Genomic DNA, 136,666 nt, shown 5'->3' with positions numbered 1-136,666 from the left:
CGAGAGTGAGGTATGCCTGTAAGGAGACGTCGTGGACATGGGTCAGTAGATTATTAGCATACCGGCTGCTAATGATCATTCCTGGGGTTTCTTTTCTACAGGGCTCACCTCTAATGGACCTGGGAGAGAGTGTACCTTGGGCATCCTCTTCACTGGTAAAAACAGTGACACGTTTTAAATGAACACAAAACACTAGAAATTCATCAAAAATAAATACAATAAAACAAAGTGTTCCATACAAAACTGTGATAACAGACATGTTGTAAAAGACAGAAGAAAAAAAAAAAAGCTTTGAAATGTTTTGTTTTGTTTTTACATGTGTTTGATGTCCGAGAAAGAGAAGATGGTGGTGCCGTAGAGGCTGTCGCTGTCCTTGCCCAGTCCGTCCTCGTTGGGCTTCTCCTCCCCTTGATGCTGGTCCTCTTGTTTCCTGGGTGGTGGGTTGTGTTGTAGCAAAGTATCAGTCCTGAATTCATCATCCTCTGAATGCTGATAGCAAAAAGAAATACCTTACCTGAAGGAGATGAGGTTGGTGTAGCAGAGGACGGGGCAGAAGAAGGTGAGCAGGAGCTTCCACACATCGGTGTTCCTCTTCATGTCCCCCCACCAGATCTGGGACAACAGAGACTGGAGGAGAAGACGAAATGGGACCAATTTCACCAACTGCTACAGATTAACTTTGCTCAGTATGAAAGAGGGCCGTGTTGTATGTGTAGTATTACATCATTGTTCCATAATTATAGTAATAAAGTGCTGAAATGCCTTTTTAAAGAGAGACTATTTAGGGATTAAACATAAACAGAACTAGTTGAACTGTAAAATGGTGGTGCCAATATTGTTTTTTAATACTTCAGTCACAGTAGCACACCTGTACTCCGTCATGGCTGAAGAACAGTCGTGCATCGGCACCCATTCCCATCTGAAGGCAGGTGGTACCACCCCAAACTGGAGATTTCCTAATCAGTAGGGTGAAAGAGCGACTCTCATTGCTCCGATAGCAAGAGCTGAACATGTCTGCGAAGAGGGAAAGACGAGTACAGAAACAGTTTGGTTGGATGGTTACCGTTCAGAAAACAAATGTTTAATTGAGCAAGATAGAAAAGTTTATTCTGAATAGCAGTCATCATACAATGGACACGAATAAAGCAAAGAATTACTTAATTTAAAGAATTCCAAGCACTACAAGCAACTTACATAAAAAACAAAAAACAATAATTAACTAATACAACTAGAACAATTAGGGATGATCATTTCTGCATGTTCAGCTGTTTAAATGAGCATGAGTTGATTGTGTGTTGAATGTTCGTGCTCTCACCGTGTGCCACGTTCTCAAACTTCTGGGCCAGCTCTTTCATGGACAGTTTGTTCTCCGCCTCAGCCTCCAGCTTGGAAAGTTCCCTCAGAATCTTACAGCCACTCAGAGCACTGAGCACCGACTCCCCTGTCTGGCACAGACGGCAAAATAGGTTAAAAGAAGTATCGGTGCTACTGGAGACACAGTTGTGAGCCTGGTTGCAGCCTAGAGGATTGTCATGAGCGCTTTGCAAAAAGCTACAGAACAGATTTTGACTTTATGATTCGTAGAAGTTGTACCATCTCCCAGAAGAAGGTGGCCATCTCGCTGCGGTTCTGGAGGACGGACCAGACGAAAAGCGAAGCCCAGGGGAAGAGGCAGCGCTTTTCCCGATAAAGGCATTCTCCCCGCAGCAGCTTACTGGCATGCTGGGATGGATCAAAAGAAGCAGGGGAGGAAGTATCAGATTGGCTGAGAGAAAGCAGTGAGTAGCTCATTAGCTTTCATGTACAGTAGGTGTACATATTAAGAAAAGTACCCTAAGTGCTCTCCTCTTGGATGAGATCTGTTCCAAGCCCAAAACATCATAGTAAAATGGCTGGCAGATGTCACCCATTAACAGCTCCAGGACCCTTGCAACCTGAAAAAAGGGGTTAGTAGGGTAACAAACAAATGAAAATGTTTGTGTCAACAAGTTTTCCTGACATTATTTTAATTGTACTTGGGCAAAGCAAAGTTCTGTCTCTAACCTCGAAAAGGCTCATCTCCGTTCCTGGGCCACTCTGTATGTGCTCTGCTGCCACTTTGGAAGCAGAGTCCTGTTGGTTTGAGGTCGGCGCAGAGGCTGCCGTTCCTAGTCGCTCCACTAGACGGCGCTGAAGCAGATGGTAAAGCACCGTCCCATCAGGCACCGAGCGGTAAAGGCTTTCCAGCCTGCCGTAAGTCAGGTAGTCCAGAATGTTGAGGCCGTTCTCAGTGAAAAGACGCACAAACTGAGGCTTGTCGTTGATCAGGGCATCCGTCATGGAGTCTTCCAAGTCTTCATACTATTTGATTAAAGGTTTTAATACAAGGTCAATACTTCATGTTAAAAGTGGTACTACACATACTATTATCTACTTTAAAGTGGTAGTATTTTCCCCCTCACCTTCCAATGGATGTCTCCGTTGAAGAGTTCACTCTTGGCAATGTCAACCCTGTTCCATGTGACCGCCAGCTTCAGCTCTTCATTGTAAGGGCTGGCATCAGCTGACGCACGATGCTTACTCGCTAAAAAACACAAACACGTCACAATTAAGACATGTTGCCAGATAAAACAGTAATTTCCTTAATGTAAATGAGTTGCATGTACCTCCAACCAAGGCTTTGAGCAGGACTGTATCAAAGTCATTTGGGCCCTCCTGCTCTCCATGGTAGATTGTAATGAAGTCTCTGTTCTGGTAGATGCTCAGAGCCTGGAGACCCAAAACAGGAGAAGCTGACGTGTATTGATATCACTTCCATTCACAATAAAGTGCGAGCAAAGATGCTTACTGCTTTTTACATTGCATTCTGGCAATTTTCTAGAAAGTTTTTTGACAGAAGATGTCCTCATACAATGCAGCCAATTATTGTTTCAGTCTTGTGAGTGAGCGGATTGTAAAAAGCCGCAAGGACAACTGAAAAACTGCCAGCCATTTCAAGAATGTGGGAAAGACTGAGGCAGGGAGTAGCTTGTAATACACATTTATTGAGCCTCCACTGGGCCTTCCAGTGGAGGCTCAATAAATGTGTATTACATGCCACAACTATAACGTGTTGGATGACGCAAGCAACAAACTGATAATTCTGCTGAAGATCCTCAGCAGCAGCAGCAAGGCTGAACATGTAGATATCCTGGGAGAGTAACATTGGAATCTTGACCATCGTATTAAAAAAGAGACGCCAACAAGAACATTTAAAAACCGAGAACACGAATATCAAAAGTTAAACGTCATGTAACCCCGTAGCTGCTCAATAAACAGCTTCTTCCTGTTCTGCGTGTCAAAAGCCAAACAATTAATGCGTCCACAGCACTTACCCGTTCAACTAGTTTGTCCGACTCTGCTTCAGAAGGGAAGTGCCTTTTAACCCGTTCTGCGACTTTGTCTTTCAGATCCACGCTGGGACCTGCCTCGACATCCCCCTCGCCGGACGACTGCACAACCGGTGCTGATGACAGATTGTCCAAGACGTCGCTCAAGAAGTCAGCCAGGCCTCCTGAGCCAGCCAGCACCAGCCAGGGCATGGACTTTTTAAGAGAAAGATCCACTCTCTGGTAGAAAGGAGGGAAAGAGAGAGATTGCTTTACGAAAGACAAAGGCATAATACCATTTTTTTTTTAAACTGTACATTTTACCCAATAACTTCTTTTTGACAATCAACCAACATAGAAAGCATCGTCTGTACCTCCAGCATGCTTGCTTCCCCCGATATCAGCATACAAAGAACAGGGATGTTAATGCTGCCGCTGCCTACAACAACAAATAAAACATCTTTACAGTTAATTCCTTCAGAGCGTTGGTGAAGTCTTCGTTTGTCCCGTCTTCACTTTATTGAAGACGTTACGATCATGTTTGCAGACAAACCATCTGCATAATTCTCTTGGAAATTGCAGGAACACAGAAACAGCATCCCGTTACATTTTGGACAAATCTCTGCTTGATTGTACATGTTGAATATAGCTGGGTCTCAAATACGTGCAGTGGCACGCAATAGCGTTCATTCAGTGGATACCAGAGGATTGTCCGATCGTCACATGCATTAACAAAAGATTACCACAAGAGGGCCAAATAGCTTGAAACCACAGTGGACTGCAAGCACATGTTCATGGTTGTGAGAGCTTTGTAGTCTTTAGACATAGCTCAGGTTTTCTAACATGCAGTGAACACAAATAAATACATTGTTAGAATATTTGTACATGGGGACCTGGAAATGTAATAGCAACAGCAGAAAGTTTAAGTTTAAGATATTCTATTTAATTAGGCCAAGATGTGTGATTATTCACTGGGTTTCCTATAACCAACTCAGATGAAGGAGCAAAAACAAAACTATTGAAGCAAAAATGTTTAGGACTATTTACTTTAGCCATAATTATGGCAGGCAATGGCAAACAGTTCCTCCATTCCTACACTACATACACAAACAGTATATTTCATTATCCCATCTCTCACCCCAGATGCCTGTGCGCTGGTGGGAGATGTAGTCCTCCAGTTTGGCCCTGAACTCCGTCCCTCCTCTGCGTCCCACACTCCCATCGTCCACCAGCAGAAAGGCCTGGTAGTTGTTGTCCAGACAGCAGGAGTCCTGGGACATGTTCTTAACGTAGTACTTAGCAGGAAAGCTGCCCTGCAAGAGGAGCAATCCAGGGATATGATACAGCGGGGCTTTTTCAAATGCCTGTGGTGCATTAGAGGCCTGCATTTGGTGGATCCCAAGACACTCCCAGTGTGTTGAATGTTGCGCGATTCAAGTGAACATTTTGGCCGGTACAAACCTGAGGGTTGACAAGCTGCTGTCGGTGGTCCACCAGGCCCCAGGGAGCGATACCCAGAGCCACCACCTTGTTGAGGGACACCGACGAGGCCGCAGTTGCATGATCCCTCACCGCCTCTCCAACACACCTGCCGACGCCTTCTCGCAAGCCTGCCGTCAGGATCCACGCTCCTGGTTACAGTAAAAGGGGAACCGTTTGGGTGTGGAAAGAGTCATATGTCATGACAGTTTTGCAGAATTTTGCAGTTAAAATCTGGAAATGTATGCCTGGAAATTGGTTTAATTACCTCTGCGCTGTCTGGTTAATAAATAAGGCATATTCCACTAAACTAAAGGGGATGCAAATGTGCTTGATTTTATAAAACATGTAGATATGTAATAAGTAGAATAAGTAGAATTCCAGATGCTTTTAGAAATTCAAATATAGATGTGTGAAATCGTAATATCTGACTCGGCAGTTAAGAGGAAATGGACATTGGAGTACCAAATTAGTATCGGACCCCAGAGAGTCATAAAGAGTTACGGAACTACATTTTGTAGCAGCTGTAATTTTCCGTAAAAAAAACAAACAAAAAAAACATGAGTCGGTTCTGTGTCTTCCAAGGAAGATTCATTATTTCACATTATTAATCAGTTACTTGGAATGGTTAGGAATTTTAGTTGGAGTTTACCTTATGTGGAAATTAAGTGAAAATTCATGCAAGAGCAAAACATATACACATCTAAAAAGCACATCAGTCTGTAACTTTAATACAGCTATTGTCAACCACTGGTGGGCTTCAGAGTGCCATCTAGCATGGAGGTAGCGCCTACAGGTAAAATGTAATTCATTGTTTTGATAATGTATAAAAGCAAATTATTTTTATATCTGAATGTGCCGACATCTGCTCAGATAGAGGCAAACAAAATGGAAAAGTTCCTGAAATTAAAAAAAGGGGTTGTAGGAGACAATCTTGCGCCAGTAAAAGCTAAAAGGTTCATCGTGAGCACTCGCCAGCTATCAAAGACCAAAATGAAACAATAATATAAAGAAAAGGTAAGTAACAGCCTCAAAGAGACCAAAGCATCAGTGACAACTTTCAGGCTTTCTGCAGGGTTAATAAAGTTCATTCAATAGCACATAGAATGCCATTTAATAACCGTTTCACAGTATGGTAAGTAAATATGCACGTAAGCATGATGGGAAACCAGTATGGACAATTTGGACAAGAATTACATAATCACATCTCTGGTGATACATTTAATAATATCACCACAACCTGGACCTCGATAAGCCACCGAAAATGGATGAATGAAAAAGCCAATGAGGCAAGTCTTTGCTAAAATGATCACTTTCCCATTATGAGACAAAGAGCCTCCTATAGCTACTGTGGCTAGCTGGAGTAACAGGACATGCTCTACTGGAGATCTGACGGTGCAGACTGAAACAATTCACTGTCACAACAATCCCACTTTGAGGAGTATAATGTCTCACCAAATACTTCTGTGTATGGATATTACAGTGATTTTGCAAACAGTGCATATGGGTTTCACAATACTTGTAACTGGCATGTGACCCATGACCCACTTACCTATCCGTGTTTGAAGTGGTGTTTTAGTACTGTTTGCTTTCATAACATGTTTACCTGTGCTTTGTGAGGCTTTCACCAGTCCCTGCCTCAAGACCTCCCGTACCCAAGTCTTCACTTTTGTCCTGCCTTCTCCGCCCACTACAGAAACCACCAGGTTAGGCAAAGGAAGACCCCAGTGGGCTGTCATCAGGGTGTAGACCATAGACGGGGGGGTGTCCCATGACAGACGCAGGAACTGATAACCACAAGAGACACACAATGGACATTTGACGAAAGGATCAAATGCATTTCGTCTATGGACAACTTATGACTAAACTTTAGTATCAAAACACAAATTATTAGTTATTATTATATTAGTTAGTAATTATTAGTTTGCATTAAGGAGGTCCTCAGTAAATATATGATTGCTTTGTGCATTGTGTTTGTTTACTCAGGTGCAGCAGTAGGTTGAAGATTAGAAAAAGCAAAGTACTGGCGACTACAGCGCTTGGTGTGTTTAAATCCAATATTTGGCATTTGGCTTTGAAACTGGACAGACATAAACTCTAAGGAGATAGATATAAAGCATGTTATGAATGACCACGCACGTAGCTATGCCTCTTGCTGGCTCCTGTGAACTGCAACTCTCCAAAGGCATCAGTCGGGTATTCAGAGGAGTGCTGGGCGCTGTCCCAGCGGTTGACAATCGCTGTGCTGAAATAGTCCCCGAGAGCCACAGAGCCGTGGGCCTCTCTTTCACCGCCGCACTGACACAGTGCGCCATTACTGAGAGGGGAGAGGATGGCACATGTTAAAACATGATCATCCTGACACATCGCCACAGAAAGTATCGCAGAGGAATGTGCGGCGCAACGTTCACAGTACCTGAAAGAATCTTCCACAAAGGTGGTGCACACTCTTTTCTTGATGATTTTGGGGATCCAACTCTGCAAGACATTTTCAACAGGTTAAAACAGACACATTATATACAGGCCGTTTCATGTCAAGTTCAGAGCCACCCACTACCCTTCTATGCTTGGAATTCATGAGGCTGCAAGGTTGTATGAAAACTGTGAAAGGAGAAATGTTGGCTCAGAGAGGAAGATGAGTTGGTGGGATATACGCTGTCCCTAAACACCTGGCTGTGACTTCTGATATGGGGCTGTGGTTTATGTGAGTGTGTGTGTGTGTGTGTGTGTGTGTGTGTGTGTGTGTGTGTGTGTGTGTACACTGGTATGTTCAGTACACACAGCACATTCTGCAGCGCATACCCACAAACTACAGAGCGACACTGGACTCTTGAAACTAGACTGGACAACTCTGAATTTAAACTCGCACTATAAAAAGGGATTATTTTTAATTTAGCCTAAACAAATGAATTTTGAATCCATAATTGGCACGCAAACAGCTAGGACATAACGTGAATAAGTCTGTCTCGCAGGGCATTTTGACATGCAAAAACAATGTTACGTTGTGCCAGTGAGCACAGTTTGTTCCAGATTTAGCTTCAAGCATAAAGCCACACAAGCGACGGAGCGCCATAGGTTGGTTTAAATATAGATCACGGTAAGACGGTGAGCTGGGCAGCGCGTACAGTACAACAGTGGGCGTGCCCGTTGTTTTTACATTCAGTTAGCGGTGCTTTAAAGTACATTTAAAGTAGGTTAAGTTAGAAGATGGCTAACTGAAGCCGTTTCCTGACGCTTCGCCGGCAAATTAGCCGTCGTCGTTTATTTTTACAACAGCCCCAATGTGCATTTCCTGCTTTACTTCCACCGGCTGACGAGTAACTTCCACGGTGTCCACCGTGCCGAGCGGCCGCACTATTTGGCCTACAAGTGCGTTTCCTCGCGCGGCTGTACGTTAACGCGACAGAGTACCAGAACCGACCGTAGTTTGCGTTTCATGTGACGGGACGACCAGCTGCCGCGTGCGGCTCGAGGCACACGGACGCTCGTGCGTCGCTCGCCTTCGTGACTCCAGAGCCTCGGGGGACTAACAAGCAGCCACAACTTCCTCTTCGCGGACTTCCGTTTTGTTCCACTTTAGTCTCTTTGCCAAGACGCCACCGTGGCAGCACAATGGTGATGTAATAGAAAGCTTACCCACCTGGTCCTTCTCGGATTTACCGAGTTTGGTTCCGTCCACTCCTCCTCCCTCGCCCCTCATGGTCCCCTTTCTGTTCGACTGAGAGATCCCAAGTGCAAACAAATACTTCAGGATATCCTTTTGATCATTTTCCAAAAAGTGGGTTTATTTACAGGATTGCGGTAACTAAAACAAATCCGGAAACTATAATGAACACTACTTTACAATAGTGTAAAAATAATTTCGGAGGAAGCCAGGTGCGGGGCACTCAGACACAACACACAGGTGAGGTCGCGGCTTTGCAAGATACACTTTGCAAATACCTCGAAACTTTTAAACTAGGAGGGGCCAGTCCAAACCACAGATGTGTAATGCCTGGGGTGTGAGCTGCTGATTACAATACTCTTATTAAAACACGAAAGATCACTGGAAAGATCCCAATCTTTAGGTGGGTGACATCAGATGTGGTGAAGTTAGAAAGAACCTGCTCTTGGCTACTGATGACACATATTTTGACACCACTGGAGCAGACGCGTTGCTGTTGTCAACGTTGCCTAAAAAATAATGCAAAGGGAGATCTGGATTTACAACAGGGCAAGTGGGGCAGGTGCCTCATTCAAACCCAAGCCATCATGGACAGTGGAAGCCTGATACTTTTGCATATCAGAATATGTGGTAATTCTGGGGAAATTCCAATAAAAATGACAACAATATTACTGTACTTTTGTAATCCCTGTAAGGCATTGCCTGATTCTAAGAATAATGTTAGTGCCTCTTCTACCTTCTCATGAAAAGCCCCACAGCGTTAACCCTTAGATCTCTGAGAGTCCCCTCATGTCAGGTAGGCCTATGCATAAACTGTAACTCCACACAGTTGTTTATATTAAATATTTATTGTACAATTTATTTAAATATTGAGGATTTTTTAAAAACTGATATGATTAAGCATTTTACACAGTAATAACGTAGCCACGTTGTATGTGGTTAATGAGCATAAATCCATAATAAGTACCAGTCATTCAGAACATTTACAGAGATATTTGGTGTAAATAGATAGAGAAATTGTAAAAACTCTCCACTTCTTAGTCCTTATAGGCGCCGTCATTCCTCTTGGCCCTATCTGCCAAATCCGTGCGGGTCGTTGGCCTTTTTCGACTCATCTGTTCCATTTTTTTTCCTGATCTGGTATAAGGTGTTGGCCAGGTTGTGAAGCTGGCACGTCCCGAGCTGGCATCCACGCTGGGCTGCACGGCGCAGACGTAACTTCATTGCCATGCTGGTAATGGCGATGAAGTAAAAGATGGGTACAAAATAAAAGTTTGGGATTTGAAAACATCATCATACATTTACAAAATAATATCAATTTTTCAAATAAATAACAAACCTACAATTGTGGTTTTGCTAACAGCCATAATTAGAAGAACACTACAATATGTATTCTGCGTCAATAACCTACAACAGTGCATTAATATGCAATATCATATAAGAAAGCTAGTGTTTTCAACTCATCTTTGCAAATGTACTTATGTAGTTTACTAGTAACGGCTACTCATGCTCTTTTGTACCTGTGTCTCAGTGCCTCCAGGTCGAGATGTTTGTCTTCTGAATGAAATGGGATGATCTTCAGTGATTGCGCATGCTGCTCCTCTGTCCTTTCCCCCCCTGAAGCCTGGACAGTGTCCTCTAGGAGGACAATGTCTGCGTCTGACCTGTGGGCCCGTCAGAAAAAGGTATTTAGTAATAAAGACGTGTCATGAACCAAACAACTACTCAGATGTCCAATACTGTAATATGGCAATACACTATTAGGTAGCACAGTTATTCCATATATTTCTTTCAAAGTTCCTTTTTTTTTCTTCAGAAATGCTCCGATATTTGTCTTTATATATTGGCAGGCATTGCTGGAGATATCATCAGTATACTATCAGTATTTCCCCCCCAGTAGCAGTATATTTACTGATGTGTTTCACTGACCTGTGAGTTAGTCTAAGTGGTGTGGCAGCACTCAAAGGCACAGTCAACAGCAGCAGAACGGCTATCTCCATACCGCACGGGCCTGTGGCAGAAAACCCATGAGTGATGCTGAGGAAAACATCCTGTCCCGACCACACTTAATCCTGACAAATGGTCTGTACGACTCGTAAGGCATAATAATACAGACAGAAGATTTTGACAAAAGAAATTATGAATTAGAGACCTGTTCAAAATAACAAAAACATGAAACTTACTGCCAAGAAAATCCCCCAAACTGCTTTGGCTTTTTGAGGAAACCATTCGAAATCTCTTGCTGATTGTTGGATGCTCAAGTCTGTCACAACTCTTGCCTTCTGGTCCTTTATAGTGTGAGGGGGTGTGTCTGGAACGTAGTCATTTTATTTGTCAGACCAACTCCCACGCTTGATTAATCAGTTATGGTGGCAGTTTTATTCTTTATTTACTAGAGCTGTGATAAACAACCTTTAAACAACAGCGTCCAAGCTCAACTTTGCACTTATACTTGAGCTGACCTTCTACCTTCGGTGATGTTTACATTGATTCTTGATATTCACTCTTTGCTTCACAGACCCCCACCCCCCCACCCCCTCTTTCCCCCTCTCCCCCATCCACATCCTCCTCCGTCCCTCTTCTCCATCACTCCACTTGCTGCTAAGCAATTGTTCCAGAAATCCTTCTTTCATTTCCATCACCTGCAGGAAGCCCACTGAGCCTAAAATAACCCCGATTCTCCTCCAGGCTTTTCTTTATCGCCCCATTTTTCCTGTGCCTTTTTCCCTTGAGTCACTTTTGCCGTCCCCGTGTTTATTCCTGAAATGTCCTTCACTCACATCCCCCAACACAGAGTGTTTCAAAAACAACTTCTTGATGGTACAACTTTCCTCAAAGATAAAGAAAAAAAAATCACATTTACAGATTATCTGATACAATTGCAGCATACAGGGGTTAAAGCTTTGTTAGCTCACTGATGAATGGTCACAGAAATAAAAAAATATTAACTTTTCAGGTTTGGCACATGGCCATTCTGTCATCTCTCTAGGAAAACCAACCATTATTAATAAGGTTTAATAATACAGTTAATCTGTGGGGAGCCAGTGTCTCGTTTGTCTCCCAGCCTCTCTCCCTCTCTGTGACTCACAACTTCCCCTCTGGAGTCTATTGTGTACCTTTCCTGTGACGACCATCTGGGCAGGTTGTGTTGTCAGAGTCATCACTGGTGCACAAGCACACATTAGCAATGAAATGAGTAAGCAGTCTTGTGATTTCACAAACAATACAAAAATGATTTACACCAAATTTCCTCTTAAGAGGTAATAACTTGCATGAGGACAGAGATTGCATGCCAAATGAAAGCAAAGTCACTTGGTAAACTTGTTCCTGCACATTTACTGCTGCCTAGCTGTGAGCAGAATGGTGATTTCTGACAAAAACATGAGCATATTTAAAAATGTAAACCCAAATTAATGCATACTATAATAGAACGTAAACACTGTCACTAATAGGGCTAAAACAATGAGTCAATTACTAAATCAGTCAACCAAGAGAAAATGTATTTGCTAATATTTTGATAATTGATTCATTGTTTAATTCATTTTTAAAGCAAGAATGCTAAACATTATTATTATTATATTTGGTGTCATCACCATGGGCTTTAGTAAATTACGATGGGCTTTTGTTACATACCTACATTACAGGAATTACGGTTCTTTTCATGCCTCTTTGGGAGAATCCGGTTCTTTTTTCGCTCCCTGCAATGACATTTAGAATACATTAGGAATGAGGAATATGTGTAATTACCACATTAGTCAATTATTTAAAGATCCCCTCTTTCCATTTTTAAGAAACATCTGATTTTAATACCAATTTCTGTCTTATGTGGGTTTTGATGAGTAGTGGATTGCACACGTCTATGACGATTGTTTTCTTCCTCTATAGTTTTAGAGGTCACTGAGGGTCATTAGTCTCTTGTAGCTCTAACTTGTTGATGTCCTAACATCTCAAGCATCTCATTCATCTTGAAGGAATATGTGTGTAGTTCCATGAGAGCACTTTGTCAGGATTCCTCTGACTTTTCTCCCACTGTCGCTGACGTAGTGTGCATCCTGTTGTTGTAAGCCAGCAGCCACCAGCCGGCTACTTCAGACCTCCCGGCCCTGTTTCCTCTACCCACTGGGCACAGGAGTGAGCATCCTGTCAGGAAAGCCTGTCACTCGCATATCATCTTCTCACCGAGTTCATCTCTCAGGGCACTCAAGACACTTTGCGACAAGTGTGTGAACATGTATTTGATCTTTACAGTACACCGTGTATGACAGGAGAAAAAGTAGGTTAGCTAAATTGGGAAAAAAACCAACCAAGGATGTGAATTCGAGCAATATTTTTGCTGTCATCTGTCAAGGCTGACCTCATGGAGATTGGTACCATCTATAGTTTATAAGAAGAGTAACATTTTAAAGTTCACTTTCAATGGAAACACTTTAAAATACACTCGTACTGTGCAGGAGATAAATAACCTTGGCATACATCATGGTTGGATTGACCATGAGAATAACTCCATCTTGTGGTACTAGACAGGTACAGCATTATAGTTCTGCACACATATACATTACATTTCATTTAGCTGGCACTTTTATCCATCATGTTACAATCATACACACAGCTACAGGGTTAAGTGTCTTGCTCAAGGACACATCGACTAGGGCGGGGATTGAACCGCCAATCCCCTGCTAACCACTGACCCACATATACATATGCAACTCAAGGTGCTGTTTTTATTTACACGGTGGAATCATTGTGGTTTATAAAAATCCAGACATTTTAAGCTGGAAGCTCTCAGCTGAAAAACATTGATGTTATCTTACTTGCATCTGCAGATGCATTTCTCAGCAATGTTTTTTCTTTATTTTCAAGGTTCAACGTTAGCCCTCAAAAGCACCAGTGTGGTTATACAACAGCTCGAGAGGCGTAATAAAACCCAAATCTTAATGGTTGTGCCAGTAATTCCCATGCTATTAAGAGATTTGATTGAAAGAGTGTGTTAAAGCTGTGCACACATACACACACACACATAGACATACACACGCACACACACACACACACAGAGATGTGCAGCACAAGTCTGGAAAACCTGTAGGTTAGCGGGTCAACACTGTGAGATGTAAGCTTAGAGTCCATTAGTGGATTATAACCATAACCACGCCATGGCCCGGCATCTCTCTTGGATTAAAGAGAGACAGAGAGAGAGTGATCCAGAGATATGCTGAGTGCATGAAGGTAACGGGAAAGCAATTGAATTGAGCATTGCATACGGAGCCGATACGGGGACGGAAAAACACCGCGAAGCTTGCTGAAGCCAAGAGTGGTGACAGCACTTTGGGTTGGCAGACATCAGGGGATTTGGGCTCACCTACAGTATATTATCTTATAAAACTTATATTTCAAAACTTATATTTCACCTGGCTGATCAAGTGATTTGCACAAGGTAAGTTTGGACACACACATGAGTTAAACTCTTGTAATCTGTCTGCAATCTTGTTTATGTATTAAGTTATACTTCTCAGTATGGAAAATTGTCATATACAATATACAAATGCAGCTTTCGTTAGCCACAAAGCATCTGTTTGCTTTAGAGATATGATGGCAGGATGACTACTTTATTGAAATCAACTCCTCCTTTTTAATGACACATTTATTGGTTTAATTTCCACATTTTAGGTGAATAACAGACACACTGTACATGATATGTATTTTTTCACTGTTTCACTGTTCATTATTATTGTTGTGTAACTAATTTAGTTATGGCCTGAATGATTATTCCTCTCCCTGTGTGTTTGTGTGTGTGCACGCAGAAAGCATGGGCGTGGACCTGGAGGGGATTATCCAGTGCATCAAGCAGGGGGATCAGAACGGTGTTGAGGTACAGCTGCAGGAGTTCAACAAAGAGGTAACACCACGCAGGAGCTCATATACGGACATACGTGTCAGGATGAAACGTGTAATGGCTGAGACCGTTCATATCATATCATCACTCCTCTCTTACAGTATGCCCAGTGCTTCTTCTTTGATTCAGAGGAGAGTGACCGAAGGAAAGTAAGTTATGCTGCTGCACTTGTTTACTGGGACACATTACTGTCCTGCCCGTGTTCCTTAAACCTCCCCGTTGCTTAACCCCCCTCATCCCACTCCTCCCCACCCCCAATCCACAGTCTGTCTGTGATTAGTAATTGTGCTGTATCAGTTATTCCTGATCCTCTCTCCTTACATGCTCAGGCAGAGCCATGCAGGCAGAGCGATAGAATAACCGACATACTGCATGTTAATCTATTCAACACTTTCATTTTCAGCCATTGAACAGCAGGTCCGGCAATATCTTAATTTATTTCCATTTAAATGTTATAATTTGATGTAAATCAATATTCTATTTTAAAATATATTAAATCAATTTGTTTTTAAATTAAATCTGATGTGAATTAATTTTTTTTTCAATTCGATATGGAATTTATAAAAATCATATTTTGAGTTTAATTATTTTAATGTTCACTTTTAATGTGTTCATTTAATTTATTGAATCATATTTATACTACAATTTATTTTTAATTAATTCATCATTTTATTTTCTATAAATTTAATTTATCCAATACAGTTATTATTCTGAATTATTTCAGAAACATGATGTCATCTATAGCAACGGAGTCAACTTTGTCTTGGTTCAATAAAAGTTACTCTCAGCAGCTTTGTGAAACGCTCTTAAGAAGAAACCTTTTGCCAGGAACTAATGGTTTGAACTCCTAATGGTTACAAACAACACTTTGTGTAATATGGCCCCTGATTGGTGAAACAAATATGATGTACTGTACTGATATTTATTTTATTTTTCTCCTGCTGCGTTGCTCCCTGAAATTGGATTGCTCACCTCCTAAAGCAAAGAAAACTGGAGGAGGTACAGTGCTGCAGCATTTTGGAAATAATATTAGAGTATTGGTTTTGTTTGCACATAAGAGCACCCTAAACCAATTCATAAACTGTGTTCAAGCGTATTTGTTCTTTGCCCCGCTGTATAGTTCAGAAAAAATAAAGTGAGGGAATACGCTGATTCTGACTCCGACTGCGACCAGTACGACCAGGAGGATCGAGGCCTCGTCCTGCGACAGGTGCCTGACACGGTCACTTTCTGCTCTCTGTCTTTTTTATGCTGTTAAACTAAAAGTTTATTTTTCTGCTCCTGTCCTCAGAATTTAGCTCTTGTCCTGGTGAGGTTCATTCGAACAGGAGCTACATGTCGTCTGTTGAGAGTATCTCTACGAACCCTGAGAATCCTCTCCAGGGACAAAAAGGTCCTGGGCCCCTTGGTGACCGACAGCGCTCTCCTGACGCTGGCCAAACTAGCGGGGCTGACCACGAGTGACACAAGTGACGAATCCAGCGACCCGGACTCAGATTTCTACGATAACATCATGGCTTCTCTGGCTGAGGCCAAAGCGTTGCATCGTCGTACTGACGAGGACGAAGGCGACGTTGAAGCCAATGACCAACAGGACGAGTGCTTTGATGAGGACGCCAAGAGTGACATCAGCAACGCCAACAGCGAAGATCTGGACAGCATTGGCTGTTCTGACAGCCACAGGACCAGCATCAACGAAATGCACAGGGGCAGCATGCATCACAAGGCGCTGGAAAGAGGCCGGAGGGACCGCAGAGAGAGCAAGATGGAGGGGGAGAGGGAGGAAGAGGAGGAGGAGGGAGGCGTGTCAGGAGAGGAGGCACAGAGAAAAGAGGCCTTGAAGGTGTTGTGTAATGTGGTCTACAACAGCACCTGGGCACAGGAGAGGTTTAGTGGTCTCAGGTGGGTGTCCTCGCAAGGAGCAGAAATAAACATCCACACACAATACAAAACACTGCTAAACACAGCTGCTGGCTGTGGAACTAACATTTCTGGTTCCAGTTAGCTGTTTTCCCCTTCATGTAATGGTCAAATGTGGACATTCTTAAATCCCTTTAAAGTATTTCAAAAGACAAAACGATGTACGGCTAATCTCAGTGACGCTATTGTTATTCTTATTATTAGATTAGCGTATCTCCAGACAGCTAACCTCTTGTTACAATCTCCATCAGGCTCATGTGTGGCCTCACAGAGCGTCTATCCTCCAGTGTGAGTGGCTCATCTCCCTCCAGTGTTCAGTTCTATGAACTACGCCTCATGTTCCTCATTACTGCACTACGGCGCGAGCTCAGCGTTCAGCTTCAACAGGTACCTGACCTCCCACATGCCCTCACTTACTACAAAGTGACTTCATTAAATACGTAGTGTTTATTATGATAGTTCAAATATGTGGTAGGTCATGTATCAATACGCTAAACTCTATCTCTGTTTGTTTATTGCCTTCAGTTGATTCTAATGTGAATTTAAACAGATTCATGATCTACGCCTCTTCACTGCCTTCCTTCCTGTTGCTCTTGCAGGAGGGAGGTGTGTCCATCTTCACCGCAGCTCTGGAGAGCTGTCTGCAGGTTCAGTGGAAGGACCAGTATGAGTGTGTGCTGGACCCAGCAGCACCACCCATCTCACTGGAAGCCTCTCAGCGTATCATAGAGATCCTCAAAATCTTCTTCAACATCACCTGCAGAAGCCACAGGCAGGAGCCAAGTGAGGTCAGTGACTATGAATAAATAATAAATGTCAGCCATCAGATGGAATGGAAGGGAATCAAATGTATCTTATATAGAGACGTGTGTGTGTGTGTGCGTGCGTGCGTGTGTGTGTGTGTGTGTGTGTGTGTGTGTGTGTGTGTGTGTGTGTGTCCTCCTCCCTCAGGATGACGCAGCTCTCTACCGACACCTGGTGGCGATCCTGCGTCTGTGTCTGATAAGGAAGTGTTTGCTTTTGGATGACACTGATGAACTGCAGGGGTGAGCGTGAGCTAACATCGATCCTCATAAATGTCATCTTTAGTGTTATACATTTTCTGACAATAGTTTTTTTTTAAGTATGTTGGCATAAAGGTACATTTGTCTGTGAATGGGCAATATATATTTATATTGTATTCAGGTGTATTTATAAATTACACCATTTTAGTGATGTATGATGGAGGATGTATGAAATCCAATTTTAAAGGTGGTACAATCCAAGTCTTGTTTGATCCCCTCAATCTCACTTTCATAGAGAAGCATTGTTTTAATATTATTTAATGTAATAATTATTCATCTATACTAAAATGTCTATATTGTGTTCTGCATAGAACAACCATTTAAGTATGTCTGTATCAGGGCTAATTCCTCTAATGTTGGTTGGTCATTTATTTACATGTTTACAAAACATTGGGGTGATAATACGTTCATGTCTCACTCCATATTCTTATGTAATGAAATGTGTTATGTTTAATTCCATTCACAGCTTTTTTTGTAGTATATGTTTGTATTTCTACTACTTATTTAAGACAGTCCATCATGCTTTACTTGTATCGACTCTTACGCTCAGTTCCTGTAATCTCGTCTCAATCCCGCAGCCACACAGTCAACCTGTTGTCAGCGCTGCCTCTCCAGTGTCTCGATGTGCTGCTGATGGTGCCTCTGGGGCCCGACTCGAAGCAGGGCCCGGGGGTCAACCTGGACTGTGTCCACATCCTGGTGCTGTTCATGGAGAGACGCCTGGAGACGGTGAGGGAGAAAGGGATATGCAGAGAAGAGGGTCGAAAGCTACGTGGCCAAGCTACAATTACGAGTGTTTGCCTGGAAAAAGTTGAACGTTTAAAAAGAGCGACCCTCCTCCTGATGCTGAAAATAACCTTAGCGAGTCCTTCTTGTATGTTTGCCTCTCAGGGTGATAAGATGAAAGAGAAGCTGACACCAATCCTCAATCTGCTGACGGAGAGCTGCAGGGCCCACAGAGAAACACGCCATTACATCAGGAAACATGTAATAACCCAAAGAAAACACGATACTTCAAAGGAAGCTTTGTTCCTCTCACAATATTTGCATATTCATTTTTTAAGATACATTTCTTACTGAGTATTCTTTCAAGACAGCTGAAATGATTGTTAATCCTCGTCATTAGATCCTGCCTCCTCTGAGAGACGCATCACACCGACCAGAGGAAGGCTCCACAGTGAAGAGTCGTCTGATCCGCCTCATGACCCACCTGGACACAGACCTCAAACACTGCGCTGCTGACCTCATCTTTGTGCTCTGCAAAGAAAATGGTTCGACCACACATTATCCCCTTGAGCTGTATTTGATTTCATGTGATTGAACTGCATGGTTCTTGCTATTGCATAATTTGTAATTCATGTCGAGTGCGAAGTCGAAGAAAATGTTCCACATCACGGACAAGGCAGTTTCTAACTCTCCATATTTGAGAGCGAGAATTTGAAATAAATGTCACTGGTTTTAAGAAATTTTCCATCTCTTACTTTATGTACATAGCTAACGTACCATTTTTCCTCAACATTAAGTTTTGATCATCACCTTCACGTCTTCCTCCAGTGAGCCGCTTTGTCAAGTACACAGGCTATGGCAACGCAGCGGGCCTGCTGGCCACCAGGGGCCTTTTGGGAGGTCAGGGGTCCAGAGTCAGCTCTGACGCCCAGTACTCCAGCGACTCAGACTCAGACACTGAGGAGTATCGACAGGTCAAAGGTCGCATCAATCCGGTGACAGGGCGGGTGGAGGTGGAGCAGCCGGACCCCATGGAGGGCATGACGGAGGAGGAGAAGGAGGAGGAGGCCAAGAGGCTCATCATGCTCTTCAACAAGCTGTCTAGGTCAGTGAAGCGACAAAGACTCAGAGAGATAAAGAATCTTTTCTCAACAACCTTTTAGAAATAGTATTAAACATAGAGGAGTCCTAAGTCTAAATACGGGTTAATACGTACTTATATTGGAATCTTGAGCCAATCTCGAACCCATATATTTTTACCCCTCGTTTGTTTTACAGAGATAACATTATCCAGCCGATGGCAGTGGATGCAGAGGGGAAGCTGGTCCCGATGTCGGGACTGAAGAATAATTCCACTGAGGAGATGAAGTCTGGGTCTGAGAATGACGGCGAAGAAGAGGAAGGACAGAAGAACTGAAACATGTCAAATACATTCATTTAAATGATTGATTTTGTTTCTAAATGTCCCATTTCTTAAGTTTGACGGTACTTGCATACACCCTAAAAAATGTGACCAATGGTAACTTAATAAAATTATGGCAACAAAGTGACAATTAATCTAATTAATAAAAAGTATTAAATGGATTAATTAAATATAAACAAAAAAATTATGTACATTATAATAAAGGCAACAGTTAAAATGTGTTAGATTGAGTAATAGATCGCCAAATTATGAGTTATATAGACCAAAAAATATTTAGTAAATACAAATCAATTTCACAAGGAAAATGATTTATGTTTACTTAAAATATCATCAAAAGTAATTTACATGTATTGAATATTTTAGTGAAATTGATTTACATTTACTGAATATTTGGGTAAAAGTAATTTACATTTATTGAATATTTGGGTGAAATTGATCTACATTTACTGAATGACATTACATAAATTATATTAAATCTATTCAATAATATTACTTGTCACTTTGTTGCCATAATTTTTCTATGTCTAAATTACTCAATACTATGCCATCTTCGTGCCACAGTAAACTTAACTTAAGCCAACAGATACATACAAAGTACAGCAGGTAAACATTTATTTGTGCAAATTTGTTACTTTTATATAAAATTCTTCATGTGCAAACTTCTCTATAAATACACACAATATGCAATTCCGGCTTACAGTTAAAACACTACACGAACAGCTGCTTGTGCATCAAATAACACAACTACACTTCTCACCTGGGAAAAATAATAAACTCAAGCATTGAACGAGTTGAACTTAACCACGGGTGAGTTTTGAACAGTGACATATACATTTTTCCACAAGGGTCCATTCTATTAGGTTAACAGTTTGTTCTTGAAGCTGTTTACTTTCAGGGACAGCTTTGTAGTCCAGCTCCAGTAGTTTCTGAAAGACCTCGAAAGTATATCGGAGCTCCTTGGGATAGGCAAGGTTGACTGCATACACCAACCCAACCAGCATGCAGCAAGCCCTCGGAATGTTATCCAGAGCAGTCACAACTTTTAGTCCCTCTAAAACGATACCGACATCCTCTGAACCCTCCACCGTATAGATTTTTATCTTTTGCGTGGTATGGTCCTGCGCCACATTGTCTTCATCAGCATCCTGAAATAGCAAGAAGATTGTGTATTACGGACTGTAGAGCCAAAAGATAAGGTCCTAATTAAACATCTACCAAATTGCTTCCATCCCCTTAGAAACAAGAACACCTGTAGCTGTCATAACTGTTGCACATAATGCACACCATTTACATAAGTGTTTGAGATGTTTTGCAAAAGTGTTTCGTTAAAAAGTGTATAATCATTTCACCAAAAAATTTAAACATTTCAATGACCAAAGATAATGATCTGTGATGAGTCACATTTGTAAATATCTGTACTTTTTTTTTTTTTTAAGTCGAGCATGTGTATTGATAAATATTGTATTTTGAACTAACGGGCTGGTCATATGAATGAATTGGAATTATTTTCAATGAAACTGTAAAAACCCAGTAGCTTCTGCCACAAATTACTGGGATTAAAAAAAAGGTATGATTGTATTTTGGGATTTGACCATCCCAATACATAAAAGGTAGAAGAGATGAAAAATAACCACTTTCTTTATATTTCAACATGTACTTCAACTTACATCATATTCTTTTAAGAGTTGATCTGTGGATTCCCCAGGGTACACCATCAAACAACGAATGACGGTATCTGTGTGGATGCTCGGGTTGCTTGGATCCTAAAATAACAAAAATAAACATGAGTAACGATCATCCACTGATCTTAACTAGTTAACTTGTATTACTGTTAAAACAACTAATTTGATGTGCTATCTCAGGGTCCAGCCCAATGAAACACTTACTGTCATTATTCCACAGAACCCAGGAAGTCAATCACAAAAACTCCCACAAAACCACAACATTTTCCAACTTGCTTTTTGTCTGATCAAGACATACCATGTTAGTCAGTGAGCTCTCTGTGTAATGTAGTAATTTTTATTATGTAAAAGTTACTATTATTTATTTAGGAGATATTAATTCATTCAAACACAGTGTATGTGTATGTGTCCACGTGTATGGACGACATGAAAACAATGTTGAACACAATAAAGGATATATATATATATATATATATTTATTCTCTTCTCTGTATAGAGCAGCAATAAGGTCACACTGGTTGGAGTTGAAATGATAGTGGATCCTAAGAAGGAACTGATTTCATTGTAATGACATTACAATATTGTCCAATATTTTAAGAAAGTCTTGGAAATGTATAGTTTGTGTTGTTTATTTCAATGCATAGTCTCTTCTAGCGTTTAGTCAGAATAAATACTGACTAGGCTCCATCAAATACACTGATTGTTCATCGAAATAAACATCTGCACAGCATATTTACTTTTTTCTTTAGAGTTTCTGGTGTGTTGCCGTATTTAATTGTGCTCAGGTGCACATTGTGCTAAATGTTGTGATACAAGATCTACAAGATCAACAACATTTAGACAGATTCTTACATTTTGATTGGCAAAGAGTTTTTTTTAAATATATAACTTATTCTGTTCATTAGAAGGATTTAAGTATTGTTATAGTATATTAATTCCTCTGTACAGACAGTATTTCAGTTTTGACGAGGGGTTCGATATTGTACCTTGAGCACAAACGCGCTATTTGCAAAAGAAGAAGGTGGAATGATGAAAGAGCTGTGAAAACAGTTTTTTATTTATCTCAGTTTATCTGCATCAGGAAACAGTACTCTTATAAATACGGTTTTAATTATCAGAAACACAAGTAATATAAATTATGTAAAGAAAGATCCTATTAAATTATAAAACGTGTATACATGATTATTTATGGGATGTTATTGTCAAGGTTAAGGATTGCAAAAAAGGGCAAACAAATACGTTTTTAAGGCCAAACAAAGTGTGTCAGCACATCTCCATCATCTCTTCGAGGGACATCTGCAGCTCCACAGACTGCAGGGAGGAGGCGCCGCCGCTGACCGCCATTTTCTTCAGTAACTCCATTGAAGTCAGGACCACCTGAGTCAGAAGAGACAACGGGGGACAAGAGTGAGATGGCAAATTTGAGCTTGACAGAAATCATGCAATTTAAGAAAGCTGGAGCAATGAGACATGTCAAGCTGCTTTCTCCAAAGTAACTTTTTGTAGGAGCTTTTCATTTCTCAGCATGCACTCCTCCGCAGAGGCTCAGGGGCAAAAAAAAGTTCACACCCGAGGGATCAACTGTCACCAGGCGCGTTTCAGGCTTTGTGCTCTCAGTGCTTTTAATCAATACTAAGACAAAGTTGCCTTTTCAAAAGTGCTGTCCAGCTCCCTTGAGTGGTCAATTGTGGCAGTTTGATCATTTGTGAAATTCGATAGACGTATGTGCTGCAAGAAAAACAAATTATTATCATACTGAAATACTGCTTTACGGTCTGTGAGAGCACTGTCTGTGCCTTTTAATATTTCAAAGGGACTTTCACCTCCACTGTGATGAGCTTCCTCTCCCAAGGCCTGTTGGCTGGGTCAGGCCACTTCTCCCCAAGGCAGAAGAACAGGGAGCAGGGAGGGCAGTTTCTCCCCTCAATGAAGTCCATTATTCCTAGAGGGAAAGGACGATCAATCACTACATCAAGCCGACATGTAAGAGACGGCACTTGTTTCCACAGGTAGTCTGAGAAAAAGCGACATAATAATTCCTTTCACCCACCTCGCACAAAGTCCTTGAACAGGTACAGCGGTTGAGGCTGCAGTTTAGAAATCTCTTGCGGCTGTGTGCTCCTGTCATGCCTAGAGAAGCTCCAAAATGCTTTGGTTCGTGATGATTCGTGCCGCTGGCCGTAGACCACATGGCCTGACACCCCAACATCCAAACCATCGCCCAGCTTGTCCAGGATGCATTGGGTCAGACGGACTTGGGTTTGATCCAGCATGACCCCAGGACTTGGCAGCGAGACCAGGGACAGGCCTGACTCGGGATCCAAAACCGTGCCGTTGAGTTCGGGCCTGATGTGAAGACAACATTTAGTGATTAGATTTGATATTAAAGGCAGAGCCCTGACAACAATTAAAGGAATAGTGTGACATTTTAGAAAATAAGCTCATTTAGTTTCTTGCCGATCGGTTAGATGAGGAGATCGATACCACTCTCGTAACTGTAAGGTAAATGTGTAGCTACAGCCAGGACACGGTTAGCTTAGCAAAGCATAACAACTGGAAACAAGAGGAAACATCTAGCCTGGTGTTACTTAATGAGCTTTAGAAGAGCTGCTCACTAGATTGTGTAACCTTTGGAAAGCGCCAGGCTACTGTTTACAGTAGCCTATGCTAAGCTAAGCTAATTGCTGACTGGCTCAAGCGACATACTTAACATATAGAGTGGTATAAATCTCCTCATCTCTTATTCTCAGCAAGTATATTGTGCTTCCTAAAATGTCAAGATGAACTGAAGATAGCGAGCAGTTGTGAGATGTGTTTCCTTTGATGAAAGCTTTATTTTGATGTTACCTGTAGACTATACGGATTCCAACTTCATTATCAACCAGCTGGCTGGACACCATCACCCCTCTGTAGTACACTGATATCCTGAATTGAGTCTCTATGGATTCAGAAAGAGAAGATTATGAGAAAGTGAGTACCACTCTTAACTGTATTGTATCGAACTGTGTCAAAAGATGAATTATATTAATTGACAGGCTACATTATTTTAATGGCCTAATTGAAGTGAATCCGTCAACTTACTGAAACCTTCTCTGTTTGTGGTCTGACGGAACTGCTCTACCAACTGCTCATCATGTGCCCCTCCCACGGCTGCCTCCATTGGACTTGCTGGTTGCTCAGGCAACCCAGCTTCACTGCCTGCACCCTCAAATATGACTGGATACTGCTGTTGCCCAGGCAACGCGTGTCCATCCAGCACAACTGGGTTTTGGAGCCGTTGATGCTCGGGAGGAGGCTCAAAGCCTGCGGTGCTCTCTGTGGGAAGTTGGAGAAACTGAAAAGGTGTTTCTAGGAAAGCACCTCGGGTTCTGTTGTTTTCTGCTCACACTGCAGCAGTGAGGAGGAAATGATGAGCAGAGCTGATACATTACGTCTACCTTGGACAGGGCTGAGGTTCAGTCCCTTTAGACACTCCTGGAGAATATCCTGGTTGGCAAAGGATTCTCCTGGCAAATATCAGTTGGTTCAGAAATATTCAGGAAAGATGTTTCGACAGCTATCAAATTACAAAACATTACAATTTGTGGAAATAATAAAGATAATGTACCTTCTAAAATACAAAATGCATGCCAGGAGACAATAAATAGTCCCTTACCTGCAAAAAAAGGGTCCTCTGGAAGAAAGAGACAGTCTTCAGAGCATTGGATGGCCTGGCTCTAAGATATCAAATATACACATTGTTCAAATGCAATTACATATTTACACAGCAATTTCATTTCACGTCCACAAGCAAATGCGCTTACTTCTTGTGTAGGATGCTGATGACCCTCAAACAAATCGGGGTCATCTTGGTCCTGGGATCCGGCAGAATAGTTAGTGGCTTTGGGAGTGAAAGCAAAGAGCTGTGTTAACATCTGCAGCTTTTCCTCAATTATTCTCCTCAGAAACACCTCTTTAATCTTATTATCCCCATTTACAAACGGCATTGCCTCTCTATTACCTCAACCAAACCACATTTTCACACACATGTCTCATTACATGTATTCTGTTTGTAGGTAATTTTGAATACAGTTCACTAGAGGAAATACTCATTTTTTCACCTGGTATCCACTACAATAAAGGACCGAATGGTGATAGTCCTGGTGGATGCTCACCTCCGGACTCATCCGGCCAGCGATACACTTTGTGGGGGTTAGCAGCGTCGTTCCTGTTGTCAGAGACCACTTTGAAGCCTTTGGCTCGGAGGGCGCTGCGGAAGTTCCTTTTCCAGATTGAGGGCTCTCCATGAGCACGGCCATTGCCACTCACCTCGGCCCAGGCCTGCAGGGAAGACACAGGTTGAAGGCAATACACCATACAAAACGATGTAATACATGATTGTCCCTTTGTAGAACACAATGAATACAAATCAAAAGTGATGTCCAATTCATTGATATGACGACTTTCTACTATACTACCACTGATGTTTTTTGAATGACTGTGCGTGACTATTACTTTAAAGATGAGAATGTCAGTGTCGGAGGAGTCCTGTCTTAAAGCATGTTTCCATGGGTTGGAGAACTCTGTTCGCTCCGGGTTTGTCCAGAGCACACCGGGATACCTGCCGCTGTCAATCTGCTTCCGCAGCCACGGGATAAGAAGGGGTTTAGAATGAGACATCTATAATAGAAAGAATATAATACATTGTTATTGCTTCTATTTTAAGATGAGTTTTATTTTAATAATATATATTACATTTCCAGCTCAGAAGCCTGTCCAAATCAGAATGCAGTCTTGTAGCTATCACAGTTCAGAGTACCTTGCACTGAATCAATGCATTAAATAGTTAATAAATCTGAGAAAGTAGTGGCGGAAGAACAATTCGAGCCAGGCTGGATTTTTAATCACCATAATAATTCATATGTATTTATAGGTTTATATGAATTATTAGAATGTTTGGCTCCATCTTAAAATAGTATTTTAGCATGTAGGGCGCTATATAGTCATTTTACAACTGGATTTAACGATGTAATCAAGTTAGTAATGTAGGTAGAAGAGTCTAAATAAAATACAATGCAACTTAACCGTTGCATGTGTCCATGAACTGTTCATTAAAGTGGAGACAATATATTGCTAATGCACGTATACATCTGTCTTTTCTCACGCCCACAGTATAATTACAAGATTTAAGAAATATTCAACAGGCAGTATCTGAGCATGCACATCCTGACTTCTGTTGGACTATGGTGCAGCTGGAAACATTTGCTTATATTGGGAATTTGTGAAGAAAGAGGAAGCAGGCAGATATGTGTGGTTCAGCATTCAATAAAACATGTAACAAAATACAAAAAAAACTACCTCAAATGTATAAAGTACTCCACCCTGAATAATGCTTTCTTACAGTCAAATATGAATATTGGTGTAAAGTTAAATAGGCTATAAAAGTGGAAATATTCATTTAGCCTACAACCACCACAAGTGTGACATTGAATACATCATGCAGTACACATTGTATTGAGTTGCCTTCTCCCTGTCGATACATGTCATAAATGTATACAGTCAAATGAAATATTCCTCCGACCATGTTATCATGTGTGCTGAGGAGTTACACACCAGACGTTAACTGAAATGTCATAAACAAACACAGACAGTCCCGATGGAAACTCTCCTACCTGAAGTTGAGTTCAAGGGCAGTCGTTTTTTAGGGTCAAGCGTCAGAAATGTGATGTGCGGGAATAACGGCTGTAAACTGTGTGAAGTGCTGTCATTCAACCCCGGCGGCATATTCGTTAAATACCGGCAGGAGTCCGGTTGTTTAATACACCGACTAGAGTTTCATGGGAAACTCCGAATCGTCAGTTTCGTTTTCTAGATGTTACGTCAGGGCGTTTCATACCAGCCGGGGCCGCTAGGTGGAGTCAAACACACGTTTTGTATTTCTATACTTGTGAGGACCCTCATGGGCATAATACACCTCCCTAACCTTTTATATCTCTGTTATACATGTTTAAGGGTTAGGGTTAGGGGGTACTCTGCGATGAATTAACATTTGAGGCTGACATGGTTTGATCACAGAGAGAAAGTCCAGTTAACTGGTTAGAAATTATTTAACCACATCTACTCTTCATACCTCATTGAAAAATGCAGAATCGGTGGACTTGCAAACAAAACACTTTCTTTCAAACATGTTTTACTGGACGCAAGATGTCTCCTACTTGGATAACAACAAATGTCAGTTTCAACATTGTGCAAGTTGCATACTGTGATGTCACAAACAATGCTTGTAAGTGCATGTAATAAATGTTTATAGTGCGCAGAGACCTTTTACTTTCAACAGATAGATGTGAAAATAGCTTCCGTTTCAAACTGACACTGCACATTTTAGTCAACTAAATGTCCTCACAAAGATGGATGTAAAAGGACACACACACACACTAGGGAAACATAACACCATTTGTTCTTTGCAGATTTTATTTGTTTCTCAAATACAGGAGAGTTAATGTACAGAAGGACAAAGAATTTCATCAAGAACTGTACAATATTTACAAGCCTTTTTTTCCTTTTTTTATGGAAAATTAGATTGTTTTCAAAATAAGTCATAGTATGCACAAACATCAAAATGATAAAAATGAAATGACTATTTCCTCTTTAAATATTACTTATTTATACTCCTTCTTCCCACATGGGAAATGGAAAGTTTACTTCTTTTTCTTTGCACCTGCATGACGGATGATTGAACTGAAGCACAACAATGTTAAGTTTCAAATAGATTTTCCCCCATTCTCTTCTTTTTTACTTTTCTTACTTTTTTTTCTGTTATTTTATTACACCCACTGTATTTGATACAATATTTTTGTCTCAACGTCTGTTCTTTGAATAGAGGGGAAGACGGCTTGGATATGTGGGAAACGACTGCATACTGATCCTGTGGAAAATAAAAAGGGTTTTAAAATGTTAGGGCAGCAACCCAGTGCTGGTGAGAGTTTAAGTTAAAAACCTCCTCATATAAATAATAAAAATGTGTTTATATATTATCACACAGCTGACTGGTGCTGCCCTTCACATAGCACAGGATGAGAGAGAGCGTTTATTAACACATTTCATGTTTCTATCCGTGGACGAGTGAGTGTTCACTCTGCTCACGACACACTCTACACGCAGTTTAAAAAGCATTCTCACCCTCTTCCACTCTTTTCAAAAGCCAACAGCTGATGTTAGTCTTCAAAAAAATAATTTATGTAAAAACTAAGTGGTAATAGTTTCTCTTTGAACTATTTTCTTCATGACACACAGTTAACAAGATGTCAGTGGCTGCTCTGTTGACTTGGCGTTACAGCTCCTCTGCTTTGTCCTTCCACTTCGCGTCACTCCCTTTTCCACAACGGTCAATTCCCTCTTGACCCCGCCAGTGACCCCTGATCCAGTAGGGTCCCCCCTCACAAAGTAAGACATTTCTTTAGTCAGTGATCAACAACAAGAAAAAGAACAGAGGCCAGTGTCCGAGGTCACATGAATAGACCTCCTTGTGTTCGTCAAGGGCCTTAAAAATTCATCCTCAGATCTTAGAGACTTGAAGCGGGTCGGGGGGCTGTACAGTAGGATCCATCTCTCTGCATCTTCATTTTGTTTTTTTAAATCCTCTTGCTTTAATGAATGCTCTCTCTTTCTCTCTCTCTGTGGTCGACTCAGGCTTTGGTGCTGAGCGTGAGCAGCTCGATGAAGGAGCTGAAGAGGGTGTCCAGCCAGCTCTGGTTGGCCATGCACTGCTGCACCACTTCCTCTTGGCCCGGGTCCTCAGCTGCCTGCTCAATGGTGTTGGTCTGGAGAAGTGGGACGGAAACACAGACCATTGTGACTCAAACCAGTGTCTTAGGCTACACAGGGCCAGCTTGTGTCTGCTTTCTTTTTTGCCCATCTAATGAAATGTGTGCTTTTCCATACAGTACTCGTATGAATAATTGCATGCTAAAGCACATTTGTAGTGACAGCTAACACAACGACATTATGCTTACCTCTTTCTTGCACTGTAAGAAGGTGTGGTATTTATAGTGATGCAGGGAGTGGAAGAGACTGTAGATTCGATACGTCTCTGCTGACAGTTTAAGGTCCTAGAAAGAAAAAAAAGTCAGATTCATCATCACAACAATTAGACCAATTTTAACATGTTAAATTTACATAAAAGCTGTCGTGAAAATTATTCTCACAATTCCATGTAAGAAAGAGTGAAACTCTAATACTACCGAAGCTAATACTGCTTTACTCCTCAGCGAGCCATCTTTCATCTTCACCATCATGCTTTTTATGGTAATAGGCTCCATAGAATATTAAGATATGACAACTTAAATAAAATGACCAAGAGGTATTCCTTAGTTTGACCAACATATTCTTTAAAATACATGTAATAATCTATTAAGGGCCTACAAACACTCTTAACCCTCTAAACACTCACACCTACCTGTGGTTTAGGCAGGGTCTTTTTGACTCTGTTGAGGGTCTTTCGGTTGTAAGCATCCCCACTTAGCCGCACCCTGACCAATCCAGAGTCCAGGGGGTCGACTATGATCTGGGGGTAAGCATGCAGGAACTCCTGTCAGGGGAGAGAGATAAGAAAAGGTCAGAAACTGACAAAATAGACCAATAACCAGATATTAAGTTTAAATGTAGATAATGTGCCAGATTTTTGTACATGAGTTTGTGAATATTTTCATTACCAACAAATCTGATTATTATTTCAAATGACTATTTGATATATAAAACATCAGAACCTAAAAGTTGATGTCAATTCATGACATGAAATGGAAAAAAGCAGCTAATGCTGGACACATTTTTGCAACTTTCTGATTAAAGACTCTACTGATAAATTCCAGCACTGGGATTTGTTAAAATGTTTCCGTCACAAGGAACAGAGAGAGAAGCAGGAGATCCAGGACGGATTACCTGGTGCTGAGAGCTCATGCTGACTCTCCTCAACAACCTCCTCTTCTGTTCACTGATGATGCTGTCAATCTTCCTCATCGGTGGGAGGTAAAGCTCATCTGGTGGCCAATCAAGGTAAAGGAAGTTTCATTAGTCATCATTCATGTAGCTGTCAATCATTTTAATACCAACAGCATATTAAACGCTGCTTTTTTTGTGTATCAGCATTCCCAGGGCTTCCCTTCAATCTGTCACACCTTATTTATTTGGATTTCCCCAAAAAATTAAAAGCTGAATTTAAAAATGTATGCTGTAGAATTCAGATTTTTTTTCTCCCCCTACTATTGTAACATCAGTTTGTCTGTGAATAGCTTGAACTGAAACTCAGCAGCTGCTTGTTGTTAGCGCCGGTGATGTTTATTCAACCAGCACACAGACACTTGAACCACACACACAGCTTCCCACTGCCTCCTACATGTACAGGGCAGCTGTAATTGTAAACATGCTGAAGAGGCCACGTGTGCAGTTCTCACCGTCAGTGTCCTCCAGGGCTTGGATCATGTCGGGGTCCAGGGCTGTGCTGACCAGCATCTCCACGTAGCTCCTGAACATCTCCCTCATGGCACGGTTGTTCACTCCGCCTTTCACTGGCACTAAGCGGACGAGAACCAGAGTTTAAACAGACACTATCACGGTGCGTGACATTAAAAACAACTGCTTAGCAACTCCATTACAATGACTTTGAATGGCAAAATGAGAGCACGAAGAATCAAAATGGCATCTCACTTTCATTCTCGCTAACTGCCTCCTCCGATGAGTCCGAGTCAGATGATGAAGGTATTTCCTTCAGCCACCTCTTCCTCTTCTTTGGCGGTGGCTCCGCCTTCACTTTGGCTGGCTTGGACTTGGGTTGGCGCTCAGCCTTTTCCTTCTCCTTCCTCTCCACTGCTTTCTTCTCCTCCTTTGCTCTACCTCGTTCAGCGACTGCAGCACGTTTCTCCACTTTGTCCTGCTGCGGCTGCACTCGCTTCTCCTTCTCCCTCTCCTTCTCCTTCTCAGGCTCCTTCTCCTTTGCTTTCGGCAGAGCAGTTGAAACCTCTTTTTTCTCCCGTTGTTCTTTTGTTGTTGCGGTTCTGGTTTTCTCCCTCTGTTCACGCTGGACTGGTGGTGCCACTCTCTCCTCTTTCTCTACTCTCGGTGGCACCTGGGTGGCAGCAGGGGAGGCCATTCTGGAGAGGGACTGACGTCTGTCAAATACATTGTTTTAGAGATGGAAACAACTTCAAAAGATTAATAGAGGGTATATTTATTGCCAAAGATCTTAAATATACAAACAGGCACAAGTCCTTTGAAATGACAATGGAGGTATCGGCAACATTTTTTTAATTAATCACAAAACAAACTTCATGACACAGGTGGGGGCTGGAACCTAAAACAATTTGTAGATCGAGAGCTTCACCTTCAGGCTCCGCTCAGCTACCACAACCTGACTCACGGAGGGGACTCTGGTATTGCCTGATCTGAGCAAAGTGATTTTATCCCAACTAAAACTTGAGTCCTAATTAATTCTAAATAGGATTTTTGATGGCAAACATAGGTACCTTAGAGCAGGTGTGGCTCGGCGCCAAGGTCTCCGAGAGCAGACTCTGACATAGTCCTTCTTGTTGACATTCTCCAGAAACTTGACATAGATCCGCTGGTATCGCCTCTTGGCATCTCCGAAGTAGCCAAGATACTGTGCCAGAAACAGATTATAAAGCTTTAATTACAAGTACCACAACTTTCAGTGTCATTAATTTGACTGAAAACACACGCGCACACACTCGCGCGCACACACTCGCGCGCGCGCACACACGCACGGACTGTGAAACGTGTATAAATCAACATGATTGTTTGCAGGTGTGTTTAGATTACTGAGGACTTGCGGGGAAACTCACATTGCTTGTGGCGCAGAACTGTCTCTGTCCATCTTTGATCTCTGGGCTGAACTTCTGCAGCAGCGCTTTCTGCACCCTCCAGATGGGAGGAGGCTCACGGCCCGTCTGCAAGGCCAGCTGTGCACAAACACATGACACAAGTATGAAATACCTGTCATTTGGAAGCTACTGAAGGATTAAAGATTTAACTCATTTTGCTCATTCAAGGGATTTTCCCTAATGGTTTTCCACTATTTTTAGCCTGTACTTACACTACTTACACTACTGTACCTGTACTACTCATCAGCAGAATGATTTGGTATTAGTTAAAATAATATGTGGCTCATCACAAGAAAGAAAGCCACTATTTTTGGCCCAACAAAGTACTGTGTGATTCTTTAACGGTCAATAACACACAAAACATGCCTTTCCAAAGAAATACCTTGAGAGTCCGAATGTCCTCCACCCGTACCACAAACTCGTCCCTTTCTCTGAAGATGCCCTCGCCTCCACTCTCGCTCTCATCCTCCTCACTCTCTCCAGCAATGGCAGCATCTTCTTGCTTCTGGGCAAGGTGCAGGGAGTTGATCTTAGGAGCTGGCGGCTCTTCGGGAGAGGCAGGGGACTCTGGAGATGGCACGGGAGACTCCTTCTGAATTGAAGATGGGGGGGGAGGGGAAATTGGAGGAGGAGGGGAAGCAGGCTGAGGGAGAGTAGTGGGTGGGGGAGGTGGCGGAGACGGGCATGTGGGAGCAACAGGGCTTAGAGGCTGGGAATTCTCCTGTTGTTCCTCTGGTTGAGGCAGGGGTGAGGGGAGTGAGAGGAGAGGGAGGGGGGAGTGAGAAGGAGAGGAGGATGAGGTGGGAGATGGGGGGACAGAGGGAGGTTCAGGAGTTTCTGGCTGTGGAGGAATCTCGGGGAAACACGCTTGACGGAGAAAAAAAAAGGGCAAGATTAGGGTTACGGTCATTTTTACAGATTAATTAATCACAATGTTAAAACAGCTACAATAATGCAATCAAATTGGACAATTGGGAGGTTTTTTTATTTATCATTGTATAAATATGGGGCATGAGTGGAATAAAAGCAAAACTGACAAGCAAACAGTCTTACCATCAAGATTGGGGGCACAGAGGGTTTCCAGCTGTGGCTCTCTCTCCTCTGTCATATCACTCTCTTCATTCCCTCCTATGCTCCTCTCATCTTCATTCTCCTCATCTTTGTTCTCATCTATGTCTCCCTCTTCTGGCTGGAGGACATCAGGTTCGTTGGACTCGGGCAGGGCGTGAGGCGTATGCATGGAAGGCTGTGGGCTAAGTGTGGGGGGCTGCAGTGTAGGAGTAAGTGGGGACTGAGGAGGCTGATGCTGGGGAGGTGTAGGAGGTAGCGGGGTCTGGATGTTAGAGGTCAGCTGAGGAGTGTCATACAAGGCAGAAATGGCTGAGGAAATACTCTTCTGGAGGTCTTGATTCTTTCCGACTGAGTCCTCCTCATCAGAGGAGAATGAAGGCAAGGTCTCCAAGTTCCTCTTTAGCTCATCTTCCAAGCGCTTTGGGCTTGGGCAGTTTCCCAGAGCCAGACCCCCATTCCCTTCACTGTCCCCGAACGGCGGGGGCGGCAGTGAAAGATGAGGTGCAGGAGACAATGGACGCAGACCTCCCGATTTACAGGGTGAGGTTTCACCATTGTCAGGTTCCATTCCTGGAGAGATGTCCAAGCCTGGAGGTCTCTTCCCGGTCTTGAGGAAGTCCAAGAATGATGCGACGAAGCCGGCCTTGGACTCTGAGTCTTTTTCATCGCCCTAGAAGTAATGTTAAAGAGAGACTTAACGCCACTAAAGTAGTAAACTCCACAACTACAACGAACTTGAATTAAAATGGTTCAAATTAAACTTCATGCTAATGTTTAGCATTTACTGCTTATCTTAGCAAATATATAATCATGTAGCTCTTACCCTTTCCTCCATCCCCTCATCATCAACTCCTTCACTCATCATGTGGATTTTCTGTTTGTTCTTTTCCTGACTTCTGTTGCTTTCAGTGCTGCAGGGAGGTCCAGGACTTAAACCAAGTGAGGGAGCGGAGCCCACTGAGCCGTCCGACAAAGCAGGGTCCGTGCCAGACAAAGAGTCCGTCCTCAGCAAGGCATCAGAGGAGGACAGGGTACCAATTGGTAACTTGATCTAAAACAAAAGAAAACCATAAGATTTAAGGAAACTTTGTCTGAACATACAGATGTATATAAACAACATCTAGGAAACCAGGATGGGATATTAATTCATTAATTAATTAATAAGCAATACTTAAGTAATTATTAGCATTTAAGGACAGGACCATTTGAACTAGTAGCAGCCACGCATAGGTTACATAAACTATCAATGGCTACCCAAGGCATTTGCTTGAAATAAAAGCACTAGTTATTCATTTATTAGTAACACTAAAATATGCCTACATTTAAATTTGTCTCAACATATCTAGAGTGAATGCCACTGACCTTCAGAGGAGGAATAGGCTCGTGTAGCTGCTGTTGGGGCTGGTGATGGAGCTGATGTGGTGGCTGCTGATGGAGGTGATGTTGTTGCATCGGATCCTGCTCCTTCCCGCTCATTTCCATGTACATATCCTCCCTCCTTTGTCCTCTACCTCGGCTTCCACGGCCCCTACCCCTACCTCGTCCCTCCACACTGAATCCCCCTCCTGCTGTCGTCGCACTCATCTCCCCCATCATGCCTCGTGGAGTGTAGGGCTCAGGCATTGGGCGGATGCGAGGCCTACCTCTTGGCCTCGGCGGACCTTCTCTCTTGGGTCTAGTGGGCTTTCGACCCCTCTTCTTGGGTCCATCCTGAGGCTGAAGAGAGTGTGAACCCATTGAGGAGTAACCAGAGGAGTGGTAGAAGTCAATGTCACCCATTAAAGGACTGAGAGAGCCACTACCTCCTCCTCCTCCTCCTCCTCCTCCCTTTCTGCAGCTGGACACCAAGTCTGGCAAAAGGTCCGGGAGCCTCCGGCTGTTCAACCGAATGTCCGCTGGCTGGTCGGCTTTATCCTCATCATCTTCAAACTCATATTCTTGAGCGTAACTCTTTTTAGGCAGTGTGTTGGGGTCCCGACGCTCCTTTAACAGGTGGAAAGAGCTGGACTTGAGGAGCTTCTTGGGACGAGAGGAGCAGAAAATGGGAGATTGGAGGCCTCCAGAACCAGCTCCTTGGCTGGTACCTCCAGGCCCAGAGGACAGTTTGGCTCCAGAGTTGTTGGGTCCAGCAGGATTGGGACCCATACCCATAGCTGGGGCCTGGGACTGTATTAGTCCTAGCTGTTCAGTGTTCACAGTGGAAGGGAGCTCGTGGGTTTTAAGGGAGTCTAGATCCAGAGTCATGGTGTTGTTGTTGGGTTCTCCCAGGCCATGACAGTAGGGTTCATAACCTTGATCTCCACCATGGTGACCCATTATGTCATAGCTAGCACCACCACTTCCCCCTGCTCCACCCCCACCCTGTCCTGCTTTCATTGAATCCATTCCCTCTTGTCCAGTGTGGCTTTCATTCATCTCCTCCTGTCCTGGTCCTGCCCCTCCAGCACAGCTTGACTTGTAGTCCTCTGCACAAAACATGTCTTCCATTCCTGGAAAAAAGGAGCGGTCCTCATCCTGAAGGAGGGAGTCCGGGAAGCAGATGGAAGTTAAGGGTACAAAGCGGTTACTTTGTTGATTCTGGTCTGATTTCTCCACTGGGCTGACTGTGTCAAACTGGTGCTGCTCAGAGCGCTGTTGGTCCAGCTGGCTCTGCTGAGGGGTGAGCTGGGATGATAGTGGCTGCTGTTGGTCAGACTGGGGTTGCTGGTGAGGGTGGTGAGAGTGGGTTTGTTGATGTTGAGTGCTGGGGTGCTGCTGCTGGGGGTGGTGCTGTGAAAGATGGTGCATGTGAGGCGGGGTGGATAAGCCGATATCGGGCTCAGAGAGAAAGGAGTGGAGCTCAGAGGCTGAGTGTTGCTGTGTGTGATGGTGGGATGGGTGCTGCCTCTGCTGCTGCTCCTGCTGCTGTCTGTGGCGCTCACTGCTACCTCCACTCCTTCCAACACTGCCTGGTCTACCACGCCTGTCCTCTGCAACAGCTACATCTGTGCTGGAGGTCTGAGAAAGGGAGCGCTCCAGCATGTCCAAAGAAGACACCACAGAGCTTTGTTTAACCTGGCTCTGCTCGTGCTGATGTGACGGGGGGCCATGGTTGTAGTGAGCCGCTGCCACCTCCAAAGCCTGGGACTGGAGCTGAAGCTGGAGTTGGGTGGTTTGGGACTGAGACTGACTCTGATGTTTACTTGAGCCAAGTGTCCCACCTCCACTTTCCATTACAGCTTGCTGTTGGCTAATAGAGTGCTGCTGCTGTTGGGGATGAGAGTCCATTTTATGGTGCTGTTGATGCTGAGGGTGGGAGTCCATTTTTGGGTGTTGCTGATGTGGTTGGTGGGAGTCCATTTTGTGATGCTGTTGGTGTTGCTGATGGGAGTCCATTTTGTGGTGCTGCTGTTGGTGTTGTTGGTGAGAATCCATCTTGTGGTGCTGCTCCAGCTTGTTGCGGGTGGTATGGGACAGCACTGACTGGAGCAGGTGTGGTGGCTGACGGGACTGATCAGTGGGAGAGTCCATGAGGGAGCCAGCAGCTTGAGACTGGGAATGTTGTTGCTGAACTTCCGGTGTTTTCCGGGAATATGGGATTTCAGCCCGCTCTTGCGGCTTCTTTTGGAGCTCCATTTGGGTGTGCGGTGGTATCTGGGAGTGTGAGGACACATGCTGACTGTGTGAGGAGTGTTGAGGAGCAAGGGAGTGTTGACTGTATGGGTCACCTCGGCCATAGTGGACTACCGAGCCTAGGTTGTCATGGTGATGGAGATGGGAGTGCACTTGTTCAGCGCTGTCTCTTCCCCCACTGCTCCTGCTGCTTCCAACAGACCTCTCGTTCCGTTGCTGCTGCTGTTGCTGTTGATGATGGTGTTGTTGATGTTGTTGCTGTTGTTTCTTTAGTGACATCTCCAGCTGGTTTTCCAGCCCTGAGATGGCCCCTCCAGACCCTGCATTACCAGTAGATGTGGCACTGTGGGTGCGTATGACACTCTGGGGGTGGTACCTCTCCTCAGAGCTCTTACCCATGTCATAGCTCAGCCCTTTGCCTGAATCAGTGGTTGGGGGCACTGACTGGGGCTGAGGCTGTGTTTGTTGAGATGTCTGTTGGGGTTGTTGTTGAGGATGGTGATGAGCAGGCTGGGGTCCGGGACTTGCTTGGGCTTGTAGCAGGTGCTGGATCAAGAACTCATCGTCGTCATCTACTTCCTCTTGAGATCTCTGAGAGCCCACTCCGAGCATGGACGTGTCCTTTGTTTTGGAGGAGGTGGAATGATAGGACTGAGATTGGGAGCTGGGGCCTCTGGTGTCAGGGTAGCCCTGTGGGGAGGCGAGGAAGGTGGGGGAGAGAATCGAGGAAATGTATTTATTAGAGCCTGCACCTCCTGGAGATTGTGTGGGGCATGTGGGCACTGGGGAGTGCAACCCTGGACGGATGATGCCCGAGTTGCCTGATGGAGAGGGGCTTGAGTCTGGGATATGATAAGACCCTCCACCACTACCACCTTCACCTCTCTCATTAGTCATACTATTTCCCGCTCCTCCTCCTGACCCGGAGTTCCCACTTCCTGTGCCGCCACCGCTTCCTCCCCCAGATGCGCCACTACCCGATGAACCACTCGACCTTAAAAGGGCAGGGGAATGACCTGGGGCTCCGTAGCCTAGAGATGGGCTTCCAGCTCCACCCAGAGAGGATGGGAGTGATCCATAAGCAGAGTCAGCTCCATATATATCGGTGGGGTATGACTGGCTTCGCCCTCCTAAACTCCCATAGCCTTTTCCACCTGTACCTGAGCTCAGGTCTTGGGCTTGTGGTGAACTGAAGCCTCCGTAGGACTGAGCCAGGTGGGAAGTAGGGGGCTGATTAGGGGAATATGACTGTGTCTGTTGTTGGGGCGGGGTCTGACCAGTAAGAGCAGAGGTGGGTGTCTTCACTGGGGGAACAGGAGAACCGTAGCCTGAGAGGCAGGATTTGGGGAGAGACTGTGGGGCTGACGTGGAGGAGGCAGGGGGCTGCTGCTGCTGTGGGGCAGGGGGAGGAGGGGCTGGTTGAGGGGGTGGCTGCTGCCTTGAAGGGGCTGCGCTGGAGCTGGCAGTGGGGATTGAGTTGGAAGGGTGAGCCCCAGAGGTGGCAGAAGAAGAGGAGGAGGAAGAAGAGGTAGAGGAAGCAGAAGGGGGTGTGTGGGGAGTTCTTGAGGATGATGCTGAACTGGCAGAAGAATAGCCACTGCTGGAGCTGCTTTTTGTACCTTTCCCAGCTGAAGAAGACGACGAGGAAGAGGAGGAGGAGGTATAGGGAGGCTGGATGATTGGCCGATACTGCTCAGTGCGAGCGGGAGGCTTGTGGTCAGATGAGGGGCTCTGTTCGCCCAGTGGGCTGCAGGAAAGGCCAGCGTGCCTGTGGTGGGTGGCAATCTGCTGGTACCCCGCCCCTCCACAGCTGAGGTAGTGCTGAAGGGAGTGGGCAGCAGAGGACGAGAGCTGTGACTGAGCTGGCGTGGGACGCTGGTAGTGCTTGATAACGCTGTCCTGCCGGGGAACAGCCCGTTCCTGAGCCGAATTGGACTGGGATTGGGTCTGAGGCTGGGCTGAGGAAAAGACTGATGCATTGTACAGCTGGGACGACTGGTCCTGGAGCTGTGATGACAGCAGGTTGAACTGGTGTGACTGCAGGTGCCTGGCAGAGGATGTCTGGGCCGATGCAGCACTTGTGGGATCCTGGCTGCCCCTATAGGCAGCTGCTGCAGCACCCTGCGAGGACAGGAGTCTATCAAAACCCAGGCTAGACTGGGAAGGGGCCTTGATATGTAACAGGGGGTCGTGTGGAGAGAGCAGGCCATTGGATGTGGGACTAAACGTGGGCGTGTCCTGGAGGGAAAGAGAGGCCGTAGGGAAAGAGCGGCTAGAGAAGGATGCTGGATGCTGATAGGCTGAGAGAGCTGAAGAGGATGGGAAGGAGCCAGAGCCAGGAAGGGCTCCAGAGATGAATAGTTCAGGAGGAGCAGGTGTATGCATCGCTGTTAGGAAAAGGAAGACATATTGCAAAAATTACTCAGTATCCATCAAGCTATCATTTAAATCACCAAATAACGAACGCAAGAAAGAGTATTTTAAAAGTATTCTAGAATAAGACAACTAACATTACAGTGAATGTTATATGAAAATGCTCAAATAGCAACGATGTCAGAATAATAATGCAGCCAAACATTGTGAGGGTCTTTAAAGGTCATATTGACTGTGGGGCTTTTAATGGCAACAGATGAGGGAAGATCTAACACAGCCCCACCTGTCTGCCAGGATGGCGTGCGAAACTGGGAAAGTAGGGAGGAGGCCGAGGGTGGAGGCTGGGGACCTCGAGACTCCAGGGCTGAGATCAGATTCATGACGGAGGCATCGGGAGCAGATGGGCTGGCATGGTGGAGGCCAGTGTCAAAGAGTCCAGACAGACCTTTGGGAAGGAAAGACAAAACCATGAAAATGTATTAATTGATCAAGAATGCAAAAGAAATGCTGCAAAAAAAATTAAAAATAATTGTGGAGATGTAAATTAATTCATAATACTTAAATCAGTAAACAATCTAAAAAGACAACATTTTAGGCTCTAGATTAAAATTAAGTTTATTTGCCGAGCCTGCTGTCGCAATTACAAATAATTTAAATCATGCCAGTAGTTGCGACTGAATCTGAGTACATCATCCTCTGTCGCTTTTATTTTATTTCTTGCTTTTTGACTGTTTTAATTTCTTAAATCTTGTTTTCTTTTGCATTACGTTTGTTTATGTCGAAATATGCTATACAAATAAACTTGCCGTGCCTTGGTGAAAACAACTCCTTACGATATTGTAAAAACTGTCAGAGAATGAATGCTGCGACTAGAGGCTTTCACATCTAGGGCTTCAACTCAATTGAGCTATAATGTGCACATTTTTCAATGACAATCTAGCAGGGCCTGCATAGAGAGACATCATAATTCATTGCTGGGGCCCCTTATGGAAGTGACATGGAAGGTATGACATTTATCTCACCCAAACTCCGTCCAGCTGCTCCCCAAGCCCCACCTTGGCCAGAGCTCCCTGGGTGGTGATTGGTGGCATAGCCCTGCAGAGGGTGTGGGGTGGCGTAGGCTTGTCTGTGAAGGAGCTCAGACTCAGGGTGGGATGATCTGGAACTCCCATATACAAGACTATGGAGAGAGGGGATTGGGGAATTGTCAAGTATTATTAATTTCAGAGGACATTTACATAAACATAATCTGTTCACACAATGTGACCCTTGAGAAAACACTGTTGAGGCTTGGTTCACTTTTGAAATACCCAACATGTGACATGTAAGTAAATTGTTTTGAAATTAAAAATCCAAACATCAGATGTCAACCTGAGGCAGTTAATTTGTTTAGTCTACATATCTTAACTTCTCAACAGTAGTTTACATGTGAAAAACAAAATCCCTAATGAGTCTGATATATATTTGTAGTTAAAGGGAAGGGTAAGGATTTTGTTTTTATTCTCCCCCAATCAGTGGACCTAAACAGAATCAGAAACGTGTGCATTACACCAAAGTGTATCACAGTAGATGCAAATCTGTCAAACCAGCAATGTAAGTGCCATGCAAAAATAATGGGATAGTTTATTTGCAAGTATTATAATGAACCCACAAGACTCAACCATTACATAATGTATACATTTACCAATTAAATACGATTCTTATTCAAGGCTGAGCATTGGCCAGCAGCAGACCGTCGCTTTACAACATACAGAGGAAATGCGTGGCTGGACACATAACATGCTAGCGGTGGTGCTGCTGGTAGCATCGACTAGCCGCAAAGCACAGCATCTATGGAAGAGAAGCAGACTAGGCCCAAACTGCAAGGCCAGTCTGCTACGTGTAATTACACCACATTAAACCAGTGTGCACATTTAGGCCTGGTGAAAGATAAAGCGTTCTCCATATGCAAGTTATTAAAGACAAGCGATTAATTTGACTGCAGCCATTGATTATGCCGATGTAGCTAACAGCTGGTTGATGAGAGTCGACGCAAATGCATTGCTAAGCTGCGTGCAAACGCCATCAACTAGCCAGGTTTGTTGAGCCAAATACCACTTAAAATAAGAGTGGTGGCTTTCCACTCTGATAAGGCAGATAACTACGGGTCAAAAATATTTATATACACACACATATATATATATATTTTTTTTCTTCTTTTTTTAAATGAGCAATGGTGGCTGCGGAGCGCAGGCCTCAAACGACTCCCATGCAACATGACGCTAGCTTGCAGGCTAACGCAGAGCTAATGGAGCTATCTCCTACAGACCAGCCAATTTACAGCATCATTTAAATTCACTCTGGCCTTATTGGGTTTTTAAACAAATTTTAGACAAACACCAACATTTGCAAGTTTGATGCGGAGTGAATATTCTTCAAATTAATTATGCAAATTAACATAAACCATCACCAATTATCTGGATGACGCTTGAGCACAAATGTATTATAAATCTCTTTTTGTCTTCTTATATATATAGAATATATATATATATATATATATATATATATATTTATGTGTGTGTTTTAAATAATGGCACCACCTCCCTTTTAATATTTTTATTTCACGCTTTCTTTACAACGTAAAAATGGAAACAATGTTTCATTAAATCCATTTCCCCGGTAAATATACATCAGTTGTTCTTGTTGATGTCTGTCAGGGGGCTTGCTGCGTCTGCACTCTTCGCACTTGCTATAAATCCAGTGGCTGTATCCGTGAGGGTCTGTGTCCAGGCCTGCACACTGGGAACAATAATTCCTATGGATGCTCCAGACATACCCCCACCTCGCCACCTCCACCTAAAGCCCACGTCTGTCAATCAAATTCAATTCATATCCCCAACCTTTCCTTTCCTCCACCCCGCCCACCCCCACGACAAGCACACTGCTCTATTCCTGTTTATAATATTATTACTATGCAACGATGGCAATGCACTGCACATAATGGCAACGCATGGCACGATTTATGAGCCCGATGGCGACAATTTGTTTACATTGGCATCATCGTGCCCTGCAAAGGGCCAGTGATGCATGCACATTGTCTGAATCCAATGCATACCTTGCTTTTGCCGATCTCTCGTAACTCCATCCTGCTCCTGCGCCCAAATCACCAAATCCTGTTCCCGGGTAATTTCTATCCATTTATGTGGCTGCAATGTGTGCGATGAGGACGAAAGCAACGAGAACGTCGCAACGCAGATTACGGGAAAAAATCCAGTCTTTCCAGTTCTCGGTTTCAGGCTATTTTTCCCGGTTTCATAAGCAAGTCCTCAGGAGTGGAAAACAGCATATTGAAAGAGAAATGGAGGGGAGGAGGAGAAAGCTGGATGAAAAAAAGAGGGGGGTCTACGGGGTTATAATCCAACTACCTCCAAAAAAAAGAGAGCCAGTCTTTCTCCTTTTCCAACGCCTTTCACATGTATCATGTCCTCGAATGCGGGTTTAATTCAAAATCAGTCATGATGAAGGAGCCGCTGGATCTGGCTGGTGGCGGACGAATTGCTGATAAACATTTGATTTGAATGCGTCCTTTTCTCCGTCTCTCCTCCCCTTTCTTTAGGCCAGTCTCTGCTACGATGCTAGCAGCAGAAAAAAGATCGCAATCGACGGGGCCACGTTGGTAGCAGCAATCACTCACCGCGGACGAGCAAGGAAAAAACACAATTTCAAAGTATCTTTCCTTTTTTTCCCTTCTTGTTTAAATGCAAATGGTTCCCACCCCCCTCCGGAGCGGAGCTGCGGGGCTAGCAGCAGATGCTAGCTGTCAGTAACGACGCATCAAAATAAAACAGGGCTGCCTTTATTTCCCCAAATGCTCGCTCATCTGATTTCTGCTCTTTGGCCATTCAAGTAAAAAAATTAAATAATACGACGACAAAATAAGCTCGCACGGCGAAATATACAAGCGGAGTGCGAAGAAACATCAATACCGAACGAGAAAGTGTGAAGAAAACAGGCCGCGTTTTAATATCTTTTACTAATTTTCCTCCGGAGACGCCATTTTTGAAGGCGGCTGGCCGCTGTCCGTCCTCCCTCTCCACCTCTCTCTCTCTCTCTCGACGCGGAGACTCACTCAATGTCTGCGGTGACCTCCATTCACCGGCCCTCAGTCTGCCAACCAGACCAGCGTGTTTTTCCAGATTTTCATCTTATTGAGAGGCTAATTATTAATTTAGACTACATTTTACAGGAGCCAAAAATAGTCAGCTGTTTAGTGCTGAACGCCGCGATTGGTTGAGACGCATTCGCGTGCAAAAATATGTCCAGTGATAACCAGATTTATATAGGCTCGGCCTTCAGCAGTCGCTTTGCAAATTCACATCCGAATTGTGCAGCCTGTTTGAGAGACGGTAGCATTTCCTGCCTCCAGTCTGAAGCTCAATTGGGCTACAGTTTGCCTATCAGCTGTGGCATGCAAATGAGGGGTATTTCCCCTAAACACATACCAACATTCCTTTAGACACCAAGACCTGTTTTAAGCCTTTGTTTTTGTGTGTGCTTGTCTTATCATTTCGAGAATTTGTACTGCCAAACCTCATGTGCATTTGACGTGTACGCCAGCAGATGGCACACTGGATTTCATGGTCATTATAAAGGAGGAGGATGCACTGGGAGCTGAGAACAGAGAGTTCTCTTGAACAGGATTTTCTCAGAACCCTGTAATTGCCTTTATCATCATATTCACCCGCACCTCTATCCAATTGCACACACCAACCAAAAAAACAGTATTAAATACCCGCACTGGCATTTAAACTAGTTAATATTGAGGAGTGTAATATGTTGTTTTTGCTTACAGGCCCATTTGTCCAGAAATGTATTGTGTATAGTGTTTGTTGCCCCCTAGTGGTGAAGTTAAATGATGTCCCTAAAATACTGTAAATGCTTCGTGACTATACAATATTTGATCCATTTCAACTTTTTGACATTGCTGTCTCATATGTGCAAATCTTTGAAAGTAAAGTAAACATGTAGGATAAATTACATGTTATCCTTGTTCTGATTTGCTTTTTAAAAAAGCTGGTTCACGCGTTTGTTACTTCCAGACTAGATTACTGCAACACCTTATTATCAGGCTCCTCTAATAAGTCTCTTAAATCCCTCCAGTTGATCCAGAATGCTGCAGCTCGTGTACTCACAAAAACTAAGAAAAGAGATCACATTACTCCTGTATTAGCTGCTCTGCACTGGCTCCCTGTAAAATCAAGAATCACATTTAAAATTCTTCTCCTCACCAAAAAGCCTTGATTGGTGATGCACCATCATATCTTATGGAGCTTGTAGTACCATATTACCCCACTAGAGAGCTGCGCTCACTAAATGCGGGGCTACTTGTGGTTCCTAGAGTCCTAAAAAGTAGGATGGGAGCCAGAGCCTTCAGTTATCAAGCTCCTCTTTTATGGAACCAGCTTCCACTTTCAGTCTGGGAGAGAGACACAGTCACCTCATTCAAGAATAGACTTAAGACTTTCCTCTTTAATAGTGCTTATAGTTAGGGCTGAATCAGGTTTGCCCTGGTCGAGCCCCTTGATATGCTGCTATAGGCTTATAGGCTGCTGGGGGATGTTTTAGGATACAGTGAGCTCCTCTATCCTCTTCTCTCTCTCCTTATGGATTAATTTACATCACTCCATTGCACCTTATTAACTCTGCTTCCTCCCCGGAGTCGTTGTGACTTCACGTCTCATAGGGTCCATTGGACCTGGAGGTGTCTGATGCCTGGTGAGCCGGTCTCCCGCGTTGCCCCTGCTGATGCCCCACCCCCTCCTCTCTACCTCCTTCTGTTTCATGGATTGGAGGTCCATTCATACATTGTCATATTCATGTAATGTGTTTATGTAACTTTGTAAATGCTGTTCATTCTGTACACATGACATCTATTGCATCTGTCCATCCGGGGAGAAGGATCCTCCTCTGTTGCTCTCCTGAAGGTTTCTTCCCTTTTTTCCCTGTGAAAGGTTATTTTTGGGGAGTTTTTCCTGATACGATGTGAGGTCCTGGGACAGGGATGTCGTATGTGTACAGATTGTAAAGCTCTCTGAGGCAAATTTGTAATTTGTGGTATTGGGCTATACAAAATAAACTGAATTGGTATTGAATTGAAATAGAATTTTCTTCTTTAAATACTCATTATTTTAGTACAATATATTTATGTTTCACTTCCATTTAATAAATAAAGTGCTACCCGTTGTCATCCAGATGGCCTTTAAAAAAAAAAAGTCCCATTACCTTCAGAGCAGGATATTACTTCCATATGCAATTACATGTGGACATGTTAAAAACACTATACATTTTGATGAGAATCAATAGAGAAATGTATTCCTTTTTGTCTTCAGTAAAAAGGTATGCATGTAAATTGATTCAGAATATTGTTTGAGATGCATTAGGGAAAAACCTTTGACTGTGGGTCAGACAAAATGTTGGATGTTCAACACAAGAAACAAATGTATGTTCCTATGGGGATTAATGCTACTCATGTGCTTTTATTTTTTATCTTTAGAATCCATTACATCTTATATTATTTCAAGGCTAGTTGCATCATTTCTAACAGTGTTTTCAATGCTAATTCAACATTTTAAAGGTGAAACAAATGTGTTAACCTCACAACCTCTTAAGCCAACAAAGCAATGTTATACAAAGTCAGGGTTTCCAATTTCCTTTCAGGAAAAGACCCTCCCCTGTAGTGAGTATTTTAGATGCATTATGAGGTCTTTGTAATGCATACTGCTTGACTCAAAAGGTCAGCTATCAGCATATTCATTAGAAAGCTGGTAAAACAAAGGATAGGAATGAAAGCATTCAGGAATACCCACATTATATTGGTTGATGTACATAAATGGGAAAGCATATCAGAGACAATAGTATACTAAGAGAAAGGCGCAAAGACACAGAACACCCTTAAACATTTTGTTAAAAAAGATCAAATAAATAGTAAGACTAGAAATGAAAGCAATCATTTTGAATCAAACTGAATAATCTCTTGCAGATGATTAATTTATTTCGAGTTTATCACACACGATCATGGTTGTGCCTCCTCCCTCTCTCTCTCCCTCCCTCCCTGTAACCAATCTGTAACCACACTCGACTGCAGCTCTTGCAGCAACAACAACCAACTCCAGCTCTTCTCTGTCGAAATGCCAGACTCTAACGAAGCTATTCCAGCAGCTTGCCAGGTTATCAAAGAGGATGTTAACAAATGGTGAGTTATGACAGGAATGATGTATACATTTTTTTATGGGCTTGTAAGTCTAATTGGAATCAATGTACACTACTTGTTCACAACTTTCAGTGAATCCACTCAACATGCAGTACTAAGAGTATAATGACATTTACAGAGGGCTGTTACATGTAACGTACATGTCTTGAGGAGCACAAATATACCTGAGGTTTAAAATAGTATGACCTCTTGCAGAGCATCTGCACATTCCAGGCTGTTGGTTCGTGTTACATGAAGAAGCGACAGACGATTGGTTGCGTGTCCACGTGTTTGTGGAGCTGCTGCACAGATTACACAATCTTCTTTTCGTACTTCATGAAATCCAGATGAAAGCAGCTGCGGGGGGTTGAGTTAAAATATACTGTTATAATCCTTTTGATGCACACGTAGACTGAATGTAGAGATATTACTCATATCCTCCACTGAGTCATTTGACCTCTTATGTGTTAATTTATTTTACACATGTCACATTTTACAATTTTAAAGGAAACCATGTAATATGCCAAAGAGGATAACCCAGCTCCATGTGCATCGAGTGGTAAGTGTGTTTTGTAAATCCAGCTTTTTGTTTCAGTGTCAGAGAGAAGGGAGTGGAAAGCTGTAAAGATCTGATAGATGCCTTCCAGGCCTGTATAAAAACCCTGTCGGAGGGATCATGATACATAAAATAAGTACATCTTAATAAAATGTAAGTTCACACGAATGACTACAAAATATTGTTTTGTTTTTCTGAATAAAGAGCCATAACATTCCTGTGGTATTACACAGATAAGTGCTTGTAAACCACAATACTGTAACTCTCTTTTAAAGCTATAGGCGGTCACTGTCAGTTACTGGGGAGAAATGTGTATTCCATTTTGTCAGATCACTTTACTAATTCCACAAGTAGATAACCAAGAATCATCAGTGACTTCACTAAGAGATGGAGGCTGGTCATTTCACCCAGAAATAGATTAAAATAAAATGAAAAAAGGTTAAATAGAAGGGGAAATAAAAAAACAAGTTTTGTACATCTCAATAACTGATCCTGGAAAAAGAAAATTGGATGTTGAAATGGATATTGTGAAATGGGAATTAAAAAATAATACTTAAGCTGTTCCATTTATAACATTATACGTCACTGACTTTGTGAAGGTTTGTTTGATCTTTTGTTCTCCATGTTTTATTTCGTAAAGTTCCATAGACACTATAGACAATCTGTTGTAACCAAATGATATATGTCACATATTGCACCTATGCTATTGCAAATTCATAACATTTACCATTTCTTTTTTTTGTTAATCAGTTTCATTTGATTAAACCTCTCCACTCTGCCAGCATTCCTTTCCTTGCATATTGCACTGGACCGAACCATCTGAAAATCTGAAGAGGGGATGCCACTGAGCATCTGAGGCTACATACTTCTATTAATGTGAAATATTTTTACCAAAATGTTACAACTCCATTATCAACTCAACTATAACTATTATTACCTGTGCACTGAAACATATGTATGCACCAAAATACAACAAATAAATACAACAATAAATATAAAGCTTATCCATTTACCACACACAGTGTATTTTTTTCTTGAGAATCACAGATGATATTATATCAGCCATTTATTTTGCATTCACAAACTCTTGGACTGTTGTTGAATTGGCTTCTACGGGGAATAGCTTCTTTTAATGGAAGAACTGTTGGTTAATCTCTGCTTAATCCTCACATTAGTTGCTGCACTGAGCAGTCTAATGCACTTTTCACAGTCGGAACTCTTTCAATGAGTGTGGGGCTTGAATGCACAAAGAGTGCACTGGAGAAAGGACCTGGAAGAGAAGTTTCTCTGGAGTTTCTTGTTAGGAACCAGAGGGTTTTAGAAGAACCTCTCATGTAATTGAGGACAGAGTGGTTCAGTAACAAGCTAAGAGACAGACTTAACTTGAATGAGCAAATTAGTTGTTGATTAATTGTGAAAGAAAAGGTAGGTATAGGGGGTGGGGAGACATGTATGTTTTTAGATTTATGCAAAGACAAACTTAATTCTGTCCTCAAAACAACTGCAGACTGAGACGGTTTGTCTTACCCCCCCCCCCCCCCCCCCCCCCCCCATTTGTTTCTTTGACACCTTTGTTGCCTCAATTATTTTATTATTTCTGATGGTAAAACCATGTCAGAAATGTAGACTTTTTTGTTATTGTCCTTTAAGGGATGTAGACGTTATCATTTACGGCCCTGATTTAGGCTTACTTATTTTGTATTGCACCAATGTACTTTGATCCCAAAAGACAACATATGTCCCATCAGAATTAACCAGAAAACAGTAGGATGAGTTTCCTGTTCTATTTCTGCTCCGTGTTTGGAGACAAATCCTTCTGGCTGCGTGTAAATCAACCAGCCAGGCACAGATGAAGATGGGCTTTGGGGAATTATCCGCCCACACACAACATTTCAAATTGAGATTTTAGAGATTTTTCAAGGCACTTTACAGATGATACATTCAAATGTCCTACTTGCCCTTTTTTAAATTATAAAACTGTCATGCCTGCATGATTAATTTAAAACAGCACCTAACACTTGTCTGTCAGTTTTCTTTCTAGATGAGAAGGGGAGATGGCTCTTCTTTAAGGAGATGTTCTCATCAGAAAATGTGTTTTTGCTTTTTCTACTGTTAACTGTTATCTTCGGGATAACCTTCATTAAAAAAATGGTTAATGTGGAAATAATTATTTTTTTACGCCAGTCAGTTATTTTGAGGCTATTACAATTTACTTTGAACATTAAGATTTCACATTAATTTCGAACATGGTCATCTTATGAAAAATTTAGATTAAACTACAAAAAAAAGAAATGCTCACAACATTGATTGAACAATATACTTTTATTTTTTACATGTGTACATTTAGCTGTTTATACATCTTTACTTCAGTAATATGTGAATGCAGGGATTTTACTTGTATTGGACAGGGTTAGTAATGCCATAATTTCAGATAAGAGTCCTGCATGTACAAGTAAAAGTAGCATTACTAGTCAAATGTGCTTTTAAAATGACTCATTAGGCACAATGCTTTTCACAGGGTTATATTCATCATAATTGGATTATTGTTTCATGAATGCATTATAGGCAATGTGTTAATGTCACAGCTGGTCCAGTTGGAGCTCATTTGAATACTGCTGGGTAGTTTGATCTATAACAATGCATTAAAGTATTTCAATTGATTATGTTGTGTCGTGCAAGTAGTTTTTTTTTGAAAATATGTACTGAAATAATGTATTTAAGTAGACTACATTTAAGTTACTTTCATCCACTGGTAACTGGTAATTCTGGTAATTATTTTAGCAATTGTTTAAATAAACAGCACGCCATTAATTCATCCCAGGAAAACACCTCTAAGTTACACCTTTCATTTAATCATATTATATTCTGTTAAAAACTCCACCTGTGGGACACAAGGGACTCTGAAAGACCAGAGCCGGGCCAAAGCTCTCCGGCATCCCTCATCCGCCATCTCTGGCGATGTCTCCAAAGGTCTTACATAATAACAGGGAGGGAGGCGTCCGCAACAATGCACGGGGCCCTCCGTGGGGCCCCCAGTGGGGCCACAGCGGCGAGGTGAATGCAGCGATAAGGCTATTTTGAGGAAGATGATCAGCAGGAGGGCGGGGGAGGAGAGGCGAGAGGAGAGTGGATGGAGAGGGAGTGGGACCCGGATGCTGATGCAAGTGAGGCGAAGGAAGGAAGGAGAGAGAAAATATCGATTTACGGCAAGAAAACCGAAGGGAGTATAACACAGGGGCCCTTTACCCTGCGTGAACTATTATCACGAGTGGCGCAAGGAACAAGGCAGTCGACAATAGTGCGACTTGATCTGCGGATATCTTCGCTTTTTTTTTTTTTTTTTTGTACCTGTGTATCCGCCGGTGAGGGAGGAGGACACGCCAAAAGGAGAGAGAAGATGCTGTGATCCGCTACTCGCAGTGATGTAGAGAGGGAGAGACGGCGGGGGGGGGGTGGAGAGACAGGGAGGGGGAGGACTTCGCCAAAAGATGGTTGTTTTGCTGGGGATACGCGTTTCACCTCGAGATGTTGCGAGAATGCGGCGGCTGTCTGATCAATCTCACCGTTCGGCGATGCCCAGCAACTTCCGGAGGGGTCGGTTTTTTTGACAGGCGGCGCGAGCGAGGCGGCCGTTGGTCCAGCCGTTGAAGCTAAAGCTAGCCTCGCTGCTGTGTGGGAGAAGCGGCGGCGAGGCTACGACAGCGCGCTATTGCACCTGTGAAACAGGCCTGGCGAGGGGAATACTAACTACTCACTTCATTACCAATCGACCGACTGGACGCTGTGTTTGTTGCCTCGACCAGCGAGAGGACACACACGCGCACACACACACACACACACACACGTCTTGTGCGTCAGACGTGGAACCGCTTGGTGGTTTTAAGGCTAATAACGCCATAAAGATAGTCTGCGAGGATTTATCTTATTTACCGTCATATATAGTTAACGTCATACATGTGAATTATAAATAGGTTGATGTACAGGAGGGAGCTCTGGAGTTTGCCTACCCTGTCATGTTTTTCTTCAGGTTATCGGTCGGTATTTAACGCGTAAAAAACAACGTAGAGGAACTCAGTCTCAGCTTCTTTGCTTTAATCGACCACGAGCAAGCTGGTTTTATTTTGTTAAATATCAACATTTTAAATGTTTTTTTAAATTTTTTTAAAGGCAGACATATTTAGCTCTGTGTGTTGACCACGTTTAGATGAAGAATGCTCATGTGTCATCCAGATGTGTGTAAATCAGCACCAGTTTGATTCGTGCATTTTTTTTCACGTGCTCACCCTGTAACTCCAGGGTTGCATTGTTGTCACAGAAATAAAAGGTAGTCCTTCTGCATCATCTTGTATCCAACAATAACTGTATAATATCACAGTGATTGCAATAACCACTGTGCAGTAGTAGTAGTAGTAGTATTAGTAGCAGTAGTAGTAGTAGTAGTATTAGTAGTAGTAGTAGTGTATTAGCCTGCAGAAAGAGCAGTATGAGTAAGGAACTGTCTCTAAGTCAGTCAGCTCAATATGTTGGGCCCTACCGACTGGAGAAAACTCTGGGGAAGGGACAGACAGGTGAGTACAACAAACTGTATTTTAAACTGTTATTTCATGCCTCCTTCATGCCAATCTGTCTCAATGTGTTGTCTCTCTTCATCTCTCTCATTGTATATTTCAGGACTGGTCAAACTGGGGGTCCATTGCATTACGGGTCAGAAGGTAGCGATCAAAATAGTCAACAGAGAGAAGCTGTCTGAGTCAGTGCTGATGAAGGTACAGTGTGACGCCGTTGACGTTGTTGCAGTGACGATAATGCTAACTCTGTTTATAATTAGATGTTTTCTATATTTATCTTCTGTATTTGTTTAGAAATTAACCTCTGTCCTGTTGCTTCAAAAATGACACGCGTGGCTTGAGTCCTCTGCTTTAGTATCTTCATATCTTTTTCTTCACCTCTGTCTCCTCTCTCTAACCAGGTTGAGAGGGAGATTGCCATTCTGAAACTGATTGAGCATCCGCATGTGTTGAAGCTGCATGACGTTTATGAGAATAACAAATACCTGTGAGTTCCCTTCTGCATTCAAAAGAGCCTCACAACTGGCCTCAGTGCAGTCTGCATGCTTTCTTTCTTGTTGTGAATGCTGAACTTTGGAGCAGGATGGGTATAAAAATGACTCAGAGAACTATAATAATCTGCTCTCATCACCTTTCCTTCATCTCCTACAATTCTAGAACGTTTTTGATCTATATTTAGAAAAATAATACTTGCCAAAATGCTTAAATTCGGACATAAAACAACTGTTGTTGTAGACGGGCAGGTTGGCTGAAATAAATGAATTGCAAGATTTCATCTCAATATTGTGGTCCTAGTAGCTAACATCACACATTAATGGTATCTTACAGTTTAATACTGTATGTGTTTAGATTATTATTTTTTTTTTCTCTCTCTGTTTTCATCCTGTCTCATAGAGATGAACGTTTGAAATCACCCTGTTGTCCCTGTATGTTGGCAGGTACCTGGTGTTGGAGCATGTGTCAGGAGGAGAGTTGTTTGACTACCTGGTGAAGAAAGGCCGACTGACTCCGAAAGAAGCCAGGAAGTTCTTCAGGCAGATCATCTCTGCTTTGGATTTCTGCCACAGTCATTCCATCTGGTTGGTTTTTGCAGAGAGCAGTAACCTCTTTAAACAATGAAGAATCAACGCCAATTTGATGTGTCATGCCAGAACAATTCAGAAGCTGTCAGAAATGTATCTGAAACATTCCTCTTTTATACTGAATTGATGTTTGCAGGCACTCATCATCCTTAAATAAATTTTTGTGTCAGCGGATCAAGTAGTAAAGTAGTGGAAGAACTTGTGATTGTCTTGCATGAACCACTATTAAAGGCACTTTATCACACCCTTGTAGTCACAGTTAATATAAAATGCCATAATCAGCACGAGAATACTTATAGTATATGTTGTATTTTTGCAGTCACAGAGACCTGAAGCCTGAGAACTTGCTCCTAGATGAAAAGAACAACATCCGTATTGCTGACTTTGGCATGGCCTCCCTACAGGTGGGAGACAGTTTGTTGGAAACCAGCTGTGGGTGAGTACCAGCTCTGAGTGTGTTAAATAATGTGTACACACATTATAAAAAAGGTTCATATTTTGTATTTCAGGATTAATATAAATCTATGCATGTTACATAATGTCGTGATAAAGAGTACAGTAGTTGTCACGGACGCTAACGACTTTATACAACGTTGGTTTTACTATTATTAGTATTACTGTAAATTATTCTAGAATTGTAAGCATAGAAATGTTGCTTGTAACATATTTCTTTTATTTTAGATCACCACATTATGCTTGCCCTGAAGTCATACGGGTATGTGTTCCTCAAATGTTGGTACCTGTAATTTAAATGAGCAAATTATGTTATTAAATGATCCATTTAGTGGCAAATACTATGTTACATGAGCTAAACACAAAGACATCGATAAAAGTTTCAATGAAATAAAAAAATAATGTAACTAGTCTTGATGGAATATACAGTCTATCACTTGGATGGTTTTGAAGAAGGCTCATCTTTGTCAGAGATATTCTTGAAGGCACTTAGCATACAATACTAATATCTAGTTCTTTCAATAAAAATATGGTTTCACTGTGTTCAGGACTACAATGAATTGCTGTGTGTTTCTTTTGACTGAGATTTCATGGATAAGCCTTCAATGTAATCAGACAGTGTGGAATTGATGTTGCTTCTGTCTTTGGCAGGGGGAGAAATATGATGGGCGGAGAGCAGATGTGTGGAGCTGTGGGGTCATCCTATTTGCTCTACTGGTGGTGGGTCTTTTATTCAATTTTTTCACAGTTCAGTTGGGTCCTTTTGTGAAATGACCTTTGTTTGTTTGCAGTCTTAACTTACTTTCCCCTTTTCAAGTTGATCACATCTGTTTTTCCTCCTTACCGCTCATTATCTCTCCTACAGGGTGCCCTGCCCTTTGACCATGACAATTTACGCCAGCTCCTGGAGAAGGTGAAGAGCGGGGTGTTCCACATGCCCCACTTCATCCCCCCGGACTGCCAGTCCCTGCTCAAGGGCATGATTGAGGTCAACCCTGAAAAGAGGCTCACGGTACGACACCAGGCCCAGACACAATGTTGTTGATACAGGTCTCATAAGCAGACTGTATCCAGAGATCATTTTGCCAGATTTACACCATGTTCAATTGTTCACATTGAATTGGGATTGCTTCTCATTCCTTCCTTTTGAATACATGGGAATAACAATTAAAAAAAGCACTTTAATTGGACGTCCGTCATTAATATGAATCTTTTTGATTCATTTTTAGATTTGCCTGCTCTTCTTTATCTGCACTCTAGCATTTGGTTTATCGTAGCTGACACTTACTTACATTGGGTGATTAAATCTTCAGTTTGTTTTAGACACAGGATCAAACAAAGGCATCCAAAATCAGCTGGACGCATGCAAATTGGGACTTTTAATGTACAATATTCAGAACTGATGAGGTGTCTTGTTCATGCAAGAAAAGTATCTGGTGTGAAGTGTTTCCACAGCAAAGCTCTGTGGCCATCTGGCTGTTAACAGACTGCCCTGTCACCCTTTACAGCTAGAGGCCATCCAGAAGCATTCCTGGTATCTGTGAGTATATTAACATGTTCACATAACTTAACTATTGAATGCAATACTAATTTAAGGCAATGTGGTGTCATATTTTATCATATTCACCATACCTGAGTCTTTCACGTGTTTTATTGTGTGTGTGTGTGTGTGTGTGTGGTTTCCAGGGGTGGTCGTAATGAGCCGTGTCCAGAGCAGCCTCCTCCCAGGCGAGTGTGTGTGAAGCAAATCTTGTCCCTGACTGAGCTGGACCCAGATGTGTTGGACAGCATGCACTCGCTGGGTTGTTTCAGAGACCGAGGCAAACTCACACGTGATTTGCAATGTGAAGAGTAAGTATTTCCTTAACTCTCGTCATGCCTCATGATTCCAGGAAAATTGAAACATTTCAACACAATGCGATGTAGTAGCCGTGTAATAAAACTACTACTGCCTTACTTGAAAATGGACATGTGGATTTAAAAACAGTATTCAATTGAAAGACTATCATTTACAAACATGTAGGAGCAAAACAAACAATAAGTATGTATACACAATACAGTACATTGGACACCAACTTGGTTGTTACTTCATTCTATGCAAAAAAGCATGCAGCCATGCTTTTTTTTATTGACCCCATTTGGAGCACTGTCTGAAAGCGGAGAGGGCATATGGTTTCCTCTCCATCATGCAATGTGAAACTCCTGCTCTGAGTCAGGATGACTCACTCACCACAGGGTTAAAGCATGCAAGATGGTAGATAGACTAGAAGCTGAGCGATCTAGCCTCACTAATATCAAAGTCGTGGTGCCGTCAGGTGGTCCTTGTCACAAAAAAGTGATTATTGAGGCCTTCAAACAATGCGCAGGTTTGTGCCCCAAAATGTCTGTGTTTTTGGTTGTTATAACGTATTCAGTCGAGGACTGCAGCCTTTGGAGGATCCAGCCCCTGATCATTAGTAGGGCACATAGGAGGAGCAGGAGTATATATGTGGCCACATGTTTAGATGCCATGGGGTCAATTCTCTCCAGTCTGTTCCAGTAAATATATGTTTCAGTGGAGAGCCGTGAATAAACACATCATCAATTCGAAATTCAAAACTCAGTCTCTGCTACAACCTGCTAATGTTTTCTCCATAGACTTTATAGGAGGGTTACCTACTATTTTCTCCTATTCTTCCTTTCAACATTATTCTTTCCCAACATCTCATCCAATGAGTGTCTTCATCTCTCTCTCTTTTAGAGAAAACCAGGAGAAGATGATCTATTACCTGCTGCTGGACAGGAAAGAGCGCTACCCCAGCTATGAGGATGAGGATTTGCCACCACGCAATGACGTAGGTCAGTCACTAGGGGGCAGGAGGGAACCACTCAAGGGAGGGAGCTACTTTTCTCAGCCAGTTTCTGTGAAGCAATTGTTCTACAGTCTGTGAGTCTGGTGCCATACACAGGTACTCATTACCTCCGCCAATGAATTTGGGATTATTTGAGATTATTTTCTAAACGTTATTACATTTTGGATGAAACATTTAGCAGTGATAGCCATTAGCCTATTCATCAGTCATTGAGATATCCACCGTTAGCAATATGACATGAAGACAGAAGACAGACTGAAATGTGTGGCTAAATGCAGTCTTGTTGGGTTTGACTTTTATTTGTCAAAAAGCCTAGTCTAGTTTTGTTTTTGACAATATTTTATGATGGAATTTCATGGAACTATGTGTAACATTTGACTTACAATAAGTCATAATTGTGTTTTAATAATCAGACCGGGCTTTGCAGGACATCTGCAAGATTTCTCTATGTGACAAAACTGGAAGAAGGCGGCTATTCTGTATGTGTAAATACCGCTACATTTATCACAGTCACAGATGGTGCAGTGAGCTAAAGGCCTGCGGAAAAATCACTTTCAGCATAATCATACTTTTTAGTACTGCAACAGAGAAAATAAATGCATAGTGACAGAGGGACATCAGGGAGCGGATTATTTAAGACGCAGACAAAAAGGACAAACCATCTTTTTGAGAGTGGTCTTATTCCATTATGGCAGTTGCACAACATATCATGTACTTATAAATCTTTGTGGTTTTAACATACGCTTTAATTAAACTGCTAATTGACGTTGGTTAATCCTGTCATAACCTTATGGTGGTGTTCCACAGCAGACCCTCCTCGAAAGCGTGTGGACTCTCCAATGCTGACTCGCCACGGCCGCTGTCGCCCCGAGAGGAAAAGCCTGGAGGTGCTGAGTGTTACTGAACAGGGGTCCCCTACCCCACCTCGCAGGGCCCTGGACACAGCTGCACACAGCCAGAGGTACACATATACAGTACACACACTCTAAATGTTGAATACCAAGAATGCTTAGTGGTTATACTCTGTTATTGTTGAAGATCTTTTGACCTCTGGTCTCTTTGTCAGGTCTCGCTCCGTCAGTGGAGCATCAACTGGTCTCTCCTCCAGCCCTCTCAGCAGTCCCAGGGTAAGGGCCTGTTGGCCAACTTTGAACAAACTGTACACCTAACTGTTGCTGCTGCTTTAATTACCTGCACTTTGAACGTGATGCATTGCAAGCATGCATTGTAAAATCCTGAATTAACTTGCATACATACAATTACAGGATCATAGGCATGGGAATATTCCAAATTTAAACTTAAAATCACACAGCAATAAAAGATCCCTTCCTCATGCCTAGTTCGCACTACACAATTTAACCCAGATTTTTCTCTTGCAGAAAGTTCTTGGAGCCCCCTACCCTGCCTGTAACAATAGGAACTTCCCTTTATGTGTTGTGTAACACGTCCCAAAGTTGTTGTTGCACCTAAAGGAACAGGCTATAAATAGTAAAGACGTCTGGTGCAGGCTTTTTTTGTAAGACATGTGAGCCAACGACGACACCAACAAGCATGACTATGCACATGGTATATACGTCATTTACTCTCTCACTGTCTTGCTTGTTTTTTGGTGACAAAACGTAGTTTGGAGACCAGACATACTCAAGGGCCTCTTGGTGAAAGATCTTGTAATGTGTGACCCACTGTCGCCTGTCGGTCATGTTGTGTGGAAACCACAACAACTTCAAGTCCCAATTGCAAGATAGCAAAGTGTGAAGTTAGAACAATGTATAGCGATCTGACGACTTTGAACGTCTTGTAGTGTGAACTCGGAGTGCAGAATGTTCTCTTTGTGTTACTATCCCTACTACTGTGAATGCCAGGGAATCTGCATATTAGCTTAAGATACGCTTTAGGAAGCATATTTACACTCAATGAACATGTGTTTAGCTGATTACTTGTCATTTTTCTTGTTGACTAATTACATTGTAAACTATCAAATCGGTATCGCCCACCCTGGCATTGAGCTGCTTTAAAAAAATGGAAATGGAATCTCCTCAGTCATTCTTACACATCATCACAACACCAGCTCCCCAGATTTAATTACACGCAACAGGAGATTTGTGTGGCATTTTTCTTCTGTCTTCATGTCAGTTCTCTTCCTCGCCATGCATGAACTAGTTGTAAATACAATTGTTAAGAATATAACATTAGACCTTTAAATTGGATGATTTATTTTGGTTGATGTGATCATTTGCTTTTCTGATTTGCTCATGTTCTAAACTACATTGACACATTAAATATATGGTAAATTAATCAACCTTTACTTCAACAATCACTGAACTGTAACAACTTCACTGCCACTGTCTGTTGTCACTGCATTTTTACTCTGTCATTACCACAACTGTCACTAAACATTCAGTCACATAAGATACAAATGGCACAACATTTTAAAGGGCTGAAATTAAAGCATTTATAGTCAGTACTGATAGTATTGCATTTGACACTTTCACTACTCACAAGATGCACTCTTTTGTCATGAAGCATGATATTCATTTCCATCCTTTCTCCATGTTCCATCCCCTCTCTTTCTTATTATCCATCCCTCCCACCCCACAAACCCCACTCCCCAGTCCTATCAGAGCCCCGTCTTCACTTTCAGCCAATCAGACGTCACCTCTGCCACCGCTACCCTCCTCACAAAGGAGCCCAAACAGGGAAATGCCACCACTCCTCGCTCAGCACGGGCTCATGACAAGCTCAAAGCTCCCCCCAACCCAAAGACCCAGACCCTGCCCACCAAGGGACCGGCAGACCGACCCCATCTGCAGCCCATCAAGTCCCTGCCTCTGCACAACCCATCCCCCCGCTCACCCTCCCCTTCTCCGCTCCTGTCACCCATCCCTCGTTTCTTCTTCCCCTCGTCCTCTCTCCTTAAGTCAGTGACTAAGAGCTTCTATCCAAACTCTGCCCACTCTGTGCCGCAGGTTACTCCCCAGGGCTCTCCGTTGCCCACACCCTTGGGCACCCCTGTCCACCACCCTCACCACCCCTCCTCCACCCCGCCCTCCTCTTCCTCGTCCTCGTCCTCCTCGCGGGCGGAGGGAGGGGGAGGGGTGGGCTCACTGTCCCTGACCCCACCCTCCAGCCCAGGAGGGGGAAGCGGCATGGCAGCCAGCAGCTCTGCCCACTGGAGGACTCGCCTCAATTCTTTCAAGAACAACCTGCTGGGCTCACCCCGCTTCCATCGCCGTAAACTGCAAGGTGAGTTTTGTAGTTTGCCTCAATACTATGTGGGCGTCGGTATCTGCACAGGTATGGAAAATACTAAAGTAGCTCATCCGCTTCAGAACGTTTCCTCAGCTTTAACACTTGTAAAACATTACTCTTCTTTTTCAGCAGGCAGTATTCCAGACCTCTATAAATGGATTATATCTTAATTCTTTTTTTCTCTGGCTTCCAGCAAAATATCTAATATTGTACAAACATTTAAATTTTAATATGAGTTGTCTCTTTCAGTTCCTACATCAGAAGACATGTCTAGTCTAACACCAGAATCCAGCCCTGAGTAAGTCACACCCCTAGAGATACATGAGTACCTGAGGAGTCTCTTCTTTTCACTCAATAAAGCTGTGCGTCTGTGCTCTTCTTTTCTATGGCTCCGTGTATTTGCTCATACTGTATTTTTCTTGTCTGGCCACCAGGCTGGCTAAGAAGTCGTGGTTTGGGAACTTCATTGGCTTGGAGAAAGAGGAGCAGATCTTTGTGGTGATCAGAGACAAACCTCTGAGTTCTGTCAAAGCCGACATTGTTCACGCCTTCTTGTCTGTGAGTATCTGATGTGGTCCGTCTTTCACGCCTCTCACTATCAAAGCTTGTTTGTAGAAAGCATGGCTCTCACTGGCAAAGCTGTAAGGACTTCACATTCACTCTCATACTGTACACACATCATTTCTTTCATTATTTCAGCTTTCTCTTTATTTCAATCTTGCTCACTCGTGGCACGTTGATAGATCACTTTGCTTTCTCCAATGGCTCACTCTTTCTCTCTTCTCCTCACCCTCACCCTTTGTCTCCCTATACTCACGTTGGCCCCTGTACCTCTCCCGCCTCGTAAGTCTGTCGGTCTCTCTGCTTCTTCTCTGTCTCCCTACCGAACAGATCCCGTCACTCAGTCACAGCGTTCTCTCTCAGACCAGCTTTCGGGCCGAGTACAAGTCTTCCGGCGGCCCCTCCGTCTTCCAGAAGCCCGTCAAGTTCCAGGTGGACATTGCTTTCTCCGAAGGCGAGAGGGAGCGAGACAGGGAGAAGACCGAGAGGGAGGGCAGGAGGGAGACGGGAATCTACAGCGTGACGTTCACCCTCATTTCAGGCAAGAGGAGTGGACATTTCTATTACATTATTTTACATTTCGGAAGTAGTTTTGTTTGTACCAACTTAACATGACAGTGTACAGACATTTTGGAAAGTGCGCTTCATTGCTTTTTGGTGGAGAGTTATATGAGAGGATCCATACCGATAGTTATGTACCGTTGAACAGAGCCAGGCAATCTGTTTCATCCTGTTTCCACTCTTTATGCTAAGCTAACAGGCTGCTGGCTTTAGCCATATATATACAGTGGGTACGGAAAGTATTCAGACCCCTTTAAATGTTTCACTCTTTGTTTCATTACAGCCATTTTCAAAAATCAAAAAAGTTCATTTTATTTCTCATTAATGTACACTCAGCACCCCATCTTGACAGAAAAAAAAAGAAATGTAGAAATTGTTGTAAATTTATTAAAAAAGAAAAACTGAAATATCACATGGTCATAAGTATTCAGACCCTTTGCTGTGACACTCATATTTAACTCACATGCTGTCCATTTCTTCTGATCCTGCTTGAGATGGTTCTACTCCTTCATTGGAGTCCGTGTTTAATTAAACTGATTGGACTTGATTAGGAAAGGCACACACCTGTCTATATAAGACCTTACAGCTCACAGTGCATGTCAGAGCATGCATCACGTTTTTTCTGTAAAGATGGGGTGCTGAGTGTACATTAATGAGAAATAAAATGAACTTTTTTGATTTTAGCAAATGGCTGCAATGAAACAAAGAGAGAAAAATGTAAAGGGGTCTGAATACTTTCCGTACCCACTGTATATATATATATATATATATATATATATATATATATATATATATATATAGAGAGAGAGAGAGAGAGAGAGAGAGAGAGAGAGAGAGAGAGAGAGAGAGAGAGTTGTAACAATGTTATTATCTAACCCATTACCGCCAGAAAGCAAATATTTCCTAAAATGTCAAACTATTCCTTTAAATTAAAAGACTAAGGATCAATCGGATCCTTAGTCTTGTTTACTTATTCTCTGATTCAGATATTTCCTGAATGAAATCATGATTTTGTGACTTTATTACTTTATGTTGAGGCTCAGTACACAATGGACAGTGATGCATCTGAGAAGTTGGTGGCAAGATATGATGTGAACATTGTTTCATTATGGTTTTGGTGCTAAACCTCAAGTGTCATATTGCCTTGCCTTGGTGTATCTCCAGGTCCGAGTCGCAGGTTCAGACGAGTGGTGGAAACAATTCAAGCCCAGCTTCTCAGCTCCCATGATCAACCCATGGTGCAAGCCCTAACTGGTGAGACTGCTTTTACACGCTTGTTCCACCTTTGACTTTGTCTTCTATGTCCACAGAGGAGTAGCCTTATTTAATGATATTTAGTTATCTTTGATGTGTGTTTTGCATATTTGTTTTGGAATAGTTCCTAACCACATGACCAATACTTCTTTCCTTGTGCTGGAATTGTCTTAAAGTATTTACAGAATAGGATGGTGCTGAATGGCAACGTCTGCCATCCCATGAGCTTCTTGACTACATGCATTTCAAGCAGTGGTTTGAGAAGTGGCTTGTGTAGAATAAGCATTAACTCCCAATGCTGTACGCTTAATGTTCTTTAATGCAAACAATGGACTTTGTTGTTTTGGGTTCAAACAATACTCTTAGCTAAGAATGCCCTTAGGGTCATAGGCCCCCATCACCTGCTGTGGCCAAAGCAGAAGAAGAACGGTTGTGTCCGCCTCCGACTGTTTGTCAATTGTACAACGAACTTCAAGGCTCTCCCCCGACTCTTGTAATCACAACTGCATCTCATTTCATTCACTGTAGCATGTATACGTCGAGAGTGACTTTACTGTCCTCCTCTACTGATCCCTTCCCAGATGAGAAGAACGGCCGGCCCCATGGGACCCCCACCCGCCAAAACTCGAGGCGTTCCGAGGGTGGGGGCGACAGGTGCGAGTGGGGCGACCGAGCAGATGGCGGAAGCATAGGTGGCAGCGGGGGAATTCTGCAGCGCAGAGGCTCGGCGAAAGAGAGGACCCGACTGCTATCCTCCAATGGAACCCAATCCCAACCCTAGGATAGAAAGTGAGACCACGCAGCAGGATGCCTAAACTACACCGGAAAGAAGACAGTGTAACTTCATCTCCAAGTATCTCTGCGAGCCATGAGCTACTCCTATTCTTCCTTGACTAAGTTATTGAAGGTGCTTGACCAGCAAGGATTGAGCCTTTTCCCCGCCATGCTTATTTTTCCCTCAACTCGAGATTCTTTTGATCTTCTGGATCACCAGGATTCCTTCCCCTTAAATGAGAACAAAGTGTTAAGGAATCCCCCTTTAATGGAAAAATAATAATATGAATGAGCAGTTTGCTATCCATCATAGATACAGCTTCACAGATCAAACTAGGAATTGTGAAGTGCTAATGTGCATGCCAGTTAGCAAATCAGCCTGCTAAAGGATGCTGAAATGATCAGATAGGCTAGTCTACCATCTCATTGTAATACCGTATCTGACACCAAAAAGAAATAACAGTCTTGTAATGGTTCTCAAGATTACTCTTAAAATTAACCAGTGCACTCATATCATTATCAAGCAACATGCAGTCCATACTGAAAGAAATATAGACGTGTCTCAGCAGACGAACCCTAAGAGTTAGCAACCTGCTCCCACTTCAGTGATGAGCTGAACAAAAGGTCCTGATTTTCTCAGGAGAAACTACATCCTAGAATTCCAGCAGTGTCTTCTCCTGAGGTAAAGAAAACCAACAAAGTAAGCTAAGTAAGTGAATGTGAAAAAAAAGTATTTTTTTATTTAGTTTGTATTTATTGTTTACATATTTCTTTGGAGGATGTCAGTAGCATAGTGATAACAGAAAAGACAGTAACTGGAAATACTCGACAGTGTCGGAGAGGGAAAGCTGACCAGTTGCTTTTTAGAAAGCATGTGTTTTTAGTTAAATGTTTTTATTCTTTTGTATTTTCTTTCTACTCAGAGACAATGTTAAACAATGCATCTAAGATTTTTGCATTGTGTTGCTCTGAAGAAAAGTATTTTTGATTTGAACAGAAATATAAACATAATCATATTTTTGTGAATAGTTCCATGAACCTCATCACAGCTGTTTGTGCCCAGATTGAATGAGAAGAGCATTCCTGGTCTGTGGATCAAACAGAAGCCACCTTTTCTTGTCGAGCTTGTCTCCTATTGCCATAGTATTCATGTACTGACTCAGAACAAAATAAAACAACAACAAAAAACAAAAGCAAAGGAAATTCATCAGTGGACATTTTCCGAAATGCTAGACTTAAAAAGGCCTGCGATGTCAACTCCTTGTTGAACAGGACTTCAAAATGGGAAGCAAGCAAAGAGTCATCTAACCCCCACGCTCCTAACTTCAGTGTTCACCAACGAGCCAAGTAGTCCATCACTGCACTCACGCTCACCACCAGAGAGTCGCAGCATTCTGCAAGCAGACGTAGCAACTCGGACAGTCACGTATTACTCCAACTGTCAGACTAGTCGATGATTCTCACCAGTCTTCCTTCCATACAGCACAATATGCAACAAAAGTGCAGAATGTTTCCAGAGAGATACACAGTGCTACAGTTATGTTTGTTTTAATTGTATTTCTGTTTTTATATTTGTCACTTACCTATCCATCTATTTATTTATTTATATTAATTTATTAATTTATTCACGTGTGCGTTTATTTGTTCATGAAGTTGCTTGTGCCATGCATGAACTTACAAACTAGGTTTCATGCCAACAAAATATATCGAGAGTATATTTAAAAAACAAACTGTTATATTTCATTTCTCATCGTCACTCTTTTTTGAGTGTTTGTTTCCAAGAAGAAGAACGACGTTGATAGCAGGACTGACAAGTTGCTCTCATCTGACTTCTCCGAGGATCTTTGTTTATATCTCACGTCTTGTATCGCACTTATCTCTGACAACTGGAACGCGTGTGAGACGGGTGGATGATGACCGAGTGAGAGTGAGCTAAAAACTTTGCAGCAGATGCATTTTAAACTGATCACGTGCAGAGATTTTGACTGACCCAGGAAATATTACATCAACTAACATGTAGCCAAACCCTGACCGGCACATCATTTCTCTCACACACATTAAATGCTTGCTAAATTGCTTCATCTCTTGGTTTCACGCCTTGCCCCTTTGACCTGCCTGTTTGCCTCTTCACCTGTCGTGTAGCCATCATCACAAGAGAAACTGTACAAAGTTGTTTGCCGTATACACTCTTTGATTGCTCACCATCACCATTTTCATCTCTCATCACCTTCACTTTCAATGACCCAACTCTGGCTAAGATTGTAAACTATTCTCCATTCATAAGGGTCAGTAGAATAAGGTGTTTAAAAAAGAAATGTCTGTATCATAATTTAAATATAAAAAGTGCACTATTATAACTATTGCCTGTGATAAAAAATTATGATTGAATTGATGGTCAAAATAAAGAGAGATCCACCTTATTGTTATGGTTACAATAATAAACCCTAAATTCATGTGTGTCTATTTAGTTTCTGGGTTTAAATGGTGTTCATTGTCCATGGCTGTTTCTTTTATATTGCAAAGTTTCAGATAATGTTCCCATCCGGATGCAATCATTAGTATCTGTTATAATATCAAATACTATAATAATCACAACATGAGCCTATGCCCAAACAAAAAGTGATGTAGCTTCTCCTAGAGCTATATCAATCACATCTTATAGTTTTCCATGGCATATGTCTTTCAACAAACAGATGGGGTTACGTCCATGGTTTACAATAGCATATGACTGTTACAAGAGGTCGAAAGAAGACAGAAAAAACACCTAAAAAAAGGATTAGGTCAGGACTAGAAATGTGTCACGCCAGTATCATTGTATTGAATATAAAACATTGTATTGAATATAGAAAATGATGTGTATATTAATTTAATTCCAAACATACGACAGTTAAAACACTGTAATTCATCTTACACTTAAAGTAAAATACACCCTCAACCGGTACACACACGTCAACACACGCGCTTCTCTCCGACCTAAACGTAGCAGCTCAACTGCCAATGCGTGATTGCGACATTTCCGACAGCATGTGAAGGCAGCATCATCAGCTTCATCCTGGAGGAGAACATCTGGAGTACGGCTGCACAGGGCCGACACCACTCAGTCCTCGTTAGAAGTTACCTGTGCTGCTACTTTGGACCCCTCGACATTTCGTAAACAACAACAACAACAGGTACGCTAACGGGATTGTGAAAAGGATGTCGTGCGCTGCAACGAAGGCACACACATCGTCCAATGGCCGTTAAGAAGTCCCTTCCGACCATCCGATGAAAGCTAACAGTCGTAACAGGCTCGCGACGCTCGGCTAGCCGACGCTTAGCATCCGCCAGCTTTCATTAAAATACCTGCTGTAGTTATTAACGTTAGCTAAGTTACGTTAACCTCGGTGAAAACGTCAGCTAGCGTCCACTTGCATCCCTTAGTTTTCCATATGTGTCGCACGATAGCGAACATTAGTGTGGCACTTCCAGCCATAATAATGTTACGAGGTTAATAACAGCTGGTAAACATGGTTAATAATACTGTCACTACTGATTAATCACGTTTTACTTCCGTGTTGAAGACCGAACAGGACGATGCTTTACTACTATATAGCCAAGTGTTAGCTCGCTTTTACAACCCGAACCCTGCCTGCTGTTTAAGGTGGGTTGACTTGGCTAAAAGGTCTCGAGGGTCCTTTTGGCTGTGACTGTATTGTTTGTTGACACCTTGCACCTCATACACGTTAGTCGACGGTGCAGGGCACCTGCTTGCAGTACAAGCATATGTTGTTTCTGCTATCTGTGTGTGTTGAATGATGTAAATGCTTCTACAATGTGGGTATGATAAGAGACATCTAACGATATTACATGTTCACTTGTTGCCATAATAGGACACATTGCAATTGTGCAAAGTCAGCTTAAAACAGATACGAGTTGGATGCAGTGTCATTGCATCTATTGTACATCTGTTAATTATTCCTTGTTGGGCAGACTTGCAATAAAGGTTAGTCAAGATAAGTTATGATAAGGCAGAACTGAGAATGTATATGTTCCCTTGTGTGCCATTCCAGTAACTCTTCACTCCTAACTTAACTTATCAGTTATTGATATTAAGTAATCAGTTATTTACCCTGGAGGGCATATCCAACATGCATATCACCTTGACAAGACTAAAGCTGCTGTCAAACAATAGATAGAGGAATTTTAATAGGATAATTACTTAACGTCTAAGAGATGTTCACCTTTCATCTAGTTTACACACACTGGCCCTGCCTCCCTCTGTCCTCTTCCTGCTCTGCACACACTGTCCAATGTTTTGCTTTCGGTCTGGCCGTTTCCCAAAAATCTAAATTGTTTGTTCTTCATCTCAAGTAAATACAGGGTTGTGTCACACATGTTTCTCCTTTAAAAACCTTTATATAAACTGTAATATCTTTAAACAGACCTTACTATTTATAGCCCACTCCCCTTATTAATTACTATATTACATTATACTATATCTGTAGCCTAATCCAAAATATAATTGTTAAGCAGTATCATTGTCCGGCGGTCTTTTTTTATCACCCGGCTTTAAGGACATGAGCTGTAAAGTAAATTGGGAATCAAAGTTAATGCTTAGGATTACTACACTGTGAATGTATTAATGTATCTGCCAGATCTGACATAAAGGGAACAACAAGAGTAGACGTGGCCTCCACAGGGGTGGAGTCCAGTGTCAGAGTGACTCAACCTCAGGGCATTATCCATAGCCTATTTGTGGAGGAAAATCAATTCTGTGTGAAGAGAAGCAGTTATTGCAAAAAACAAATATACCCAATCACATCAGCAGCCCGTCAGCGCATCCCATCCAACTCTTGTCTGTTTCAAGCTGACTTTGCATTTGAAAGGACTCATGAATAATGTGTCTCTTTTTGAGCTCCTCCTTAAATGCTCATGCATGCAATTGACGTGATTTGGCAGGCAAATTTGCAATTCACTATCAGTTTGAAGAATCATCTCTTAAGTTCCTTCACTTGCCACATTAAGGACTCAGTTTCCAATCAGCTGTTGCACTGCACTTTTTAATTATGATCACAATTGATCTAGTGACATCGCAAGAAATCTAGCTGTGAAAAATAGAGCAGGCAGTTGGAATTTACCACCTCTGACTTCCAAGCATGCTTTTTTTATAGACATAAACAAAAAACATGACTGACAGTGACACATTTATGTTTTTTTCTAAGATATCTTCAAGAGTTTATTTATCATTATCTAATAACGTTATGCCCCAAATTCATCAGTTGGAACTTTGTGACATTCATTGTACTTTTTCTAGTAGGAGGTCGTACATTTTTTAGTTCCAAATTGTCCGTAATGAGGCGTCAGTGTCAAAGTAACTCCTTTAATTGAGCAGTCAACCTTTTATCTTCATTATTTGAATGAAGATTTAATTTGTTATTACTTCCGAATTGAAGGAAAACTTGTAGCAAACTTGGGCCATATGTGTTTGTTTATATTGTAGGCATTTAAACAAGTTGGTTTGCACATCTCAAAGGAGCTGCTTTCAAATGTTAGAAAATGTCTGTCGCTTAATAAAAATGATTTCATATGGTTTTCACGAGATAAGTTGTTTCACCGTGTTCATTTTGTATTGTTGTGTTTGTTTAAGGTTTTAACATTTTGAGAATCTGTATTTATTAAGCATACAATCCTTCTTTTTCTGCCTTTAGGTTGCTTCCTATTCACAGTTAAATACAACATTTATTTCTCCCCTTCTTTCCCTTCCATTGTGCACAGTCATCATGGCAGAAGCCCACCAGGCGGTGGCCTTCCAGTTCACGGTCACCCCAGATGGCATTGATCTTCATATGTCCCACCAGGCCCTCACTGAGATCTACCTTTCTGGTGTGCGCTCCTGGAAGAAGCGTATCATCGGACTCAAGGTATCTTGCATCTGTGTCAGAGCTAAATGTTGGGGAATCTTATAAAGTATTATGTTCTGTTGGCCTGTCTATGTAATGGTTTCAGTGTTTTTGCAAGAATAAAGACTACAAACTTTAACTTGGCAGATTTACAAATGATTTGGATTTTCACCTTATTTATTAAAACATTGACATCCAACAGTGTTGTCTTTAATTGTTTTAATTGTAGGCTTTTAAATGTGGTCTTGTAATTGCACATCATTCTTAATTTAACATGTCTTTTTAGTTTTGATTGTATAACCTACTTTATAGGGCACCCCTGAAAAAAGAACGAGCGCTCAGTGAATTTCTTTTGCTGTTGTAATAATTCATCATCAATCAATAATTGATGCAATACATAATAACACACTTTAAATGTGGCTTTACTTCGTAGTGATTTGTTATATGAATCTGTTTAATGTCTTGCACCGAGTTAGTGCAGTAAAGAATTGAGCATTCACATGTTTTACTTTAATGTGATCATAATAGTCTGTGTGCATGTCAATGTAGTGATTGTAAACATGGATGTCCCTTCTCTCTCGTTAACAGAACAGTGTGATAACGGGGGTATATCCTGCTAGTCCTTCCTCTTGGCTTTTTGTGGTCATAGCAATCCTGGCTACTATGTACACACGCTCCGACCCCTCCATGGGACTCATAGCCAAGATACAGGAGCACCTGCCAGTCAGGTAACACATCTTGTGACTCCATGATATTGTTAACGATTCCCCCATCACTCTTGCAGACTCTGAATGGACAGTGTGTTATAGCGAGATGGGGGAGTAGTTCGTAAAGATGTATACTGTGGTTTAAATGGGCATACTCCTTCCTATTCTTATAATATCTTCTTCCTTTTTTTGTACACAATTTGAACAAAGAAATAGTTGTTTTTCTTCCCGTTCGTCATTTCCCTTATTAATCTTCTAGTCTTATTTTTATGTCTCTGCGTCAGCAAAAGATGTGGCCGGAGGCATTATGGTTTTTAGATGTCCGTCCGGTCATCAAATGTATCACACACTGATTAGAATTTGGTGGTCAAAGGTTCACTGTGAATTCACCGAATTTGGCCATAACTCAATAATTAATATACAAATTATGACACACAGATGTATATTATGATACAATATAGGAGAAATGAGATAGGAGTATTTTGTGTTTGTTTATTCTGTTTCTTTTTTCTACCTTTGTCCATCTGTCCATCATCTCCCACGATCTCCAGCCAGTCTATGAGTAACCAGTGCCAGACGTTGGTGTCAGCAGTGCTCTTCAGCACCATGCTGTGGCTCTTGCTCATCTTCACCATGCGCATGTGCCTCAAGCAGCTTCTCTCCTACCACCGCTGGATGTTTGAGAAGCACGGCAAGATGTCCAACACCACCAAAGTCTGGGTGGTCAGTGTTGTCTCACTGTCTTTTTTTCCTATTTGTTACTGTGAAATAACACCCTTACCCTTCAGCGAGGTAAATTATTCAGAAAATGTTTCCAGTAATATAAAGTGAAGAGAGAAATAAGAGGGAAATTAAAATGAGTCAATCTAAGTTGAACTAGAACTAATCAAATAAACGTCCTTTAATAATATATTTGTATATCTGATTCTTATGATATAGTGTAGTCTCCAGAACTAATTGACAAAAAAAAGATAATTTCCTCACTTACATATTTTGAGTGTTTGTTTTTGAATGCCTGTGTTTTCTATGCCAGGCGCTGGTGCGGATCTTCTCTGGCAGAAAGCCTCTGCTCTACAGCTACCAGGGATCGTTGCCAAACTTGCCTGTGCCTGCCATCAAGGACACCGTCAAAAGGGTGAGACGTCACATGAAGCAGAGGAAATGACAACACGCTGACAACTGACTGTTTAACAGATGGATCGCTTTTGCACAGCCATCATTTTCTGCCTCTGTTGCAACACATTTCTTGTGTTATTGTCTGAGTGTTTTATTTGGATGCAAGCTAGATTAGAAATATAGAAAATGCATGCCATCTTCCCTTCTAAATGGATATATATTTGACAGACGAGAGGAGAGAGATGTCAGTATAATTAGATGTGGTTGTAATGGTAGAAGGCTTCCACATCACCAATCGTGGCCTTTAATTGATGTTATTCGTTGATTTACATTGATTTTCTATGTTTCTGCATTTAGTTGACTATGTAATACCGTCGGTCATTTTATATCTGCTGAACGATGCTTCTTCTTCTTCTTCCTCTTTGCACATCTCTTTTGTTTAGCACTTGGAATCAGTGCGTCCGCTCATGGATGATGCAGAGTATGAACGCATGACCAAGCTGTCAGCGGAGTTTGAGAGCAGCCTCGGTAAACGCCTGCACTGGTACCTCAAACTCAAAGCTCTATGGGCCACCAACTACGTAAGTGGTTGACCGCAGTGAGTGTGGCTCCTCCCAACATCACTTAAATGTCCAAAGCAATGCATGCCAGAGGACATTTTAAATTCTATTAAAAATGTATGTCTTTGTAAGGTTCTGTGATTTCAATTATTTATCCTGGCTGAATATGTAAGGGATGTAAGTGACTGCCAGTTGGCTGCAATATTAACTCCCTCACAAATAATGGTTGTGTGTGTTTTAATTCTTAAGGTCAGTGACTGGTGGGAGGAATATGTCTATCTACGTGGACGGAGCCCAATAATGGTCAACAGTAACTATTATGGCATGGTATGGAAATCTTTTTGGTCTAATAAATTCCCAGTTTAACTGGATGCAGTCGTCATTAGGATTGACTGTTTGATGTTGGACATGTTGACTCCCAGGTTAATTATTTTATTTTATGGCCTTTGAGAAATGGATTCTTTCTGTGAATCATTTGTGGGTGTTTGTTTGCCATGAGGAGAGAAAAATAATACGCTTGTTTTTATTTTGTTATTAAACCTGGAAAAGTTAACCTACAAACTCTGTTCATTGTCACGTTAATTTTAATACAACTTTACACAAACAGCTTTATGAATGTGATTCTTTTTTTACTCAACTATTTCTTAAAGCATGTTCAATAAACAGCCGGTTGTTTTTTGATCACTTAAGAAGATTGTTACTCATTCAAACCCTCAAAGCAGGACTTGAATCTTGATTCTGCAATCCCAGGCGTGCTTTCGTATCATTTGGTTTAGATGACCCATGTTTGTCCTGCGCCTTACTTCCTGTCTCTGCATTCTCTCTACAGGACTTCATGTATGTGACGCCCACTCCCATCCAGGCGGCCAGGGCCGGCAACAGCCTTCACGCGTACTTCCTATACCGCCGCAAACTCAACAAAGAAGAGCTTAAACCTGTGAGTTTTCCACCAGTCAACTCCAGCTGCCCCAAATACACGGAAGCGTTCAGAATTCATGTCTCTTTGCCATGGCAACAGAAGACTTTTGAAGACACATTTTAAGGCATTTGGATATTTATTTTGTGGAACCTGAAAAATATTTATTTTGATCAATAATTACAAGAGAAATATATGGTACCATCTGCACATGTTTGGATTGATTGCTTGATTTGCTTGATTCTTGACTCTGTGAGTAACATCCATTCATTGCCGTTTGTGTGTCTTGCAAGTTTATGGTAGATACCGTGTGCATTTCCGTTTATTTATTTAAGTTTTTAACAATTTGTGCCGACAAATCCCTCATATTCTCATACCATGCTCATCTCTCACCTCTTCCTCTTCTACTCTTTTCAACCTGTCTTTCACTCGCTTGATTTCTCTTTATTCATTTCCCTCACGTCCTCTCACTCATCTCCCTCTTTTTGATTGATTCTACGTTCCCTCCACTGCTCTCCTCTGTTCTTGCCTTCGTCCTCTCCTCTCCGTTTCCCAGACCCGTATACCCGGCACTCTCATTCCTCTGTGTTCAGCTCAGTGTGAGAGGGTATTCAACACCACACGCATTCCTGGAGAGGAGACCGGTAAAGAGACAGACATGCACACGCACGTAGACACACAGTGCTGATATATGATACACAATATTGTCTGAACAGGAACAGGTAGCTTCAGCAAGTGAGCAGTGTTAATACACCAATGCTTCAGAGATGATGAGGCATACGGAAGGTGTCTGAGCCCTCTGGAGTTTAAGCGTGGGAGAGACAATTGTGTGAAGGAAAGTGTGTGTTTCAATGTGTGAGTTTGTGCAGTCTAAAGAAGCAAGGTGCCACGATTCACTGAGTCATAGTATGTCTGCTGTACAGGCCATCCTCTCATCTCTCATCTGTCTCCCTGTTGCCTTCTGGTCTCATCGCAGGTCTGTCTGGGTTTCTGGAAATGTTCTTTCTCTAACTAATGTCTATTTTCTTCTGTCTGCACATTTTGTTTTCTCATCTTTTTCCTTCCTCTCTTCCCTGGTTTTCTTTCTATTTCTTCCAAACACTCACATGTCTGTGTGTTGTCTATCCTTTTCCTTTCTTTCTCTCCCTTTCTTTTTGTACTGGCCCATCCTTCTTTATCGTGCTCAGTGGTTGTTGAGGTCTGCAGTTCCTTGCTGTTCCTATCAATTTGAGCGGATGTTTGACACTTGTCGAATCCCTGGAACACTTACAGGTATTATCTATATTTTTACACAACTGGCCCTTTTAGATCTCTAAATGTCAAACCAATATGATAATATACTAAATGTGCAAGACATTTTTTACTGTGTATAATTAATAATGTAAAATGACGATACATCCCTGTCAATTATGTTAATGAGCCAACATCTTAAAAATCATCCTAGCAATCACTTCAAATTAGCACCCACAATGTAAAGAAACACAAAGCGCATCCTTGTTTTTAGTGTTGTCGCACTGAGCGTCACTCAAGCATGCCTCCTAAAGTATGTCTTCTTTCCTTCTTTTGCTAAGTAGCCCTTAAGTTATCTATTTAGAGCCATCCAGTTTGCACAAGCAAGGCGAGGTCAACCTACTACCGTCCATTGGAGTTGTATTGTGAGGTTGAAGAAGTTTCACTCCTCATCTGAATTCAGTAGGGTCAAATGTGTGCCAGTGTGAGCGTTTGCATACGGATCAGACCTTAATCACTCAGGTCATGTATCTCCACAGAACATGCACTCTGCACATGAACATTGTTTATTAAGAATATTCATCTGCCTGTTTATTGTGTAATTTCAACCAGTTCATGTCACAAGGACATGTTGCAGATGACAGGAACCCAGTGGGGAAGACCGTTTTGAATCATCTCTGATGTATTTGTGTTTCTATGACATCCCTTTGACTCAATTAACAAAATACATGTTTTTGTTTTCTTTAACGTGCGAAGACACTGTGCAACATTGGCAGGACAGTGACTACATAGCGGTATACCACAGTGGCCGCTACTTTCGTCTCAGGATGTACCATGCAGGTAGACTCCTGTCACCCAGGGAGATTGAATTCCAAATTCAGAAGATCCTTGATGACCCGTCACCTCCTTCCAAAGGAGAGGCCAAGCTGGGGGCCCTGACCGCTGGAGACAGGTCAGTTTGACAAGCTACCAGTTATGAAATCACATGGACAATACAGTGCACTGCATCCTTGATGTAATGTTATACTTTTCCTCTGAAATGTTCCCCAGAATCCCATGGGCTAAAGCTAGGATGAAGTATTTCAGCAGTGGGGTCAATAAACGGTCTCTGGACTACATTGAGAAAGCGGCCTTCTTTGTGTCCCTGGATGATGATGAACAGGGTGGCATGGCAGATGATCCGACGAGATTAGATTCATACGCCAAGTCCTTGTTGCATGGGAAATGTTTTGACAGGTAATTTTTCACCGAACGGATCCCTGCTTTGTGAAAATCAACTAGTTTTTATTGTTGTGTTTTTCAAACCGTATCTTGGTTGTCATGCAGGTGGTTTGACAAGTCCTTCACAGTTGTTTACTTCAAGAATGGAAAAATGGGCTTAAATGGAGAGCACTCCTGGGCTGATGCACCAGTGTTATCACACGCTTGGCAGGTAAGGAACATGGAGGAAAAGTAAGTTCCACATTGTTGTCACTTGGTTCCAAGAGGCAATCACTTATAATTGTTGTGTGTTTCCAGTACGTCTTGTCCACTGACTGTTTCCAGCTTGGTTACAATGCAGAGGGTCACTGCAAAGGAGAAGTGGATGCATCACTACCACAACCACAGAAGCTGAACTGGGAAATCCCTCCAGAAGTTAGTTATCCATCCACACCTTGCCCTTAATTCCTTTGGTCATTTTTCAAAACACAGTGTTTTCATAATGCATTACTAACTAGAGTGCAGATCTCTGCCAGGCGTGTCTGCCTCGACCACCTCTGTAATGTAAACATGAGTTTGATGCCCAGTAAAAAGCATGCACATTTATTTGACAGCAGAGAAGCAGATAAGCTGCGGCAATGCAGTCAGTTTACGCGTAGTGAGTGAGGAGTCAGCAGTCCATCAATCAACAGGCATTTAAAGGTGTCTTGAGAAAGTGTGAGTCACTGCAACCACAAGAGGTCCTTGAGCGCTCAGCCGTAACAGGCCACCCAAAATATTATACAGTTTGTGTAACAGTAAAGTAAGTTGCTTGCACTTCCTGTTGTTCTCAGCAATACACCTGCCAAGTGTGACGTTTGTCAGATGAATGATTGTCGGGAAAATTGAAGGGCAGACATACAGAGACTTCTGTTTTAGTCAGATGCAACGAAAAGTATGTTTTGAAATGATACAGTAACCTCCCAGAGTCCCAAATGTTGCCTGGCAATCTGCAGCGAAGCTGCTGTCGCTGTTTGGAGAAACAAGAGAGTGGTATCAATCACTACACTTAACAAGAAAGCAAATTAGCATGTTTGTCAAACAATTTGTTTCAGGTTTCCGTTTGATACACACTGCCATGCATTTGTTCTTGGATTCTTTTTAACCACAGGGTGTTGATTTTGAAAAGACGAGAGCCTAGCAAATTGATACATATATTTAATGTAAATAGTAATATAAAGGGGTGTTAAAAGCTGACTCATTATTGATTACAATATGGGAGCATTGCTCGTTAAAACCACAGTACAACGGTTATAGGCATCTCAGTCCTGTTGATTTAAGCTGTTTGGTTGTGTCTGTCTCAGTGTGAGGAGCAGATCTCCGGGTCTCTGGCAGTGGCCCAGGCCCTGGCTGACGATGTGGATGTCCACGTCTTTGCCTTTGAAGAATTTGGCAAAGGAAAGATCAAAAGGTGTCGAGTCAGTCCAGATGCCTTCATTCAGTTGGCTCTTCAGTTGGCATATTACAGGGTAAGCCTCCCTCTGAAGTGCGTGTGTGTGTGTGTGCGTGTGCATGTCGGACACTACATTACATTTGGACATTGAGTTTGGTGTCAATATTATCTGTTGCATGTTTTGTGTTTGCATTCCAGGACCAGGGGAGATTCTGTTTGACGTACGAAGCCTCCATGACCCGTCTGTTCAAGGAGGGCAGGACCGAGACGGTTCGCTCCTGTACCAATGAGAGCAGTGCCTTCGTCCGAGCGCTGGAAGGTGGCGAGGTGAGACCACGGGAAATGTCTCTTGATTTCCATTGTCTTTTGTGAATTGAGTAAAGTTTTGGTGGAGTAACTCAAAAGAGAAGGGTTTAAAGGTTCTCTGTTGAAACTAAATCGGCATTGCAAATGATTGTCTAATTTGCATCGCATGAATCATACAGTGTCTTATTTTTGATACGCGCTATGCCAAGCAGTCATGCCACTCATGCCGTTCTCCACCAGGCAGCAGATGTGTGCAGGCGTTTGTTCCAGGAAGCGTCGGAAAAGCACCAGCATCTCTACCGCATGGCTATGACTGGAGCTGGCATCGACAGACACCTCTTTTGTCTCTACGTGGTATCTAAATACCTCAGAGTGGAGTCTCCTTTCTTGAAAGAGGTTCAATTATTTTCTTTGTCATTTTGATATTTACATCAGACAGTCCAGTTGAGTTAGATTATTTATCTCATTAGTAGAAACAGATTTGCACCGACTTCAGAAAACTGATGCAATGGCTTCTTGTGGGTGTTTCAGGTGCTCTCTGAGCCCTGGCGGCTGTCCACGAGTCAGACTCCATTGCAAGTGGAGATGTTTGACATTGTCAACTACCCAGAGTACGTCTCCTGTGGAGGGGGCTTTGGACCGGTCAGTGCTTCACTCACAAAGTCGTTTAACTGTTTAAACTTTGGCTTGAACTGGAAACCAGAAATAAATGTACACTTTGCCATTGGAGCATTCATTAGCAGCAGTCATTTTAATAGTTGTATCTATGTATTTTCAGATTGTACACCATACAGTAGCTTTTACATTAGTAGACATTTTTTTTTCGTCTTTTTTTTGGAAATAATGGCTGAGTCTCCACAGCTTGAGTTTTGAGAAATAACTGCACCATGCCGTGTTTCTTTTTCTTCAGTATTGACACTGTAAAATTATACAAGCAAATATTTGTTTTTGAATTATTTCTTTCACACACAAACTAGGTTATTCTTTTTTTGAAGTGTCTCACTCAGGGTTGTGATATTTATCAAGCAGCAATGAGTATAAATATGGTCTATATTTCTTTCAGGTGGCTGATGACGGTTATGGGGTGTCCTACTGCGCTTTGGGAGATAACATGTTTAACTTCCACATCACATGCAAGCATTCATGTCCAGACACTGTGAGTTCAATGAAAGTAGTAAAAGTATGCTGCATAGGAAAAGTTGAAACAAATACTCTCCTTAACTTGGGCCAGGGCTGAATATTTATTCTCAGGCGTGTGTATTACACAACTTTTTTAATTGCTTCTATTAAGAAAGGGTAAAAACGATATCTGTATTTTTGAGGCAGATAAAGATATCAATACTTGAGATTTAAAAATATTAGCAACAATAACAACACATTTATGTTTTAAGCACAGCTTTTTTCTACCCAGAAGTTGTGAAATTATTTAGACTTAAAGTTGATCTGTCTCATCTATTGATGACAGCAAATTAAATAACACTTTTTGGAATGAATTGATGTAAAATGACAATACTCTTTTATCTCCCAGACACATTAATCTCCTTATTCTTTATTCCAGGGCGCCAATAAATTTGGTGCTCAGATTAGAAAGGCTCTGCGTGACCTGCTACAGCTGCTGTGCCCCAACCAGACAGAGCTCAGGAAGACAGAAGTGAAGCGGCCAGAGTTCAAGAAAGACCTGTAGGCGGTTACTCGGGTAAAGGATGCTGAAAGGCATAAATGTTACACTATGAATTGAGGAAAGACTGTTTTTTTTCATGCATTGGGAGATTTTTTAGCCAGCCAGATAATATTCAAGGAACAGCTCCATCAGAAAACTAATGAAATGAAGGTGATGTTTTTACTGATATGGATCTGAATTTGTGTGTGTGTATAATAGCTGTGTGAAAGGTGTGTGAGAAAGAAAACGGTCAAGTGGGATTCAAGTACAGTAGGATTTATTGGTTTAGTTTTAACAGACAAACATTTAAGTTATCATCACATATGATAGATTATTATTTAAAGGCCAATATGAATTGCACCACTTATTAGGAGATACATTCCCTAATATTTCACCTTATTACAGGGATTCATTTGATATAAATTCAAGTACAGTATGTTTTGACACCTTTAAATGTGCCACACTGGTTTTCTGTTGTTGAATTTATTTGGAAACTGTTTGGAAGTGTGCATCTTGAGTCTGGGCACATTGGCACAAAGAGAAAACATGGAGGGCTGTTGAGGTGATTTCCTTTTCTACCATCTGGATGCAACATTGCTGTAACAGTGACACCACACATAAAATATTGGAAGTCTGGGACTTCTCATTGTTTACTCGTTATGTATGAATCTGCTTTCTACAAACACCACATGATTGTAACACTGTGCTGAGAGTGCCAGGCTGTTTATACATGTAGTGAAATAACATTGCTCTTTAAATTTGTTGGTTGGCATTGTTACTGTTTGACTAGTATTATATTCAGTGCCAGCTCACCCAGGAAATAACTTTAGGTTTTCAAACATATTCAAAATGTACATACAAATAATGTAGGTCAATTTTACTTTCAGTGGTCAGTAGGCATTTCAAACATATTACTGTACTGTAATGAACAGTGCCATCTATGAATCTGTTTTGTAATCATTTTCATCACTGTATTATTAAACAAGCACCATAACAATGCAAGCTATATTCATGAATACCATATGCAGGTATTTGTTTAGTCTTCAGCAGAGCTGCAGGTCAGATGTGTATTACATGTGGAGTGAAGCTATCTGATTCAGAGAAAGTTGTGTACCAGTGACACAGATTCCTCAGTTATTTTTCATCAATTATTGCCTCTTTCTTTCAGTTGAGCTTCTCTCGTAGTATTACGATGGTCAGCCTTTTGTAATGCAATATTACAGTAGAACATAAAGGAATTCTTAATGAATAAAGATTAAAGTGTTTCTTTCTGTTAAGAAGAGTACTGACGAGTACTGATTTAGCATTGCACTCCCATATGATTGTTGGACTTATGATGGACCGTTTAAAAAAAAGATTGAATTGATGCAGCATAACCAGCCATATCTATTTTTATTCTACTCCCTTGTAAAAACCCGGTGCCTACATCACTCAAAATGCAACTATACAGTGGACATCACTTTAATTTGTTTTTGATTTGGCGCAGCTCCCTCTAGAGCCACAAAAAGGCATCGAAATGCATGTAAGGTATCTATTTTATATCTGGTTAATGAACTTTGCAAAAATCTTTAATAACCATGTTTTCAGTCAAATACCTTCAAGGCTAGAACAGGTAGCAAGTGAATTCAGCAGCTGTTTTGAGGAACATCACGTTTAGCCTTAATGCATTATGTGTTCTATACCGTAGAACCAAAGGGAGGACTGGGATGTGAGTGGCTGATTAAGTGATAAGCTACAGGATAGTACTTGTCTTTGCGTCCCATGAAACCTTTGTGTCCACTTATTATTTGCTTAAGAGAGAAAGTAGTTTTACAAACATCGTTTTTGATCAACAGGTACACAATATATTGAGAGTTGCCTGTGATAACTCCCCTTACTTTTATGATTATAGTAATTGGTTCTCCAAATATTATGATATTGGACACAGTTACCACAGGGGCAGTATCCTTGTTTAAAGGAACTGTGTAGCATTCTGAGGGATTTATCGTCAGAAATGGAATATATTGTTAAAAAGTATATTGATTGTAGTTTATAATCACCTGAAAAGAAGAATAATCGTGTTTTTGTTCCCTTAGAATGAACTGTTTATATCAACACACAGACAAGGTCCTCTTCACATGAAGCCATGTTCTACACACTCGCCCTAGATAGGACCATTTGGGTTTACTCGTGGGCCACCATAGTTTCACTTGTTTGCAATCTGCAACCGCTAGATGGCGCCACATACCACATTCTGCGCCTCAAGAGGAGCCAGGAGGGTCTGTTGACTCCTTGCGGCCTATTTGTATTTATTTTCTGCAAAAGGACACAGCACACCTACTGCTACTAAATGATGACAAATAAGAGTGGACTTTGAAGACAGCATGAACAAAGTAAAAATTAGCTTGAATATGTAACAAATGATAAGAAAACAAAACAAGAATAACCAATCAAATTTTAAATTAAATTTTTTTAAAAAGCAAATTCTAAATATATGAAATGTTTAAAAGCTAGCAGGCAGAAGTAAACACTTAAAAGGTGAGACACCTTTCTATAACTTATACTAACTTAAATAATTAACTATATAATGCTTCTCGCACACATATCTGCACAATTTCAGAAAAATGCAATGCACATAATGCAAGGTATAAACTGTTGAAGTAATTTACTTTTAAAAATAATTATTATTTGCCAAATGCATCAAAAGTGCAGCATTTCAAATGGGTCAAACAGTGATGTTTGCTGTCTGTAAAATATAATAATTAATTTCTGATAGAGTAAAAAATCCCCAAGCTGGTTCTGGTTTAATTCCTCATATTTTTACTCTGTTTTTATATTCTCAAATAATGTGCACTTGCAGGTGATCAGGAGTAATAGTCAAGTCTTGTATGTCAGTGCAGATAATTTCATATTGGCAACTTTATGTCTTCTTCTTTTCTTTTTTATGAAATATCTTCCCGTCGGGCTGGACTCTCCACTGAAGCTTGACCGTGTCATACCTTTGTTGGACCTATGGAGACAAGAAGAAGGAACATTCCTTCAAGTTATCTATTTATTATGTTACTATTATGATCACATGTTTACTACTCTGGTAGTGAGAAGACAACTTCTTGACAGCAGCACCTATTTTAGAGTCGACAGAAACTTACTTGGTTTAAAATGGCTTCACTCACAGCAGAGTCATTAAAGTCTAAGGATGAACTTGACTTCATTTCCACCCTCACAACTTTCCATTTTTTGGCTCCTTTGGCTAAACAAAAAACAACAAATACTTTCGGTTTGTTTTGTCGAATCACTCATGTTTAGGATGACATTTAAAGAAAAAATATACTGTACTTGACTGAATCAGATATTAAATGCTCACCAATATAGCAGTAGAAGGGAAGGCGGGTAGAACAACCTCTGTCATACCAGGTCCTGTGAGAGATACTAAACAATGCACATAATCCATCATGATTTGGCTGAGAGTCGTCCCAGTATCTGAAGGAACTGTCACTCTGGTCCGACCATTTCCACTCATCTCTGAACAAACCGATCCAAAAGGACGAGAATTTCCCATTTTTACCAAACATTTTCTTTAATGCCTGGTTTTCAATGTGGCTCCTCACACTAGGCAAGTCAACAGCTCTCAGGCGACAGTGCTTTTGGGCTTGCCTCCATGACTTCTCTAGTTTGACAACATAAAACCCACTGGACTTCCCATCTGTGAATATTGCAAAATGTATTGTAGAGGTTAAAACGTTTGAAGAGAATGGGGGGAAAAAAATACACACTGTGTTGCATGCACTTAAAGAGATACTCCACTCATATCACGTTTGAATTGTTGCAAAAAGTCAGATTTTTTAAAAGAATGGTGTAAACCAAAGCAGCACACCGTCAATTCTGGCTGCACCTTGTATCGCATGTTACAATTCTCTCTCTTTGCCCAGAAATGCCCCAAAAAGGAACCAAAAATATTTCCTCAGTTAAAGGAACCTTGTCTAGGTAGCATTTAGGGGATCTATTGGCACACGGGACATCATTTTAAATAGTATATTTGCTTTAGTGTATAAGCACTGGCTGGAAACTGGTTGACTATTTATTGTCCAGCAGCAATGACTGTGTGGTGAAATTTTACACTTCAGTTTTTATATGAATAACACAAGCCGGATATGATGTTAGAACGTTAAAGGTTCTGGTAGGTGGACCCAGATCCAGACTACCCGTTTCCAGTCTTTATGCTAAGCGAATGATCTATCAATGAAAGGGAATAACAATGAGGTCACGCAGCTGACCTTCAAAAAGACGAGTGGCATCACTCTCTAAGGCAATGCTGGTGGAATTAGAGCCATCTTACCTTCATGACAGATAAAAGGAAGTGTTGTTTCACAGAGGGTACTGATCCATTTCCCATCTTCCCTCATGCTGCCACAGTGGTGAGAGGGATCAGGTACTCTGGCCCAGTTAGTGTACACAGCTAATCCGGGACCGGTCTGAGTTTCTCCTTCAGACCACATCCAGGAGGCCGCTCCGCCCTCTCTCATACCAATCCAGGCTTCTCTACTCACACCACTGGCTTCTGCGATGTCCATGAACCTCTTCAGGTCATCCCGGTTGCCAATGGTAGCGAGATCCATGTAGGTCTCTCTGCAGTACCTCTGGGCCTCATCCCAACTCTTATCCTTGTTTACCAGGTAATACTCTCGATCAATGTGTGAGCACAGAGTGACGCCACCTGCAGGCGAACACCCACCACATTGTCAAATAAATCAAGCATAATGGTTATGACATTGTGAATTTTAATTTGACCATTTACACAAAGACACTTACTTGAAGCTAGCAGTAAAATTACCAGATGGAGCATTTTTTTCTCCCTAGGATATAAAATATACAAGTTGTTATACAAATCAAATGAAGCTGGTTGAACTGTTTTCCCTTCAGTGGAGGTCCGAGATTGTTTTCAGGCTGTAAATTGAAATTATTTTAGTGAACCATATTAAAGAAAGATGATTGAGTTAAATTAATTCCTAACAAAATGATCATATTTACACGTTGTAGAGAGCTTTTTTCTTCAAAATCTAAAATCCTTGACTGGAACCAAATGCTTCCAAATACATTTTCCTGCCATTTTTTTAGGCCAAATGAATAATTGATTAAGTAAGAAAATGCTCCAATCGATTGGTAACGAAAATAATAGTTGCAGCCATAATGTATTCTTTGACACTTTTTATTATTTTTATCCATAACGCAGGATAAAAAATAAAAAATTGGAATCACCGACTTTTCTACACTGATGTGTTTTTATTGCCCCAAGGCGATCACATTTTAATATATGTCATTTACAATAAGATTCCATTTTATAAATAAAGTCTAAATATGTAAAAATAATTCTTCTTACCCACAGGTGTGTCTTTGTGAGAGATGAAGTGCACTACCGCAGGATGAGTCTTGGTTGTTCCCAAAGCACTTTCATATTTGTCTATATGGAAATGCTGTTGGCTTTTGACTATTTCAGTGGCATATTTGCATTTCACAAAAAAAACATTTGTAAGAAGCAAGGCTGTCATGAATGTTACGTGTGACCTTGTTTCCTCTTATGTCTATACAGAAGTAGCAGCATGAGGTCTATTCAGAGATAAAGATCTTACCCGGGAGAGGAAGAGGAACGACCTCTATTGAATCAGCCCCAGAGCGCTCCCATCCTGGGCCGGACCCACAGGATCTCTTTGTGCCAGAAATTGGCTAGTTTTTGCCTCCTTTATTATTTCCTGCCACCTGTCTCTCTGTGTCTTGTTTCAGCTGTGAGGTCAGCAACAAACCCTTCGCTCATTATCTTGCCCGTCAGACTTGCGCATATGCTCACGAAAGCCGGCAATAATCCACATTCAGTCCCCTGTCCTTCTTTTCTAAATCTTGCCTCACACACTCACACACATGCTGTCACCTCTCCGTCACCCGGGAGGACCCCTTATATAAAGCGCTGTCTCCCCTCTAGTTGTTACTGCCTTTGTTTCCATCATCAGTCAAACATCCGTCTCTTGTGCTGCAGGTAGGCCTCTGAGATTTGACTTTTCCCCTCTTTCTAAAGCAAGGTGTTTCTTCTTGTACGGCGCTGTGATTATTTTAAATGTGTGACCATCAAAAAGGCATTCGCCATTTTAATCTGGTACTGCACTCTGTATGTAGCCATACAAAAACTAGATAGTTGTACAACATCATGCACACCATTGTTTGATTGCATATTATCGTTTATGGACTGTGGTCGTTTTTAAATGAAGTTGTAAGAGGATTTTCAAGGCTTTGAAATGCTTTGCTCAAATAACTTTGTTTAAAGCTGCAATAATCAATGTTTTTTTATGATAAAAAAAGGGTCAAATATATGAGTAATGTGAAGTGGGTTTCCCACAGTAATGAACCAGAGAGTTATCACCAAAGCTACAGTTCCTCTTTGAACTGCAGAGCTTATCTGCGTCATTCAGCTTGCTGTTATGATTTTCTGGGTTTGCACCTTTAATATTTTGATACACACTCAGTGCTCTCACAATAAGAAGCTACTTTTAGCAACTTAAAACCCACTGTAGGCTCTACCAGGCGGCCCAACTGATAGACAGACACATTGTTAGTAACCGATCAGCTTGTAAGCATAATGAGCATTTAGCAGATGAAGAATGATCCAAATGAATAATCTTACCGAATGTGAAAATGACATCAACTTCGACATATTAAAAGGTGCTAATATTTCCCTGTGTTCAAAGGTTGTTTCAGCTGCCAGTAAAAAAACAACATCTATTGCACTTTTAACATTTAAATACTGTAATAGCAAATAATACCTGATTAAATCAAAGATGCTTTGAAATGGTTGATGAATGTCTGACTTTTCAGTCTAAACATGCTCAGATTTCAGATGTCAGAGATTACAAAAAATCTATATAAAACAATGCAACATGTGGCATCTTTGGAAACAGGTATTTCCACCTAATTACAATTCAATTCAGTTGGGTGATGATAAAGGTGTATTATTTCTCTGAAAATACCAATGCTCCAAAATAAGAAGTCATGAATGTTTCTGTCCGATCGGCCAGAAACATTCAGCAGTAAAACAATGTGATGAATTCCTCTCCCAATCCCTCATTTGCCTTTTGTCCATGTGCCCGTGTTTATTCAGATTCACATGCTCATGCCCTGATATCTTGGCTAAAAACTAACTATGACAGGATCTGAGAGACGAGGGCGGCCCGGTGCTTGATCCACCGCGTTAATACTCTCAAAGACGGGCAGTCTGGGAGGGCTTCCAGTTGTTCATTGAAAATAGTATTTAGAAAATTGTTCTGTTGCTGGTGTGTCTACCAAGAAACCAATGGTTTTGACTTGTACTCTTTATAATTCTGTATCTCCTGTAACAAGTCCCCCTGAGATACATGTACAAGAGTCTTAATACTGGTATAAAACATTATGGGGCTCCACACACGTTTAAACAGACTGCAAACAGATCAAATTGTAATCGAGGACTTGGCAGGTGTTAATAGCAACCGGCCGACCAGCTTAATGTCCCATCCCACATTCTCTCTTGTAGATTGGAGAGCTAATTCCTCGCTCTTATCCTGGGTAACAGGACACTGCTCTGAGCTAATCGCCCCTCTCACCTCTTCTATTCCTAGATCATTAGCTACAAATGGCCTTCTGCTTTATCTTATTCTTTGAACAAAAGCACCGGCCTGCATCGATCATGTAATGCATCGTCTGAAAATATCATGAAATTTGATCACTATCGAGCATAAAAAGATATTAATTGAAGGTCTAGTATTTTAATTTAATTTAAATCTCCATGCTAGGAATCCAGATTGCACATTATTTGTGTACACAGACAAATGTTTAATATAACTCTGATTTCTGTCTCGACTGTGTAACTTTTGCTGAACAATGTCCACTGTGGCCACAAGTAGTTCCAACAAAATAATCACACAATCAATGTATTGTCATTTTCTATCCTTTTGTCGTGTTGATTGCTTCAAAGGGCGTCATGAAGCTAAGATGTTGTAACAACAGTGGCACAAATAGAGAAGAGACAAATGTCCAACACATTGATCCAGAAAAAACATTAACGCAGCAATATTTACAGGATATAAAGTCAGCCCCCATAAGCCACTGGTCATACCAGACCAAATACGGTGGCAGCCACACAATTCCTCAGTTTATTGAATGGAGTAAGGCTGCATTCTCTTGCTCATGTATTAATTAGGCTTTCATCTGTAAGTGGAAGGTTATTTTTAGTTTTTATTCTTTCAAATGCTACATACTCTAGCTTTAAAAGTAGAGGGCAAACACCAATCGATGCATCACAACTGTACTTGATCTGTTTTCTGCTAGATAATAGGTAATAATAATAATAATAATAATAATAATAATAATAATAATAATAATAATAATAATAATATTGGTTGTTGTTGGCAACTTAATTGTACATTTTGTGATCATTTAGGATTTATTTTAATGTATTCAGCCAAAACATTGTCAGATCTACATTTTGAAAAGTCACTAACACCTTTCATATATCGGGCTATTGCTGTTAGATATCAGTAGTGATTTTTATATTCATGGTTTTCTCTCTAGTGTCGCCATGTCTGACTTTGAAGATCGTGGGTAAGTCAATCCTACAAGTTCATTTATTTCTAATTTATAAACTTTTCTGCATTTGGAATACATGGCATGTCTGATGTATCTGTTTAATTCTTATTTTTTTAGAGGCCATCAAGAGGGTAAGGACATTCACTCCTTCATTAAATAAACAGCAGTTTCAGCATTTCTATCAAGTCAATTGTGTCTCCTTCTTTCTGCAGAAGAAGATGAGGATCAGGGGGAGGGAGGTGAGGATGTGATGCTGCGCTGTGTTGATTTAATCAACCTTACCTTAGAAATAACACATTGAGGTACCTAACAGATATATCAGCAACCTGTCGGTGAAAGTGTCCTCTAAGGATCAACATGCAAATAAGTATTTACATGTTGTAATCTATCCAGTACGTGCATATTGTCCCAGGAACGTTGAACTTCAATTCAAATTTAACAGGAAACTTTAAACCTTAAGTTCTTTCTAACGGGAGAAACAATGCTGTTCTTTTATAGGGCACTTCACAAGCCTCCATCGTGGTTATAAACAGTGGCCATAAACAATGTTTTTTCTATGTTTAAAAAATAATTGTTTGTCTATTGGTGTTAAACTAATAGGGAATACATTCATTAATTAAACACTCAATTAATTTCCTCTGCTGTGTCTTCAAAAAAAACGGATTTCTTTTTTGTTGCTGTTCTGGCTGTCATGTTGAAGAAGAACGCCCCAAATACAAGTAAGATTGACATGGAAATACTAAACATCAACACACATCGTCAGACCTGACTGCAAAATGCATTAGAAACACTCAGATTGAATGTGTTGACATGCCGTCATGTTCTTTTACAGGCCGGTCACACAGCTTGCTGCCCCTAAAATACCTGAGGGGGAGAGGGTGGACTTTGATGTATGTTCCTTCAAGGTTGTTGCTAATGGAAGATTTACACGATTATAGAGCCAGACACAGGCTTTCAATATACTTGATCTATGTATCCACTGGTCCCCGGCAGGATATCCATAGGAAAAGGATGGAGAAAGATCTTCTGGAGCTGCAGACTCTGATTGATGTCCACTTTGAGCAGAGGAAGAAAGAGGAACAGGAGCTGATTGGACTCAAAGACAGGATTGTAACTGTTTGTCCATTTGTTCCCCGTGTATTCTGAACAATAGTGATGAAACTTGAGCCATGTGTAAAAGTCAGACATGTTTTTTCTGTAATAGGAGAGCCGCCGGGCAGAAAGAGCTGAGCAGCAGCGTGTGAGGGCTGAAAAAGAGCGGCACAGACAGACACGGATTGCAGTAATTAACCTTCAACATTGTACTACATATGTTGTCAAAAATCCGCTGAGATCACAATATCTTTACCTGACTTCCTTTAGAAGGAGAGACAGAGGAAAGAGGACGAGGAGGCGAAGAAGAGGGCAGAGGATGAGGCCAAGAAGAAGAAAGTGCTCTCCAACATGGGAGCTCACTTCGGAGGCTTCCTGGCCAAGGTCAGAATAATACATTTACAGGCAGGTGGTGTCACTGTATGGTGTCAGAATTCACGTCTGTCTGATTCTCCAAGAAAGTGAGTTGTGTTTGTTTCCCGCAGGCAGAGCAGAGGCGAGGCAAAAAGCAAACTGCGAGGGAAATCAAGAGGAAGACTCTGGCAGATAGACGCAAGCCACTGGCCATTGAGACGCTGCAAGAGGACGGCCTGAGGTCAGTTCAGGGCCAGTAGAGACTGATGCATGTTGAATTTTTGTTTATGGTTGTGTTCATTTTAAATAATTATCCATTGCATTTGAAACCAGGTCCACGTTGTAGCTTGGTGAGCCTGCGCACACAAAGCTGTTGCCAAAAAAAAAGGTAAAAAGTGACTTCTTATTGTCATTTCAACTTGTTGACGCTCGTGTGTTTTAGAGAGAGAGCCAAGGAGATGTGGGAAAAAATCTACCAGCTGGAGTCAGAGAAATTTGACCTGACTGAAAGGACGAGGAGGCAGAAGTATGAGGTGAGTCATCGAGCCGGGAATATACAACACTGGTATTTTAAATATATATACTTTGTGAAGTCATTTGTTGTTGTTTGTTTCTCAGATCAACGTCCTCCGGAACAGAATCCAACATGCTCAGAAATTGTAAGTCACTCATCCCCGTCTACCTCGACACAACGTTCACACCACAAACAGTAGAGCGTTGCATAATGCTGCTTTGCATCGACTTTGCATTGACAGATGGATACACAGGAAAAGCTTTTAATATTTGCCACTTTATTCATATGGAAATAAAGTGATATCCATCTCCAAACAGTCACACTTGCTGGTCACTTCTGTGCTGACTGTTCATGATCTACTTTATTCTTGTTCCTGTCTCAATGCAGCAAAAAGGCCCATGGGAAGGGGAAGGTCGGCGGACGCTGGAAGTGAACTCACACTGGAGCCACGATGAAACAAGAAGACAGTTTGCTACTTTATGAACAAGATTAGAGATTGTTTGCCTGGCATTTATTAAAATACATCCGCTTGCAATTGTATCTGTATTCATTAAGATGCACGTATACATAAAATTGGTATTTTCTTGCAGTGTCATCCAAACAAGGAAAGGTTACTACAGCTACTACATGAACACACATTTATGTAGCTACTTATTGGTTAACTTCCTATGAGGGAAAAATAAACTCTGTCTGCATAGGACACTGAATAAATGACAAAGTGAGGTGAGGCACTATCACCTTGACTGTTGCATAGAGTGAAAAAGCTGCTGACAATGGGAGCAGAATAAATGAACCACCTTTACTTCCTCTGTGGTATGAAAACAGCATGGACGTCATCACTCTTCCCGTCACGCCACGGCTCAAATTCAGCCTCCAGTGCGATGCTCACCACTTTCTCTGCAAAGCCGGCTACTTGCTCTTTGGTCAGATCCAAAATGTACCTGCCACACAATGACACACAAATGCAACTTGAATGCAACCGCCGCATTACAGTTATCATTCCCTTTTTTTTTTTTTTTTTTTACAGATGGGATGTGTAGCGAACACAAATAAATCAGATACAGAAAAGCACATGCACACGAATACCAGAGCACGGTCACTGTACTCTTGGTGAACACAGTGTCACCATGGTAACCATGTCATAAAAAACCTCACTTGGCCAACTCCACGACAAGCACAGCGTCTGGTGCTGCAATCTGTCTCATTGTCGGGCCCAACTGGTGCACGCAGCTTCAGAGCATTGAGACAAAAACACAGAAATGAAACATGGTGAGAGGTCGCGTCAGTAGTCTGCGGTCATGATGGCGACTATATATAGAGAATTAGAGACAGAAAACGCTCACCTGGCAGAGAAGTAGATGGTGTTAAAGAAGTGTGAATATTTCAGTTTGTCTGGCAGTTTGTAAAGTGAGTCCGATGGCAGGAACGTCACAGAGATCCCATTCAGATGCACCAAGTCTGAAGGGGATTTGAGAACAGTTTCATACACAGCTACTGTTTTCTTTGTGTTGAGCATCAAAACAGTTATTCAGAGGGATGGGAAGTGATCTACCATACACTGAAAAGCTTAGAGACATGCTTCCCATTCACACTTCTTTAATTGTTTTCAATTGCATTAAAACACACTGGAACACAAATGTAGGCCACATAATCACATTGAATGTTTCACTGAAGTCTGAACATTTTCCCTGTGAGTCAAACAGCTTTTGTTATTGGGAAAGCTATTCTTACCCGCACTGCACTGACAAGCAAAGAAATGATGACCTGGCCTGCTCGTGTTTACAGCCATTTACCGTTAATGGTGACAGATTTTCGGTCCGCCTTGGGGGATGGCTCCTCTGCCGTTGCGTCTGACTGAGAGGTGATGGGACAGCCCCGTCTACTGGACAGGGAATGGAACAATTCCTGTACATTTGCAACAGAAATATCCTGGGCTGTCTGTGGATGTGATTAGAAGGAAGGCACAGAAACCATGAACATGTTCCTCAGTGTATTCACAGCTCACTGTAACTGTATGGTAAAAGGATGCGGAGACATTACTATGATCGAACATGTAATCTGTGTCATTGCTTCTGTATATTTGACCTTGACGTGTTGGCCATTCTGTGTCCTCAGCAGGCTCTTGTCATCAGTTTCAATGCCAAAGGAGAGATAAGGACTGGAAACGATGTCCCCCCAGTAGCCCGTGTAAGACACTTTTCCCCCTTTCTGTCCAGATGCACACACAGTTCCTTCATGTCATCTTGTTGCTGCATTGTGGAGAAACATTGTGCAGAAAAACTGACGAACACTTACCTGACAGAACACTCTGGAAGAGAGCAAACTTGGATTGGTTGTTTGGTAGACACCTTCCCTCATTTCGAACGCCAAACCCCGTTCCCTCCATTGTGTATATTGTTGTTTGTTGATGACGCCGCACTGCAGAAACAGAAAGAATGTCCATCTTTCAGTGCAACGAATGAGCTTACAAGTGTCTAACCGTCTAAAACGGATTTCTGAGGACAGATTTAGGAAGCGCGTGTTCATCAACAAACATAGAAAAGCACACCAAATATTTTAAATACCCCTTTCTCATGCAGTTTCATTTTGAGGTCCCAGTCGAAGCAGTTCTTCTTGGAGTCGTAGCGTGTTCCAAGGTGCTGCCGGACCCGATAATCCCAGGCTTTGGACATTAACACAGGGGCAGCACACTCAGACGAGGATGATGAAGGCCGAGGCTGGATCCACAACTTGAATATCCTGGCCAGCTCATCTCGCTCCTTGAACTGAGGAATTAATCAAATAATAATAAAAAAGTCTAGTTTCACGTGGGTTTGACTGAATGAAAAAAGAAAGAAAGAAAGAAACACAGAGGATAGGCTTTGTTTTAAAAATGATTGCACCTTGAGAAGAGTTGTGTTCAGAGAGGGGTGCGTGGCTTTCTCCAGTGTTTCAGTAACAGACAGAGTGAGCTGTGATGCTGCACGTCTCAGCGTCTCTTCTGTCTGACTGCGGATCTCACCATTCCCAAACACCTCCAAGAAAACCTCTGTCTTCTCTGGAAACAAAAAAAATATTTTAGATTTAGGACCCATTTATCTTTATTCACATCTATGAAGTCAATACTTCAACAAAATCCCACCCACCATTATTTCCCATGGTTTCCTTTGGCATCAGGGCCAGGTAGAGGAGCAGCAGCTGTCTTGCCACCACCTCCATCTTGTCTTCTATCACCCACACCTACAGTGGAGCAGGGAAGCAGTGTGCAGCTCAAAGTAGAGAACATCAATGTGTTAGCAGGGGGTCGCGTGACAGCTTAAGAGACTGGGAGGCTCACATGAAGGCTTTGCTGGTTCTGCAAAACAGAAATGGTCTTCAAAATATGTCGTGGATCTCCACTGCCAACCAGTAAAACATTGAAGTCCTCTTCAAGTCTCACAGGGCCTGTGTACAGGGGGAGAGAGAGGGAGGAAGAGAGAGGGAGAGAGGGAGGGAGAGGGAGAGAGAGAGAGAGAGAGAGAGAGAGAGAGAGACATCATCCAGTAGTGTGAGGAAGGGAGGGAGAGAGAGAGAGAGAGAGAGACATAATGCAGTAATGCACCATACTAGGACTGGGTACCAAACCTCAAAAGTTGGCTTTGAATACAGGTTCAAATTTGTAGTCTTGTTTACTTATTCTTTATTCAGATATATAAATTATCATGAGTCGCCATTTTCCCAATTTTTCGACTGTAATATTTAGGCAGAGTTCTTTAATGGCTGTTTCAATTTACAAATGACTTGTATTGTATTGTATGTATTTATTTGGCTGTGCTAGCACAAGTATCAAAACACATTTCAAAGGCTATCCAGCCCTACATTGATATCTCCTGTGCTATTGAATGGACAGAATTATAAAAAACATGAGATAAACCCTTAATTAAATGCAATTGCCCCATATATAACAATAGGCTACGACTAAGGATTAGTTGAATTTGAAGCTGTAATTTAGATAAACTGAAATGTTCACCACTGCACATTTATATCTGTAGACATAACTGTTTACCGATGCAATAGCATGTAAGCAGTACTTTTAGTTCAGGCGAAGATCATTTTGATCTGATGCCATCCACGTGCACACATCCACGTGCACCTGCGGCTCTCACCCAAACTCAGCAGGTCGCGCGCAGGACTGAAGCCCCACCACGTGATGCAGCCGGCGCCCTCAGATACCCGTTTGCCACTCATCCTGGGACCGAAACAGAGACACCGGAAGCGGCACACCTCACGTTACTATGTTAACATCTTAAAAGAGGGGCTTTATTGTTTACACAAAGTGTAACAGACTCGCCTCTCCCCTCAGTTGGGTAACAATCGGCCACGAGCTGCGACCACATACTGCAAGCTGATGGTAAAGACTCACCTCCCGGTGTGAAGGTACTCAGGCACCGTCTGAACGGAACGTTTGAGTTCTGCTGCTAGGCAACCGTTTTCTAAACGGGTCGGACAGGCGCCCTCTACCGGCGGGACATGATAGTGTATGTTATTAGGGTGAAACGTTGTATACTCTTTCCTATTTAATAACATGAATGTATTGAAGGTGAGTGAGTAAGAGAAGCACGGATGGAAAAAAAATAAATCCATTGTGGGGTTATTTGAATTTGCAATATCCAAAACATTACAACAAGCCTTTTAGCCTTGTTAGCTCTACCACAAGAACAGAGTGACACTGAACTCCTTCCTTTTTAGGCATCCACATTTTAATAGGCCCATGCATGAGCATACGCAAAAGATGCACATTCACAGATACGGGTTTTACCAGTATACAAATACAAAGTCATATTGGTTTACAGTATAAGGTCAACAGGGGGAGCTGATTAACAACCACATGTTGACTGTAGACACACACACACACACACATACACACACATTAAAGTATCTTAAAAGAAACAAGATGGAGAACAGGACATACAACTTGGGAACACCACCGCACTATGAGAATAAGTAAGATATTGGCAGTATTCAAACAAGGTCCGACTCTAACGAGGTTTTGCTTTGAGTGCCGCATCGACTTCTTCTTCGTGCAGCAGAGTGTGCCACTGGGCTACTGGACGTCTGGGATTGGCTAACATTTCTGACCAGTGGCGCAGGCCAACTCCTGTAGCTCCATAACCCATGAAGGTCTTTCCAATGGGGTCATTGCTGCCAAGTTTATCATAGTCAAACACTGTGATGACGACCTGCACTTTCTGAAAGACAAAAAAGAAAAAGAATATCAAATCACTACCTATATTAACAATAAGGGTCTGCACGGATTCTAATTGATAATTGATATTAAGACACATCTTACCTGTATCTGCTCAAAAGGGACTTCAAAACTGAAGCTCTCATTAAAGTAAGGATTGAGCGTGTTTTTCTTAACGGTCGTCTTTTTCTTCTTAATCCGTTTCCCATTTTGCTGCAGAACAATCTTCACGTACGGATCTTATATAGGAGGAAAAGAAGGTGATATAGTTGTGTTTTGTTGAGCTATTTTACTTCCTGCTAAGACTGAAATGTTGTTGTAGCCCAGTTTTACGAAGAATTAAGCAAATATCTGAAAGATAATAAGGAGACCTAATTACCTGATAGTCCACCAACATCCATTTTCTTCAGATTCTTTGCCTCCATGATGTTCACTGTCAGTTTTCCAGCAGTGGGTACATATCGTAAAGAAATGCAGACATCGCCCAGTTTTTCTTGCTGAAAGGGAAATATTATGGATTACCATCACAGCCCATCAAATTCAAATGAAGACATCTTTTATGAAACTGCAGATTATTATGATTGTTAACTAGAGAAGCAATGCATAGAGTATATTATTTAGTAAATATAAATACATGCAACATAACAACGATAGTAATATATATCATACCTCCTCCTTTTCACCACTCTCCACATCTCTCCATTGTTGCATCGGCTGGCCCAAATCAACGCTGTTCATGGGAATCTTTATCTCGCCGATTATGTCATGCTTGGAGAAGCGGTCAAAGTCAAAAACTTGCAGCATTAAAGTCTTTCCGCCCAACTCTGCATATGGGATCTAGAGAGGGAAGTTGTTACAGCATTAGAATGTACAATAGTTGAAGCTAGATTGTTTTGTTTACGTGGAATCACATTTACAAATGCAGACAACTACGAGGACCATACGGCGACAAGAGACAATTAAAAACATTCTGCTCGGATATTTTAGGGGATGGGATACCTTGACAGACGCCGTTCAGGCATGGAAAGATTAAAGACGCGGGGAAGTAGAGACATAGGCCAAACTTCTGTCTCACAAAGGGTAAAAAGGGACATGTCATCAACAACCTGGAACACCAACACATGCTGCGACAGAGACATAAAGACAAGAGCAAACAAAGCACAGACAACATCAAGTGGACGAAGGCACGATGTCAAGCACATGGTACCTTAAAGATGAAAGTCTCGTTGAAAACAGGACATAAATTCTTGCGTTGAACTTTGGTCTCATACTTCTTCTTTTTGTCTGGCAGCAAAAAGACTTTGACGTAGGGGTCTGAGGTTCCCCCCATGTCCATAGCAGCAAGGTCCTGAGCCTGAAGGATACCCACTATAAGCTTATAGGAGAAAAGACAACAGGTGTCAGAATGATCAGTCATGAAAAAAGTCTATAGATTTCTTCCTTTTCACACAGGATCTACCTGGGCATCTGTGAAGTTGTAGTCCAACGAGAACTCCAGCCGTCCCAACTTTTCCTGTTCTTTCTCTTCTTGCTCTCCTTCCTTCTTCACCTCTCCCTCCTTCAAAAGTGCATTGGATATTCATCATGAAGATCTAGATCAGGTAATATTATACAATAATGTGTTACTGGATATGATATACCTTCTCTCCAGCATCTCCTTCACCTTCCTTTTCCTTTTTGCGGCGACCTGTCTTCCGCTCCCTCACTTTCTTTGGCTTTTTCTTTTTCCCGAAGCATTTCTTGAAAAGACAGAAGATGAAGCATGCTACCAAAACCAGGACCACCACGACAATGGCTGCTACTGCCCACACCGGAACTGCAAAATAAAAATAAGGTGAATTCACTCATCAGTATGCACTGTATGCAAAATGGGACAATGCTTATTATGGCAGACATGTATGGATGTCTGACCCTCTGTTATTTTCAAATATAATGACAGGATGTGAAAAAAACCAGCAACAATAAAAGAAACAAAAAGCATTAATCTAAAACAGATTTTTAAGTAGACTTTTAAACACTACCCTCTCTATCGAAGGCTTTGTAAAAGTCGTACGCATCAGGATTTTCAAGAGGATTTATATGCTACACAATCTTGAGATTACATCAAAGAAAAATCCACTTTCATAAATCGGTTTACAATCTAAATCAGTTCCAACAATATTGGGACTCCTTTTCAAAAGCTTGGAAACAGAACTGAGAGCGTAATGCACACTATCATGGAAATAAGACTTGATATATTGAAACAAAAAACTTTATTTTGGAGGGTTCTTTGCAGCATTTCTTAGCCTTACATTTTTTCAAACACTTGCTTTCTGTGGGCACGGTTTGATGAGCATGCATGTGTGTTGTCAGCAACACCCTCTCCACAATCAGATAATAACACACTGTAAGCTGGGAGTGGCCCTGTACAACCACAGTCCATTAGGTGCCTTACTCATAGCACTGCAGCAGTAGTGGTTAAATTAAGGGAAAAACAATTCTTGTGCTCTTTTTCCACTTGGATCTTTTATGGGTATGAACGTCACAAATAGTTGGTATAATGACCATGAAAACAACCTCAAACTCCTATGAGTCATTTGTTCAACACTGGTCAATAGAATATGTAATATTATATATCATAATGTACATGGGTGGATTTCTATCAAATGATAACCAAATAGGATGTCAAATATAAGTACTTAAATATATTAAGTTGTGAAATTGAAATTCTAGAAGTGGGCTTACTTGGCAGATGACCAAGTTCATTCATGAACTTCTCCTTGATGTGTTTGTAGTCGTGTCCGGGGTGATGCTCCGTATGGGAGTGCTCATGGTGTTCCGTATGGGAGTGCTCATGGTGAACTGGCTCGGTTGCTTCCTCCTGCTCCGGTTCAGACGGCTCCGCAGCCCTCCGGGCCCGGACCCCTGCGCTGGCCAACCTCATGGCAGCTGTCAAAATAGGAGAATCGGTGCAGTTATTGTTGGTTTGTCATATTCTGTCATATTGGCTCCTGCAGTGAGAGATAACACAACTATGTATGTGCGTTATGTAATCCCTATGTCCATGCGTTGCTGTACAGTTCAAGAGCATAGGCCATCTTTAAGCCAGATGCTCAACATGGCTGACCCAAATCCCTCTGTTACTCTCATTCTCTCTGCCATCTCTCTATTGCTGTCACTCCCCTGTTTGTCCCATCCCTAGTTTTCTCTCATCACTGTCTATGCATGTAACTGGATTAAACTGTGGCACTACAGTATTAATCCAAAATCCCTCCTCAAAGCTTTAATAAACTGGGGTTGGTCTCCTCCCTCAATTTTCCTCCTATGAAGTTTTATGAGAAGCATTTTTCAAAGGACGTCCAGTAGATTTCATGGATTTCTAGTTTTCATGTATTATTATCCATATACTTAAAAAATATATATATTATTTTATTATATGTATATATATATATATATATATATATATTGTACAACAAAAACTATAATTGTATATTTAATAATAATATTAGATGAAAAAAATACAATTATAAATAAATACTTTTAGAAATATAATGTACATAGAAAGTAACATTTTGTTGAAATCATAGAACTTTCTCGAATTAATTTTTCTAATTTTTCTACTAAAAATAATGACTGAAATAAAAACACTAATGACATATCTTTGCATTTATAGGTATTTCTTATCAGACGTGTATTAGGGTGATGGTTTATTTCAGATTCATCGGACACAATCAGCAAATCACTCACATAACAACAGTCAAGAGGTGCGCCACGCAGTTAAGTGGGTATGTTCAAATCCTAATGGTATTTTATCATTAAAAAAATTACCAGTTTGAATTTGCTGAAATGTAGTGCTCTTAATCAAAATGTTTGAAATCGTATGCATATTTATCTCACCTGTTGATGTCCCTTTAATTCCCTCTATGCCGACACAGCTTTTGGAGCAACTTTTGGTTCAAAGTGTATTTCTCGCTGCTTCCCCTTTGGCCCTCACACAGCCATCGTTTCTTCTGTAGGCTGCTGACTCTGACTGGCAGGCTCCCTGCAACCCTTTCTATCAAAGCCATAGAGCTGTCAAATCACTAGAGCAGCGTTGTGATTTAATCCCCCCTCCCCTCCCCTCCTCCTGATATTAGAATGCTGACAACACATCTGTTGCTGTATGTCTCTGGACAAAGATGCATGGAGAGCGACCGTCACCTTGTTGTGTATTACCACTCCACTGTTACATTTCACACATGTTGAACAATGTAAGGCTTCTTCTTGTTGAGTAGGAAAAGTGGCTGATAAAACATGGCAGTGGTGGACGTGTTTATCCATTGGATTGAAGAGGTTGTAGTACATCCAGCCCTCCGCTAATCCCCTCAGCATTGCTGTCCTTGCAGTCCATCTACTAACAACTTTCACTGAGAGTGGATATTCCATCCTCCCCATCCCATGGCTTACCATTAAACTGTACAAAACACATACCCGTATTTAGAGCACTGTGAACAGTAATCCCTCGGCGTGCTGCCACTTGTTTGCACTGCTACATCTGGAGATCTCAGTGGCTCCAACCCAACATGCAACAGCTTCCTCTAATAGATTACTAACTAAACTGCATTGGGTAACAACATGGAAAAAGAACACCAACATAAGTGTCATCTTGTTATTGTGAGGCTGCCACTTGTTTGCATTATATTAACACTAAAGTCTGTAAGAAAAGTGTCTCAACACATGACTTTTTTTTTTTCTTTAAAAAAAATGAGGCTAATAATTAGCTAATTAACAGGACCTTTTTCCCCACTATGAGGACTCTCTTCTCAATCAAAGTACATTTAACAATACTAGAGACCATTTTAATTATAACCTATTAGGCTTTTGTAAACACTGTTGCTCTCATTTGTCATCACATTTTCTTAGTTAAAAATAAATAAAAATAAATAAAAATGTTGTAATCTTTTCCTTCCAACCACTGTTCCATTATGTTGTATTATTTATCTTTGGCATGTTGCAGCAATGCATAGGCTGCAACTGAAACGCAGAGTATACTATGCCTAGCCGTGATGCACTTTGACAACGTCATCATCTGAACCTTATCTTTGCTGAACCATGTCATTTACTAAGAAGCAGCATGGTCATTTTCTTACCACATGCTGCCTGGTAGCCTAATGTTAAAGATTAAGCTCCCACCCAACACTGACTCAGCAAAGTCCAACTGTTATCTTTATAGTGGCCTATAGTGGAAGACTTGACATTAGGAAAAGTACAAAGAGCGACTGATCAGATGTGCATGAGTGAATAGTTGGACATATATATGTTAAAGCGGGTGTAAAAGAAGACAATCAAAAAATGTTATGTCAGCATACTCTTTATTCAATGTTTCAATCACATTCCAAATCTTAAATTATGTATTCGACTCAAAATAGTATGAATTCCAACATTTGTGAAAGTTAAAATATCTGACACACTGGAATGAATGGCACATGATACAACTGAGTCTACATGAAGTGACTAATTAACAGCTGAGGAAAATAGTTTTTAGCACCATATTAATAGGAACATATTTTAAAATTGAGGTATTTTCTGTTATTTTCCTTAGAACTTCTCGTGCCCATCGTACAAGAATAAATGTTGTAAATTGTAACAATATTGTATAGTTTTCTTAACGGAGCAGAACGCACACTATTCGGTTGACTCTGTATCTTTTGTAATGCGGAGCTTATTTCCTTGTACTGGTGTGACCTTTACAGAGTGTGTTTGTCAAAGAGGTATTCTCCCATAGCACCGTGTGTCTTAGACGCAGAGATGCGGGTCAGACTGCCAATGTAATCGCCCAGCTTCTTGATGGTGTCATAGCCATCGGCGAGGAAGTGCTGCTCGAGAAAGTCACACAGCTACAAGAGAAGTAAGACAGACAGTAATGAGTAAGATTTAAAAGAATGCTATGGAAAAGATGACCAAATATAATATATTAGGAATCGGTTCATATTTATCAGACAACACAACCCTTAAATATGGTAGACTGAGTTTGCTTAATACATATTGAACTCACGCAAATTGTTAAATTGCAACAGTGTGGCTTTTTTTGTTTCACATTCCCCATCTTTCAGCTAAACAATAGTGTGAGAACAGGTAGCAGTTCTATCCGTCTGCACCAGACTTACATGAGGGTCCGTGTGGAGGCCAGCTCTACGGTGCACGTCGAGAACACATGCATTTAGGACCTTTTGGTAGTCCAAGGAAAAGGACATTGCATCCAGACCACCTCCCCAGTCCTCTCTACTTGGTTTCTAGAACAGAAAGTGTATACTTGGATAAATATATCTATCAATCGTAACAATGATGGCTTGAAAATGGCCCCTAAAAAAAATTAATAAACTTACAGTTATGATCTGAAGCAAAATTCGACCTCCTCTCGTGTTCTGATAATCCAGCAGCTTCTCAGCCTGTTGCCTCTCTGTCACCGAGCGCTCCAGGAAGAAAGAGGAGAATTTCGGCAGAGAAACATCATCCCTGTCAAAATACATCCCCTAGAAGAAATGAGAGAAACACCCTATTTAAGGACTACAGTGAAACAGGCGTTAAGAGAGAAGGAACCCCGGCAAACAGGGCAACGTATTGGTATATTTCAGTGGAAAAACAGGATTTCAATACATTGCCTAACAAATACTACTCATACAGAGACTATATGCTGCTGTGGATTGACGTTCATGATACTGGGACATAAATCATACCAGAGAAAGGTAGGTGTAGGATGCATTGAGCTTCAGGTTGATGAGTTTGTTCAAGTCTCCTTCGGTCTCCAAATGGAGGTTTTGTTTTACCACAGACTGCATTTCTGAAAGACAAAAATACAGGCAATCAATGCGACTGGTATGAGGGCAATGCTGACGTCACACGACGCCCAGTTACTACTGTTTAGTAACACACAGGTGTCCAGAAGACAAAGAAACATGTCTTACCTTTCCTTTCACACTCAGCTAGTTATCTTGACTGGCTCGTGTGTGTGTGTGTGTGTGTGTGTGTGTGTTCACTCGCCCGGTGGAGTGAGATTCTCAAAGTGCTGCCCGTCTTGTATGGCCCCGGTGTTTAAGGGCTTCAGTAAAACATCAGACAGACTGTTGTCACGTGTTATGAAGAGAGTTGAGTTTAAGTGGGACGCAACCTCTCGAGCCAGGTGCTGGGACGTGTTGTGAGTGAACCAAGATCATTGGCATCCTCTCTCTCGCACGCACGCACGCACGCACGCACGCACGCACGCACGCACGCACGCACGCACGCACGCACGCACGCACGCACGCACAGTGTTCCGAGTTCACACATCGTTATCTTCACTTCGAGGCTCGGACGTCAGTTCTTAAAACAAGAACTAACTCACGGACGCAGCGAGCCGACGAGGCAAAGCGTCTGTTTATCTAACGTCCTCAAAGTTAGCACCAACTAGCATAAGGCTACGTTTTCCCTAACGCGCATGCTCGCTGTGGATAAAGTGGAGTTGGTATAGTCACCTCTGCCCTTTGTCTCTCACCAGAGGTCTGTGGGCGACCCCACTCCGCTGCACGGTGCCGTCAGCTGTTGTTATTATTGTACAACAGGGACCCTCGTCCGGTTATGTGAGCCTCTCTACTGCCCCCTCTTGTGTTGGGGACGAATTACACATTTCAGACAAAGTGAGATTATCAGGGACCATATGAGCCATAATAGTGACATTAAAAAGAAAAGAGATAAACAATAATCATTCGAGACAAAAAGGAAGACACGAGAGTTGGGGATTGTAAGCAGTTTGTTCAGCACATCAACCAGGAAGCTGGTCTGGTGTCTGGTGGTTATGGCGTACAGTGCTCTGCGGAGGAGCAGGAACTGGTTGTATGTGATGGGTCTGCAGTGATGTTTCCTGCCTGTTTCCTGGACAGAGGGCAGGCTGGCCAATCCTGACAGTCCGGTGTAGTCTGTTCCTGTCCTGCTTGGTGGACGATCCAAACCAGACAGTGATAGAAGAGCAGACGTGACGATAGCGGAGTCAAACTGAATCAGCTGCTACTGAGGTTGTGCACAGGAAGTACATCCTCGACTGGGCCTTTTTTGAGATGGTGTCGATGTTGGGGGCCCACTTTAGGTCCTGGGATATTGTGGATCCCAGAAACCTGAAGGTCTCCACAGCAGACACATTGCTGTTGAGTATGGTTAAGAGGGGCAGTGATGGGGGGGCTCCTCCTGAAGTCCACTATCCTCTCTACAGTTTTGAGCTTCTTCAGCTCCAGGTTGTTCTGACCACACCAGAAGGTCATCTGTTCAATCCCCCGTCTGTACGCAGACTCATCACCGTGCCTGATGAGGCCGATGACTATTAAATCATCTGCGATCTTCAGGAGTTTAACGGACGGGTCTCCTGAGGTGCAGTCATTAGTGTAGAGGGAGGAAAGCAGTGGGGAGAGAACGCATCCCTGTGGGGCGCTGGTGCTGATAGTCTGGGTGCTGGTCATGATTGATCCCAGCCTCACCTGCTGCGTCCTGTCTGTCTGGAAGTTTGTGATCCACTGACAGGTGGAGGCTGACGAGCTGAGGTGTTGCAGCATGTAGTGCAGTCCCATGTTGACTGCAACATCCACCGACCCGTTTGCCTGGTAGGCAAACTTTAGGGGCTCCAATAGGAGGCCTGTGATGTCCTTCAGGTGGGTCAACACCAGACGTCAGGACGACGGACCTGTCGTCATTTAATCCTGTGATGGAGCATTCCTTGGGCACCGGGATGATCTTGGAGCCTTTGAAGCATGATGGGACTTCACACAGCTCCAGTGATCGGTTGTAGATGGGGGTCAGCTGGTCGCCACAGACTTTCAAGCAGAAGGGTGACCGACCATCTGGGCCTGGTGCCTTTCTGATCTTCTGCTTGTGGGGGGATGGTCTCCTATTATGACTCATTATATCAAAGACAGCATATGTATTTGAGCAGCAGGTGGGGTTTAAAGTATGTCCTGCAGTGAAAGTCAGTGGATGTCCTGGAGTGGGTTGATGAGGAGGTTTCTCTTGTGTGACACAGTGTTTACATGCTGCAATCTGCCGAGAATCTGGGTACTTGGACCAAACAGGAGCAAACCGAAACAGTTTCGATACATTTAAAAGATAAGCTTCCCAGCATCAGTTCATGAGAAAATGATGGATTTAAAAGGCAATCGATTTATTACTGTGCTCATAGAAATGCCAGCATAATACAGGAAATGTAGACAAATTTGTCTTGTGCTATACAGATACACGTTGTGTACATTATGACCTCACTTAATGTCAACCTGAGTCAGAGCAGGACTTTTGATGGACGGGAGAACCAATGGTACGAACCAACGGGTTATTTATTTCAAGGAACCAATTGACAAATGTTCCTTGCAATTTTAAAATGTACAACTATAAAAGGTATGTATGGATTGAGATATATATTTTAAACAAACGTGAGCAACATGGTGAAAATAAGTTTAGTTTGTTTGTAACTTTAGAGTGCAGATCCTAAAATGTATTTCAAAACAAATGATCATGCAGGCAGGGAGTAAATATAAAATACAATAAGTTTGCATGAATGCTGACTCAAAATATGTTTAATACAAGCAGTAGTTATGCTCAATGTCATTTACAAAGGTTACTTCCTCCTCATGTTTCCCCAATGGAAACATTTTTTTTTTGTTGATATACCTGCATTTTTATTGAGCACTGCACCATGATATGAGACCATAAACACAGTTATCACTTCATGTTCTGTTAAAAGCGTGTTGGGGATCTTTTCTGTTCGTAGTTCCTTATATATGTCAACCACAAGGAAGCTATAAATATCACTGTGCAACGAAGCTTCAAACAAATCTGCTGTTCTGGGAAACCAACTGAAGAGACTAGCCGGAGATTTTAACGACAGCACAATTATATAATCATTTCAAATAGTTAGAAAAAACAAAACAAATTGTGTTTATATTGAGCAGCATTTGAAAGCTTTGCCTGAGTTCATAAAACATTTTTTTGTCATCGTATATATTTACACATCATAAAGATACACAAGCAGTCACAAACATGAAACTGGTAATGACAAACATACAGCAGATGTAAATCAACTACCACTGATAAACATGTAAAACAGGGGCAAACTTACTTGATTGACTTTGACAAGTAGCACATTATGACCGTTAATAAGGAAGTAACAGGCAGGGCAAAGGTACAAGGCCAAAAAGGAGAAGCAGTTATTTACTCAGTCACTTGCCAATATGAGAGAGGATCAGAGGTTACAGAAGGAGGACACGGTTAGGAATTAAAAGTCAACACCACCGGAATAAAGTTAATATTGGACTGCGTCAGCCCAGGCACGAAGAATTTCTTTGCCAACCTCAAGTGTTGTTGCTTCTGTCAACACACTTGTGGCTTAAAGTTTATGTTGGGACCACAAAGGGATTGTACAAGTTCATCGAATGTGTGTAGCTCAGTAAACTGCAATGACGATGAAGCCTTTATCTTTCAAAATCACCTCACACCACTTTCTGCTGTGCGTCTTCCTGAGTCGACTTTGGGTAAGAATTTTTGAATCTTTCCCCTCTGATAGTGATCCGATAGCCTACCTACTCAAAAGAAAAGCGTCAAAACCACAGTGATGCTTAATATGAATCATCTCTAACCACCAAGTTTAGACAGTGGAAAGATTGTCTTCAATATCAGTATGTACAGCAAACCAAAAGGACTTCATTCTTTCTTGTCTGCAGTAATCTATTCTCACTTACTTCCTCAGAGAAACAAAAGCATGAAGGAAGCAATAACGTAATGTAAAACATAAAGGGAGCTGGACCTCTAATATTTAATATCTTGCTCATCGTAAATTTTAAACAAAGTGATGTAGCTGGATACTGTTTTGTAACACTGTCTGTCTGTATTTATTAGGATAATGACATTTTGTAAGTCATACCATTGTATAACATGTATCACATGGAAGTAACTCCTGTGCACAAATATGTCCATATTTCATGGACATGATTGGTATTATTAAAAAAAGAAAGCAATAGTTAAATAGTTTTGTAAAAGTCAATATTTTGTGTGAACTCTTTCAGTAGTATATTTCAGATGTTGTTGCTATTGTTGAGATTTAGAGGTCGAAGTACAACATATTAATTTCCGGGCCATAATTTGCATTTGAACATCTGAGGTGTTTCCTCTAGTTTCCTGCACAGCAATATCATATATATGTCCTAAGTTGTATTTAAGTAATGTATGTTTAGGTACAAAAACATAACAAAATAAATAAGTAGATTGTCTCTGAACCACCACGTCTTTTAAAAACAACGTCCTTGTCACAATGCTTTAAACAGTATGCTAGATACAATATAATATTGCATTATAAAGCAATCAAGTAAGTAAGTTGAACACTTGTGACAATTTAGTAAAATATTAAATCATCTCTGATCTATCTGATCATTCTCTCTGTGAAATTCCTATTCTTCTTTAGTTTGTCACAAACTCAACCGTAGCCACATCCGACCCAACACCAGAAACGGCAACAACACCGTTGACGACTTTTCTAACAACACAATCACGTAAGTTTGAGCCACTGTCCTTTTTTGGTGACATGTCTGCATCCTTGTATTGTGATGCATACTTCTGTGAAGGCCAATTATGATGTCCAATGTGATGTCTCCAACTTTCTTTAATGAAACGGTCAACTCTTTGTCTTTTCAGGTCCTGGAGATGTTCATAATGTGACTGTGGTGACACAAAATGAGATCAGTATAACTCTGAAGTGGGACAAGGTTAACACAATCTCAACATACTTTCTACACTATGTTAACGAAGGGGGTCCAAAGGAGAAATTCATATCTGAAAGAGACGGAGGGCCATCAGTCACACATGTGGTTACTACTCTGACTGCTGGGAGAAAATATGATTTCATCCTCATCACGTATCAGGTAGTCAACAGCACTGGATACTCATTTGAAGCTGTCACTGGTAGGTCACCAGGCATTTGGAATAAGGCATTTTTATTTTTATATGCAAATTAAATTGCTCTGTGAAAATATTCTGAACTATAGCCTTAAGGCCCAGAGTGACATTTAGTGGATTCTAGTGATGTGAACCCCTCTGCTCACATCTTTTTCCAAGCGTGTTGGAGAACTATGGTGGCCTTCAGATTTTAGTAAAAGGAGCTACGCTTGTCAATACTCTGCTTTTCTACATGACGCCATCATTTATTTGAAAAACAAATTCATAATATTAAAAAACTAAATATTGTTTAGAGAGTTTACAACAAAGAAATAACTATATAAAGTAAATAATATCTCACTCAAAAAGTTAAACGTCAATAAAATAAATAAGTTTATAAATAATGGGGAAGTCAGACATCCGTCCGTATCATGTCCGTTCTTTTTGCACAGATACGTTGATAAAGTATTTGTTTATTTACACGCACATATTTTATTTCATGTACAGTCGCAAGCGTAGTCGTCATCAACTTGTGTATTCTTCACTTCTTCAAAACATTAATAGAGTAGAATAAAAAGCACCAGCAATGTCGGTGCTTATCAATAGTTTAAAACTCAAAAGGCTCTTGCTCAGTGTCTGTTCTGGGCTGCTGTAGAAACATGGAGGAGCAACATGGCACACTCCGTCGTAGACGACCCACTCCCTTTGTAGGTATAAATGGCTTTTTCTAAGAGAACGAAAACAATAAAAAAATGTTGTTTTAAAATGATTATACACTGAATAAAACATAGTTAGGAATATTATATCCCATTGCTCCCCCTCAACATTACACACTGTTCTTTTAAGTTCAGTGAAGGAGAGATACACGTCACTGCAACAGAGGGATCTGAATAAGTGATGAAATCAATCTCCTACTACATCCACACTAACAGGTTCGGGATTACAAGGGGTTTTATTTGTCATTGTATGCGCACTAGATGGGTGCCAGTGATGTTTTAGGCGGTTTTAATCATCCGCTGTAAATTTCTTAAGCAAAGTTTTAAAATGAAAACCATCTTCGTCCACATTTTATATACTTAAAACAGACATGTTTATAAAATAATGGACTACCAACTATTAATTTGCTTGTTGTGAAAACTGTTTGTCTTTTCAGCTCCTGGAAATGCACATAATGTGACCGTGTCAACACAAAGTGAGACCAGTATAACTCTGGAGTGGGACAAAGTGAATGACATCCTCAATTATATAATTGTGATGAATGGAAGAGAGATTAATGTCACTGCATCAGCGGGACAGGGACCAGTGTCACAAACAATCTCAGAGCTCACAAGTGGGACGAAATATGACTTCACTCTCTTCACTGTGTTTGAAAATGTCAGAAGCAGCGGAGTGAACATCACTGCACCCACTGGTGAGTGAATTCTCCTCTCATACAGCCATATAACAAGAGTCAGGTCAAAGCTATGCAAGAACATATTATCATTAAAATGTACACGTAACAGACGGGTGTTGTTCACTCAATATTGCAAATGGTGGCTAATAAACTTCAATAATATAATGCAACTTCTTAGTTTTTTAAAAAACTGCACAAAATCCAACATTTTATCAAGAATATATTTTCTTTCAATATCTTCTCTACTTCTTTTTACATCCTAGCTCCTCCCAATGCACAAGCTTTCCAATCAGTTGCACAAAGTGAGACCAGTATAACTCTGGAGTGGGACAAAGTGAATGACATCCTCTATTATATAATTGTGTTAAGTGGAAGCGAGATTAATGTCACTGCATCAGCGGGACAGGGACCAGTGTCACAAACAATCTCAGAGCTCACAAGTGGGAATAAATATGACTTCACTCTCTTCACTGTGTTTGAAAATGTCAGAAGCAGCGGAGTGAACATCACTGCACCCACTGGTGAGTGAATTCTCCTCATGAAGACTAACAACAAGAGCAAGGACACAGTGCTCTGTAACAATACCTAACTGAACATTTCTTATTGTTAAAAGATGGATTAACAATTTGGACTTTTGCTGATGAAATAATGGAGTTGAATCCAACTATTAATTTGCTTGAAAGACACTTTGTTGTGAAAAATGTCAACTGTTTGTCTTTTCAGCTCCTGGAAATGCACATAATGTGACCGTGTCAACACAAAGTGAGACCAGTATAACTCTGGAGTGGGACAAAGTGAATGACATCCTCAATTATATAATTGTGATGAATGGAAGAGAGATTAATGTCACTGCATCAGCGGGACAGGGACCAGTGTCACAAACAATCTCAGAGCTCACAAGTGGGACGAAATATGACTTCACTCTCTTCACTGTGTTTGAAAATGTCAGAAGCAGCGGAGTGAACATCACTGCACCCACTGGTGAGTGAATTCTCCTCTCATACAGCCATATAACAAGAGTCAGGTCAAAGCTATGCAAGAACATAATATCATTAAAATGTACACGTAACAGACGGGTGTTGTTCACTCAATATTGCAAATGGTGGCTAATAAACTTCAATAATATAATGCAACTTCTTAGTTTTTTTAAAAACTGCACAAAATCCAACATTTTATCAAGAATATATTTTCTTTCAATATCTTCTCTACTTCTTTTTACATCCTAGCTCCTCCCAATGCACAAGCTTTCCAATCAGTTGCACAAAGTGAGACCAGTATAACTCTGGAGTGGGACAAAGTGAATGACATTCTCTATTATATAATTGTGTTAAGTGGAAGCGAGATTAATGTCACTGCATCAGCGGGACAGGGACCAGTGTCACAAACAATCTCAGAGCTCACAAGTGGGAATAAATATGACTTCACTCTCTTCACTGTGTTTGAAAATGTCAGAAGCAGCGGAGTGAACATCACTGCACCCACTGGTGAGTGAATTCTCCTCATGAAGACTAACAACAAGAGCAAGGACACAGTGCTCTGTAACAATACCTAACTGAACATTTCTTATTGTTAAAAGATGGATTAACAATTTTGACTTTTGCTGATGAAATAATGGAGTTGAATCCAACTATTAATTTGCTTGAAAGACACTTTGTTGTGAAAAATGTCAACTGTTTGTCTTTTCAGCTCCTGGAAATGCACATAATGTGACCGTGTCAACACAAAGTGAGACCAGTATAACTCTGGAGTGGGACAAAGTGAATGACATCCTCAATTATATAATTGTGATGAATGGAAGAGAGATTAATGTCACTGCATCAGCGGGACAGGGACCAGTGTCACAAACAATCTCAGAGCTCACAAGTGGGACGAAATATGACTTCACTCTCTTCACTGTGTTTGAAAATGTCAGAAGCAGCGGAGTGAACATCACTGCACCCACTGGTGAGTGAATTCTCCTCTCATACAGCCATATAACAAGAGTCAGGTCAAAGCTATGCAAGAACATATTATCATTAAAATGTACACGTAACAGACGGGTGTTGTTCACTCAATATTGCAAATGGTGGCTAATAAACTTCAATAATATAATGCAACTTCTTAGTTTTTTTAAAAACTGCACAAAATCCAACATTTTATCAAGAATATATTTTCTTTCAATATCTTCTCTACTTCTTTTTACATCCTAGCTCCTCCCAATGCACAAGCTTTCCAATCAGTTGCACAAAGTGAGACCAGTATAACTCTGGAGTGGGACAAAGTGAATGACATTCTCTATTATATAATTGTGTTAAGTGGAAGCGAGATTAATGTCACTGCATCAGCGGGACAGGGACCAGTGTCACAAACAATCTCAGAGCTCACAAGTGGGACGAAATATGACTTCACTCTCTTCACTGTGTTTGAAAATGTCAGAAGCAGCGGAGTGAACATCACTGCACCCACTGGTGAGTGAATTCTCCTCTCATACAGCCATATAACAAGAGTCAGGTCAAAGCTATGCAAGAACATAATATCATTAAAATGTACACGTAACAGACGGGTGTTGTTCACTCAATATTGCAAATGGTGGCTAATAAACTTCAATAATATAATGCAACTTCTTAGTTTTTTTAAAAACTGCACAAAATCCAACATTTTATCAAGAATATATTTTCTTTCAATATCTTCTCTACTTCTTTTTACATCCTAGCTCCTCCCAATGCACAAGCTTTCCAATCAGTTGCACAAAGTGAGACCAGTATAACTCTGGAGTGGGACAAAGTGAATGACATCCTCAATTATATAATTGTGTTAAGTGGAAGCGAGATTAATGTCACTGCATCAGCGGGACAGGGACCAGTGTCACAAACAATCTCAGAGCTCACAAGTGGGATGAAATATGACTTCACTCTCTTCACTGTGTTTGAAAATGTCAGAAGCAGCGGAGTGAACATCAGTGCACCCACTGGTGAGTGAATTCTCCTCATGAAGGCTAACAACAAGAGCAAGGACACAGTGCTCTGTAACAATACCTAACTGAACATTTCTTATTGTTAAAAGATGGATTAACAATTTTGACTTTTGCTGATGAAATAATGGAGTTGAATCCAACTATTAATTTGCTTGAAAGACACTTTGTTGTGAAAACTGTCAACTGTTTGTCTTTTCAGCTCCTGGAAATGTAAATACTGTGACCGTGTCAACACAAAATGAGACCAGTATAACTCTGGAGTGGGACAAAGTGAATGACATCTCATCATACGCTCTACAATATGATAGCAAAGAGGACACCATCAACATACTCCATCAAGACGCATCAGTCAAACATGAGGTCTATCCACTTAAGGCTGGGAAGAAATATGATTTCACTCTCATCACTCTCTTTGAGAAAGTCAACAGCACTGGATTCTCATTTAACGCTGCGACTGGTGGGTGACCTTTGAGTAAACACACAAAGCCACGTATTTTGCTTATGATATGCCAATCCTTTACAAATTGCTGTATTTAATTGCACCTTTTTAAAAGCTTTAACTCGTCCCACCCATCACAAATAAAACTTCCAACAGACGTAGGATTTAGAGGAACTAATGCGCATCGACGATAATACTACCTATTCATATTGCAGATGATTACAATAAAACCAATATAACACTGCAGTAAAAAAGGTTTTAAAAAATACTGTAGTGACCTGGATCTCTCTCATACACTTCATAATATGTAGGCTATTATTCCTCCTCAGGTTGGAGTGAATGTTTTGAAATGCACACTGTATTTTTAAATCTCTTAAAAAGCATTTATTCTAACTTAATTTCTGCATTCAAAATGTGTGTGTGTGTGTGTGTTTTCAGTTCCCTCAATGGTGACTGTGGTGAACGTGACTGAACGCTCTGTGACCAACTTAACGCTGACGTGGCGGACGAATAAAAACTGGAACTACTCTCTCCAGATAAACGGGGCAAGTTCCCAGCTTCTCCCAAATGGATCCATAGATGTGATGTCCCATTCAATCGTCTCTCTCCAGCCGGGAACAGAGTATCCGTTCAGCGTGACCACAGTGTTCTCTGGACTTAACAGCACTGCTTATAAAGGCTTCACAGTAACAGGTACATTATATATATATATATATATATATATATATATATATATATATATATATATATATATATATACACGCTTTCTCTCCGGCAAACTGTCAAAAACTGTTGTCAGTGTATAATTTCCAATATGAATAGTCCAGAACTGGAAAGTATTATTTGTTGATTGAATTATGTGCTGTTTAACAAATGGAGGCTTTTATTTTCTCATTCATTTCAGCCATAGACTGTACCAATGGAACCTGGCGTGTTACTAACTCATCAATCCAAGGGACGATTGAAGGCTTGTTCTCGAATGCATCCGCCACTTATGAATCACAAACTCATGTCAGTCCTGGAAGAGGCACTGTGTCATTTGTTGGCCTTCACCCCGGCGCGACCTACGAGGTGTCTCTCGTCTATGAAACTAATTCAATACACTTTCTACAGTGTAGCCACAGTTTGACAATCCGTAAGTACAACACTGTTTTACCACAAAACTGATATTTATCTTCATTTACAATGGAAACTATGTGAAGTGCTTACATGATCTTTCTCAATTTCTATTTAGATATTATACATTTATATTTTAAAGCATTTGAACCACAATGCTAGTGGAAGGTACCGTGTTATATAATCAATTGTTTTTTGTGTGTGAAAATATATATGAAATGTCCACAAGCACCCTGCCTAGAGTCGACAGCGGCATCTACAAATTGCTATTTATTCCTAAAACTGTGACGTATCCAACAAATAATACACAAAAAGCAGCAATTCCTCACTCTGGTAAAGTTGGAATGATTAACAGAATTATTGGCTAATCAATATTGATCATAGAATTTAAGATTCCTGTGGATTGGCTAGTCATGGTCTCTGTATTACATTTCGATGCACAAAAAAGCAAATGCATGAATTTGTGTTGTTTGACAATGGTTACACTGGTCTGTGGTTGTATTGTAAAGGCACATTTCCACTTGTTTTACTCAGTTCCTCCATCTTTAAGCGCTCACTGTGAGTACTGGGACGCTGGCTATTCCATCTTTATCGCCTGGAATAAACCGGCTGGCGTGTGGACTTCTGTGGAGGTGAACGTGACTGGGAGAAGTTACACAGTGCATGAAAATGAGGAACAACATTTCAAAATACCTGGATTCCAACCTGCTAACACATATGAGGTGTCTTTAGCTTCACTGTCCGGGACCGTAAGGAGTTATGAACCATTCGTTTTTTCATGTCTCACTGATCCAAGGGGTGAGTCAAAGTGACTATATTACTCTATAAAAGCACAATTTCAGTGTGTTTCCTGAAGGAACCTTTAACAATATATTCTCACTTTTATCGCATTATTGTGCTGCTTGGAATAAGTTGTATGACGGGCTTTTTGTTTGGTTTTAGTGTCGACTGTGTTGAGAATTTAAATGTTTTAAAGTCTTTAATCCAGATTCTACCCCCTGTAGGAGTCATTGCAGGGGCTGTCTTTGCTGTTGGGATTTTTGGTCTCCTGGTCTGTTTGGCTGTCTTCTTTTTTATTAAAAGACCAGATATTATCAGGTTAGTGCTGCCTCAGTAACCATAGTTACATTATCTCCCTGAAATGTAGTGAATCAGACTCAATCGGGGACCCTCTTTGCTTCTTTCCCACAGCAGAAAAAGGGTTTTCAAAGGTGGTTCAAGACAATCCAGTAAAAAGTGCAAGTAAGTATACGTTTCACCATTTCTACATCATGCTAACACCACTGTCAGTCTACAATGTAGAGAAAAGGGAAATTAGATCTTGTATCTGACAGATAATTACAAGTTTGACCATATATGACTTTAAGATCCACGCCATTATTACGTCATATTTATGTATGTGAATTGTCTTAAATACCATTACAACATGCCGTGGGTTCTACTTTTCTTGTGTGCTTTTTTTCAGAGCTATTCCTGTGGCAAAGTTTCCAGACCACTTCTACCAATTAGGTGTGGATGAGAATAGAGGTTTCAGCCAGGAATACGAGGTGCATACAAACGCATATCATATTTTGTTTCTCTTCTATGTCTTCCTATTTTTTAACATGACCATAACAGTGTGTGTGTGTGTGTCTGTGTGTATAGCTGGGGTACCGTTTCACTTGCTTTCCGTTCAATCACATGCCGTCTCATCTCCCAACTTCCATGCAGAGCTTTATTCCTGTTGGCGTGGAGCAAACACGAGAGGCAGCTCTTCTACCCCAGAACAAACCAAGGAACCGTTTCAACAATGTCCTACCGTGTAAGCCTGTCCTCTGACTGCTGGACCGCAATATCATGAGCAGTCGACACTCAGATCCACCGATTCATTCTAAGCATTGCCTACTTTGTTGTGGCGCATTGCAGTTGAACCATCTTCTGTTTTGACATCCTAGACGACTGGTGTCGGGTGAAGCTATCTGCATCCAATCCCAATGAAACTTCGGACTACATTAATGCCTGTTACATACCGGTAAGAATTACTTCATGACTGTCAAAGGTCATATTTGATAAGCTTGAACCTTTCATTATCTGTAGTGAAAATGGTGTTCTATGCCATGCTGAGCAATATAAGACTTGGAACGTGTTCATGTTACCTTTGACAATTGCTTCTTAGGGCTACAACAACAACAGAGAGTACATCGCCACCCAGGGTCCTCTGCCCTCGACAGTCAATGAATTTTGGAAAATGATCTGGGAACAAAGAGTGAAAGGCATCGTCATGGTAACCAACTGCACTGAGGGAGGACGGGTGAGTCATCAGGAATATTTGAGAATATTTCACAGACAGATTTTAGAGGAAGTGCAGACTTAAATAATTGACTCATTGTCCATTGTTTGCTCTAATAGCTGAGGTGTAGTCAAATGGTCACACACAATTACTTTTTAAGTCCCTACAAAATATTGACTACAAGTACATTAAAACAGCTTCAATAACCCAATGTTGGCGTTTCTTTCCCCTAGACTAAGTGTGAGCGATACTGGCCTGCAGACAGAAAGCCATGCTCTTACGGAGAGCTGGTGGTCACCATCAGATCTGAGCAGCGGGAGCCCGAGTGGACGTTGAGGGAATTTAGGGTGAAACATGTATGGACCATCTCTAAAAATGTTTATTGTTCAAAAGGTTGAGTTTAAATACAATTCCAAGTCACAAAGCACAACAAATTGAATGAAAACTGTGATTGTGTCAGAGCTCAAATAACAATTCATAACCCCTTTCTAAAGAGGATAAATGCTCGACAACTTCTGTTGGTTCAAGACTTACAGTATTTGATCATCTTCACAGGGGAATACCTCAGAGGAGCACACAGTGAGACATTTTCACTTCACTGCCTGGCCTGACCATGGAGTCCCACAGGGCACAGAAATCCTGATCCAGTTCAGAGGACTGGTGAGACGGCACATAGAGAGCGATGGGGCTGAAGCGCCAACCGTGGTTCACTGCAGGTACAGAATGAGTGCTAGTCTGGAGAGTAAGTAGCCTTTAATAAAGGTCAAAGAGAAAAAAGGGGTGACGTAGTTGGGTCAACTTACAACATTACTTCTATTCTATCTTATGATATATATGCACATGAAATATCAGCTTTTATAACTTTCACTGGTTTAATGTCGATGTCAGTTGTAAGTAAGAAGTTGCTCAGAGGAGAGACAATGTTTTAAATTCAGAAGTGACTGATTTCCAGATGTATTTAAAAATCTACTTTGAGACCATCAAACTACCTAATGATGACCATCATACCTGGACACTAACTGCTTTCCCTTTGCTTTGTGTCTCTCTCTTAGTGCTGGAGTGGGGAGGACAGGCACCATCATTGCTCTGGATGTGCTGCTTCAGCAGCTCGAGAAGGAAAAAGCTGTGGGAATCAATGGCTTTGTGCACAAGATGAGACTGAGCCGCCCACACATGGTGCAGACGGAGGTAAAACCGCTCACATGAAGTTACTTCAGGCTGAAGTACCACTTCCTTAGGTGGAAACATGTTTAAGGTTGAGGGTGAGATTCTGTTGAGCTCACATCTGGTGATACAGTACAAGCACTGACACTATAGCATATGCATGTATCGAATTGTAAGCTTAGCTTAGAGTTCCATGTGGTTGTTCATCTCCACCCTTTTCTAGCCCATATTTGAAAGATATTTACTACATTCATGTAGGCCACCATGCACTAAAGTGGTTGTTTATATGCATATTTAAATTATATGTATTGCTTAATTGTAAGTCCACATAACACACTATACCCAAAGTTCTGCTTTTCAAATGACCAGCAAAATGTGGTTTGTTTTCAGTCCCAGTATGTTTTCCTGCACCAATGCATCATGGACCGTCTGCAGCTAGATGAGAAGAATGAAGAGCACATATATGAGAATGAGGAGCACATATATGAGAATGAAGACATGATATACGCCAATGCCACTGCACTCCAAATGCTGACAAAAGCCTAAACTAAACAAGATCGTCAGCACTGAAGTCAGTCTTTTATACACTATATATACATATACATATACACACTGTACATGAATAGTCCTCTTTAGATTGTATTTAACTTGTACATTTGTGTTCCTCTCATCTACAAAATGTGTTCTTCCTATTATTATTATAATAATTATTATTATGATGATGATGATGATGATGATGATGTGTCGAAAAAACACTCCAGGTGACTGAAAAATGTTTTAAAATTACATTTATTAAAAATAAGAAATGTAGGTAAAAAAGATTTACCTGATTTTCTATTTGTACAACAAATACAATATTTCTCATGAACAGAAATACTTGAATGTGTCTGCCAAGTCTGTGAATTAAAAGAACAACACAATAAGTCACATGTGTTAAACTGACACAGAGAAGCAAAACACAAGAGTATAAACATTGTTCGTACTTGATACATGTCGAAGATCCTTTGCCAGCAGACAACACACCCGCTCGGCTCACGCATCATCCACCATGATGCCTTTACTTGGTGGGTGCTTGCTAGTGACGGCAATAGAGAAGTTACGATGGATGAGTTCCCGTCTGGCTTGTAGGGCCTCAGGGTTGACCGTGACTTGCACTGAATGCTTCTTGCCTGGATGCAGGGGCTCAATTTTACCGGCTACAGGCGGGGGAGCGACGGAGAACTTCTTAGCGATGTTGTGCAGGACACTGCACGCCTTGATAATGTTGGCCTTTTTGTCCAAAGAGCATTCTTGTGCAAAACCAAGTTGCATCAGACACCTGAAGCGCCTCTTCATGGAGCCGAGCGTCGTCCGCATGACGTTGTGGATCTTCGTGTGGGCCTCATTGAAGCGGGTCTCATTGTCATTTGCAGGTTCTGCCACAGGAGTCAAGACGTGATTGCTTAAGTGATAGCCGTTTCCACCTTTAAGAAATGATGCGGGAGAGAATGCAATTAATAAAAGCTAAAAAGGGTTTCAGAGCTTAACTGATATAAAATCAACTTTTTGAGGAGTGAATGTCAACGAGGACTGCATTGCATAGGTTTGTTATGTAGCAACAAGTAACCTGGTATAAGTGTGTATTATTTATTATGACAATCTTCTGAATGATCAAGTGGGGAAGTTCAGTCTCAACCTTGGAAACAGTAGTTTGACCAAGGTTTGAGGATCACAGAGCCGTTGAAAGCTCTGGAGAAAACTAGCACATGGATCTTGAGGTTTTTTTGTTTGTTTTTTTTAGACCAACACACTGTTGTGGGTAGCATAACGCGGTAAGCATACACTGTTCCTTTTATAGATAATGGATAATTATAATGTTTTTTAAAATAAGGTAATGGTATACGTGTGTGTGTGTTAATGATACACTGACATTTAGAAAAGCATGTCAGTTTGCACAGAGACAAATATGAATGATGTTCTGACATCCAAACCATTCTTAATGATGCTTTTTTGTTTTTACATCTTACCAATAACCCAATATGGTCCGTGCAGTTCCTCCTCCATTTCCCTTCCTTTGAACGACGAGTCCCAGAGCTCCTGCTCAAACGTGCTGCCCACGCAGCACTTTTCCACACTCAGTATGTTGCCGTCGGAGTCGCATATGAACTGGCTCACCACCGACGTGTAACCCAGGGTGTTGACAAAAGACCGGAACGTCTCCTTCTCATACGGAGAAGCTCGTATCTTGAAGTGAGCTGGAGCCAAGACGCCCAGCACGTTGGGGATCCCGCAGACTCTCCTGATACTGCAGGCGACATTGGCTTTGGCATCCCGGAGCAGCGGAAATGAGATGAACTGATCGGCCATACCCGCGATGACTGCGGAGAGCGTGCAGATGAGCGCCGGGAAGTCCGCCTGGCTCGAGCCGAGTCTCTGCAGGACGTCGGTGGAGGAAACGCCGTGTGCGTAATAGTTTAGCGCCACCATGACCGCCGCGTCCACTGACAGTGCGGGTTTATTCATAGCGACGGTCTTCATGCGGATGCAGACTGCGTCTGTGATGAAAGCGATGCAGGGTCTGGTGAGGTGGAACATCTGGAACAAAGCGTCGTCGTCGAAGTCGTCGAAACTGCTCGGAGCCGCTCCGTCGTGTCTGAGGAGCTCCTCCTGGACCGCGAGCCACACCGGCAGAGCGAAGGCCATTTGTTTACCACTGCGGCGAAACACGTGCAACTCCGACTGAAGGGACAACAACTATTAGTGGATGAATGACAAATGGTGTGTGTGTGTGTGTGTGTGTGTGTAGCCTCGAGTGTCATGGAAGCACGGTCTTCTTCTTTTAGACAGTCCGCAAAGCTGTACTTTATCCCCACCTAGTGGACAGCCATGCAGCGGTCAGTACATTAATAAGGAATCCAGATGGGACGAGTAATTTAGTCATTTCAGTGGAATATACTTAGGGAAACTATATACCATGACTCACAGAACATGTCTCAATTATCAGTGTGGAACTATAAGTGAAAGAGAGGAATTGGAGGTAGCCCACCATAATAAAAAAGTAATATACATTAACCTTTTTATCTGGGCTCTGAATTGGGATTTTGACCAATTAGATATGTGTTTTACAATAAAATATTATCTCATCATCTTTTAAGTCCCTTGAAAATATAAAATCTATCATGTATCATGTATATATCGTAACAGGGTATCATGTATATATATATATATATATATCGTAATAGGGTGTCATGTATATATCGTAATAGGGTATCATGTAACAGGGTATCATGTATATATCGTAATAGGGTGTCATGTATATATTGTAACTCATTTTATTCTAGTATTTCATAAAACACGTTAGAAAAGTATGGAATTTATTGAATAAAATCACCTTGTTCATCCAATATACAAATTACTTTTTTCATATTGTGAAATTGTGTTTCATCACATTCTGTTACACACACACACGATTAGAGAAAGTCAATTATTATACAGTACATATTTTCCCCATGTTGCGTTGCCCTGGATAAATAAATAAAAGCAGAATCCTTCTTTTATAAACAAAGGGAACACACTGACACCATAACAAATCCCCTGCAGCTTCACTTTTGGCCTTCCTCTGGCTAAATAAGTTCCTGTTTATTACGATGTGGGGGACAAATAGAATATTTTGTTGACTTCACTAATGGAAACATCTTTTAGTCTGGGTATCCCTCCCACGTGGCAGTAGTTCGTTGTCCTCTGGCCTTGAGCGTACACATCTGTGACAGAGGAAACATTAAAGGACATTAGGGTCAGGAAGTTACGAACTCCATGAGAACATATTTAAGTGTTTTGTCGTATTGGGAGGCTTGCAGTGAGATTACCATGTCATATACAATTATATTACATTATAATAATGCCGTGGTAGCGACCTGTGAAGCACATGGTATCCCCGCTTTTAAAGCATACCCTGCTTTGTTGTCTATTTTACTCTAAACAGAACCATAATGTATTAATTGAATATCATGCTGTATTGAAAAAGACTTGAAACTAGCGGTTGAAACCATACAATTGTGTTTACAATGTTTACTGAAGCAATACAATCAAGTAGAGGTCTATACACCGTTACTATGCCCACTTAGTAGATCAGTGGAGTGCATTCACTTTTCTGAACCAAAAGTTGCCGCTTGATTGTCACCTAATCAGTAGGTCACAGTTGGCCTAAACAAGGCAATGTCTTCACCTGTGATGTTGTCCAGGGAGTCGAGTGGAGCCGTGTTGTTCATGTTCACTCCAAATAGCAACACCACAGTAATTACTAATGCAACCAGAAGATAGATTGGTACAGCAAGGGCCCAATATCTACACAAGAAATGTTCCAGTTAACAGATTATAAACGTTCTAATGTGGTACATGTATTTAGTGAGGCACATTATTTAATTTAACAGTCAAGAGAGGGGACTGCTTATTGGATAACTAATATACAACACCATTTTCTACCTACTTTTGAGGCCAGTAGGTGAGCCCTATTGAATGAAGCCACTCCTCTGGTATAAAGGCCCACAGGCAATACAGAACTACGGAGAGAAGAAAGGAAAGTAGACTCCACAATGCAGACATCATACATTCATTCATACAGACAGAGTCACTGCATTGCAATTAAATTCACCATAACCTGATAGTGAGTGCGATAAACGACTGCATCTGATTTTAAAAAAATATTTAACGTACATCTGTAGAATATTTAACCAAAGTGGTCGCATAAACGAAATTAATAGACACCGAATCTTATTTTGAACGTTTTCTCTGTAGCAGCTTCTGAATTGACCATTGCTTGTACAATAAACTAATTACATATGCTATTCAATTCCCTGAATGTCTTTGTAAGGCTTTCCAATGTTAATTAGACATTTTAATATTTCAAGAGTGAAATGAAGATATATCACTTACAGAAGCCAAACTGTGAGCCAAGGAACAGGACAAACCCATAAATGGCTCTCTCAGGCAGAGGAGAGGGAGAGCTTACCACCATTATCTAAAAAACAAACGAAAAACCGAAAGGTAACGTTACATTGTAAACTTGTCAACATTCGTGGGATATATGAAGCTTCAGACTTTAAGTTTGCTCAAGTTATGTAAGTTAGCTAGCTAGTAAATACGTAACGTTAGTAGCAACATATACTTTTCGGAAAAAAGCTAACGTTACCAGATATGTTCCTGTCAACACACCTAAACTGAATTTGTGATACCAGATGCCCTCGATATATGCAACATAAGTATTTATCAGAACGAGGAGTGACGAATACGTAAACAAAATATATTTCTACTGGTTGGCTTCTTTACTCCAACACTTGTATCTTGCCTGCGTTTGGTCCTATATAGTTTTCAGTCCGATGTGAAACGTTTGCCACACATAAGTTCTGCTTTTCAAATAAAAATAAACAGCAACACCTATTTTAACGTAACAACATATTAATATACATATTAAAATGTTATATATATTGAAGTGAATAGTATTTGAAAATCACACCGTTGGATCGTTTAGCGTTAGCTAGCCCGGTTACAACAGTTACAACTTCCTGTTTCTACCGGACACATTTGGCTGCTGTACATTTCGGAAATATACATTTCAGCATGGCTTTGGGGCAGCTTAAGTTAGCTACCGAACAATTTTCGCAACCGTGAACGGAATTATTCGAAATATACCTCTGCGTCGGGGTGGCTACACGGTATACTTACTCCGTAGACACATGTTGGTGAGACAGTGTTGACCGCTACCTTTTTACGTTACGTGGTGACCAAGTGAAGGAGCTCTACGGTCCAGCGTGGCAGAAGACGTTAAACACAGATTACTTACGTTAACCAAATAATACGCAATATTTCACCGAAAGTAGCCACAATGTCAACGGTGAAGTCTAAGACAAAAGACTCGCCAGCGAAAACACAACGACCCACATCTTCGAAGGGAAACGACACATCGAAAAAGAAAAGGAAACAGTGGATGACAGCTAAGTTTTTAACGATAAAGCCACCACCCAAGAACCAAGTAAAAGTAAAAGCTCCGCAATCATTACCTCCAAAAGATTGCTTACAGTTTTCTGCCAACTGGAAGACATTGCAAGAGGTATTAAAATAGCTCGTCTATTTGTTTACATGTTCATATCTTTGCATCACATTTTCTTTCCCATTCAATACTTTCCTTGGGATTGTTCACAACTTTGCAAAACCTTCCACAGATGCTGAAGGCCAGTCAACCGGAGAAGAAGCAGCCGCCTGTGGCATCAAGACCTCCGAATGGTGCTCTTCAAAAGCTAAAGAAGGGGGCTAAAGAAAATTCTACAAAAAACATTTCTAAGAACAATGTCTGTCCCGAGCAGACAGGCGCTGTGACAAAAGTGAAGCAAAAATCTGTCCCTAACAAAGTTGTCCCGAAGGACTCTCAGGTGAACTCGAAGGTTCCAGCTGTAAAGGAGACAAAACAGTCTGCTGCTCCAAAAAGGAAAAGAGACAGTGGAAAGTTAAACAGCGAGCAAGCAGCCAAGAAAAAAAAGCCTGTGGTCGAGAAGAAGGAACCAACAGAGTAAGTGCACAGTACTCACTTCAGCTGATACTCGGGTCCAGAAGAATTGTGGCTGCTAACTTCATATTGTTCTGTGCTATTGCAGAGAGGACATGTGGTTCGATGATGTGGACCCTGACGACATTGAGGCAACAGTGGGAGCAGAGGCAGCAGAGATCATGAGGAAGAAGCAGGGCATTCGGAAGCATACAGACACAGAGAGTGTCCTGGTCAAGGAGGGAGCGTTTGAGGGGTGAGTGAAGGAAAAGTCAGTGTTCTTTTGTTGTCCCACAGATGTGCTTCAAACGAGTTAATGGCATACTGTTAGAAGATGTATAAGAGGATCAATACCACTCTCATATCTGTACGGTACACATAAGGTGAGTTTAATGACTGGAAAATGGGGGGGGGGGGGCAGCCAGGCTGTCTCTGAAGGTAACAGATCTACCTAACATCTATCAAACGGCTGGTTTCCTCCCAGGAAGTCACTACCTTTTAGATACAGTAAGGCTATTTATTTCACTTTGCATCCAGTCTTCATGCTAAATTATATGAATCCAAATTATAATCTGCTCACAAACTGTTTAACTCTCCAAAAAAAAGCTACCGAATTATCATTATCTTTTTCATAATGACTGCATTTGTTTGTGTCTCCCTTTTCTGGCAATGTTTCCTATTAAAACAAATACCTTGAATGAATGTAAAACATGTATGTGTCAATACCATACCATGCTGTGGATAATGCTAATGTACCATTAATCAATCATTATAACAATATTTTAAAATATTGAAAACGAAGACTGTCCTCTCTTAACACCTTGTTTTCCATTTGCCAACCGTTAGCCTCACCAAAGCCGTGGCCATTGATTGCGAGATGGTGGGAGTTGGTCCTGATGGAGAGGACAGCATCTTGGCTCGTGTGTCCCTCGTGAACATCTTTGGGAAATGCATCTATGACAAATATGTGAAACCCACAGAAAAGGTAACAGACTACAGGACAGCTGTCAGTGGAATCCGACCAGAGGACATCAAAAAGGGTAAGTTAACTAGTTGTAATGAACAATAAACAACTAAATGAAAAACTGAAGAATGTCATAATTTATTGCTTGAACTGTTATACCATAACTCCCATGTTTGCCTCATTGCAGGGGAGAATGTACAGCTTGTGCAGAGGGAGGTTTCTGAGATCCTGCAAGGCAGAATAGTGGTTGGACATGCCCTGCACAATGACCTAAAGGTAGACTGAATGTAATATCTCAGAGGGAATTCAAAACAATTCTAAATAAATGTAAGCACTCGTATACCAATCTTAAACTCTGGTTTCAGATTTTACTTTTGGATCATCCAAAAAAGAAAATCCGGGACACTCAGAAGTACAAACCTTTTAGGAAGGCTGTTAAGGTGCGTATACTACTCTAAAGTTGACATACCATGTGTATGTGAACCAGAGAGAGTCCCTCACCCAGTTCTTAGCATCAGTGTTGTATGTTATGCATATTCTTTTTCTTTTTAGAGTGGCCGACCCGCTCTGAAAGTCCTCTGTAGAGAGATACTCAACGTTAAGGTCCAACAGGGTGAACATTCATCTGTAAGTCATCAACACAGCAGACTCAATTGTCACTTACCATTAAAACAAAATCTGTAATAATGTGCTAACATGTTGTACCTTTCTCTCACATTAATAACAGTTGATTTAGAAAACACACAATTACAAAGCATATCTATTAACATGTCAAACATAGCATCTTGGACTGATCTCCCCCTCTCTTCTTCCTCTGTCTACCAGGTCCAAGATGCACAGGCCACCATGAGGCTCTACACAATGGTGAGAAAACAGTGGGAAGCAGAGATTAAAGCCAGTCATAACAACAAAGACTCAGCTGTGAAGAGGACAAGGAAGCCAAAGTTCACCAAGGCCAAGAATTTCATGGGATTATGATGAATTAAAAATCAATATGCAAAAGGACAGACCATATCTGGAGCATCCTTGACTGGAACAATGAGAGTTGTCAAGATGTCCATAAAATGTGATTCTAACCCCCTCAGACAGACAGGTCTTGAGAAACTTGCACAAAGCCAGGTGTGTTCTGCCTGAGCATCCAAGGCTGGGACTCTCACAGGGACTCGAACACCCGAGAGATCATGGAGCTTTTATTTCCTTTTCCTTTCTTTAATTAAGACATTGTTTCCCAAACTTGTTATTTCTAGCAGTCAGAGGCAGATGTTTAAATCATCCATTTTTAACTTCTGAATGCTCATAAAAACTCGATCATTTGTCCACGAGCACAACATCTTTTATTTTTGCATAATGGTTCAAGTGTTATATACATTTTTTGTTTAGGTAATTGTTCTCTCATGACTTGGTTTGTAGTGACTTGTTGCCTTGTATGTTTTAAAAAGTATGAATAAAACGAGATAAATGATTTCAATGTAGCTATTATGCCATTATTGTTAATACAATCCCTCACCAGTGATACCGTTTTTTTGTCAGTGACAGAAATGAACCCATCTGGGTCCAGTGTTGCCTGAAACTGATCTCTAAGAAGCAGAGGGTTGAATATACATAAATGTGCTCCATGGATTTTTAGACTCGCATTGGCATAATCTGCTGCTCTCGTATGACCTAATGACCATTCTCAAGATGTTTGGAAATATGGTGACAAGTGTGTCTTGTAGCTTGGTGACATGTTGCTCATAGAATTTAAACTGCAAAGTAAATTTGATTTTTTACAGCTTCATTGACAGCCAGAGTTTGTCCAAAGTTAGACCACCACAGCTTTTCTGTTCACACACATGTTCTCTGTTCTCACAAATCACTTCTAGATGAGTTCTCAGATGACCCATGAAGCATAAATGCTGTCTTTGTATTTTGGCTTTTGTCTCTTCATTATGACACTGTTAATGTTTTTTTAAACAACTCCACAATATATAAGAGCTAGGATTCATTAGACTGCCCTTACCTACCGGGATCAGATCCATTCATAACTGCACAGTCTTTGTAAAGGTGTGTGTTGTGCTTCACTTCCAGTGGTAGAGTGAGAGATTTAGGCTCCTTGTACCACCACAGTGTTGGTGTGATTTGCTGCAGATGGAGAATGTGCTTTTCTTATAATAGAAATAAAAACTTGTTCAGAGGAGTCCAAGCTCTAAATTGTTATGGATACCAATGAGACCCTGGAAGCCTCATGTGGAATAAAACTGGTTTTCTTTATTACTGATAAACACACTAGCGGAGGGACCGGTACCCTTCATCTTTAGAAGGATGAATTATTTTTCCTTCTTCAAATACGATATTGTGTTTTTTAAAAGTCTGTTATATGGTTGCCTTTTGTCTCAGAAGCAAACATGTAGTTTGAATATACTTTTACTATTATTATATGGTCACAAAGCAACAAAGATTGTCAAACAAGTTTTAATAATAATTTTGATCAAATCAAGTGTTACTTTACACAATCTCACCTACGCCGGAATCTATAGATCGTATGGAGCATGGTCTGGCGCTGTGAAGGCCTCTTTTTAGATGGAAAGAGCGGCAAACCTCTACAGAAATTCAGATATGGAAATCGAACACTTTTTTTATGGATTAAGTTTTCTGGGTAACACTGGGTATTTTTGTACTGCTGTTTTATGATTGAGTTGCAACAGAACAGCATAGGTGACTCCTTACTGAATTTCCTGAGTTAAACTACAGCGTGTCTCCCCCTAGAGGTTAAACAGTTGACGGTCGAGAAGAAAAGTCAGAGGGAGATGCAGAGTAGTTTTGATAGAATTTAGGAAATGTATTGCTGAAGATAGTTTATAAAAAGTGTTATTATTTTAAACTTGTAGTTTTCTAAACCTAATGCTGCATTTGAAACTGTTCAGATTTACAACAATGGAAATAAGAATCTCACCAAATCTATTGCAGATTTATTATTAACATTAAAGTTAGGACATAACAACAAGTACTCCATGAAATGTGGAAATCAACTACTTTTTTTAATGGATTACGTTTATCTGGGTATCACTCTGTATTTGTGTACAGCTGTGTTATGAATGTGGTGCAAGCCATCAGCCAAGGTGACATTTATTATGTCCTAACATTAAAGTTTGGACAACATGAGCAGGAACAGTTATGCAACCCTCAACAAGTATTCCGAGAAATAGCTTTCTATCACATCTGTCAATTAAGTGCATCTGTTTTTCTGCTCAACAAGAAAATCTACATTAAAACACACAATTCAGAACATTTTTTGAAAATCTATATTATTCAAGTTTCTTCTTAATGTCATAGTTTAAAAAGCTCATATTGTTTAGCATTTTTGTTTGTTAACAATTTGTGTGAATTTCCAAATTATAAACAATTTCCCTGTAACAAACAAAATTAAAAATGGCCATGAAGTTGAATCAAACACTTTATAAAACGTTCATTAAGTTTTGCATTAGACTGCATTAGTTTTCCTGTACATAATAATCTGACAACTGAGTGTAATATGAAGGGTTGTTCTCCACGATCAAAAGATGTAAAACCAGAGAGAATACGCTTCCGATGCTCTCTGAGGGATTAATAACTCATTCATTAACGACTGCAAAATACTGTTGTGGTTAATAACATTAATAACAGTTGATTTATAAAACACAAAATTACAAAGCATACCTATAAACATGTCAAACATAGCATCTTGGACTGATCTCCCCCTCTCTTCTTCCTCTGTCTATCAGGTCCAAGATGCACAGGCCACCATGAGGCTCTACACAATGGTGAGAAAACAGTGGGAAACAGAGATTAAAGCCAGTCATACTCAGCTGTTAAAAGGACCAGGAAGCCAAAGTCTCACAAAACCAAGGCCAACAATTTCATGGGATTATGATTTCAAAATCAATATGCAAGAGGAAAGATCATATCTCGAGCATCCTTGACTGGAACAATGAGAGTTGTGTTAAGATGTCGATAAAATGTGTTTCTAACCCCCTCAGACAGGCAGGTCTTGAGAAACTTGCACAAAGCCAGGTGTGCCTCAGCATCCAAGGCTGGGACTCGCACAGGGACTCGAACACCAGAGAGATCATGGAGCTTTTATTTACTTTACCTTTCTTTTCTAATTAACATTGTTTCCCAAAGCTATTAGGCAATTATTTTTAATAAAATCCCTCACCAGTGATACCGTTTTTGTCCGTGACAGAAATGAACCCATCTGGGTCCAGTGTTGCCTGAAACACTGGACCCAGAAGGGGGAAGAAGTTGAAGTTAATGGATGTGTAGTTATAGAAGATGGATTAGTAAATGAGCAGCGTATGTCATCTATCTTTTCTGTAAAGTAGTCAACAAAGTGGCTTGGTAGAAGGGTGGAGGGAGGAGGGGGACATGGGGGGTCAAGGAGGTTGTAAAAAATAGAGAAGAGTTTTTTGGGGTTAGAAAAAGAGGATTCGATTCTGGATTGGTAGAACAAGCTTTTGGCTGCAGAGATAGAGGCAGAGAAGGAGGAGAGAAGAGATTGATAGGCGAGCAGGTCATCAGCGTGTTTGGCTTTTCGCCATTTCCTTTCCGATGCTCGCATAGTAGCTCTCTCGGCACACATTGAGTTGGACAACCACAGAGCCGGAGAGGACTTGCGGACCTTTCGAATCGTAAGAGGACAGAGAGATTCAAGAGAGGAAGACAGAGTAGAGAGGAGAGTGTCAGTGGCAGTGTTAGGATGCATGAGTGAGAAGGAGTCAGTTGAAGGAAGGGCTAACAGAACAGACGAGGCCAGAGAGGAGGGTGCGGATGTTGCGACGGACAGGTGCAAAGTCTGTTGTTGTGGGAGGGTTGTTTGTTCCAAAGAGTGGGAGAGAGTAAGAGATGAAGAAGTGGTCAGACATGAAGTGGAGTTACAGTGAGGTTAGATGTAGAGCAGTTTCTGGTGAAAATATAGTCAAGGTGGTTGCCAGCTTTGTGAGTAGGAGGGGAAGGACTAAGTGAGAGAGCAAAGGAAGACAGTAAGAGTAGATGACTTCTCTGTCTGGATGTTAAAGTCACCCAGAAGGATGAGCGGGGGGTTGTTTTCTGGGAAGTTTGATAGGAGGACGTCTAATTCTTCCAAGAAGTCTCCCAAGGAACCAGGTGGATGGTAGAGAACAACAATGATTTGTTGAACCGGATGAGTAACCATCACAGCTTGAAACTCAAAAGACAGTGGGGTAAACAATGGAAGTGGGTAGAGAGAAAAACTCTATTTGGGGGAGATGAGTAGACCTGTGCCACCACCCCGGCCAGTGGGTCTGGGTGTGTGGCTCAAGGAGAAGGCAGAGGAGAGAGCAGCAGGGGTAGATGTGTTGTCTGGTGTGATCCAAGTCTCAGTGAGAGCCAGGAAGTCCAGCGATTGCTTGATAGCGAAGCCAGAGATGAAGTCTGCCTTGAGGTTAGCTGACTGGCAGTTCCAAAGGCCCCTGTGACGAGGTGCTGGGTCTGTGTGGAGCGGGTGGGATAAATAAAAGAGTAGGGATTTTGATGCATGTGTGAACGAGTCCGAGGTCTATAGTGTCTACGAGTAGTTATGCACACAGGTATGGAAGGAAAACACATTTTCACATGGAAATGTTTATACTCAGCCGCCCCCGAAGACTCCGGAGTCTTTATCCTCGGAGTCTTCACTGACACTACAGCTGACACTTCAAACCTCCACCTGGTTTTACACCAGAGTTGGCGATAATTAGCTACAGCTGTGTCGACTCCGCCCCCAGGTCGTTAGTGGGATGGCCCAGCAATCAAAACTACTCTGGCTCAGGACAATAGCAGGAGTTCCCTTTAATCAGTGAAGTTTCAGTGTTACAAGAATAGGTATTTCTTGCCAAAACTAATTAAGGACAAAGGTCTGTTTACCTCAAGGTAGAAAGTAAAATAGAGCTAAGTCCCTAGTAGAATTGGATTACAGAACAAATCCTAGCTGGTTTCATTGTGTTTTAGTCACTTTAGTCACAGCTCAAAGCTAAATCACAGCTCAAACAGTTCAGATAAAAAAGACAGTACAGACTAGCAATCTGGTAGACCTAATACAGCAGATAAAATAGTAATATAGCAGAGAAACCTCTTTAAAGAATATACTCAGCCAAGATCCAGGAAGTCCAGAAGTCTGAGGACTCACAGGTAGAGATGCACGCTCTTATGACCTAATGACCATTCTCAAGATGTTTGGAAATATGGTGACAATTGTGTCTTGTAGCTTGGTGACATGTTGCTCATAGAATTTAAACTGCAATATAAATTAGATTTTTTACAGCCTCATTGACAGCCAGAGTTTGTCCAAAGTTAGACCACCACAGCTTTTCTGTCACCTTAAAGACAGTCCTCACAAATCACTTCTAGATGAGTTCTCCAATGACCTATGAAGCATTTATAACAATAAATGCTGTCTTTGTATTTTGGCTTTTGTCTCCTCATAACCATACTGTTAAAGTTATTATTATTATTATTTTTTAAACAACTCCACAATATGTAAGAGCTAGGATTAATTAGACTGCCCTTACCTACCGGGATCAGAGACATTCATATCTGCACAGTCTTCTGTAAATGTGTGCTTCACTTCCAGTGGTAGAGTGAGGGATTAAGGCTCCTTGTACCACCACAGTGTCGGTGTGATTTGCTGCAGATTTCCCATCATTTTTAGGCATTATAAATGAACAAACTCCTCCTAAAATGGTGAGTTGTCCTTGAAAGGCCTTGACGTGGCGTGGCGGTCATTACAGTCACATTTTGTGTAGTTTGCCAAGAAAGAGGTAGTTATAACTCCAAGGTACATTATCCAATATGTCCCACATTTCTCATGCATGATGCTGGGTCAGGCACAATTCCATGCAAAAATGTTCACATTGTCGTAGCGCCACCTACTGGCAAAGGGAAGTCAGTGTTATGTGACATTACATTACATTTACATGTCATCTACACTTGTCATAGAGCAGTATAAAGTATGTTGATTCATGTTGTCTAGCGCCACACAGTGGATACAGGAAGTGGTGGACGGTTTACAAAGCATAATTTCCAACGTCGCTCCATGGAGGAAAGAAACTTGTGTTCACGTTGTCCGAAAGTTGCAGACATTCTCGGCCGCTTGAGCCAGCATCCCGCGAGTACCCCTGACGTGTGCTAAGTTGCTAGGGCCCCTACATTGCTGCTTGCAGCTTTCATTTTCATTATCTTTCTCTGACAAACACATTAGCCGAGGGACCAACACCGTTCATCTGAAGGATGAATTATTGTTAGTGCTTCAAATACAATATATATATTTTTTCAAAGTCTGTTATATGGTTGCCTTTTGTCTCAGAAGCAAGTTTAAATGTACTTTTACTATTATTATATGGTCACGGAATCTCTATAGATCTACATGAGGCCCCGTATGGAGCATGGTCTGGCGCTGTGAAGGCCGGTAGTTTTCTAAACCTAATGCTGCAACAATGGAAATAAGAATCTCACCAAATCCATTGCAGATTTATTATTAACATTAAAGTTAGGACATAACAACATGAGCAGGAACAGTTATGCAACCCTCAACAAGTACTCCATGAAATATGGAATTCAACTACATTTTTTAATGGATTATGTTTATCTGGGTATCACTCTGTATTTTTGTACAGCTGTGTTATGAATGTGGTGCAACCCATCAGTATCATGTATCATTTCCTAACATTAAAGTTTGGACATAACAACATGAGCAGGAACAGTTATGCAACCCTCAACAAGTATTCCGAGAAATAGCTTTCTATCACATCTGTCAATTAAGTACATCTGTTGTTCTGCTCAACAAAAAAATCGACGTTAAAACACACAATTCAGAAATTTTATTGAAAATGTATAAATGTATAATATTCAAGTTTCCTCTTAATGTCATAGTTTAAAAAGTTCATATGTTTAGCATTTTGGTTTCTTAACAATTTGTGTGAATTTCCAAATTATAAACAATTTCCCCTCAAAATGGCCATGAAGTTGAATCAAACACTTCAAACAAAAATATAAAAACATTCATGAAGTCTGGGTTTATTGCAGGACATCTGCATTATACTGCATTAGTTTTCCTGTACATAATAATCTGACAACTGAGTGAAGGGTTGTTATCCACGATCAAAAGATGTAAAACCAGAGAGAATACGCTTCCGATGCTCTCCGAGGGATTAATAACTCATTTATTAACGATTGCAAAATACTGTTGTGGGTCAACTTTTGGTACAGAGATTAATAACATTAATAACAGTTGATTTAGAAAACATAAATTACAAAGCATACCTATAAACATGTCAAACATAGCATCTTGGACTGATCTCCCCCTCTCTTCTTCCTCTGTCTACCAGGTCCAAGATGCACAGGCCACCATGAGGCTCTACACAATGGTGAGAAAACAGTGGGAAACAGAGATTAAAGCCAGTCATACTCAGCTGTTAAAAGGACCAGGAAGCCAAAGAGCAAGGCCAAGAATTTCATGGGATTATGAATTGAAATGCAAGAGTTGGGAATATGATCGGGCCAGGGCAAACATGACAGTAGGGATGGATTATGATAGATTCTAGATTATTATTACGGTCCACTGTTCCAAAATGTTGTACCTGCCAAGCGACAATTTCCGGGACATCTGGATGCAGCACACAGTAATCAAACACAAATATTATGAACTTCAGAATAATGAGGCATCACTCAAGATAACTTGAAAAAATATAATTTTATTTCTCAGAAACTGTAAACCACCCATTGTTACAATAACCTTTCATCCATTGCTCCATCCTTCCTGTTGCTGCATCTGTGCAACTATATTGAACTTGGTAAATTAACAGCAATTACAGTATATGGTAGTGATAATGTATTGTTCCTTACAATCCTTTTTTATTTGTACAATATGCACTCTACCCATACAATAACAATAATCGGCATTTACAGGAAATAATGGTGAACCAAGAGGCTGAGGACATCCTCTCATTTTTCTCCGTCAGTGCTTAAGAGTTTCTCTTGACCACACACAGTCTTCTCAGGTCTGCCACTCACTACTTTATGCATGAGCTGCACCATGCAGCCGCCAAGAGACTGGCTGTGGATGTGTAATGCTCCCTCTCAGGACAAACACAGTTGAACATTCAGTATTTATGCAGTTACTTTCTGTAAATTACTTCCTGCTGCATCTGTTCTGGTCTTGCGTTGTTGTATGTTGTATGTTAATCTCATTCTTAGCTGATACATTTCAGCAGTGCGGTTCTGCAATGTCATTCGGTTGTTCCCCTGCTTTGCATCATGCTGAAATATCTCAACAACAATGGGATTGATTGCCAGGAAATTTAGTTTAGACGTTGAGGTTCCACAGAGGATACACCCTAATGACTTTGATCTCCTGACTTTTCCTCTAGCGCCACCAGCAGATTGACTTTTTTAGTTCTGGGGGAAATTTCTCAACAACTAATGGATGGATTGCCATGAAATTTGCTCATGATATTCAAGGCCTCATGATAATTATAATGACTTTGAGGATCCCCGGACTATTCATCATTATTAAGTCAACATTTCCATTTGCCCATTACTTAATGACCTGCAAACTCCAATTCCTGTCAAACTCAGTTGTACTTTGTGTGTAGTAATCAAACACTTTTTTTGCTTGTAATCTGCAAGCATTAGCATGCTAACATGCTAACGTGCTAAACTGAGATGGTGAACCGATAAATATTTTCTGCTAAAGAAATAAAGTGCTTTACGAGTTATAACGGCAGTGGCTCTGTGCTGAGCACTGTGACCTTACAGCAGTTAGAAGCCTGACCTTTATCCTGTTTGGCAACTCTGTAGATCTGAATGTTCCTAGTATTTGCCGCAACTTCAGAACAGTATAAACGGTAAGACATATTTACAAAAAGCCCTTTTGCATTTTTAAATTCTTAGTTTAAAAGTGACATAATCTCCTTTCGTCTTTACTCATCCTTTTTCTGTCTGCACTTTGCTCTTAACATTTTGTGTTCAAAGGGAAACCCTAAGCCTTTGGCCTTTTTACAACTGTTGTATTTTTTATGAGGCTGTTGCTCTTCACCCTGAGTTTCCTGTCGATAAGTGCATCAGCAACTTTGCTGATCATTGTACTTCCACTAAAGTATAGCTTAAACCTGCAGGGCTCCTGTGTTTTGATGTTTCTCAATATAGTATAGTATGGTATTTCTTAATGTTTGTTGAGTGCAAAGAGTACCTTCGGAGCAAAGATAACTTCAGAAAGTGGGTCTTCGTATTATTATTATTATTATTATTGGACTTTATACTCCACACTCACTATCATATAACCCACCTGCTCTTCTGCTACCACATGGATGCTGATGTCAGGCAAAGTTAAGGCTGGGAACCTGTAGACAAAATGGTGCGTCTGTCCAGCAGGGTGAGCATGTGTGTGCTGTGGAGCCTGTAAGTGGGGAAGAAAGAAGGGAGGGGGGGGGGGGGGGGGGCAACCATATAAACAGATGATAACAAAACAACAACAGAGTCCTTTCCTATTATAGCCCTGTTGTGTGTATTTTTTGTTGTTGTATTCATGAAGTTCAGCAGCCATATGATAAATTAGCCTCTGTATGCACCGGGGTCCTCCCACCCCTCTGTCTTGTTCTCTAATCCGCCCACATGTATCGTCTGAGGAAATAAAACAGTGCAGAAGGTGACGCTCCTCAAAAGGAGCAGAGAGAGAGAGGCACAGAGAGGGAAAGGCAAAGAGAGAGGTGTCTCCGGGCTGCATCTCCATTGAAACATTTGCAAGGGGGAGGCAGAGGAAGAGCTGAATGGTAGCTACACCCGGCGCCTGGAAGCGTAGAGACACTGTCACAAACGCGGGCAATTATATAGAAATAGCAAAAAGAAAAAAAGAAAAGAAGAAGCCAGTTTTCAGTTCATCCGAGAGACTCACCCCTTTGCCACCACCAGCATGACCATAAGCTATATAGCCTAAGTAACATTCGGCAATAACGGTGTCAAATCTCAGCAACAGACGCTCGCAATCCTATTTGGATTTATTATATTCGTGGGGTGGAGAAAAACAACAACTGAATGCCTGCGAAAAACTGGATACGCTCTGAAATCATAAGAAAGCGCGATCTAACAAAGAAAAACTACATTGTGATTGATCTTTAGCCTTGATGTGCGTGTCCTGAACCTGAACCAAAAGCAAGTGAGTATAAACCGTGTCTGTGTATTTGTCTGTTTTATTCTGCGGTTATCGTCTATTAACAGAGCATTTATTGGCCAGCTCTAAAAGGGGGTAAAGCGTCTAGTCTACATTCAACAAGTACCGTTATATCCACAATAACTGCGATTTCTTTTCGTCGGTTGCCTGCTTGTGTTTTGATCAATCTTCGGAGGAATCAGAATGTGGGACATTTTTTTGAAATTGGACTCATAAAACTGAGTTTTTGTTATTATTTACAGCTGCTATAATACAAAGAGAACTGCGTTATATGTTTATAAATATTTCTCTTTGCACAAATGGTGGGTGTTTCCCCATCTACACCACGATATCAAAGCAGTCTCATGCCTCTGAGGGTCATGTGTGAATGTACATCCCTCTTGGCAGCATTGTGTGTCTGTCTGCGTGCGCAACTGTTTCCATGTGTGTATTGCTTTGTGCATTTGTGTGCATTCATTTCATTTACTTGCATGTGCCTTCAGTGTTTGTGTGTGTTTTTTGGGCAGCGTGGCAGCACTGTGGTAAGTGTCACGGCCTGAAATGGAGGTGTAATAAAGGAACCAGGAGTAGGGTGAGAGGGCTGACACACAAACACACGTGAGAGAGGGAGAGGAGCATTGGAGCAGGACCACAGGAAGGACACTGAGATCCAGAAAGTCTATGGTGGCAGTTAGTAGTCTAGACGCAGTCTTCTTCCCCTACAACCCACCGCCAGACATCACCATTCCACTGCATTAAACACAATGTCTGTAGTTTCATAATGCCTCTTCTTCCTTCACTTTCCAGCGCATGCCTGGCTTTTTCTGCCAACTGGATCCAGCGTGCTCTTCCCCTGATGGGAACTTTCTTCTTCCATTTGCTCTCTCACTGCTTTCTCCCTCCTCAACCCTGCATTATGAATTTACAGCTGGTGCTATTTTTAGATTGAGGGTAACCCAGAAAACACCCTTTTTGATTTTAGCAAAAAAAAAAGAAAAAGAAAAGCCTCCCCACCAGTCAGTGGGTTTGATCGGTAGAGTAGTGATGGGGCTCGGAAGGAGGGCGCTGCTGTTTGGGGGGGGGGGGATCTATTTTAAGGCTGTGATTGAATTACGCATCTGCCGTGTCCTGGGGTTTGTGTGTCTTCTTGCCTCTGACCCTTCCTCTCTCCTTAGCCGCGATGATTTACCTCTCATCTCACGTCTTCGCATCCCTCTGTCCTTCAACTAATCCCTTACCTGATCGAGCTCATTATCCCTTTAAACCCTTTGTGTTTTAAATCTGTGACCTTGAGGCTCACCTCCAAGCTCACTTTTCATTCCCTCTCGCCTCCTTTGTTCTCCTCGTCTTGTTTTATTCCTTCACATTCAAAGCCAAGTTCTCTCCCTCCTGTTGAGAGTCTAATCTGTGACTTGCCCCTCCTCTTTGTCTAATCGCTGGCTAGTACACGGGTCAGGAGTCAGTGCAGTAATACTTCTTCCATCATCCCGTTTGTCTGGCTGGCCCTCTGAGCCACATCATTGCACTGCTGGATCATATTGGTCCTAATCATGTAATAAGAGTAGCATCATTAATTAGGAGCAGACAGGTTTAAATGACTTAAGAGACAGTCGGGAGGCGTTGAGGTTAAAGCTATTTGCTCCTGATGCAAATTCTCTAAGAACCAGTTTTTAAATACTGAGGGAAAGCTCAGATTCATTCAGGTCCAAAAATATCTTTCCTTCCCGACATGACACACCATCCCATTGCTCTTTTTTTTTGCCTGCAGTCTGTTAGGATTTTTCTGACCTCTCCTACACCACTCACTGCCACTTGAAGGGAGCTGTAGTACCTCTTCCTCCATCTTTTCACCCTGCCTCCTCCTGTCACTAGTGAAGTCTCACCCAGTGGGCATATCTCTCCCCCAAAATCAGAACATGTGTCCTCCTAGAACGGATTTAGTCATGGACACTTGCTGGGACTTTCAGAGCTCTATTACAGGCTTCATTTCTGGTGGTCTATTCCTGAAACTGGCTTTATGTATTAATCATCCCCAGCCAGCTAAAAGGAGCAACCCAGAAGCACAGGATTCTTTTTTTTTCTCATGACCAATATGCACTAGACGTCCAAGGGGTTTTTGGTGCTCCAGTATGTGTGGATTGGTCGGCCCCTGGAGATTTCCACGCTAGTTGCGGAGTAGTAGAGCTGCCATTTCCTTTCGGCTTGCTTAATTGATTGGCTATTTTATTCATGTTCTGGGAATTTGCCACACGGTGAGCTTTATTGTGTTGATAAATTCCCCCCATCTCTGTACATCAACTGTCTCAGAGTTACTGGGTCATTGTGTGTCCTTGTTCTTTGTGTGCTCTCCATTCATTCATGATAATCATCTCATTTTCATTCTTATTCTTTCATTCCACCTACCTCCCACCACTATCTTCACACTCACACACACCTATCTGGCTTCTTCTCTCCTGCCAGAATCAGATTTACACCAGGAGGTGCAATGACAATTGGAGAGGGGAGAGGACACTGTGTGGCGTGACACCGCCTAAAAGGGGAGGTGACCGCAGTGCTTTCCCTGTGCTGCAGTGCCTCACTTTTTCCTGTTGGGGTCTCCTCAACACTGGGGAGTGTGAGAGAGAGGAGAGTGAGATAAGGTGGAGATGAGGGGGAGAGGAATGAGGAAAGGAGGGAGATGATTTGGGGGAACAGCGTGAAGCCTTGTGGTTACATCCTTTGATGAGGTAGCGGGTGGAAAAAATGGCTGCGCACCAGAAACACATATGTAATTCTTGCTATCTCTCATTCACACACACACACACACACACACACACACACAAATACATTTCTACATTACACGCCAGCAAAGCCTTCCTTTTCCCCAATGGTACATTTGCCGCTCAGCTCAGCGGTGTGCTTGTTTTACATCCCTACACTTGTTTCCTTCCTCTCCTCCGCTCTCACCATCAATGTTTCCATTCCTCTTATTAGTATTGCAGACCATTTCCATCCTCCCTGCCGACTCCTCCTACACCTTTACATCCATTCAGGTGCTATCCTGCGCCACTGCAAGGCTTTCTTTTCTTCCTCTATGTCTCCTCCCCCACCTTTTTTTCTCCCTGGTTTCATTTCCCCCCAGATGGCTTATTTTCCTCTCTCATCTGCCTTACCTACATCCCCCTGACTCTCTCTATCCTTTCCTCTCCTTTGACTGTCCAACACCCCTTCTTCTCTCCTCCATCTCATCTCCCTTTCCATATCTCCCATCCCTCTCCCCTTCTGTGATTGGTAAATCTTTTTGCTTTTTCTGCCAACTGCTGGGTCTGTTCCGCATAGTCAGAACACCTCAAAATTCCTCCCGTGCCTTCTCTTTCTGCCTCTCCCTCTCCCTTTCTAGCGTGTGTTCTCCTCCCCTCCCCCCGGTTACTGCTGGTACCTCACAGTCATTGCATCCTATAAACCCAAGCTCCCTCCCCCTCTTGCTGCAGTGTTTCTGCTAATATATATTAGCGTCAGTGCAGCCTTCGTGCACATGTCTTGTGCACGTTCTTTTTCTCTACCAGCCTTGTTGTCTCTATCTATCCGTCCACTGAAGAAATCCTCTCCCTAAAGGTTCAGAATGAATGAGCCTTATTTCGCCCTCAAAATGCTTTTCTTAGCCTGTGTGTTGCAGCCAGGTGAGTGTGGATGCGTCTCCCTCCCTCCCTCCTCTTTCCTCTCCCCTCCTTCTCGCTATCTCTCCCCTTGTGTATGTGCAGTGGTGAGGCAGTAGTAGCATGGTGGCGCAGGACATGGTGGCCA

General features: G+C 41.5%; 15 protein-coding genes and 1 long non-coding RNA gene across 42 annotated transcripts in view; 6 read left to right on the top strand and 10 right to left on the bottom strand.

Annotated features, from left to right (window-relative positions):
• LOC117748842 (transient receptor potential cation channel subfamily M member 4-like) overlaps nt 1-8,752 on the bottom strand; it is a 12,780-nt gene extending 4,028 nt beyond the window's left edge. Inside the window, exons 1-19 of the mRNA XM_034558945.1 lie at nt 8,467-8,752; nt 7,243-7,304; nt 6,966-7,143; nt 6,433-6,613; nt 4,809-4,978; nt 4,486-4,660; nt 3,722-3,786; nt 3,354-3,587; nt 2,646-2,748; nt 2,442-2,563; nt 2,044-2,340; nt 1,833-1,934; nt 1,594-1,722; nt 1,316-1,445; nt 869-1,014; nt 515-627; nt 317-430; nt 109-152; nt 1-16 (exon numbers count right to left, since the gene is read on the bottom strand). The exon at nt 1-16 is cut by the window's left edge and continues 223 nt beyond it. Coding sequence (XP_034414836.1) covers nt 1-16; nt 109-152; nt 317-430; nt 515-627; nt 869-1,014; nt 1,316-1,445; nt 1,594-1,722; nt 1,833-1,934; nt 2,044-2,340; nt 2,442-2,563; nt 2,646-2,748; nt 3,354-3,587; nt 3,722-3,786; nt 4,486-4,660; nt 4,809-4,978; nt 6,433-6,613; nt 6,966-7,143; nt 7,243-7,304; nt 8,467-8,526 — 2,441 coding nt within the window. The 5' untranslated portion in view covers nt 8,527-8,752. The remainder of the gene's footprint in view (nt 17-108; nt 153-316; nt 431-514; nt 628-868; nt 1,015-1,315; nt 1,446-1,593; nt 1,723-1,832; nt 1,935-2,043; nt 2,341-2,441; nt 2,564-2,645; nt 2,749-3,353; nt 3,588-3,721; nt 3,787-4,485; nt 4,661-4,808; nt 4,979-6,432; nt 6,614-6,965; nt 7,144-7,242; nt 7,305-8,466) is intronic.
• A 1,371-nt stretch (nt 8,753-10,123) lies between these two features.
• On the top strand, nt 10,124-19,633 carry LOC117748843 (synembryn-A). The gene is made up of 14 exons (XM_034558946.1): nt 10,124-10,175; nt 14,289-14,383; nt 14,482-14,529; nt 15,362-15,379; nt 15,501-15,590; nt 15,672-16,282; nt 16,552-16,687; nt 16,900-17,088; nt 17,252-17,346; nt 17,943-18,093; nt 18,256-18,351; nt 18,491-18,635; nt 18,919-19,195; nt 19,369-19,633. The coding sequence occupies exons 2-14, from the start codon at nt 14,294-14,296 to the stop codon at nt 19,505-19,507; spliced, it is 2,085 nt and encodes a 694-aa protein (XP_034414837.1). The 5' UTR covers nt 10,124-10,175; nt 14,289-14,293; the 3' UTR covers nt 19,508-19,633.
• A 2,592-nt stretch (nt 19,634-22,225) lies between these two features.
• On the bottom strand, nt 22,226-27,047 carry irf3 (interferon regulatory factor 3). The gene is made up of 11 exons (XM_034559314.1): nt 26,847-27,047; nt 25,690-25,854; nt 25,350-25,515; nt 24,999-25,075; nt 24,851-24,911; nt 24,633-24,701; nt 24,277-24,510; nt 24,043-24,133; nt 23,246-23,541; nt 23,019-23,137; nt 22,226-22,572 (listed from the first exon to the last, which is right to left on the bottom strand). Exons 2-11 carry the CDS (start codon nt 25,852-25,854, stop codon nt 22,459-22,461), a joined length of 1,392 nt encoding a protein of 463 aa, XP_034415205.1. The 5' UTR covers nt 26,847-27,047; the 3' UTR covers nt 22,226-22,458.
• A 577-nt stretch (nt 27,048-27,624) lies between these two features.
• On the bottom strand, nt 27,625-43,616 carry prr12a (proline rich 12a). The gene is made up of 15 exons (XM_034558201.1): nt 42,217-43,616; nt 40,145-40,302; nt 39,406-39,567; nt 34,500-39,136; nt 33,961-34,188; nt 33,120-33,807; nt 32,449-32,933; nt 32,028-32,144; nt 31,692-31,825; nt 30,877-31,337; nt 30,624-30,743; nt 30,112-30,209; nt 29,630-29,761; nt 29,187-29,282; nt 27,625-28,994 (listed from the first exon to the last, which is right to left on the bottom strand). Exons 1-15 carry the CDS (start codon nt 42,297-42,299, stop codon nt 28,860-28,862), a joined length of 7,734 nt encoding a protein of 2,577 aa, XP_034414092.1. The 5' UTR covers nt 42,300-43,616; the 3' UTR covers nt 27,625-28,859.
• A 6,766-nt stretch (nt 43,617-50,382) lies between these two features.
• Nucleotides 50,383-64,723, top strand: LOC117749067 (serine/threonine-protein kinase BRSK2-like). 8 transcript variants are annotated; one of them, XM_034559273.1, is made up of 19 exons: nt 50,383-51,474; nt 51,578-51,672; nt 51,876-51,961; nt 52,413-52,553; nt 52,876-52,992; nt 53,238-53,271; nt 53,661-53,729; nt 53,875-54,021; nt 54,518-54,549; nt 54,696-54,860; nt 55,750-55,847; nt 56,672-56,822; nt 56,928-56,988; nt 58,474-59,104; nt 59,360-59,408; nt 59,545-59,668; nt 60,002-60,212; nt 61,397-61,486; nt 62,056-64,723. In XM_034559273.1, the coding sequence occupies exons 1-19, from the start codon at nt 51,390-51,392 to the stop codon at nt 62,265-62,267; spliced, it is 2,598 nt and encodes an 865-aa protein (XP_034415164.1). In that variant the 5' UTR covers nt 50,383-51,389; the 3' UTR covers nt 62,268-64,723. The 8 variants fall into 8 exon arrangements, with proteins under 8 accessions (XP_034415164.1, XP_034415170.1, XP_034415166.1 ...); XM_034559279.1 differs by having other exon boundaries at nt 56,669-56,822; nt 58,828-59,104; XM_034559275.1 differs by having other exon boundaries at nt 56,669-56,822; nt 60,035-60,212.
• A 533-nt stretch (nt 64,724-65,256) lies between these two features.
• On the top strand, nt 65,257-81,780 carry LOC117748404 (carnitine O-palmitoyltransferase 1, liver isoform-like). 3 transcript variants are annotated; one of them, XM_034558110.1, is made up of 20 exons: nt 65,257-65,430; nt 68,015-68,160; nt 68,728-68,867; nt 69,398-69,569; nt 69,880-69,981; nt 70,406-70,543; nt 70,772-70,849; nt 71,352-71,459; nt 71,995-72,082; nt 73,425-73,620; nt 73,719-73,904; nt 73,995-74,100; nt 74,187-74,303; nt 75,212-75,376; nt 75,499-75,627; nt 75,847-76,002; nt 76,138-76,248; nt 76,670-76,762; nt 77,165-77,302; nt 81,659-81,780. In XM_034558110.1, exons 2-19 carry the CDS (start codon nt 68,020-68,022, stop codon nt 77,288-77,290), a joined length of 2,352 nt encoding a protein of 783 aa, XP_034414001.1. In that variant the 5' UTR covers nt 65,257-65,430; nt 68,015-68,019; the 3' UTR covers nt 77,291-77,302; nt 81,659-81,780. The 3 variants fall into 3 exon arrangements, with proteins under 3 accessions (XP_034414001.1, XP_034414002.1, XP_034414000.1); XM_034558111.1 differs by lacking the exon at nt 81,659-81,780 and adding an exon at nt 80,229-81,641; XM_034558109.1 differs by lacking the exon at nt 81,659-81,780 and having other exon boundaries at nt 77,165-78,651.
• Nucleotides 80,138-80,700, bottom strand: LOC117748407. Its single transcript, XR_004611593.1, has 3 exons — nt 80,610-80,700; nt 80,395-80,495; nt 80,138-80,255 (listed from the first exon to the last, which is right to left on the bottom strand). It is a non-coding gene; the product is annotated as an uncharacterized LOC117748407 (long non-coding RNA).
• On the bottom strand, nt 80,762-82,088 carry LOC117749093 (snaclec 3-like). Its single transcript, XM_034559307.1, has 4 exons — nt 82,055-82,088; nt 81,582-81,959; nt 80,830-80,948; nt 80,762-80,767 (listed from the first exon to the last, which is right to left on the bottom strand). The coding sequence occupies exons 1-4, from the start codon at nt 82,086-82,088 to the stop codon at nt 80,762-80,764; spliced, it is 537 nt and encodes a 178-aa protein (XP_034415198.1).
• A 3,661-nt stretch (nt 82,089-85,749) lies between these two features.
• Nucleotides 85,750-88,323, top strand: LOC117748406 (troponin T, slow skeletal muscle-like). 2 transcript variants are annotated; one of them, XM_034558116.1, is made up of 12 exons: nt 85,750-85,864; nt 85,967-85,980; nt 86,062-86,088; nt 86,550-86,568; nt 86,682-86,739; nt 86,843-86,959; nt 87,054-87,131; nt 87,212-87,325; nt 87,427-87,536; nt 87,738-87,828; nt 87,914-87,954; nt 88,197-88,323. In XM_034558116.1, exons 1-12 carry the CDS (start codon nt 85,842-85,844, stop codon nt 88,240-88,242), a joined length of 738 nt encoding a protein of 245 aa, XP_034414007.1. In that variant the 5' UTR covers nt 85,750-85,841; the 3' UTR covers nt 88,243-88,323. The 2 variants fall into 2 exon arrangements, with proteins under 2 accessions (XP_034414007.1, XP_034414005.1); XM_034558114.1 differs by having other exon boundaries at nt 86,682-86,754.
• Nucleotides 88,058-92,254, bottom strand: LOC117748405 (dynein assembly factor 3, axonemal-like). 2 transcript variants are annotated; one of them, XM_034558113.1, is made up of 13 exons: nt 92,191-92,254; nt 91,934-92,016; nt 91,126-91,232; nt 90,935-91,028; nt 90,692-90,846; nt 90,374-90,574; nt 90,105-90,227; nt 89,895-90,017; nt 89,603-89,747; nt 89,153-89,267; nt 88,965-89,039; nt 88,607-88,750; nt 88,058-88,249 (listed from the first exon to the last, which is right to left on the bottom strand). In XM_034558113.1, the coding sequence occupies exons 2-12, from the start codon at nt 92,013-92,015 to the stop codon at nt 88,609-88,611; spliced, it is 1,362 nt and encodes a 453-aa protein (XP_034414004.1). In that variant the 5' UTR covers nt 92,016; nt 92,191-92,254; the 3' UTR covers nt 88,058-88,249; nt 88,607-88,608. The 2 variants fall into 2 exon arrangements, with proteins under 2 accessions (XP_034414004.1, XP_034414003.1); XM_034558112.1 differs by lacking the exon at nt 88,058-88,249 and having other exon boundaries at nt 88,306-88,750.
• Nucleotides 92,255-92,584: 330 nt separating this feature from the next.
• syt5b (synaptotagmin Vb) lies at nt 92,585-97,567 on the bottom strand. 4 transcript variants are annotated; one of them, XM_034558665.1, is made up of 10 exons: nt 97,462-97,567; nt 96,889-97,045; nt 95,737-95,940; nt 94,653-94,828; nt 94,472-94,570; nt 94,220-94,387; nt 93,682-93,849; nt 93,392-93,509; nt 93,118-93,251; nt 92,585-93,016 (listed from the first exon to the last, which is right to left on the bottom strand). In XM_034558665.1, the coding sequence occupies exons 3-10, from the start codon at nt 95,933-95,935 to the stop codon at nt 92,807-92,809; spliced, it is 1,272 nt and encodes a 423-aa protein (XP_034414556.1). In that variant the 5' UTR covers nt 95,936-95,940; nt 96,889-97,045; nt 97,462-97,567; the 3' UTR covers nt 92,585-92,806. The 4 variants fall into 4 exon arrangements, with proteins under 4 accessions (XP_034414556.1, XP_034414557.1, XP_034414555.1 ...); XM_034558666.1 differs by lacking the exon at nt 96,889-97,045 and having other exon boundaries at nt 97,462-97,553; XM_034558664.1 differs by having other exon boundaries at nt 96,889-97,505.
• Nucleotides 97,568-98,323: 756 nt separating this feature from the next.
• Nucleotides 98,324-110,132, bottom strand: zgc:56095 (uncharacterized protein LOC406286 homolog). Of its 3 annotated transcripts, XM_034558136.1 has the most exons (6): nt 110,110-110,132; nt 99,936-99,995; nt 99,708-99,811; nt 99,357-99,503; nt 99,138-99,263; nt 98,324-98,867 (listed from the first exon to the last, which is right to left on the bottom strand). In XM_034558136.1, exons 3-6 carry the CDS (start codon nt 99,807-99,809, stop codon nt 98,718-98,720), a joined length of 525 nt encoding a protein of 174 aa, XP_034414027.1. In that variant the 5' UTR covers nt 99,810-99,811; nt 99,936-99,995; nt 110,110-110,132; the 3' UTR covers nt 98,324-98,717. The 3 variants fall into 3 exon arrangements, with proteins under 3 accessions (XP_034414027.1, XP_034414028.1, XP_034414026.1); XM_034558137.1 differs by lacking the exons at nt 99,936-99,995; nt 110,110-110,132 and adding an exon at nt 100,482-100,591; XM_034558135.1 differs by lacking the exon at nt 110,110-110,132 and having other exon boundaries at nt 99,936-100,188.
• Nucleotides 103,157-115,118, top strand: LOC117748415 (receptor-type tyrosine-protein phosphatase H-like). 8 transcript variants are annotated; one of them, XM_034558126.1, is made up of 24 exons: nt 103,157-103,514; nt 104,441-104,528; nt 104,671-104,937; nt 106,064-106,102; nt 106,606-106,824; nt 107,027-107,284; nt 107,530-107,787; nt 107,990-108,247; nt 108,493-108,750; nt 108,996-109,253; nt 109,456-109,713; nt 110,134-110,388; nt 110,600-110,830; nt 111,346-111,609; nt 111,816-111,909; nt 112,003-112,053; nt 112,277-112,358; nt 112,522-112,612; nt 112,746-112,822; nt 112,967-113,101; nt 113,314-113,436; nt 113,636-113,796; nt 114,133-114,268; nt 114,635-115,118. In XM_034558126.1, the coding sequence occupies exons 1-24, from the start codon at nt 103,440-103,442 to the stop codon at nt 114,788-114,790; spliced, it is 4,092 nt and encodes a 1,363-aa protein (XP_034414017.1). In that variant the 5' UTR covers nt 103,157-103,439; the 3' UTR covers nt 114,791-115,118. The 8 variants fall into 8 exon arrangements, with proteins under 8 accessions (XP_034414017.1, XP_034414021.1, XP_034414019.1 ...); XM_034558130.1 differs by lacking the exon at nt 106,606-106,824 and adding an exon at nt 106,567-106,605 and having other exon boundaries at nt 106,064-106,321; nt 107,066-107,284; XM_034558128.1 differs by having other exon boundaries at nt 106,064-106,321; nt 106,567-106,824; nt 107,530-107,568; nt 108,029-108,247.
• si:dkey-197c15.6 (putative nuclease HARBI1) lies at nt 115,016-117,156 on the bottom strand. Of its 2 annotated transcripts, XM_034558134.1 has the most exons (3): nt 116,251-117,156; nt 115,228-115,707; nt 115,016-115,140 (listed from the first exon to the last, which is right to left on the bottom strand). In XM_034558134.1, the coding sequence occupies exons 1-2, from the start codon at nt 116,924-116,926 to the stop codon at nt 115,277-115,279; spliced, it is 1,107 nt and encodes a 368-aa protein (XP_034414025.1). In that variant the 5' UTR covers nt 116,927-117,156; the 3' UTR covers nt 115,016-115,140; nt 115,228-115,276. The 2 variants fall into 2 exon arrangements, with proteins under 2 accessions (XP_034414025.1, XP_034414024.1); XM_034558133.1 differs by having other exon boundaries at nt 115,016-115,707.
• Nucleotides 117,157-117,580: 424 nt separating this feature from the next.
• On the bottom strand, nt 117,581-119,759 carry pigp (phosphatidylinositol glycan anchor biosynthesis, class P). Of its 3 annotated transcripts, none has more exons than XM_034559201.1 (5): nt 119,736-119,759; nt 119,156-119,240; nt 118,710-118,782; nt 118,449-118,567; nt 117,581-117,984 (listed from the first exon to the last, which is right to left on the bottom strand). In XM_034559201.1, exons 2-5 carry the CDS (start codon nt 119,235-119,237, stop codon nt 117,866-117,868), a joined length of 393 nt encoding a protein of 130 aa, XP_034415092.1. In that variant the 5' UTR covers nt 119,238-119,240; nt 119,736-119,759; the 3' UTR covers nt 117,581-117,865. The 3 variants fall into 3 exon arrangements, with proteins under 3 accessions (XP_034415092.1, XP_034415090.1, XP_034415091.1); XM_034559199.1 differs by lacking the exon at nt 119,736-119,759 and adding an exon at nt 119,412-119,606; XM_034559200.1 differs by lacking the exon at nt 119,736-119,759 and adding an exon at nt 119,435-119,606.
• Nucleotides 119,612-123,631, top strand: rexo4 (REX4 homolog, 3'-5' exonuclease). Its single transcript, XM_034559198.1, has 8 exons — nt 119,612-120,329; nt 120,442-120,785; nt 120,871-121,017; nt 121,608-121,801; nt 121,913-122,001; nt 122,091-122,165; nt 122,278-122,352; nt 122,551-123,631. The coding sequence occupies exons 1-8, from the start codon at nt 120,105-120,107 to the stop codon at nt 122,701-122,703; spliced, it is 1,302 nt and encodes a 433-aa protein (XP_034415089.1). The 5' UTR covers nt 119,612-120,104; the 3' UTR covers nt 122,704-123,631.
• Nucleotides 123,632-136,666: the final 13,035 nt, after the last annotated feature.

This window comes from Cyclopterus lumpus, chromosome 19 (assembly GCF_009769545.1).
Source record: "Cyclopterus lumpus isolate fCycLum1 chromosome 19, fCycLum1.pri, whole genome shotgun sequence".
In the NCBI taxonomy this organism is placed as follows: domain Eukaryota; kingdom Metazoa; phylum Chordata; class Actinopteri; order Perciformes; family Cyclopteridae; genus Cyclopterus; species Cyclopterus lumpus.
The sequence above is the reverse complement of the archived record's forward strand: the minus strand, read 5'-3'. Positions and strand labels throughout refer to the sequence as shown.

Bases quoted from the DNA above. Each gene is read 5' to 3' on its own strand.
- pigp (XM_034559201.1), bottom strand. From the start codon at position 119,237: ATGGTGGTAAGCTCTCCCTCTCCTCTGCCTGAGAGAGCCATTTATGGG. The intron at 118,568-118,709 runs GTAGGTAGAAAA...TTTCTTGTGTAG, and splicing joins CTCACCTACTGGCCTCAAAA to ATATTGGGCCCTTGCTGTAC. The intron at 117,985-118,448 runs GTGAAGACATTG...CCTCTGTCACAG, and splicing joins CTCCCTGGACAACATCACAG to ATGTGTACGCTCAAGGCCAG.
- LOC117749067 (XM_034559272.1), top strand. From the start codon at position 51,390: ATGAGTAAGGAACTGTCTCTAAGTCAGTCAGCTCAATATGTTGGGCCC. The intron at 52,993-53,237 runs GTGAGTACCAGC...CTTTTATTTTAG, and splicing joins TTGTTGGAAACCAGCTGTGG to ATCACCACATTATGCTTGCC. The intron at 55,848-56,668 runs GTCAGTCACTAG...GGTGTTCCACAG, and splicing joins GCCACCACGCAATGACGTAG to CAGACCCTCCTCGAAAGCGT.
- si:dkey-197c15.6 (XM_034558133.1), bottom strand. From the start codon at position 116,926: ATGGCCTTCGCTCTGCCGGTGTGGCTCGCGGTCCAGGAGGAGCTCCTC. The intron at 115,708-116,250 runs GTAAGATGTAAA...CATTTCTTAAAG, and splicing joins CGGACCATATTGGGTTATTG to GTGGAAACGGCTATCACTTA.
- irf3 (XM_034559314.1), bottom strand. From the start codon at position 25,854: ATGTCTCATTCTAAACCCCTTCTTATCCCGTGGCTGCGGAAGCAGATT. The intron at 24,134-24,276 runs GTAAGTTGACGG...CTGAATCCATAG, and splicing joins CACAAACAGAGAAGGTTTCA to AGACTCAATTCAGGATATCA. The intron at 22,573-23,018 runs GTGAAAGTCCCT...CTTCTGACTCAG, and splicing joins GGAAGCTCATCACAGTGGAG to GTGGTCCTGACTTCAATGGA.
- LOC117748406 (XM_034558114.1), top strand. From the start codon at position 85,842: ATGTCTGACTTTGAAGATCGTGG. The intron at 86,755-86,842 runs GTTGTTGCTAAT...GGTCCCCGGCAG, and splicing joins TTGATGTATGTTCCTTCAAG to GATATCCATAGGAAAAGGAT. The intron at 87,955-88,196 runs GTAAGTCACTCA...GTCTCAATGCAG, and splicing joins ATCCAACATGCTCAGAAATT to CAAAAAGGCCCATGGGAAGG.
- rexo4 (XM_034559198.1), top strand. From the start codon at position 120,105: ATGTCAACGGTGAAGTCTAAGACAAAAGACTCGCCAGCGAAAACACAA. The intron at 120,330-120,441 runs GTATTAAAATAG...AACCTTCCACAG, and splicing joins ACTGGAAGACATTGCAAGAG to ATGCTGAAGGCCAGTCAACC. The intron at 121,018-121,607 runs GTGAGTGAAGGA...GCCAACCGTTAG, and splicing joins AAGGAGGGAGCGTTTGAGGG to CCTCACCAAAGCCGTGGCCA.
- LOC117748404 (XM_034558110.1), top strand. From the start codon at position 68,020: ATGGCAGAAGCCCACCAGGCGGTGGCCTTCCAGTTCACGGTCACCCCA. The intron at 68,161-68,727 runs GTATCTTGCATC...TCTCGTTAACAG, and splicing joins AGCGTATCATCGGACTCAAG to AACAGTGTGATAACGGGGGT. The intron at 73,621-73,718 runs GTCAGTTTGACA...AATGTTCCCCAG, and splicing joins GCCCTGACCGCTGGAGACAG to AATCCCATGGGCTAAAGCTA.
- LOC117748405 (XM_034558113.1), bottom strand. From the start codon at position 92,015: ATGAGTGGCAAACGGGTATCTGAGGGCGCCGGCTGCATCACGTGGTGG. The intron at 91,233-91,933 runs GTGAGAGCCGCA...CCCTGTACACAG, and splicing joins GCGCGACCTGCTGAGTTTGG to GCCCTGTGAGACTTGAAGAG. The intron at 89,748-89,894 runs GTCAAATATACA...TCACATCCACAG, and splicing joins AGAATGGCCAACACGTCAAG to ACAGCCCAGGATATTTCTGT.
- LOC117749093 (XM_034559307.1), bottom strand. From the start codon at position 82,088: ATGCTCCATCTGGTAATTTTACTGCTAGCTTCAA. The intron at 81,960-82,054 runs GTAAGTGTCTTT...GTTCGCCTGCAG, and splicing joins AATTTTACTGCTAGCTTCAA to GTGGCGTCACTCTGTGCTCA. The intron at 80,949-81,581 runs GTAAGATGGCTC...CAATATTCACAG, and splicing joins TCCTTTTATCTGTCATGAAG to ATGGGAAGTCCAGTGGGTTT.
- LOC117748415 (XM_034558124.1), top strand. From the start codon at position 103,440: ATGACGATGAAGCCTTTATCTTTCAAAATCACCTCACACCACTTTCTG. The intron at 112,823-112,966 runs GTAAGAATTACT...ATTGCTTCTTAG, and splicing joins TTAATGCCTGTTACATACCG to GGCTACAACAACAACAGAGA. The intron at 113,437-113,635 runs GTATGGACCATC...TCATCTTCACAG, and splicing joins GGGAATTTAGGGTGAAACAT to GGGAATACCTCAGAGGAGCA.
- syt5b (XM_034558665.1), bottom strand. From the start codon at position 95,935: ATGAGGTTGGCCAGCGCAGGGGTCCGGGCCCGGAGGGCTGCGGAGCCG. The intron at 94,388-94,471 runs GTAGATCCTGTG...TTCTCCTATAAG, and splicing joins ACAACTTCACAGATGCCCAG to CTTATAGTGGGTATCCTTCA. The intron at 93,252-93,391 runs GTAATTAGGTCT...CTCCTATATAAG, and splicing joins GGATGTTGGTGGACTATCAG to ATCCGTACGTGAAGATTGTT.
- prr12a (XM_034558201.1), bottom strand. From the start codon at position 42,299: ATGGATAGAAATTACCCGGGAACAGGATTTGGTGATTTGGGCGCAGGA. The intron at 39,137-39,405 runs GTGGGGCTGTGT...TTTTCCTAACAG, and splicing joins CACGCCATCCTGGCAGACAG to CGATGCATACACCTGCTCCT. The intron at 29,762-30,111 runs GTAATCCGTCCT...CTCCCCTGACAG, and splicing joins GCATGAGCTCTCAGCACCAG to GAGTTCCTGCATGCTTACCC.
- LOC117748843 (XM_034558946.1), top strand. From the start codon at position 14,294: ATGGGCGTGGACCTGGAGGGGATTATCCAGTGCATCAAGCAGGGGGAT. The intron at 16,283-16,551 runs GTGGGTGTCCTC...AATCTCCATCAG, and splicing joins GAGAGGTTTAGTGGTCTCAG to GCTCATGTGTGGCCTCACAG. The intron at 18,352-18,490 runs GTAATAACCCAA...CCTCGTCATTAG, and splicing joins GCCATTACATCAGGAAACAT to ATCCTGCCTCCTCTGAGAGA.
- zgc:56095 (XM_034558136.1), bottom strand. From the start codon at position 99,809: ATGCAGTCTGTGGTAAAACAAAACCTCCATTTGGAGACCGAAGGAGAC. The intron at 99,264-99,356 runs GTAAGTTTATTA...TTTCTGTTCTAG, and splicing joins TTTTGCTTCAGATCATAACT to AAACCAAGTAGAGAGGACTG. The intron at 98,868-99,137 runs GTAAGTCTGGTG...CTTCTCTTGTAG, and splicing joins GCCTCCACACGGACCCTCAT to CTGTGTGACTTTCTCGAGCA.